Here is a 144179-nt window from a genome sequence, read left to right on the forward strand (position 1 = left end):
AATCAACAGACCTATTTGAGTCTCTCTGTGTGTGCGTTATGGTAGATACGGTTCCAACTCTTTACGGGAGCGTTTATTTCCATATTTTTTTTGCTTTCATTTTAATCTGACAAAAAGTGTGGGAGATAGAATCGTGTTCCAGCAAAAGTGTGTACGTAACACCCACACCCCCCACGCTTGCTACGCGCCTGTGAGTCACTCAACAATGTGTACGTTATAACACCCACACCCCCCACGCTTGCTACGCGCATATGTTTAAAGTTATGTTCAATCTAGACATGATATTTTACATAAAACTTAATCTGGAATAAAATGTTCTGTTAATTAATTGTATGAATTGAATGGTTACAGTTGGTTATTTAAACTGCAAAACAATATGTCCGTCAAATTCATGTTTTGTGATTGATAGTTCAGCTTAAAGCTAAGTAATTCATTTTAGTTTGGAGAAGAGCAAATTATATGTACAAGGATACAAGGATACAAGGAAGTTTATTGTCACATGCATATAGTTACTGGAAGTAAGAAATGCAGTGAAATTATGTCTGGTGTCAGCCTATTTGTGCAAAGTGGGGGGGGGGTTTAGTAGATTAAGTGGCAAGGGCTGCATAAGGTGGGGGAGGATTGGAATTGGGGGGTGGGGGCACCAACAAGGAGCACCCAAGAGCAACAGGGGTCTCCCCCACCTCCCTTACCAAGGAAGAAACCTTGGGCAGATCCACGGCTCAAGGGGCTAAACCAACTGCCAGGGGTCTTGGTGTGTGTGTTGGGGGGATGACAGGGGAGATGGGATAGTGTGCTGTGTATGTGGGGAGAGGGCAGTGTGCAATATGTGTGTTGGAGAAGCTTCCTCATGAGACAATGTGCTGTGTATTGGGGGGGGGGGGGGGGGGGGGCAGTGTGCTGTAAGTATGTTGGGGATGTGTGTTGGAGAAGCTTCCTGATGAAATAATGTGCTGTGTATGTAGGGGAGAGGGGGGGGCAGTGTACTGCAAGTATGGTGAAGGGACTTACTATTGCAAGCAGAGTACTGTATGTATGATGTATGTGAGTGATGAAGATGTGTGTGTGGGCGGGAGGGGAGTGTAGCAGTGACTGTGTGTGTGTGTGTGTGTGTGTGTGTGTGTGTGTGTGTGTGTTTTGACGTGTGATGAAATAAGAAAATAAATAAAAGGTCTGTAGCATAGGGTGAGGGATGTAAAAGTGCTAAAAGTCTTGTAGGTGTGTGTGTGGGGGGGGGGGTCATGAGTGCTGAGGAGTGAATAAGTGCAATGTCAGTATAGTGTGAGTTCAGAGTTGGGAAATGTTTGAGAGTGCCGAGGAGTGAATGTGTGCAAAGTCAGTATAGTGTGAGTTCAGAGTTCGGATGGCCTGGGGATAAAAACTTCTCCTGAGTCTCTCAGTTCTGGCTTTGTGACTACATAGGCGTCTTCTTGATTTCAGCAGTAGGAATAATCCATTGTTAGGATGAGAAGAGTCCTTCAGAATCTTTTGGGCTCTTAGGAGTACTCTTCTGGAATAGATATCTTGTAGAGCAGGGAGTTGAGTTCTTATAGTACGTTCAGCTGAGCGCACTACTCTCTGCAGAGTACTACAATCTCTAACTGTGGAGTTCCCATACCAGGTGATGATGCTACCAGTTAGAACACTCTCAACCGCTGAAGTGTAGAAGGCCTTCATGATGGATGTAGAAACTTTGAATTTCCTTAGCTGACGAAGGAAGTAGAGTCGTTGTCTGGACTTCTTCAGAACATATTGAGTGTTGAGGTCTTCAGTAATGTGGACACCAAGGTATTTAAAACTTGTGACTCTCTCTACAGGTTGCCCGCTGATCATTAGTGGGGTGTAACTGTAGTTCTGCTGCTGCCTTCTGTAATCCACTACCATTTCCTTGGTTTTATTGATATTCAGTGTCAAGCTGTTAGATTGGCACCACTGTGCCACCTCATCAACCTGATCCAAGTAGAGCTGTTCATTGTTGTTACTAATCAGGCCCAAGATCATTGTGTCATCTGCAAACTTGATGATGGAGGTATGACTACTGTTGGCTTTGCAGTCATGTGTGTAGATGTTGTACAGCAGTGGACTCAAAACACAGCCTTGGGGAGCACCAGTGCTGATGGTTAATGAGTCAGATGTCAGACCCCCCACTCTAACCACTTGTGAACGGTTGGTGAGGAAGTCAAATATCCAGTGACACAGGGTGGTGTTCAGTCCTAAGGCCTTCATCTTTGTGACCAAGGTGAGAGGTACTATCGTGTTGAATGCTGAACTAAAGTCAATGAACAGCATCCTCACATAATTCCCATTCCCCTCCTCCAGGTGAGTTAAGGTGGTGTGCATGAGGTTTGAGATGGCATCCTCTGTAGACCTGTTGGCTCTGTAAGCAAATTGGAGGGGGTCGAAGGAGGCAGGGAGGGATGAGCAGATAATGTTTTTCACAAGCTTCTCAAAACACTTCATCACTGTAGACGTCAGGGCTACTGGGCGGTAGTCATTCAGACATGATGGACTTTTGTTTTCCGGTACTGGAACAATAACAGACTGCTTGAGGCAAGTAGGAACTGTCTCTTGAGCCAATGATGTGTTAAAGATATAAGTGAACACAGGAGCTAATGTAATATTAACTGTTAAACATATAATTAAATATATATTATATATTATTAAATAAGTGACAATTTCTTGAAAATAAAACTTTCCCCATGGTTATTTAGTTCTGGAAAACTGTGTCCATCAAACTCATATTTTGGGCTTGTTGATTATAGTATCAAATCAAATATAAAATAGACAAATGCCAATTTATTGGAAAAAAAAATACTTTAAGTGCCTCTAGTCGCATTCAGCCTTTAAACATTATTTCCATTGCAGAGATGTTTTGAATCAATCTGTCAGCATTTAGTCGCATGAGTCATAAATCAATTGGCTTTGATTTGCATCTGTTGATTCAGGTCAATGCAAATTGAATTTTGCCATTCCATAATAATCGACACACATGATACCTCTTGGAAGATTGAGAACTAGACAGGACATATAGTGGCCTTACAAATAGCCTTCTCTTCCCCTTCTCCGTTCATGATCAAAATTCTTCAATCTTGAATGGGCACAGGAGATTGTTACTGCAAAGATGCAGCCTTTACCTTGGCACAGTGAGCCGCGACTCTCACTGCCTCTCTTCACATCTCTTCAAAATCAATTTTCCATCTGTGAAATCAATCCCCCCCTCCCCTCACCTCATCCCCATCCTTTTCAACCCAGCGAAGGCAACTCCACATACATCTTCATGCTGGGAATAATTCCTGGCCAGACGCGGGGAAGAAAATGGCCGAGGCACCTCCATTGAAGGGGGATAAAAGAATCATGAAAGGCTTCCTCACGCACTGCAGCCCTCACGAGTGCTCATTATGAATCCATTTTCATTTTGTTTGTGACAAAGTACAGACCTAAATAACATTCTTATGAAAGAGAAATCTTTCTCTGTTCTACAACACCTCCCCCAAATAAATAAATAAATAAATAAATAAAATGTTCTTGGCTGAGCTGCTGGAGAATGTGCAGAGTTTTATGAAAACACATGTGTGCCGCACGCACTCCCGACAGTCTCCCTTAGTCGACTTCAATAACTGCAAACACTAGGCTCACGCATATCTCTGGCTGTAAGGGGATGGCTAGGAATTGTGTGTGTGTGTGTGTGTGTGTGTGTCCTAGGCCATCCCCCTTGCAGCCAGAGATATGCGTGAGCGTGCGTACACACACACACACAACCAGACACTCAAACAATCACACACACTCAATTCACAGCAAAGGTTTAGGACTAGTAAGGCAGCAAGAAAAGATTGAAGCAAGATCAATTGATGGAAAGAATCCACAGGCGTTGAGTGAAACATGTGTTGAGCTGCGATATTAAGGTGAGAGAAAAAAAAACACTTGGCATGACTGCATGAAAAGATTTCACCCTAAGATGACAGAGGTCCACAAGTAAGAAAAAGCAGAGAGAAGACCTTATTAACTTTCTCCTCCTTTTTCTCTCTCTTCATTAGCCTATATATCTAGGAATCCCCCAGGTGGTTCCTGAAAAACCTCTTTGCCAGCGATCTGCCATTCTTTTTTCTTTTCTTTCTTTTTTTCTTGCATGAGTGATTGCTGATAGTGATTGCTGATAGGCTTTAATGTCCAAATGAATAATTAGACATTCTGGCCTCTGTACTTCCTCTGCCCCTGCTATGATACTCATTTCAATATGCACAATGCACTGCAGTAATCACTTTCTGGGCCGCCTCATTATGTTTGACGTACTGTAAGATCTGACATATTTGCCTTCCTTTAAGTTCTCTTTGTGACTGATGATGGGGAAAGGCTGAAGAATAACACATTTGCCTTCTAAATGCATTAGTGAGCACTTTCCACATAACGGATGCCAACGGATGGATAATTCATCAGAATGAATTGGTACACTGTAAAAGAGGTAGTGCTTTGGCATCACATTGGTGCCAAAAATCAGAGCATGGCATACAAATATTTTGTAAAACTTTACTTGACCCCTTCTGGGTGTTAATCGAAGCTAACTACCTATGACAAGTTGCACTGCAAGTTAGCCCTGAAGTGGCAAAAATCAAAGTTCGCCATCTTAACGTACCGAAGATCAGAACACAGTCGATGGCAGATGGCAAAAGTGTATAGGGCAAATAGCCCCAACCCCCCCCCCCCCCCCCCCCCCCCCCCCGCAATTATTCAAAATCCCCCATGTTAATTTCCCATAGGAAAAATTGCAAGATACCAGATTTCCTTATATGGGCAAAGATGGCAGCTTTTTTGTAGGTGAACTTCAGAGATCTATTCCACTAGGATTTATGTTGATCAATCACACAGCCCTCAGTATAAAAATTCATACTGCAGTCCTTTATGACACTGAACGAATCATACTTCATCATACGAAATCATACTTGGTGGTGGGACAATTCTTCATAAAGACACAGATACTGTAAGCTACCTAACATGTCAGCTGCAGCAGTAGCAGGTGAACAGTGTGTGGAGAGGGGACGGGGCCAAATAGATTCCAGTTCCCAAAATGAGGAAGGTTCCGTTTAAGACCTTTTAAGGCAATGAGGGGATTTTTTCATTAAAAAAAACTTGGGTGTATTAAACTGGAGTTCATCTTTAATGACTCAAGAAAGGAAAGTCAAAAAGGTTTAAAGAGAAATAATGTTGTTAATAAAGCAGCAGTGTCTTCTCAGGAGCAAAACAGACCACTGAGGCCCCTGCTCTCCCACTCGGTCGTAAGCGAGGTTTAAAAGGTGAGCACACAAACAAAAAGTCTCTCCAAATGTGCAAATTAATTAGAATATGCCAGGAGCAGACTTCCTGTTCCCTGTGCTTCTTGTTTACACACCAATACATATTCTTCTGAATAGCAATTTGTCTTTTTCTGTCTCTCAGCCAAAACACTTCATAAGTCTATGGCATGTTTTTTTAAAAAACTTAGAAGAATTCAGACCAGATTCTTCTTTTTTTTGTGGAGTCCTAAATTGTACAAGGAGCCAACTAAAATGATTCAGTTAACAGACATATGTTCATCAAATGAATAATGGATGTTCATTAATAATGGTGTTTCATCCGGTGAATATCAGGCATTGAAGAGCTTGTCGGTACAATTGAATGGTGCTGTGTTGAAGGCACTTTTTCTTATTTCTCTTCAATCAAATTTCTCTTCCTTCACCCAGAAATAACCGAAGTTAATAAAAAAAATCAGTCGCACTTGGGTTTCTTCATTTTTCATTTTCTTCTCACTCATGTACTATGGGAAAAATATAAACAGTGACCATTTTATCAATATCTGAATGTTTGTGGATGAATAATCTGTTACACTACCTATGCAGAATTGTGGTATATATTTTGGGCAGTTTCTGAATTTCTACCCTCATCTACTTAATGGTTCAGGCAGGATATTAAGTTTGGCAGACCGGTATAATGTCTCTACTCTCTAGCCTCACAAAGCAACAAACTGTGTTCTGATGGACTGATTACTTCGAGATTAACAATATATAAATATGTATGTACATTTCATCATTCACCTGCTCATCAGACACTCAGTGTTGGGAATCCAAAGCCTGGCAACAAGCTCACGGCAAGTCTCCATGAGTTTCCCAGACCCAAATCCCTGATCTACATGTGCTTGGATGATCAGCCCACACATTTGGATTAGTTCTTGAGCCAGAGGGGGTTGGTCAGTTGGTCAGTCTCATAGTGATTTTTGGCAAGGTACTGTATACCACCCTAGAGTTACAAAATGAGTCCAAATGGGATAAGGACATAAATTAACAAGGCTTGTTCTTATTCTTTACAGGCTCTGCTATCCCCAAAGGCTTTCCAGTGCCGAGTCTCCCTCCATTATCGCCATTGGCTAGTGTGTCTGTGTTTTATAGCTACAGTAACCAACAGGTGCCAAGGAAGCATCTGTATGAGCTGTGCTGCCTAACTGAGTGCAAGTCACAGGCAACATATCGTAACAACGGGTTAGTTTGCTATTCTTATTCTGTTAACCTTTACAGTGACACCTTCTGTATAATGATGAGTCTTTCTGTGTAGCTAGCTAGCTGTATATATGTATATAAGTATATATACTCTTTTGATCCCATGAGGGGAAATTTGGTCTCTGCATGTATCCCAATCTGTGAATTAGTGAACCATACACAGGACACAGTGTACACACAGTGAGGTGAAGCACTAATCCTGGTGCAGTGAGCTGCCTGCAACAACAGCGGCGCTCGGGGGAGCAGTGAGGGGTTAGGTGCCTTGCTCAAGGGCACTTCAGCCGTGCCTACTGGTCGGAGGTTCGAACCAGCAACCCCTCCGGCTACAGGTCCGAAGTGCTAACCAGTAGGCCACGGCTGCCCCCCTAATTGTATCATTGTAGCTATCCAATTCAAGTTACCACTTTATAATAAGGTTAATTATAAAATCGATTAAGAAACCATGTTCATCCCTAAAGGAGCCTTTCAAACAACAAACATTAAACATCTGATTCATTACTGTTTAGTTGCGACTTGGATCTGATTAAGTGTTGGCATGTGAGATGTGTATGTGTGTGTATGTGTCATGTGCGATTTTCAGGGCACACACACACAATTCCTAGCCATCCCCTTGCAGCCAGAGATATGGCCACAGGTTAGCCTAGTGTTTGCAGTTATTCAAGTCAACTGAGGATTGCCCCCCCACCTCCCGACACATCAACACGGTCTCCTGTGGAGCGCACCCACTGAGAAGCCTGCAGAAGGGGCAAATGAGCGCAATAGTCTGGCCTTCTACGTGCTGCTCTATGGGACCTCCTGCAGGGCTTTCAATAGATAAGACAGACAAGACCCGTATGCCTCCAGGCCTGCCCAACCGCCCAAAGGGTTTTGCACGAAGTTGTGGAAACAGTTATTGAAAAGACTCCTAGAAATTGTATACATATTTTTCTCATTATGTTTATGATCATGTCTTACATTCCTATATTTCTCCCCATTTTGTGCTGGCCATGAAAGTAAAAGTGAACATTGAATGGTAAAAAAAATGCAGTACTTAATCTTCCGCTTGACCATGCCCAGTTGACATGCTGGGAAACCCTGTAGCTCTGAAGCAGGAGCTCTACAGGAGACTATAATGTAAGTTGATGGCTCAGTTCATGAGCCCATTTCACAGTTTTCAAACTAAAACTTCAGTCTGTCCAGTGTATGTTTCTAGGTAACCATTGTCTTCACCTGATCATTTCGATGGCCTTTGTGTCCTCTCTCCATATCAATGACGTCTTCTGACTGAGACCTACATTTCCTTCAATTATGTTTGTTTCAGTTTTCTGTTTTTTTTTTTTTAATTGAGAGTGATACCCATGAAATATTAGCCTACATGATTTATTCAACATTAGTACCTTATAAACTTCACTATTACCTCCAGACATCAACAAGGGCAAAATAAATTGTAAATATTGACTGCATACCGTATCATGTAATACTTAAGTATTCACTTATTAGATATTTGCGTGGGTAGCGTGTTGAAATAAACACAAAGACATCAATGATAACTCGGGGAGCTTGTAAAACAAAACAGCAGAGACTGTAATAAGCACGTTCCATAGTAACAAATGACTGATACTCTGCAGTCCCTTCTGAGTTGTGCTCAAGCCCATTCACTGTGTGTCCATACTCATAGCAGCGAAAAGAACAGAGACAACCTCTATGATGGATACAGTCTGTTTCTAGACACTTTCACGCTCTGTTTCATGATGCCAAAGGCGCTGGGAGCCATCAGAGAAGTTCCCGGAAACCCAGGCACCCATGGCCTGGGCTCTCAGTGCTAATAAGCTGAGGGACAGTAATGACCACACTAATGGGCCCCGCGGACCAATCGCCAGGCACCAAAAAACAACCTCTGACAGGCTCACTGGGGGAAGGATCCTTTTCTGCCGTAATGAGTTACTAAGAGACATCTGGTGGTTTCAGATGTGCATCAGTGCTTTGAGGGAAGTTAAGGATGTGTTTTAAGAGAGAGAGAAAGAGTGTAAAGAGGAGGTTTGAGTGAAGTTAAGGATGTTTTTTTAACAGGAGTGTCTAAAGACAAGTTGTTTGATCTTAAAATTAGTTACCAAGCAGATCTTCAGATTTCCAGGCCTGCAAGAATTTGTCTGAAGACACTCTGATGACATGACATAATACACATACTGTTTGGAAGTAAACACAAGAGGGCAGCGTTGAGCTAAATGAGTGTTTAATATTCAAACACGGGCTTTTTTGCCCTACACAAATCCTCACACAAATGATGAATGCATATAACCTCAAGGTCACATTCTGATGTATATTTTCCACAGCCGTTTTATCATTGCAGTCAAGCAACACATGTCTATCCTATGACCAGCAAGAGAGAGCAACTGAACTTGAGTAGGCTACAGCAAATGTGTTGTAGTGTAACATATAGAAGTGTATGTGGCTCATGAGGTGATGGGCGCACATGTTTTTCTATTTGTTCAAAACAATCCCGGAGGCTTATCTATACAATGCCTTGGTGGTCTTTCTTTTGGAACTAAATGAGACATAGAAAAATGTGGCTGTTAATTGACTTCCTAGGTTCCGCACCGCCTGCATTACCATGACAACCAGAAGGCATTTTTTTTCTCCTTTTCTCATTTTTTTCTCTCTCAATAGCAGTCAAGGCAGTCAGTGGGCATTAACACACAGAACACAAAAAACTCAGACCTTTCTCAAAACCGGTGACAATTACTGACCTCAAAATTGGGTTCAGCATTCAACCACACAGAAGCGTATTGCCTATAAATACTCAAAGCTGAAAGGGGGGATGGGAAGCACAGTTAGGCTAAGTAAGTTATAGCACTGTTGGGGGGGGGGGGGGGGGGGGTTGGGTGTTTTGCTCACACCTTACAGAAGTTTTTTTTTTCAAATTAAAAAAAATATCAATGGGAACACAAACTGCAAATGCAGTTACTGCTGTAACGCTAGGGAAGCGAGTGCGTTTTGGCCGCTGGTCGAGGAGCTCACCCCGAGACCAGCAGATGACATGATCTATCTAGCTATCTATCTACCTGTCTATATATCTAGGTATCTATATCTATTTATCTATAATCTGCGCTATCTACTGCTGAACACTTAGTCAGGGGGAAAACTTGCAAAAACTAGTTGAACTCCTTAAAAAAAATAGTATTTAGGGTTTTTGCATTTTTGGCATCCTTGGGGCATGTAGTCAACATTTCTTGATGATAACATCAAATTTAGGCGGTGGCAAATTTTTTATTGGCATATTTCCAAAATGGGGTGGATAGTTCATTTATGAGGTAACTGAAAAGGTCAGAGGTTAGGTTCATATTTTAATTGTCAGGGTGATGGTCAATTTGGGCCCAAAATCCAATAAAAAGCCATTATAGTAGAGGTCCTGGGTAAGATTTGTATGCACTTCATTTAGCGGAGAATATCTCAACTGTTATAGACTAATATGACCCCACTGAACAACATGGGATGTGTGCCAAAATCTCTACTCAACTCTATCTTACCACTCCCTCTCCCTCTGACCCCCCACCACGCTCCCTCACTGACTCTCCTAAAATTATGGATGCAAAACAATTTTCTCAAGCTCAACACATACAAAACCGAAATTCTGCTGATTGGCCCTAAAAGCATCCTCACCAAATCTCCCCATCTCACTCTCAACATTGATGGCTCATCTGTCCACTCCACCCCTGTTGTTAAAAACCTTGGCATTCAGCTTGACTCCACCCTTAGCTTTGATCCTCATATCAAATCACTCACTAAGATTGCTTTTTTTCACCTCCGTAACATTGCACGCCTCCGACCCTTCCTCTCTGCTAGTGATGCACAGACTTTGGTTCACTCTTTCATTATGTCCCGTTTAGATTACTGCAACTCACTTTTCCTTGGTCTCCCCACTAAAACCCTTCAAAGACTACAATATATTCAAAACTCTGCAGCTAGGCTCCTCACCCATACCAGACGATCAGCACACATCACCCCCATTCTCCATCAACTCCATTGGCTACCAGTTCCGTCCCGGATCAAATACAAAGTACTACTACTCACCTTCAAAGCCCTCCACAACCTTGCTCCCCCCTACATCTGCGACTTCCTGACCCCTTACACTCCTTCCCGCTCACTCAGATCCTCTGACCAAAACCTCTTGGCTATCCCCCGCTCCAGACTCTCCACCCTGGGTGGCAGGTCCTTCAGTGCCTTGGCCCCCAAACTCTGGAACTCCCTTCCCCAACCCCTTCGTGCCTGTCCTTCTCTTCCTTTCTTCAAAGCACATCTCAAGACCTTTCTGTTTAATGATCACTTCTCCTCCACACCCAACACATAGTTCTTACAGATAACTTGTCTTTGTTGTATTGTTTTGTTTGTTTGTTATTGTATTTCCCTGCCTTTGTCTCTGTTGTATTGTTTGTTTGTTTGTTATTGTGTTTCCCTGCCTTCCTACTATGTAAAGCGACCTTGGGTTTGAGAAAGGCGCTATATAAAATAAACTTATTATTATTATTATTATTATTATTATTATTATTACCGGGACGAAAATTGACTTTTTCCCCCTTTATAGATATCCCCATACATTTCTTTTAATCTTCACATTAAGAGAAATACTTTATGTGGTGATCACAATGTTCACATCTGAGGTGATCACAATGTTCACAGTGACCATAATTATAAGGTCTTAGAAGAGTGTAAGCATTCTGATTTGAAATAAAGAAAATGGCTAAAAAGCTAGTGACATACATTAATTGCCAGTTATTTATTAACCTAAACTTTAAAAGCTTACATTTCCTACCTGTTCTAAATATTGCTGTCATCACGCCAGCACCTCCAACTTTTTTTTCTCCAACAAAAGTTTACTTGGCAGCCATAGTGACCTAAGGTCATAGCAGAGCACATGGCTGTAAAGCAAGATGACTTGTGAGATCAAGAAAAGTAAGGAATTCTACTCTTTATTCTTTGTGTTGGCATGTGTCTTCTTATGTACCATTATCATGAGTTGTAGTTTTGTGTATTTACATAATTATAATGAATTTGTATCAGTTTTATATTTAAGTTGGTGTGTGTTGTATCTAGCTAGCTAGCTGCTAGTGTTTTTGTTTTGTTTTTTTGCAAAATGGGGTCATCACCAGATTGTCTCAGACAAGTTGATGAAGTTACAATGTCTTCATGTCATGAAGTTATTCCTCACAAAGAACAGATAAGTTGGTACATACCAATTACTCATATTTGAAACCTTATTTTACAAAATTCCAAAAGATCTGGAGAAAGTGAGAGAACAACTTGGGGCAAACGTGACCTACTGGTTAGCGCTTCAGACTTGTAACTGGAGGGTTGCCGGTTCGAACCCCGTCAACCTATGGCGCAGTTGAAGTGCCCTTGAGCAAGGCACCTAACCCCTCACTGCTCCCCGAGCGCCGCTGTTGTTGCAGGCAGCTCACTGCGCCGGGATTAGTGTGTGCTTCACCTCACTGTGTGTTCACTGTGTGCTGAGTGTGTTTTACTAATTCACGGATTGGGATAAATGCAGAGACCAAATTTCCCTCACGGAATCAAAATAGTATATTTACTTACTTACTTACTTACTTACTAACAACTTATGGATCTACATCACTGACACTGTCACCAGGTGACACAGATGTCTTTGTGTGCCTATTATACCACATAACAATTGTTCTGGCTCATCCGCAACTCATGGGTTGAAAAGATCAATATTACCACTTCATGATATCTGCATAGCGCTGGGAGACGAGCTCACACAGTGTCTCCCAGCACTACATGTGCTGACTGGGTGCGATACAACCAGCAAAATATCAACCAAATTTGCAGCTCTGAACACTGTCCACAAACCAGACAACTCTTTTTTGGTTCTCAATGTCAATTGTCCACAGCTAACAGAGTGCAACACAAATGGCAGAAACATTCTTGGTCAAATGTCTCAAACCATCAACGGATATGGAGACATTTGACGACCTGCGCATTGCTGCGTTCGATAGTAATGCCCTTAAGATGGACTTTGAGAGGGCCGCCTGCACCTCAACTAATGCAAGAAAACATATACAAAGAGCCAATTCAACAGAAGCTTTGGGTCCAAACACCATTTACAGACACCACCTTGATCTTAAATGCAGATGCTTATGGTTTTGTAGAGAAAGGGGAGTTTATTAGTCCCTGAGATTGTAATCTCAAAACCTGAAGGTTTACCAGATCCCTGCTTGTGTGGCAAGTGTGCACACAAGAATGGGTGTCCCTGTCGGGTAGCTGGTATCCGTTGTTGCAAGTACTGCAAATGCAAGGGAGGCTATAGTTGTAAAAATCACTGAATGAGGTCATCACCATCCCCATACCTAGACTCTGTTGTGAAAGTTTTACCTTGCAACACAGGGAATAAACCTGTTGTTTTGTATTTTTCACTTTAACGTTCCAATGATAATAGCAAGGTTGGATATAAACTTAGTTTTTGCCCCCAGGCAACATTGTACCATTGCGGAATGAAAATCAATATTTTACAGATATGAAGTTATAATAATACAAATTATCATAGGAAATCATCAAAATCACTGTTATGTACCAGTTAAAAACTCCATAAATCTCCCCAAACATTCTCCGGTACAGTATACACACACACACAACCACACACACATATCCATGAGTTTGCACACTTACACCCATGCATACTCATGTATGCGTACTGATGCACACTCATGCAAGTTACCTGCACCTGACTTTCTGAAAGTTTAGTAAGCAATTTGTCTCAAAAGAGAAACACAGGGGGTAGGCCTATAGCAAATAGAGGGATCAGTCAGGCCTCAAACTTGGGGCTACAGGGTACAGGGTAGCAAGTCTGCAGCTTCACCGCAACATCAAAAAGCCATGGATGTTGGTATGATAGTCAGGGCACATACTCAACTATAGTGATGGCATTCTATAAAACTTCATGAAGCACACTCACACACTTCACATATACAGGTGCTTCCCTACTTAGAATATTTGGTATGGCCATATGCAAGTCCGTTATGGTTCAATGTTGCCTCAGGGCAACATGCGTTTTTTTGTCATTTCCTATGACACCTACATTGATATGTTATGAAAAGTTGTTGATAATACACCGGTAAATTAATATATAATTGAATATTCCATAGAAAATGCTTGGGGTCATTTTTCACCCCACGTATGGAAAGTGTGGTACTGATACAAAAAATGCAATTACTTACAAATATACCAATTAGATACAAATCCAAATGGCCTCATGTCAAAGACAACCTATTTGAGGAATATATGGAAGATTAAACGATAACAATTTAAACTGACCAAGATATTGCAAAAAAAACAACCGCTGGGATCATTTTTGACCCCACTTATGCGTCCCTTGTTTGTATACAATTAATTTTCCATTCAATACAGCACAAAACACAATTAAAAATATCAAACCAGAATTAAAGCTGCACTTTACCGACATTGAGGAGTAAAAACATCACACTCCGCATGACATCTCAACATCTTATCTGAAACCAATATCTGCTACCAGACAAAAGAAGACATATCCCTGACTAACTTGCTTCAGAAGACAGCTGGACGAAAGTCCCGACCAAAGAATCACTTGTAAGCTAACCTACAATAACAATGTCTACAACAAACAACATTTCATACAGAAAAGCTGAAAAACGAGACCATGAGTTTGATAAAAAAAAACGTTTTACCTTTATTGAGGCAATGGGACAGGCCTATGTACTGTATGTACAGATCCATGTTGCCTGTCTAAAAAAGTGTATTACTGTCACAGGTGCTACTAGTGAAGGGAATCGTGTAATTTTAGGAACGGTTCATATAGATTTTTGCAACTGGTGATTTTTTACTTGCTAGGACCCCATTGAATACAAAACAACCAATTTTGTTTCCCATTTTTTTCTTCATTTCCAGTGCCAAAAGATGGCGGACAATATGCAGAAAAATAATATAAAGGCTTAAAGTGGTCAACTTTTTGATAAATATACCCTAATAAGGTACACAAGTGAGATACAGACTATTTTCAAAATATGTATTGCATCATTTGCCAAGAAATTTGGAGAAAAAAATGGAAAAAAAGAAAAAAAATCTTGTTTCATTATTAAAGAGTTCAACAAAGCATTGTCATTGTCACTCAAGTATTTATCCTCACTGTCACTGTCTTTTTAATATTGGTGCACATCTCCTCAGAGCCTTCACACCTGCAAAGTTGTGTGAATGGTAAGTTGTTACTCTTGCAAGAACACCTCTCTACTGCATCACAAGCTCCACAACAGCCTCTGGTGCTGGTGGAAGTTTTGACAGAACAGGAGCCCATTACCCATCAATAATTTGCCTCCATCCCAGTGATAGTGAGTCAAGAATCTTTTAAGTTGAGATTTAGTCCTCAGTCATCTAAAATAAAATGGTAATTATCTAACATATGGTAATTTATCGGATTTTTACTCAAAATGACCTTGCCGCTGACCTTGAGAATGTAACTCTGACCTTGAAATGACCTTTATTTGACCTCTGACCTTTTCAGTTACCTCATAAATGAACTAACTACCCCAGAAAATCTATAGTTTGATATCAAAACCATCAAAATTGATCTATTAGACCCTGAAATATGATTTTTTGGGTTTTCAGCATCTCCAGCGGTGGCCATTTTGGAAATATGCCAATAAAAAATTTGTCACCGCCTAAATTTGATGTTATCATCAAGAAATGTTGACTACATGCCCTAAGGATGCCAAAAATGCAAAAACCTCAAATACTATTTTTTTAAGGGGTTCAACTATTTCCTCCTGACTATTCAATTCAATTCAATTCAAGAATGCTTTATTGGCATGACAAGCTCACTTATATTGCCAAAGCAGTTATACAATAAATCTTAACACATACATGTCAGTAGATTTTCATAAGAATAAAATAAATAGGTAAAAGTAAAATAAAATGCAGTGTATAATGCAGTGTGTGTGTGTGTGTGTGTGTGTGTGTCTGTGCGTGTGTTTATTTGTCGATATAGGTCACTCATTGTCCCTCAGATTGTGGCATGTTGATACATACTGGGCAGCAAGATATGCTTTATCTCCTTCTCCTAATAGCATCTTTGATTTTGATATGTCATTAAGTTCATTAAAATTAGGAATTTCTGAGTTAAATTTGTTGAAGAAAAGGTTTCTTGTTTGATCGAAGGATGTACATTGTAGGAGGAAGTGCATCTCTGTCTCGACCTCACCTGTCATGCAGTAACCACATATTCTGTGTTCTTTTGGTTGCCATGATTTTCTGAGTCTTCCTTTTTTCGATTTCCAATTTGTGGTCACTTAGCCTGTACTTGGTAAGGGTCAGTCTCTGTTTTCTATCTCTGACAGTATTAAGATATTCTGCTAATTTATATTCTCGGTTTAGGGCCAGATAGCATTGTAATCTACTTTGATTTTTAGTTTCTTCTTTCCAATATTCCAAATAGGATTCTTTACATTGTTTCATAATTTGGTTTACTCTGATTGTTTTTTGGAAAACAGTGTTGTTGTGAGACTGATCAGAGTGGGTGTGTGGCAAGGCAGTTAGTCTCTGCAACAACTGATGTAGGGGACTTTTTTCTGGGTTCAGCTCTTGGGCTTGGAGGGCTTTAGAATGAAGGGTGTCTTGTGGGCTGGATTTAAGGTAATTTAGAAAATTGAGTGCTCTTTTGTTGATGTTAATGATTAGTGGGTATCTACCTAATTCTGCTCTACATGCATTTGTTGGTGTTTTTCTCTGTACTTGTAGAATGTATCTGCAGAACTCAGCATGTAGAGATTCTATTGTGTGTTTGTTCCAGTGAGTATAGCTATGATGACTGAGTGGACCCCATACTTCACTACCATACAGCGCAATGGGCTGGATGACACTATCAAATATTTTAAGCCAGATTTTAATTGGAATTTGGAGATTATAAAATTTTCTTTTAATTGCATTTAGGGCTCTTCGAGCTTTTTCCTTTAGTGCATTCACTGCCATGTTAAAACTCCCTGATGCTGTCATTGTTATACCTAGGTAGGTATAGCTCATGGTGTGGGGGATGATAGAATTGTTTATTTTAAATTGGTGTTTGTTTTCTTGGCATTTGGGGCGTTTTTGGAAAATCATTACATTTGTTTTGTCTAGGTTTATCTCTAGGGCCCAGGTCTTACAGTACTTTTCTACTATGTCTAACTGTAGTTGTAGACCTTTTTCAGTAGCAGACAGTAGAACCAAGTCATCAGGAAAAAATAGAGACTTCACCTCTCTATCTAGGAGGGAGAGGCCAGGACCGGGACATTGCTCTAACTGGATAGCAAGTTTGTTTATATATATATATATTAAATAACGTCGGACTTAAATTACAGCCCTGACGGACACCTCTCCCTTGGGTGAAGTATTGGGTTATTTTTTTTTTTTTTCAATTTTAACAGCACATCTGTTATTTAAATACATGGATTTAATTAGGTCATACACTTTACCCCATATCCCACAATTTAGTAGTCTAAAATAGAGCCCTTTGTGCCAAATAGAATCAAACGCTTTTTTAAAATCAATGAAACAAGCAAATATCTTGCCATTTTTTGTTTGGTGAACATGTTTATTAATTAAGGTGTGGAGCGTATAAACATGATCAGTGGTACGGTGTTTTGGAAGGAAGCCAATTTGATTTTTGACTAACTCCCTTACTTGTCTCTCTGTACTCCTCTCTCGTTACTCTCAAGGGTCTCAAGGTGGGCTTTGGTCTGTAGCCTCCCCAAGGTGACGTAATGCAATGCATTGTGGGGGAAAGGAGAATCACTTCAAACCGCTGTGAAATAGTACCTGCTTTTTCGTATTATATTCTGTTTTGTGATACCCAACAACATCAAATACAATGGATAACAGTTTAAATGTTTATTACCAACAAGCAAATTGTGCAAATTCGTTGGAAAATAAACCCTGCAACACGGCCTTTAAGTTACACCGTGAAGATAAATGTTTAAATCAGTGTAAGTAAAGATAACTAATATGTCCAGTTATTCACACCATATGTCCTACGGTATACGCTATCTGCCAATTAATAGCATAGTGCAATTACACGGCAAAGTACACAGACATTCTGGCACTTGGAAATATATATATTTTTGTGATATCTGCTGCCTGCAGAATTGCTTGAAGTATTCACTGAAACAGTGAATAACAAAGGTTAAGTGACAGCTAAATTGCATCTCAAGTAAATGGGTTGGTTTGTGTTTGTGTGCATGGAGCTGTGCAATGAACTGTCTTTATTGAAGCATGCTAAGTATTTATTCCATGCAGCAACCCCCTTCCACACACACATGCCCTTGCGTGCGCACTCACGCACACACACACACACACACACACACAACATACCCCCAAGCAAATGCTGAACTGAGGGAATAAGCATTTTTCATCCTGAGCCTCTTTCCTTGATGTTTTGAGGTGTTGCTTTGCACAGATGTACAAACGTTAAGCTGAGTCTGCGCTTTCCTGAGCAAGCTAGTACGTGGTTCCTGAAACCAACAGTGCAGTGAGTGTAGGACTATTGGTTGAGAATTAGCACGAACTCACCCTCCTACATTTTTTGGATCGCATAGATTGCTGTATTAGATTAAAGTTCATTTCACATTGGTGGATGAAATGAATAAGACAGGTACAAAGTAATTAACACATGCCAGAAGCTTATCTAAAGCGTATAGCTGTCTCAGGTGCTGAAATCACACTCCGCCACAGAGGATGTCAAATATTTCAGCAGATGGACTCTAAAGTAGTGGGGAAAAACAGCTAATCTTTCCTTCTATCAAACTTTCCTTTCAAATATACCAATAGGCTACACTAATCAAAAAGTATTACTCCTCGTGGCCTATGTTTCTTGCAAAAGCGAAGTGTTTCAAAAGCCCAAACTGTCCTTGAGGGAGTATAAGTGGCACCTCCTTCCTCGGTTTTGTTTTCTGAGAGCGAGTCTAAAAAAAGTTTCTATTCCGGTCACGACCGTCGCCAACGCGTGTGCGCCTGTTGAAGGTGTGTTTTCCCCCTGGTGCTGAGTAGCCTATACTCTCCAACTAACGAGCTATCGAACTTCACCTCAACTTCTTTCATCCTCTTGTTCTTGTTGGGCTGTTGACGGACTTTTTGAAGGCAAATGCTGATGATAAAACGTGACAGGTGAGGTCCTAACTGCATTTTGAGTATTAGAAGAGTCACATGGCTTCTTTAAACAATGTTTTCACTGATGTCAAGACAGCTGCATCCTCCCGAGATAACATTGCTCAGTTTTTCATGCTAGAGTGTTTTTAGGTTTTATTTAGATTTGTTGCCAAGGTGCCACTGACTTCTTAACAGCCCAAGCGACAAACTAAGAATGCAAATATCCTAGCCTACAGCACCAATATAGGAGTGCAAACATAGAGCGCCTGTATTAGCTGGTGCTATTGCCTATTTGCTTGTTATTGCATTCTTTTAATGTCGAGTTAGGCATTTTAGCCTAGTCTTGCACACACAAGGCATAACAGAAAGTTGCAGTTGCAGCATGTGAAGTAAAGCATGTGTGAATTTGAGTCTGTCAGTCACTTATGAATTGCAACCCTTTTGGAATTGTTGCCAATCAAAGGGCCTAGGACTTGAGGGGATCTTTGCAACCCGTGGTAAAGCTTTGAAACAAGCCATATCAATTAATTTGAAGTCAATCCAAAATCAGAACATCACAGTGCATTTTGGCATGCATGCACATTGCCTATCTGAAAATGGAACTTTTGAGGTTTGTTAAAAACCGCAGTTTGTGCTGACAAAATGGGCACATTTTACACGCCTCCCCTCAACACAACACAACACATTTATATAGCGCTTTTATCGACACTCAAAGCGCTTCACAGGGAAGGGGGGGACCTCACTAACCACCACCAATGTGTAGCACCCACTCTCAAGCGCGGGTCGGCCGCTGGCCATCGTTTGTCCGCTAGAGCCTGTCCATTGAGCTCTCCGCAGCTTTGTACAGAGAAATAGGTCGAGCCGCTTTCATTGTGACCCATCTTGACTGGGAACGGATAATTGGGAAATCCACGGATAGTCCAACACCCTGCTGTGATATTAGAGCTAGCGCTGAACTCTTGCGTTAACAACAGGAACCTGTTACTGTCACAACCGCCTCCTGTATGGTCCCCCCCTCCCTCTCTCTCTCATTCTTATTCACTCCATGGCACACATAGAAGTACTCCTTCGAAATCCAAAGACTAGGCATACAAAGACCTAAAAACGGGCATAGAAGCACACAGATACAGACATGTGGAAACACACCATACAGAGAGAACTCTCTCTGCCTGTCACACACACACACACACACACACACACACACACACAAACTGCCTGGCTTGATCACCAATTGTGACAAAAGTGTCATTTTTGATGAACGACAGCTGGGCTCTAGTAACTCAAAAAGTGCTTTGTCCGTAAACGGTGCTCCTCTGTGAGACTCATTAGGTGGGGATTTCTGAATGAATGATTAACTAACACGACTGAGATTAATGATGGGCTCTCTTTATGCTTTGTGATGTGTAATGAAATTGACCTTCTGTGTTCAGCTCACAGCCTTTCTGCAGCACAGCCCGTCATGCGTTCAAAATATCCCACATTCAGAATAACAGCACAGAGTGACCAGCGAAACCAATGGACCCTTGGCAAAGGTGTGTTCCAGTCTCGGATCATCAGTGTAGCATTACAGAATCCCAAATCTCAAAGCTCCATTGAACATAGCCACATAACCTCTGCAATCCAATTTCTTTTCCAGAAGATGTGGCCATGTAGACCTAAAATAACCCTCACCCCCTTTTCCATCTTCCAGGATTTAGGGGTTGTTAGCTTTTGGGTTTGGATTATGGGGGCCTGTTTCAGGGATAAAAGCCTGTGTGAATCCCTGCTCGGGGTGGATAGGCGAGGGGGCATCTGACAAAGTCAGTTAGCTAGGATGCCCCCCCCCCCCCCTTTGTGTGTTTAGTAAACACTGGGGGAAAGCACAATGGCTTATGAGCGAGGGCGTCCTATTTAGTGCGGCGAGCCAGTATTGTTTCGGGGTTCGGGGCAGAAGCAGAGAAAGCCCTCTGTGGTCTGGAGTTGCCCCAGATGTAGTCTCTTTTTCTCAGGGACAGAGATCCTCTGACATGACCCCTGCTCACACTGCAGTTTGTTGGGACACACATATGTGTGCTGTGCGCGAGCGCACACACACGCACACGCACGCACACACACAGACACACACACACACACACACAAACACACATGCACACAGAAGCTCAACTAGCTGGTATGAAGAATATATTTACACCATTACCTGCATACATATGTAAACAGAAAAGAGGCAGCAAGGCTGTTGATTTTATTTATTTGTTTATCTGGATCTCTTTGTAAGGCATGCATGCGAAGCAGACATTTGTGTGGCTCATTTAGGTGTTTTTCCTCTTCTAGACTTTAATGCATAATAATGTGTTGAGACGATGGCATTTCACATCATACAGTTTAGTGTATCTAATTTGTAATAGTATGACAACAGCAGCGGTGTTAACAGAGAGGTGTGTTAACAGTTGGAGGCTAAGGACTGCACTTTCTCAGATGACTGAAAGATTTACATTTGTTGCTTTGCAAATGTCACAGAAATGCTGTGCAATACCATGGAACACTTCAACCATGTCTGATAGCAAATATAAAAGGCCACCCATGTCTGTGTTTATGCAGGAAGAAACTCCATTCACTCCAGAGAGAGAAAGACTTGGGTTTTTACAGCCTGAATGGTTTGTAATGTTGTACACCATGCAAAGTCCTTTATAGCCAAGTCGAGATTAGGCTTTGTACTGTATAGTTTGTTGAGGTTATGGTATGCAGGGAGCAGATAACATGGGTGTGCTTCATGTCCGCTTGAGTGAACTCCAATACATCCGCCACGATTTATCATCTTTTTAGCAGTCACTCGGAAACGGCCAGCAATTCATATTTAAAGTGATAGGAAAGAAAGCGCTCCTTTTCAGCTGCTTCCCCTGTTTTCACATGCTCGGCTGTTTGGTGTAGGCCCTTTACTGTGGCCTTGACAGGTCCCTGCTGTGAGCTGTACATTCAGATTGTGGTGTCCTCCCAGACTGAGGAATGGAGAGGAGAGGAGAGGATAGGAGAGGAGAGGAGAGGAGGAGAGAGATGTGGAGAGAAGAGGAGTGGAGAGGAGAGGAGAGGAGAGGAGGAGAGAGATGTGGAGAGAAGAGGAGTGGAGAGGAGAGGAGAGGAGGAGAGAGATGTGGAGAGGAGAGGAAGACAGATGAATGGAGGAGAAAAGAGAGAAGAGGAGAGGAAATTAGAGGAGAGGAGACACACATAGAAGATTCCTGCTGCATGGATGGCTTCCATCACGTTAATTAGCTTAGACGTGAAGCAGGGTGGCTGCAAACACTGTGTCAACTTTAAAAACATATCTGTTTGTAACCTTTTTTGTGAAGGCGGGTGTTTGTGAAGTGTTAATGCCAGTGTTAATGTAAGCCTACTGTAGAGGCGAAAAATATTCCCTGACAGAAGCCATGACAGTAATCCCCTTTGTGTTGAAGAAGCACATGCTGCACATTATGTGTTGAATGTAAATGTTTTGGGTATAGTAGTCTGTGTGGGATCTTTCTCTGTCATAGTTTTGCGCTTCGATGTGGAGTTGAGGAATGTGACTGGAATCTCCAGCGCCTGTCTTTTGTGGGTCTGGCTCATCACGCGTCCTTTTTTGGTTTTGGCCCCCCTGCGATCCGGTTGCCCTGGTTTCCTGTCCGTGGCCCCGCAACCCTGTCACCTGAAAGGGAGACGGGGGGAAAGGAGAGCCAGTCCGTCCTGCTGGCCGTCCTGCTGGCCGTGTCTAATGTAATTACCGCCGTCCTCCCGAGTCTCGCACGTCTCCTCAGATCAGAGCAAGAGAAAGAGAAAGTAATATTCACCTCTCTCTCTCTCTCTGTCTTTCTCTCTCTCACTCTGCTCTGCCCAGCAGCCTCCTGGGGCAGAGGAGCGAAAGGATCCGGGAATGGGGGTACCCACCCATCTCCTATCCACACACACACACACACACTATGCACATACACATGCCCACACATGCCCACACACTCACACGGAAGCACATACAAAACACACACACACACACACACACACACACACACACACACACACACTTGCACAAGTTCTTGCACCTCCGTTTGGTGGGCGCTTTGACAAGCTCTTCCTCATTCATAGGAACAATGGTGGGCATTGGGAGCTATGCGCACTGACATGGATTTCTGGCATTTTGAGAGCTCTCTACTCTATTCAGAGGGGGCTCCCGCTGGTGAACACTGGACTCTCTGTTCCCTCAGCGTGCGGATGGTCCTTCATATCAAACCTGTATTACAAGGGATGCTCAAAAACTGCTCCCCGCTGACAATATTTCCCAGACTCTCAAACATGCTGTAAACACGCTTTTTCCTATACAGTCCCCTGCTGCTGCTGTCTCCTGGTTGGAATAGTTTTGTGTGTGTGTGTGTGTGTGTGTGTCTGTGCGAGAGTGTGCTTGCGTGTGAATGTGTTTGCCTGAATGTTCATCCCTGCCTGTCTGTGTGCATGTGTGCGTGCATATGTGTGTGTGTGTGTGTGTGGATGGGTGTGTCTGTGTGTGTGTGAATGAGTCTGTCTATATGCATGTTCTCAGACTTCTGGTCTCAAATGCTCTTTGTGTGCATCTCAGACATGTGTGTGTGTGTGTGTGTGTGTGTGTGTGTGTGTGGGTGTGTGTGTGTGTGTGTGTGTGTGTGTGTGTGTGTACAGTCACTACGGTCTACTGAGAGGGAGAAGGTTGTAGTAATTTCAGATTGTCACGCGGCTGTTGCAGTGAAAGGATGCTGTGCTGTGGCACAAACACGCACACACACATACACACACACACACACACACACTGTTTGTTTCACGCTCAGGTTTATGGGAAAAGCAGCATGAGCACAAGTCTCCTGCCCGGGCGACCGGCCACCTAGAGAGCAACTGGGTCCCTGGCGGACTGGTCTCGGATCAGCTGGAAAGCTTCTGTTTGCAATCTTCAGTATGTAAACACTGCCCAAACAGCTGCATTACCCTCTCGGGATGCCAGTAAGAAGCCCTGTTTGGACACAGATGGATACATTAATCTGCTCATAGTGAGACTATTACCAAATATATAAAAATATGTTGGCAAATAACAGTATTTGCCGAATACTGTGGCTTAATTTGTGGTTGTCTACTATGTAAGTCTATTGAACACATATGTCTGGTGCTTTTGATATAGGCAAGTTGTCAGTAAAGGTTAACTGTCAACTGCCAACTGTTAATGAAGATGGACCTGAACCAGACCTCGGCCCAAACCCCAAATCCCAGCCTAGTAATCCTCGTTGTGGGTCAACAAATAGCTTGTTTGTGATGGCCTGTCAAGATAACATAGGAGCAGACATCTCCATTGCTTGTCTGGGACAGCCTATACAGGTTATGGGTGCACCCAGAACAAAGCAGTACATTGAGACAGCTTTTGGAATGCACACTGATAATTATGAATTATGTATTATAAAGTATGATTCCCGAGACACTGAAAGACCGGGCTGCACGAAACTTGGTGGGCAAGTTTTGATCGGTCACCCCCCTGAGGCACATAAACACAAACACACACACCATTACCCCCCCCACACACGCACACCCCCCCCCCCCCCCCCCCCCCCCACACACACACACTCACAAACGAACACACAGGCACATAAACACACGCACACACACACACACACACCATTAGCCCCCCCCCCCCCCCCAACACACACACACACACACACACTCACAAGCAAACACACACACACACACACACACACACACACACACACACACACACACAGAAGCACACATATACACAGAAGCAAACACACACAGGCACACACTCAAGAATTGTATTTATACTCATGCCAGTCCGTTAGTGTTCATTGTGTATGCACTGCATTTTTCTTCCTTACTGTGTTAGAAAAATACCTGGAAATTGGCTCATTTGCAGCCACAGGGAATGTTTAACAGAGGTTGCACTCCACTAACATGTTGGATTACTATTTGCATAGCTCCTGTAGGTGCTTCCAGATTAAACCTTGACAGACATCTGCATTTCACTGCATTTTTGAATATTCAAACAATATTTAATTGGTTGTAGGCAATTACTACACTGTAAGTATGCAGGGTGATTTTAAAAGTAGTTGAAACACCATAAACCCTGGCAACAGTACATGTGGAGTTGTCAAAGACTTGTCTTTTGTATGAGGCATAGCTGTTGCAGTATCAGAAGGTGTAACACCTTACAATATATAGCCTATATATACACACAATTTGCCCCCTTCCAGATTTCTTCTATTTTTGCATATTTGTCACACTTAAATGTTTCAGTTCATCTAGCTGATTTGAATATAAGACAAAGACAACGCGAGTAAACACAAAATGTAGCTTTGCAATGATAATTTAATTTATTGAAGGTAAAGAGTTATATTTAAAACCCATATCACCCATGTGAAAAGTAATTGCCCACCTAAACCTAATAACAGGTTGAGCCACCCTTGGCGGGAACAACAGCAATCAAACCTTTTAAATGAGTCTTTTACATCACTGCAGAGGAATTTTGGATTTTGGCTCTTGCAGAATTGTTTTAAGGGTGGTGGAAGGTTTCCGAGCCTGTTTAAGGTAATGCCACCACAGCATCTCAATTAGATTGAAGTCAGGACTTTGACTAGGTTACTCCATAGTCTTAATTTTGTTGCCCAGGTCCTGAAGCAGTAAAACAGCCCCAGACCGTCACACCACCGTGGTTAACTGTTGGTATGATGCTCTTATTGTGGAATGCAGTGATACCAGATGTAATGACACACGTCTTCTAAAAAGTTCCACTTTTTGACTCATCAGTCCACAGAAAATTACCCGAAAAGACTTGGTTTTCACCTAGCAACTCTTCTGTGGATGCCATTTTGGCCCAGTATCTCTCTTATTGTGGAATCATGAACACTGACCTTATTGAGCTTATTGATTGATTCAAGTGAGGCCTGCAGTTCTTAGATGTTAGTCTGGGTTCTTTTGTGACCTCCTGGATGAGTCGTCGTTGCAGTCTTGGAGGAATTTTGGTAGACTGGCCACTCCTGGGAAGCTTCATGACCGTTTCAAGTTTTATCCATTTGTAGATAATGGCTCTCATCATGGTTCGCTGGAGTCCCAGAGCCTTAAATGGCTTTGTAACCCTTTCCAGACTGATATATGTCAATGACTTTGTTTGTCATCTGTTCTTGAATTTCTTTAGATCAAAGCATCATGTGCTGCTATTTGAGACCTTTTAGCCAACTTCACATCGCCAGACAGGTTCTATTTAAATAATGTTTAGATTCAACTGCAGTGAGGCTGCAGTAATCACGCCTGTGTGTATTTAGTGAAGTTGAATCTTATTATCAATCCAATTCCGTTAGTTGGTTAATTTAGTAACGAAGGGGGCAATTACTTTTTCACATACGGCTTCAAGAAATGAAATCATTATCATCATTTAAAAACTGCATTTCGCGATTACTCTGGTTATCTTTGTCTAATATTAAAATGAGTTTGATTATCAGAAACATTTTACTGTGAAGGGGAGCAGCGGTGGCCTACTGGTTAGCGCTTCGGACTTGTAACTGGAGGGTTGCCAGTTCGAACCCCGACCAGTAGGCACGGCTGAAGTGCCCTTGAGCAAGGCACCTAACCCCTCACTGCTCCCTGAGCGCCGCTGTTAGTGCAGGCAATTCACTGCCCCGGGATTAGTGTGTGCTTCACCTCACTGTGTGCTGAGTGTATTTCACTAATTCACGGATTGGGATAAATGCAGAGACCAAATTTCCCTCACGGGATCAAAAGAGTATATGAAGAGTTCAGATGCAAAACCCTCTAAATCCGTCTGACCACTTTTCTTTTAAATGAGCATTTAAATTCAGGCTCCTATAGGTTTTTGCCTATAAATCGATATTTCAGACCAGGAAGTGAGTGGTATTTAGTGGGTTTAGAAGTTAAATTATTTGATTAGCGTATACTATGTGAGGAGAGCATCCCCTCACCATCTTTATCTCATTTTTGACATAGGTGGCATTTAGAGGCTTTTGGATCTGAACCCTTCATATATACTTATACTTTTTCACAGCACTGTGTATATGTTGTTGCTGTTGCTTGATTGTTTTAACAAAAATAGTAGCAGAGTAGTCAACCTCAAGTCAGCTTTGAAAGAAGAGAGGCTCAGCAACCAGAGTCCAGAAGTTAAGTTCACGCGTATCAATTGGGTCGATGGAGGGCTGGTGTTCTGGTGCACTTTAGGAAAGAGCTGAGTGAGAGCGAGACGAGTCCATAATGAATCTCCGGAGCCAGGCCGGACATGGCTGGACTCCAGAATCAGCTCCGACACACTGTGGGAGGCCCCTCTCAGCCCTGGTGGTGGCGGCTGAGGGCTGAGAGGTGAGGGTTTCACAGTGGGTGGCGTGGGGAGGTTAGGGGTGTGGAGTGGAGAGTGTGTTGTGGAGAACCTGGAGTCGGCCAAGGGAAGTGGGCTGAGCTGATGAGGACTTGGTGGGAGGTGAGAGATGGTAGTTTGGAGTGGAATAGAGAACTGTAGGGAAGGGAGAGGATGAGGGCTGTCATAACTGAGAGAGAGAGAGGGAGAGAGAGAGAGAGGACTCAACTGGAGAGAAAGAGAGAGAAGGAGAGATGGTAGTGGAGTGGAATGGGGAACTGTAGGGAAGGGAGAGGATGAGTGTTTTTTTAAGAGAGAGAGAGAGAGAGAGAGAGAGAGAGAGAGAGAGAGAGGAAGACTTCACCACAGTGTCTACAGAGGCTCAGGCTCTCAATACAGATCCAGATTTCTCTCTGGAGTCAAATGAGGTGTCATCAGAGCTGGAGGACTGGGAGAGGGTCATTTCAGTTAGAGTGGGGAAGAGGGAAAGAGGGTGATGGAGAGAGAGAGAAAGAGAGAGAGGGAGAGAGAGTGGGGAGTCTCTGATGTTTCTGTTAAGTGTGTGTGGACTTTAGATGGTAAGAGGATTGGAGACAAAGCCACAGCTATGGATTTGGAGGAAGGAGCAACTTTCCCTTGCAAACGTGACTGGAAAAGTAGTGGGATGCTAAGATAAACAGTTCATTTCCTATCACAGACTGTTGACTTGACTGCAGTTCAGTTATTCCAAATTAAAGCAAGCAGAAATGACACATGCAGCTAAGAAAGCCTAACTGATAAGCTTTCTAAATAGAGCTACATCAACTCATGAACATTTCCCATGTGTCTGCCTTACAAATATCAATGTGATCTTTTTGCATATATATATATTTAAATACTGTATGTGTGATGTAGTATTTATATTATTTAGAAATATTGTAATGTATATCACAAGCAGAAGGGGCATATTCTTGTGTTCCAGTCAAAATCGGTTTGTAACTAAGTGTGTTAGTCGCCGGAATTCTCACCCCAGTAAGGGAACTGTAATGTATGTTTGTTTATGTGCTTGTGTGTGTGTGAGTGTGTGTTTGTGTGTACATGTATGCGTGTCCCCAACAAGATGGGGTGTGTTGGAGTAGGTATTTTAATGAGTAACATGCCGTCACCCTTTAATTTGCATCCGGTTGGCACAGACAGGCTCATTTTGTGTGTGTGTGTGTGTGTGTGTGTGTGTGTGTGTGTGTGTGTGTGTGTGTGTGTGTGTGTGTGTGTGTGTGTGTGTGTGTGTGTGTGTGTGAGCAACACTAGATGGGGTATGTTGGAGTGGGTATTTTCACGGCTGGTGTGCCACCCTTTAATTGGCATTCAGTTGGCACAGACGTGCTCGTGTGTGCATCCTGTTTACCAGTGTGATGGCCCAAATTGCTCCCATGTCTCCCCCTCTGGCTTCTTCAATGTGTCTGAGGCACTGGAGGACTTTCCCAGCTGTGGTGCCTTTTTACAAGAGACCCATAGCATGGTGTGGTCACCATGACCATTTAGCTGTGCGTGTATGGGACAGTAGCCGGAGGCTTTTTCCCAACACACAGTACTGTATGTGTGTGTGTGTGTGTGTGTGTGTGTGTGTGTGTGTGTGTGTGTGTGTGTGTGTGTGTGTATGCATTCAGTCTCTAGAAGCAGTCTTTACTGTCTGACTCTGTTTCCGCCATAGTCAGTTTGTTCTTTGGGGCATTGTGTCCCTCTCTCTGTGTCTGACCTGATATGTCCATCACTTCTTCAGTACTACTGCTTTCCTTTAAAAAAAACATGCATTTTATTTGGAAGGAATTTGATTCATATGCAAATGCCTCCCTCCTATTCAGAGAGTCTCTATCCTTCACGTTTTCTCTCAAGACTGTGAAGGATTTAAACCCCACCCTACCACCCCCACCCCCGCCATACACACATGCACACACACACACACACACACACACACACTGCAGTAAGCCCCTACCCTCAGGCTTAGACTGGACTGTAGTTTTCCATCAATCTCCACTGAAGCTTTAAGCCGTTGGAAATCAAACTCAATGCAATTCCTTTCCATTGACTCCATTATTTAGTTGAAAGCTGTGATGGGTGCAATTACTGTTAAGTTGCAAGCAGATGAAATGACCGAGTAGTCTCCAGTGGCCAATTAGAAAGGGAAAACCCTGGAGTGTGATGGTGTATGGATACACACACCCATACACAGTAAGTATTGACTGGCTGCTTCAGTTTTAGGCCATATTGTCTCTGTGTAATGCCTTATCTGGTATCTCTACACATACATGTATTAATGACATAATATGTCTGCTCTTTTCCGTTTTGGACTGACTAAACCGTATGACAGCACAATGTTAGTGGAAATCAGTGACTGGCCATTATAACTGAAGATTTCCCTTACAAATATTTCAGGTTTCTGGTGAACAGTTGCAGCAAATTTGCGGTAAGGTCATATTTTCACATGCAAGTTAGGTTTCTGCCAAACAATTGTGGTTAGCTTTTGGACATGTTGCAGCAATGTCATATGCAAATTAGGTTTGTCACCAGAAGTTCACTGGAAGTTTGCCATTATTGGCAAATCTGCCGCATTTCATTTTTATAAGAGTTCCCATGTCAAAACATCGGAACCATAGATAAGCGTTCTTAACTATTGAGCTCATCTGTGCAGTCCAAAGTATTCACCCCTATACTGACATGCCCTAACAGGAGTGTTAAAATTATGGTTGTGCAACATCTTGCGGCTGCCACAGTCCTGTCTTTTGGGAATTAGTTGAGGATACAATTCTCCTGATTGTTTGACAGCCATCCCATAGTTTCTGAAACCGCTTTGATCAGCTTGTCATCCCAAGATCTGAAAATGAAGGGTGTGTGTGTGTGTGTGTGTGTGTATAAGGACAAAAACATTTTGTTTGCACACTTGTCACTCTTTTTCAAACAAACACACAACACTTACAGATGTTAACATGTCAATTATATATTTCTCTATGTCTATCCTTGTTTATTATTTATGTATTTAACTACTTAGTTGTCTATTTATCTTGGATATATTTATTTAGGGAGTTAGGTAGTTACTTCCAGCTAGTTCCAAAATCTTACTCTCCACAGACAATCTTAACTTGTTATTCAAAATGTCTTTATTTGTTTATTTAACTGTTGGATTACTCAACATTAATGTTTTTATGTCTTTGTATGTGAGTGGAGCTGAATTACTGTAAATGACATCAACATTTTTCCTGGTATCAGGGCGTGTTGCCACCACCCTGTGATAGTGCCATAGGCAGTGATGTTGCAAGCCTTTAATGGGACCCAAGAGACAGTGGAGGGTGGGTGCCAGTCGGATGCCTGTGTGTGACAGTTTTACGAGAGCGTGCTAAATATATGTGCATGTAATTGGTGTCATGTCTGACATCATATCATAAAGCTTTTGATATTGTAATAGGTTGAAGATCACAGTCACGGCAAAAGTAAAAAAAAAATCATACAAAATGTTTTATTTGTGTGTGTGTGTGTGTGTCCTATCCTCCTCGATCTCCAACCCAACCTGTAGTGCCCCCTAAAGCAGGCGTCTAATAGAGCCCCCTCAGCGAGGCGCGACGGCTAGAACAAACAGACTCATTCACCCCCTTCCAAAATGCTAATGCCACCAGACCCTAACCACTCTTTCAAGGGGTTCCCATGTCACGACACCGTGTAACGTGATGCAGAGGCGGCCAGTCGTTTGGTGGCCACACACACGTCTAGCAGGGCCACAGAATGCAGACGAGGGCTTTGACCTCCGCGCCTCTTGTGAGGATGTGCTTAAGCCGTGTTGGCACAGAGGGACACGCTCACAGAAAGGAGGGCAAAATGGCTCCTTGGCAAGGCTCCAGGGAAAAGGTTTGCTTAGAACCATGGAAGGTTTAAATTAAAGAATAAAAGGTGATAACTGCTGTACGGCTGACAGCCTTAAAGGCTCTATAAAGAATCAGCAAGGAGAAGGTTCTAAACTCGTAAGTGCTCTTCTATATATTGGTATACAGTTTTTACAGCTGTAGAATACCTGAGCCTTACTGCAAAAGTTCCACCACCAATGTCATTGTACAGTTGTCCTTGACATATTGTGCATTATGACAAATAAATGTGAACTGTATGGAGCAAAATCAGACATGTTCCTACATGGAACTTTCTGAAACTTGTCATTGGAAGCTGCCATTGAGATCTGATCCTGACAATCCAATCTTCACTTGTGTGTTCTAGAATGGGAAGTTACATTTCCTAACAGATAAACATTTTTTCTTATTTTTTCTTTTTCCCCACTTTCTTTCTGAGATGGGACCAGAGAGGTATGTTTATATTGAGACAAGAAATTGAAAGCGAGCAGTCTGCCACCAGCCATCATGCATTATCTGTCAGTACTGTTTTATGTTCTGTGTACAGACGGCTGTTTGTGCCGTGGTCTGTAAAGATCTGAGATTGAGCGGGAGGGAATTGCTCTCGAGTATTTCTGACAGCCCTAACATGCCTGTTTACCTTCTCAGTCCCCCGCACAGTTTGTGTTGTGGCACGCTACTGGAGTGTGTGGGTATTTAAAGAATGTCTAGAGGAGAACGTTTTGTACTGGATGTTGTTCAGTACTGTTCAATACTCTAGGCTGTGTCCCACCCACCCATAATCACCGCTAGCACAACAGGTTCCAGCATGCATGTACACGTTTAATGCTTTTCACCCTGTCTGTTATGAATTTGCTGGTGGAGTATGGAAATGGAGTCCAACAGTAACTCTTTTGAAAGGTTCAGTTTTCAAAAGAGTGACTGTAGCTGTGACTAGAAAGGACTCCAGGTGCAATGGTTCTATACTCTCCAGCCATAGCCTTTATACCTGCGCACAAAAGATTTATTTTTTCTCCCCTCTCCCCTGGCTGGCGCACACAAAGGTAAATTTAGACCATTATAGTGTGTGTGCACTTCAGGACTGTATTCAGAACTGTGCACAGGCCATTGTACCCGGGCACCCCACAGCTGTCTCTCCAGCACCCACTCCATTCCTCCACGTCCTCTCTCACTCTTTGGAAAACATAGAACACCATTAATCATGAAACCTGGGTTTGCCTTCCCCTCATTCATACAGTAGTTTCTTTAGTAGTTACTGTCCCTACACCTATTGGAATCTCTGTGTGTGTGTGTGTGTGTGTGTGTGTGTGTGTGTGTGTGTGTGTGTGTGTGTGTGTGTGTGTTGTGAGGGAAAAATGAAAGAGGGACCTTAACCTTTTTGATTTGATACTTGTGTTTCTGTACACTTTTGAATGGACTGTGTTTTGCCTAGCTCATAATGCTCCTTATAATTGATACTTCTAATGCAGTGTGAATTCATTCTTTCTGTTTGACACTAATCTAGTTCTTAGTTCTTATTATTTGATACGTCTGTTTCAATAACTAATGTTCCGATGGCAAATCATGTGTTGTATGACATTAGAAATGTTCTTAATGTCCTTGATTCTTAAATAACCCATTGTATTGACCAAGTCATGTGTATGTGCAGAGAGGGTGTAATGGTACAAGGATGCAATGGGATTATGATACTGTGCGAGGTATAAATGTGTGTGTGAGAAACAACTGATAGTCTCTTGGGTGCACAGACTTTGTCTCGGTATCCTGATTGCCTAATGCATTAATAAACTACTAATGAGAAAGACAAACCTTATTTCAGACTTTTTACAGACATTTAAGCTAAAAATTCTTCCACTGTGTGTGTGTGTGTGTGTGTGTGTGTGTGTGTGTGTGTGTGTGTGTGTGTGGGCACTGGCAGGAGGAAAAAAATAAATGAACAAATAGATAAATAAATAAATAAATTAAAATGAATAAATAAGTGAAATGGGAACGCGGGTGCCAGTCAGCTACTAAAAGCTGGTGAAAGAAAGGAGAAGAGAGAGAAAGGAGAAGAGAAAGAAAGGAGGAGAGGAGAAGAGGAGGAGAGGAGGAGAGGGATGTGTACGGTGTGTGGGTGAAAAGCGCTGATTTCCTTATCCGCACCACCGGCCGGCGGCCGCGATTAGCCAAGTGGCTCTCTCTCTCTGCCGCGTGTCCTTCTGCCGCTGCCAGCCTGCGCTCGGGGGCCAGTAGTGGGCCGTGTCGCACGTGCGCTCACAGGGAAGGAGGAGGAAGCGGGATGGCACTGGTCGCGCCTGCATCCTAGATTCCACCGCTACGGCAGCAGGTGCTGGGCACTGATTAAACAGCCTCCAGCCAGTGCCTACACGGGGCACACCTTGAGCTGAGCTGCCAGCGCCGTGATTGGCACCTTCAACAGCAAGACCTCTGGAAATGGGATGGAGGGCTTTAGGGTTTCTTTATCTGAGGGGGTGAGAGCGGACCCAAGTTTAGAATTGTGTGTATTTATTTATTTACTTATTTATTCAAGTGTATTTATTTATCTACTTGCTTACTTTCTTATGTAGGAAAGATGTCATCTTTAAACACATAAATGCAAAAAATACACACGTGTGTACACACACACACACATACTGTTCACACACACAACCAAATCACATACAAACGCCTCATCAACCAGCCATGTTCACTTATGTTGCAACTGAAAACCTGTTGTATGGGTTAACAGATGTGACCTACAGGAGTGTTACATTTGAATCTACACCGGTAGTGTGACGGTGTGTGTTCGTGGCGTTGGACAAATTAAGCAGCTCTACTTACCACTTAACATAGCTTTCACACACACACACACAGACACACTCACACGCACACAGAGACACTACCCCCTCCCCTCCCAGCCTCTCTGTCCAGGAATGTGTCTACAATGCATGCCACCACCCTCTTGTCACCAAACTTTGAGGATCCCAGTAATGACAGAGCAGCCTCCTCATGCGTGCTATTGGGCTTTCTGCTGTGGGCTGCTTGGCATCTCAAAAGAGTTGTAAGTCGCTTTGGTTAAAAGCACATAGTCTATGTGTCTTTTACAGGGTAATCACAGGGTAATCAGATCACACCTTGTTATCACACACATACAGTATCTAATATGACATCTAAAATGGTTCTAGAGTGCACAGTGTTTGATGCCATGGAGGGAAGGGTGAGGTAAATCAAGGATGAAATTCTTACTGTAAATCTTGCGTAATCTGAGAGTGAAGTAATGTTGGTTCTTACAGTTTGTGATATCGTATAACAGATTATTTCACAGCACAGTATTTCATCCTGTCCCGTTACTTTTCACTCTATCTTATCTCTGTCTGGGCGGGCACATTTATAAGTATTTAAGTATAAATGGACGTCATTTTTCACATAACCGAGCTGTCCATTCATTGTAAGCGGAGAAGCACTATGGCCTAATAAATAGCTAAGATATGGACCACAGGAATGGCTATGATGCAATCAGCACTCATGCACATTTTGAAATGACACTGTACGTGCGGGCTGACATTTTGATGTGTGAAATGGGCAGGTGTGTGATATCTGAGAAACATACACACACACACACACACTTTCTCCACGTTCTGTTGGCTTGTATTTAGCCCAAGGATGATCTGCGCTCAATACTGGTATTACAGGTTTTTTTCTCTAAAGACAGCTGTAGTGTTATAGTGTGTGTGTGTGTGTGTGTGTGTGTGTGTGTGTGTGTGTGTGTGTGTGTGTGAGTGTGTGTGTGTGTGTGAAAGAGAGAGAGAGAGAGAGAGAGAGAAAGAGAGAAAGAGCTATATGCAGGTAGAGAGGTTTGAGAGGGTGTTTTCATGCGTGTTGTAAACAGAGTTCAAAAATACAGTATTTTATTGCAAGCAACACGCACATGAGCAACACACACATGAGCATGGTGCGCTCAGGTGTGGAGGGAAATACAAGCCTACCTCTGAAGCCAAACTCATGGCCTTTTTATCCACATCCACTCAGGTGTGGACAATTAGGCTGATTCTGCCCCTGCATCACCCAAAGGCTGTTGCACTGTCACTGCAGGGCCAGTGGAGGTGCAAAGGGGCTTAACAGTGTGGGAGGGTGTGAGGGATATAGGAGTGGGCATGTGTGTGTGTGTGTGTGTGTGCATGCATGCGTGCGTGTGTGTGTGTGTATGTGCACGGGCAGGAAAGTGCATATCCGTTGGCATTTTTGGTGTGTTTGGTCAGGTTATGGGCCTGTGCATGTCCTATTTTTCTCGCCAAGAAAGTAGTTCAAAACAGGATGAGTGCAATCTTTATCTTATAACTCAGTTCCTAGAAGAGATCAGCAGTGGTATCTCAGGTTCTGCAATTAAACATCAAAATTCACCTCTCTTCAGATTAACACACACACACACACACACTCACACACACACTCACACAGGACATGAAGAGAGGGGGTTACAGGCTAAGAAGTTGATTTATTTTGTTAAATGGCCTGAGGGAAAGAGGGCTTCTCACTTTTGCCAATTGTGTGTGTGTGTGACTGTGCATGTTTGTGTGTGTGTGCGTGTGTGTGTTTGTATGTGCGTGTGTGTGTCTGTGTTTGTGCATGTCTGCATATGCATACGCATACGCTCTATGCAAATTACACAGAGGTACTTTTAAAAAAAGGTTCAGATTGGAAGAGAGTTGTGAAGAGTTGAAGTAAATAACATTATATGTACAGGCATGTACAGTATGGATCTTTAGACTCCTTAACTAGATTTGCAGGTTGCAGCTACTGTTCCATTTGTCTTTTGGAAGGTGCATTTGTCACACGAGTTGGCACACTGTGTTTTACAAACAGGCTGAACATGTTTGTTGAGTTAGTGTTGCATTCGTGTGATTTCCCATTTGTTTTGGCAGTGAAGAATAGTGAAGAAAGACTTTTGGCTTCTTATTGATGCCCTCACACGCACATAGTAGGCTGCACTCTTCTAGATGGACAGGTTGTAACCACGCAAACACACACATCAAAGGTACACAGTTGTAAAAATGCACACACATAAAAAAAGATAGCTATGATTTTCGTGTTTGTGTGTGTGTGTGTGTGTGTGTGTTCGTGCACGCACACATGTGAGAGAGAGAGAGATTCCACATGAAATTCCAATGAACTGATAAATTGTATTCATGCACATGAGTGATGTAGGGTTAACAAGACAATTATCTGCAGAGACAGGATCTTGTTTCGCGAGTCATGTGTGCACATATGTTTATAGCTAAGTATGAGAGATATAAATACAGCTTCAATCGTGCTGGTCATTAAAGTGCTACAGGTGCCACAAGGATTGATGGTGTGAATGGATACATAATAATTTACAGTCTATGAACAACAGGTGTAGGCTGACATCCAACAGGATCATAAAGAACAGTATGTCTATTTGGTGAAGGCATACAGACCTCCACGTTCTGCTTTACATTCCCAGTTCCAAGTGATGTGGAATTGTGGTTCTGCTTGTAAATGTTTTTTCTTGTTTGTCGTCTTTTAAGATTTCCAGCTTGTTTTCGTTTTCCCTTTTTTGTGTGTTTCTCCCCCACGCTCAATTTTACTGCGTTGTGATCAAAGCCGCCCGTCTGACACAAGATGCTCAGCAAGAACCACAGAGAATATAAGGGGGATTAGGCGAGGAGCAGTGGGAACATGCCGCCGTGGACGAATTGCCAGGAGAGGCTATCTATCTGTCATCTGGCTGGGGAGATATTTGTTTGCCGATTTACAAGCTCAGACGAGAGCACCTGAACTGCTGAACTAGTTGTATGTATCTTGTTACTTTTTTTCCTCTGAATCCAGCAGGCGTCTGATGCAGGGGTGAGTCCGACCTCTAAATGAAATACTTCCCTGACCTCCAGCATGTTGAGGTTGAGCTGGGGTTTTTTTTTTTATGGGTGAGGTTTATCAGCATGTGGAAAGCGTCAGCTGTATATTTTCTGTTCAGAGTGCAGGACAATTATTCATGTGCTCCAGGCTGCATTATTCTGTTGCTTTTATTGGCAAGGCCCAACACCATGAGATCAAGGCTGTTAGAGGCAGCGGTCTAAGGTCACCTACACCTACACTCATTCTGTGTTAGTATACAAATCTCTCTCTTTACTGCTGGATAACTGTGAATAACTGATGGTTTGGTATGTGTGTTATCAAATTTGTGGTTTCATTTGTGGATTTGTGTGTGTTTGTGTGTGTGTGTGTGTGTGTGTGTGTGTGTTAGTGTGTGCGTGTGTCAGTGTGCTTTTCTTTTGCTTGTGTGTGTGTGTGTGTGTGTGTGTTTACTTTCATGTCTGTGGTTATGTTTTTAATGAGTGTGTGTGTGTGTGTGTGTGTGTGTGTCTGTGGGTTTTTTTTTGTGTTTGTGTGTGTGTGTGTGTGTGTGTGTGTGTGTGTGTGTGTGTGTGTGTGTCTTTGTGATGAACCTCTGATCCTCCCAGGTGAGCACATTTGTGGCCTCTCACAAAGGTTCTCATTCAGTGAAAGCTCTTGGATCATATGAGGACGTCTGTGTCCCGATGGTTTCTTGAGCTGTTGAGTTGCCCAGCCCTAGGCTGTCCATATGGCATTGTTTGCGCAGTAGTGAGTTGATGCCTGGCAGGTGGGCTTTGTACAGTGTGTGTGTGTGTGTGTGTGTGTGCGTGTGCATTGGCATCCCGTGTGTGTACACCACCAATGTCACTAATGTATCTATGTTGATCTTGACATGCTCATGCTTGGCATGTTTCAGAACCTCCTCTTAGCAACTCCGAGGATTTGAATGCCACCCAGCTGACGGGAGAGACAGAAAAAAACAAAACATTGAAGAGGAGGACAGAAAGCAAACAATACTATGTACACACAAACTGTTTAAAGCTTTGACATGACAAGCTTATTACTGTGTGCATGCATGCATATGGAGAAACCCTAGTTTCAGCCTCGTGTGTGCATCTGTGAGGACTAAAAGGGCTTTGGGAATTAAGATGATAGTCTTTTTCCTCTCTAAGAGGATTTAGTCAGCTGCTGCAATGCACTGGGCTGTCAGTAATCAAAGCAGTACAAATGCTGTGCCAAGATGCTAAGAATGGCAACCACCTGCACTCGTGTTAGTGTTTTTTAATCACAGCAAACACCTAGGAGTCACATTTAAGTGCTGGGTTGCAGTCTGTGTTTTGTAGTGGAGCCGTAAAGGACAAACAGGTCGCCAGGCGGAGGAGTTATGCTAACTACAGGTCTGGAGTGAGGGTGTCATGGCAGACTTAAGCAGGGCAAGCATTCCTGCTCTTCCTCATCCCTTCATTAATGGACTGTGAATAGCCCCCGATCTGGCTTTATCAGGCTCATTCTCGAAGGCTTACCGAGCCTCTTCTCAGGGAGAGAGGCTTTGCGGACATATGTCTCTGCTCTGGAGTGCTTCAAACTCTTTCTCTCTCTCTCTCTCTCTCTCTCTCTCTCTCTCTCTATCTCTCTCTCTCTCTCTATTCTCTCTCTCTTTTCCTTTCTCTCTTTGCAGGCTAGGCAGAGTGACGGGGTGTGTGAGAGGTGTTCCTGAAACACACACACACACACACACACACACGCACACACACTCACACAAACGCTTTGCCCGGAGGGGTGTGAGAGGGAGGTGGAGGGAGGGGAACACTTTTAGTTCCATGTGCGTGTGTGAGACTAGTGTGGAGTGAGTTTGTCTCTCCTGCTGAGGACCACATTTTTAATTGAACCATGGATATTTCTCTTGTCATGACACTGAAAATTACACAACAGTAAGTACACATTTACATGCATTTTGGCTATGCCTTTTTTAATGATTATGCGTTCAGCAGTGTGTAACAAAGTTAGCTAGCAGAGTAGCATTCTGTGACAGTAGTTTTTGAAGTAAGTTGTGGCCAGCTTGTGGTCTCTAACAGCGGGCTCTGAGAAGACAATCCCTTGGATTTACACACTAAACAACAGGCCATGTGGTCAGCTAGGAGTACCCTGTCTCAGATTAGAAAAGAAGAATCCCCTCTTATGCTTATGTGTAGTTGTTTTTTTAATGCTTTTGTCTGATCCTTCTGCATTCGATGTTTGTGAAGGTACTGTGATTTCTTTAATTAAGACATCAGATTTTTGGCTTGTATTTACTAGTAAGAATCTTCTTTGACAGAGAGAAAAGGTCTGTTGAAGTAGTGTCCTTGAAAACTGATGTGCAAACGTGTCTGTTTGAGAAGTAAACTCAACATCACATGGTGCTCTTGTCTGCTGTATACAATGCTAAGTCCCTTTCATCTGTCACCTAAGTCAAGCATGGCCCCGTAAAAGTGATTTGCTAACAATCACTCCCTCTTTTGCATGCTTCTCTGACTTTCTCTATTTCTCTGACTTCCTCTCTCTTTCTCTCCCTCTGTTTTTATTTATTTTTGTCTGCCCCACTTCATTATTATTAAAGTAAAGATACAGATTAATGATACTTATTGCACTATTGGATAACCAACTTTATCCCCTCAGTTTTTCTCTAGTCTACCCTGTACCATGTGAACCCCACTGGATTCTATCCTATTCTATTCCATTCTATTTTTTCCACCATTCTATTGTATTCTACTGTTCTACCATCTATTCTGCTGAGGATTCTGGAATCTCTACTTTGTTACTAATTGATTGGAATGATTACTATTTTGATGAATTGTTGTGTTGTTCATTTGGTATATGAGGGTTGTCATCCAACTATAAAACCATACACTTGATTTGCTACCTTTAAAGTTTTGCTGCTACTTCCTTGAACAGGATATGAAATGTGCTACCTTTGAAGTTGACATTGTTTTGTTTATATATTATTATAATTTTACTACTTTCATTACATATGTTTACAATACTTAGATTTGTCTGTAGACAACCTCACCACACTACCACAGAAGTGTCATTCTATTTTGAACATTGTCAGTGGTGTAAAATAGTTTGTTTTTGACGTGAGCGTATGCCCGGTTCGCCTTCACTGTAAGACAATGGTGTTAGTGCAAACAACGTTCTTGCTCAAAACTCCACCAATTAATGTAATTATGCTCTCAAACTACATTTTGAACCTGTTAGCTTCTGAAATAGACCTTAGGTTGTTTTTGCTCCGGAACATTCCTTTAATGATGAGCCTCTGTGTTTATTGGACTTCCTATAACAAAATTCACTTTGTGGATATTACCCTACACATGTAACCCATTTCAGCTTTTCCCTTGTGCCTTGTGCCAGTATCTGGCCTTCTCTGAGAAAAGGCTGCTTTCCATTTGCAAAATGTCATGAGTCCTGTGTGGCCTTTCACTTTGACTGGAAACATCTACTGGTTTTAGAGACCTTTCAAAAAATCCTCCCCAGCCCTGTTTTTAAGGAGCAGCTAATGGCTGAGGGGACGGACAGGCCTTTTAAGTGTAACCTCTGGCTACTGCTGTCTGGGCCGTAGGAAGCGCTTTGTAGTAGGGAGATGCAGGCAGGTGCGGCCCTTTGTTGCTGCATGTCGTGTGACTGAGCGATTAAGTGTGGTATGAGCCTTTGGCATGCTGGCACTGGGCAAGCATTTAGTCACTCAACCACAGACAATACCTGTTAATCCGGCATTATCTGCCAAATAATCCTAATGCACAGGATAGATATTGTTTTAAAAACAGTTTCCCTTGTCTGCCGGTTGTTGTTGTTTGTTGAAAATGATATGAGTTCTAGTTTTTTTGTTTGGCATTTATGTGAAAAACTCGATAACACTTTACTTGACTATATCGATATAAGAGTGACATAACACTGTCATGAACACATGACACTGTCATGACACATGAACCCTAACCCTAAACCTAACCCTAACCCTAACCCTAACTCTAATCCTAACCCTAACTTGTTATGACAAAAACCGAATGACACTTGATGACAGAAGCGTTTTGTCATAAACTTTATGCCATTGTTGATGACATGTTCATGACAGTGTCATGTCACTCTTATGTCGATACTGTCAAGTAAAGTGTAACCAAAAAACTCTGATCTAAAGATCTAATAGTACTGAACAGTTTAAAGAAAGGCCAGAGGACTAAAAGGAACATTGTATTCTGTGTATACTCTAAGTACTCTTTTGATCTTGTGAGGGAAATTTGGTCTCTGCATTTATCCCAATCCGTGAATTAGTGAAACACACTCAGCACGCAGTGGATACACAGTGAGGTGAAGCACACACTAATCCCGGCGCAGTGAGCTGCCTGCATCAACAGCGGCGCTCGGGGAGCAGTGAGGGGTTAGGTGCACTCCTCAAGGGCGCTTCAGCCGTGCCTACTGGTCGGGGTTCGAACCGGCAACCCTTCGGTTACAAGACCGAAGCAATAACCAGTAGCCACGGCTGCCACTTTCTGTGTATTGACAAAGCACTCATTGATGTGTTAGAAACTTAAAGGAAAACTCTACCTAAGAACAACCTGCAGTCTATTATTGGATGATAATGAGTGTATATTTTGTTGGAGACCAAAACAACATTGCAGTTTTGAGTAAGACTGGAATATCAATTTACAACGAAATGGTAGCATAGCCTTTGGTGACAGCTTTGCTTTGCTGATTTACTGCTAAGTCACCCTTTTAAGCCATTAACTAGGCTGCATAGGGTCTCTGCAGACAAATTGAAGTATTTTTACCTGTATGAAAGGGTATAAAAAAGACTGTATCAGTCATTGCATTGCCTTGATGTTATTGGAGTTGCTGTCTCTTGTGAGAAGAGAGTGCATATAAGCCAAACTCTCCTCCTTTTGTTTCCATTGGCAGTAGCTTGTGCTGTATTCGGTAATCAACTTGTATGGACTTTTCTCAGCCAGATGGCAACAACCAGAAGAATTTTAGTACTGCACAATACCCTTTCTGTACTCTTACAAATGATTGTTTAGAGTATGGACCCTCTCCACAGTACCACAGATGATATGTTTTTAGAGAGTATGGACCCTCTCCACAGTATCACAGATTGATATTTTGAGCCTTGTCAGTGCCTTTAAAGCTGCAGTTAGCAAGATTTTTTTGATCATATTTATCCAAAAAAAGCCCCAGGTTGTTCTTAGACCATAGTTGTCTTATAATTCAGTTTCAAGCTTTTTCCAGCAATCATGAATCACACCTGGCAAAGGAACTACATCATAAAGTACAACAAAATTCTGCTCCATATTATTGCAATCATCATCAGTCTTCTTAATTGAGAATTGTTTTGGACCCTAGAGGTGCAACCAGTGGTTGAAATAAACATTATATTAAACGTTTCAAAAGTGCTGTAAACACATGTTTCTTGTCAACAAAGGTTTTAAATGTTGTTGTTTACCAGTATTCTTAAAGAGAGTGTTGTGATCAGCACAGCCATTGATTGTCTACAAAATTGTTTTAGCAGCGCTCCTCAGTCTGTCATCACATAAAGCCCTCCCCATATTTCAGACACATTTCAACCCGTTTCAATGGGAGAGTGAGCAGATGGATCTGTCAGAGCAAATGCAAAGAGCTCTCAGACTCATCTTGCTGCCGGTTTATGATTACATGGTAAAAACGGCAAAACTGTTTAAAGCTGCTTCTGAAAAGAAAACCCACTCAACACCAGCTGCATGACCAAATAGCTGTAATATTACAGGGAGGCATTAAGAAGCAATAAGTAACATGTCATTCATTTCCCATTTCCTTGCAGCTCTGATGTTTGTTAACCTAAGCCATCATTGGAACAGTTAAGAGGCCACAGCATTGAAGCAAGATTTGTCCCTCCTGTCACGTCACCCTCATATCATCAGCTCCGTCACAGTGTGGGTGATGAGGCCGCTGTGGGGTCATTGCCTGGGCATCCTCCTGGCCTTGTCGTCCACCGTCTTTGGGCTCCACATCCCCCTAGAAGGTGAGTGTGTGTGTGTGTGTGTGTGTGTCTACACTCACATTTGTGAGACAGAGGGTGTCATTCTGTTGGAATGTGTTGTTTGTGTGTGTCTGTGTAAGTGTGTGTCTACTATGTCTCTGTGTGTGTGTGTGTGTGTGTGTGTGTCTGCACTCACATTCTCCATGAATCTTCACTCTGGCATGTCCTCTTGGTAGATGCTCAGTAGCTCAGTAGCACAAGCAGTCCCCTGGCAGACCCCATGCAATTCAGTGTGCTGTAGTGGACTGCTGTCATTCCCAACATCTCCCAATTCCTCCAAATGCTGGATTTATCTGTATCTAATGTCTCTCCTCCAGGGCTCTAGTCCTTCCTGCATCCACTGTATCCATCTCTGCCACTCTGTAACAATTATTCTCCAACCAGACCAACCAACCAGCATTCCATCCGCTCTTTGACTGTTCTCATTTCTCTTTTTTTTTTTTTTCCAGTGGAACAGCTGCCAACCATCACGGCAAAGGCGCCCAGCTTCTTGATTGCCTTCCCGTTTGATGAGAGTTTCACTCTGAAGTGCGAAGCCAAAGGCAACCCGCAGCCAGCGTGAGTGCAACACTGCATACTACACAAGTGCTACCGTCACTGTATAAGATTTACACTCACTCGGTTAACACATACCACTGGGAGAATGAACTGTCCTGGACAGGGGCATATACAGTATATATGACATACAGTATTTGCCATATACTACAGTACTAAGACATATCCATATTTGTTTTGTTTTACTACATCAATGAGAAACCAGTCAGATTAAGTGATTGTAGAGTTTGTATATGCTATATGGCATATTACTATTTCTGTTGTGTCTCCAAGTCAGTGAGAAAAAAATCTATTTTTTTAACCCGTGGCAGATACCGATGGACAAGAGACGGGCAGCACTTTGACCCACGGCGCGATCCTCGGCTTCAGACGCACCCGAACTCCGGGACCTTTGTGATCCCCAACAATAAACACACCTCTGAATACCGTGGGAAGTACCGATGCTACGCGTCCAACGAACTAGGAACTGCCATAACAGAGGAGACCCAGTTTATTGTACCCAGTAAGTGGAGCAGCATTGCTACAGCTGAAGCATGCAGGTTATTTATTTCAAGGTTATAGTATGAAAAAATGACTCTAGAAGTGCCATAGCAAAGATGGCATAACAAATACTTCTCAATTGTCAAGTACATCCTTAGCATTTTTATTATAAGTTATAGAAGATTTCTTTGGCTTGTAGTCACGCAACAAAGGGCTCAAAACAGACAGACAGGACCGTGATAAAGCACACACTATGCCCCCATAAGTGCTTGGAAGCACTCATAATAAGATGCAAGTGAACCACTTTACCATTGAGCTATTGATGCACTTTGAGCACTTGAAGATAGTTTCCTTGACTTTGTTTTGCCCATGTGAAGATGTCCCGAAGTTCCCCAAAGAGAAGCTGCCGGCGGTGGTGGTTGAAGAGGGCAAGTCCATTGTTCTGGAGTGCAACCCCCCCGAAGGTATCCCCCCACGCCATATCTACTGGATGACTAACGGTGAGGGCCTGCTACAGTACACACGATGCAATCATTACAACTGTTTTATTCAGTGGATGGTTCACAGATGCAGTATGACTTGAAAAAGATAGCATGTCCAATAAAAAGCTGGTGTTCAGAAGAAAGACCAGAAGAACAGAAAAAAATGCTAAACTGGTGCACTGCTCTTTCCTAAGAAAACTCTATTAGTTGTGACACCAAAAGGGTGATGTTTTGAGTCAAAGTGCATTTGGTACGAGTAACACATTTTTCTAAGGGAAGAGCAAAATGCCAGTTTTTGAGTTTTTCTAATAAAACCACTTTCCTGTCACTCAAACGAAACTAGACTATACACGACTGTTATCTTTCATGTTGTCCCTGGATGACCACTGGTGAGCAGCACCCACATCAGTCTAACCACAACAACATGGAAAAGGGTTTTTCAGTGGATACTATGCAAGAATCAGACAATTTCAATATCATTCTCCAGCATAAGCTCATATTATCTGGGTTGGATGTTTTATCTGGTTTCTCAATGCTTAGTGTAACAAAATCAGGAAGACTATGCAGATTTGATCTAATGTGACTTGAGTTACAGGTAAGGTTGGTATAATGGTATAATGTTATAATGTAAGGTATAATGTTGTCTGTTTGTGTGCTCTGTGGGAATTACTCTATGATCTTAGTGTTGATTCTGCCTTGCTCAACCTGTTCAGGTAAATGTTCGACAGCGGATTTACAAGGATCAACATATTCTCCTAACAGACACACTACTCTACAACGTGAACTAGCCTGAGTGTAGCAATGCAATAATAATCATGAGTAGCAGTGTTATTCCTGTTAACACAATATGCTAAAACAAATTAATATAATCTAATGCATATTTGCTGCCCCAGTTTGAATGCTGAAAAGCACAGACTCATCTCTGGACAAAGCTCTCAGAGCTTAGAAGTATTTGGGTCAGCTGTGTGTGCTAGACACTGTTCCCCCTGTTGCTGTCCTCTTTGGCAGTGCTGCAATCAGAGAATGCCCAGACCTTGGCCCTCTTTCAGCTGGCCAACAAGTGATAAGGTGTCGTCCGTCGTCGCTGGTCAGGCCTGCTCGCTCCCGGCCTGAAATGTTCTCGCTCATTAAGACCTGAGTCATGGTCAGGATACAAATACAATACAGACTGTGACACACACTGTGGAGAAATAAATGGGGATGTGAAATGGTTTACTTGTTGAGAAGTATTTGTCTCTGTGTGTGGGGTGGGGGTGGGCACCCATGCTAAAGTTGGCACCCATGCTAAAGTTGACTGAAAAGAGGAATATAAAATCATCTTTTGGAAATTGATCTTAATGCCTTAAGTGAAAAATGAGGAAATATCTAACCTTTAAGGACACCAATTTTCTTAGTGAATGAATAATGTATCATAAATAAATAAATGTTCTTCCTTAAAATACAGGGGTCATAAGTATTCCCACCCCTATGTTAAATTCCCATAGAGACAGGCAGATTTTTATTTTTAAAGGCCAGTTATTTCATGGATCCAGAATACTGTGCATCCTGATAAAGTTACCTTGGCCTTTGGAATTAAAATAGCACCACATCATCACATACCCTTCACCATACCTAGAGATTGGCATGGGTGTTATTTCAGTTAGCCTATTAGCTGGTTTGATGCTCATTGAGCTCAATGCAAATCGGTGTCCTTAAAGGTTAGATATTTCCTCATTTTTCACTTAAGGCATTAAGATCAATTTCCAAAAGATGATTTTATATTCCTCTTTTCAGTCAATTTTAGCATGGGTGCCAATACTTTTGGCCATCACTGTATATATTCATATCAAATAATTGAAAGTTTATCAAGAGCTTCTTCAACAGCTTCTGCAGATGAGGCCTAATGGAACTCTTTTTGAAAGTTATGTTCCGTGAATAATTGCCATGGCAACCAGAGTTGACCATGAAAACCGACTACTAGGAGGCAGAGGCATTGTCATGAGTGAATGGGCTAGTTTGCGTCTCAGACGGGAGTTTTGGTGAGAGGGAGCAATCCAGGGCAGTCTGAGCCTTTTGGTCCACAGGAAAAATAGGCATAAAAGCCTCATCCTCACAGGCAGTAGTGCCCTTTCTCTGTACAGAAGGGCCTCTTGTGACCCCTGTTTAAAGACAGACTGTGGAAATAAATTCCCTCTTTTTGATGTATTTTTAAGAGCAATTCTTGTTATAGTCTCAAATTCATATGGTGATGTGAAAGACGAATCAACACACCTGTGGTTCCCACAAGCCAGGCAATGCATTAGTGTGTTGGAGGGGGACGAAACACCCAGCACCACATTGCCAACAATATCTTTGAAAGATGCCAGTTGGCATGCTGGCAAGACTTAATCTGGGTGCCAGCTGGGACTTTGTAAGGTTTTTGCATTCTGTTAAGGTAGTTAGCTCAGTAGTTCTAGATCAAAACTCCTCCTAATGATGATTTAAAATGGAGGGGGAGGGGCATGGCATTCTGGATGGCCACAACAGCTCAACAGCTCTCTCTCTCTCTCTCTCTCTCTCTCTCTCTCTCTCTCTCTATATATATATATATATATATATATTTATATATATATATATATATATATATATATATATAAAGATATTTAACATTTTTCTCTTTCTCACTCTCTCTCCTCAGGGCTGCATCATATTGACCAGGATGAGAGGGTGTCCATGGGTCTGAACGGGAACCTCTACTTCTCCAATGCCGTAGTGAAGGACAGTCGCCGTGACTACTGCTGCTTTGCCGCCTTCACCACGATACGCACCATCGTGCAGAAGACAGCCATGTCTCTAGTGGTCAAGCCCGGTAAGTAGGCTCATGACAGGCCCAGGGGGGATCAGAGGGTTAGCTTCAGTTAGTTAGCATCCCAGTTGGTCACTACCCTCGTTAAAAATGGTCTCTGACGTGCTCACTTCCAGCCACATTTTCACAAACAAACCAATGTGGTACATTACAGGTGGACACAAAGGTATATTTTCTGTGTGTATTGGTTGATGAACTAGTCATTTCATGCTAGAAGGATCAGCCAATCCACATGGACAACATAACTTATGACCATCTGTAATGTGGCACCTAATTGGCTTGTTTGTGAAAATGTGGTTAGAAGTGAGTAAATCTTGGATGCCATTTTAAAAGACTTGGCTGAAATAGCTAGCATGGGCCATTGAAGTTAATGGGGGCAGTACTTCCTCGCCTTCTCCAGTTCTATATAATAGGCCTACCTCCATGGTCAGGCCATGTACCCCTCAACTACATATAGATAGATAGATAGATAGATACTTTATTGATCCCCAGGGGAAATTAAAGTGGCTGAGACTGTAGCGTTGCATTGCAGATATGCAATGGAAATGTTCACAACTCTCTCTCCCATGTTTCAGTAAAAGGTGATGCTGAGTTGGAGGAAGGCAAAAGCACAGGTAAGGATTGTTTAAGCTTAATGACCCAGAAATGCATAAAGTAGTTATTTCAAGCAAGAGTTTATTAACTTGCATGCCTATATACACATGCACACTCACACAGACACACACACACACACACACACAGACACACACACACACACACACAGACACACACACACACACACACACACACACACACACACACACACACACAGGCCACACATTGCACATACATAGTCTTTAACATTTGTGTGAATCCTTCCTAATGATTTGTGGTGAATGGGTTCCTTAGAACGCGAGCCCAGCCTACTGCTGCCCCCTAGTGACCAGTCAGTGGTGCACCTGGTGAAGGGAGATGAGTTGGAGCTCGAGTGCATTGCTGAGGGACTGTGAGTAGCCTGCCTGAAGTTTTTCTTTCTATTCTCAGTCACGGCGCCGCCACTGCTGCAGTTGACTCTAAGATATTACATTTACATGAACATACAGCATGTACAGACACTGATGAGTGGCTCCTTGTGTGTGTGTGTGTGTGTGTGTGTGTGTGTGTGTTTGTGTGTGTGTGTGTGTGTACTGTATGTGTGTAGTCTTGTGTGCACTTGTAAATGGCTTTATGTACTGTGCTGCAAAGGAATGTACAACTATTCCACAGTGCAAATGCAGTCTATTACCCATTTGAAACACAATAGTTGTTTATTTAAGCTAATAAGCCCTGAGAGGCCGTAGGTTACACTGATTTTAGAACAGCTAGAGGCGTTGTTAGGCACGACACGCTAGAGTTCTTCCGCCAAGAAATATATTTCCTCTACCTGAATGGTTGCCGAGCAACTTTGAGACGCAGCTACTTTAACTTTTGTATCAAGTTATGGTAGCACAGTAATATAGAATGAGATGCAGTCAAGGTGTATGTTTGTGCTGGATTTTACAACAGCATCGAACACGATTCAGCCAGTCATAATCAAGGACCGGAACTATCCATTTTAGAAAGTAATAGTAATAACAAACACTTTAGTTCAAGGAGCCAATCATCACCTGCCTTTCATTCACCATGAACAGACACAGCGAATGAATGATCTTTATATCGACTCTTATTTTATAAACATGCATGAGGTAATTTATTGTAGTAAATGTCATTCTATATTTGATTGGTGGGGTGTTTGTTGCCTATGCACACCAGACCCACTCCCTTGTATGAGTGGACCAAACTGCGTGAGAAACTACCTGAGAGGACCAACATAAAGAATTTTGGGAAGCTGCTGACCCTGGCTAAAGTGAAGGAAGAGGACGATGGAGTGTACAAGTGCACAGCAAAGAACAGTCTGGGAGAGAAGTCCCACTTATTCAGGGTGTCTGTTGAAGGTGAGAGGGTCAGACAAACTTCTATACGAGTCCTAATTGAAATGATAAGGATTGCTAAATTTAGATTGGATAGGATTGGATAGTCTTTAATATCCCCTATTGGCAATTTGGATTACAGCAAGTAGCCAGCACAAATACACTCAATTAACATAAAACACAAGATAATAAATAAGAACATAATACACATATTCAAATTTGTAGTATGATTCAGCAAGATTGTAATATGTTTCAGGATGTAAACCCAGAATGAATGTAAACAAACACTTAGCATACAGTCTCACAGAATTAATCTGAGCTATTGGCATGTTTTTTTTTTGCTGGGTATTGTGTGCTTATATCTATTTCTTAAGACTAAATAGTTGAACAGACAATGCTTCTTCTTTTAAGGAATTCTTTTGGAACAGGAAGCGTATTTGATTACTGATAATAAACTTGTGGTCTTATATATATATCCTCAGAGCCACCTCGCTGGGCCGAGGGGACTCCCCAGGATCAGCTGGTCACCATCGGGTCGGACGTGCAGATCAAGTGTGCCACCGCTGGCAGACCCAGGCCCACTGTCACCTGGAGGATCAATGGACAGCTCATTGGAGGTATGTGGCTGACTATAAACAGACAAACAGAGCCAGCGATGAGACAAAACACAGTTAGTTTTTGCTCCTCACCAGCACGGTCCAGTGCAGATAAACAGAGACCGAGGGCAGCGATGAGAGTCTGGAGGACTGTGAGAAAAGCCAACCTAGTCCAACTATGCCACCCTGGAGTTGTTGTAAACAACTGACCCAATGATCCTCATTTTATAATACCTGACGAAGATCTGTGAGAAGGAAACGTTGCTATGAATGAAAGTTTCTGGAAGCGTCTAATGTGCAGATCCTTCCTTTGATTTGAGTTTTGATCTAGCACCTGTTGAAGTTATTGGATGTGTGTTCCTTGTAGTCTGTTTTTTCTCAAACAATTTACCCCATCCTTATAACTGATGAGTAATTGAAACTAATAGTCCATCTATGTTTTAAGATCCCAAAGGTTATTGGCACAAATCTTAGAGTTGTACAACTACACAGAAAAAAGCCAGTCAAACCGTGTTATTGTTCTTTTGATTTTTTTTCATCACCACCACAGAAAAAAAGGGTACATGGCAAAAACATGTAATTGATCTTGCATTTCTGCTTATCACATCAGACAGAAAGAGATGTGAGAATAACAGATGATAAGTCTTTGATTTTGCTCATCAGGGGGCCACTACTGTGTCCAGCCTCTGACACTGATAGCCTTGGTCACCCCACAGCAAATTGGACTGATTCTCCATCTGTTTCAAGTCTCTCACCCGCCCTTCACTCTTCTGTGCTTTCTCCTCTGTCTTTTTGTGCTCAGATATGACCGTGCCTAACGGGCGAGTGTTTGATGACACTATTATGCTGCACCAGGTCCAGCGCAGCGACACTGCTGTCTACCAATGTCAGGCCTCCAACCGCCACGGCTCCATCATGGCCAACGTCAACCTCATGGTGCTCAGTAAGTGTCTGGTCAGAGGTGGCCGAGCAGGGGGGGGTGGACGGGAGAGATAGGGAGCCTTCAGTCGGCTCATTCAATGGCTTGCAATGTCGTGAAAGGTCCCAGAGTTTGGGTGATATATTACAGATAGCTGTGAAATTGTTCTGGAATGTGTGTATAGGGTGTTTGTCTCTGATGATTGTTTTGGGTAACACTTTACTTGGCTAGTCCGCCCACAGAGTCTTCAACAGATCATCTGATCAATGTAGCTGTGAAGCACACACTTATCCCGGCGCAGTGAGGTGCTCGGGGAGCAGTGAGGGGTTCGGTGCCTTGCTCAAGGGCACTTCAGTCATGCCTACTGGTCGGGGTTCGAACCGGCAACCCTCCGGTTACAAGTCTGAAGCGCTAACCAGTAGGCCATGGCTGCCTGAACATCACCAATCCAGCCAAATCCATGCCCTAACCTAAACCTTAACCATAAATTGTAATTAACAGAGAGTCAACAGATACTTTAACCTAAACCTTAACCATAAATTGTAATTAACAGAGAGTCAACAAATACTTTGTTCATAATCTGAGCATCTGTAGATAGTCTGAAGGCGGATTCTCCAAGTAAAATGTTGCTACATGTAGATGCCAAAAAACGTTAAAGATTTAAGGTTACACTCATTGAACCAGTTGTTATACATCTGTCATGCTAGATGCCGGACACTGTAAGTCTTCCACAATGAAACATTTCCTGTTGTATGACATTGTCATGTCAACACTGAAGTTAATTATCATGAAATCTCTGGATATTTGCACATAGCAGTACAAACATAGCAGTACAATAACAGTGCATATTAATAGTCACTAATGTTAACTAATAAGAGGAAATGGCATTGGCCCTGGTGTGTTTATGCCATGAGAAACGAATGTGTCAGACTGTCGGCTTCTATCTCCGCTATGCTCACCTGCGAGCCTGATCATTGATTATGTGCCTGCAGACATCCGTCCTTTGATCCTGACGAAAGACTACCTGGAGTACTCAGCAGTGCAGGGCAAACACGTGGTCTTGTACTGCAAGGTCTTCAGCTCGCCACCAGCTCATATTATCTGGTGAGTTCATAGACGAGATCATTTGCTCAGTGAAAATGGCACAACCGTCTATAGAAATGTTCAAATTGGTTTTGAGGGCCTCCATTTTTATCACAAAAAGGAAGAAGAAGGTCTGCACATTGTACGGCTCCAGAAAGAAGAATTTTACTCTTATTTTCTCTTTTCCATTTTATCATTGTATATGTTTTCACCATTTCATAAAACATGCAATGTTATCTGATCACTGTTACCAATGTTCAGACACACATGTGGTTGAAGGAGGGATCAGGCAGATGATAATGACATATTGAGGACTTCTTTGTTGATACCTAAGCTGTGTCCTAGAGCGAAGGACAAAAAGAGAGATAGAGTAGGAGAGAGATAGAAAGAGAAAGAGAGAGAGAGAGACATATAATAGGTGTTAAAAACAGCCTGAAAATAGCATAATAATGCACCATGGTGAAAGATTTAACACAATTTAACATTTATGACCACACTGTAGGTGTACTAAAAGAAAAAAAAAATATTTAGCATCCTTATTTACTCCTCAAGCCACCATCTAACCTGTTTTAAATCAAGTCGGTTTATTTACACATAAAGCACAATTAAAGCAATAGTGTTAACAAGTTAAACAGGTGATTAGTCCATATAATACAATACAAAAGGAATAACCCTTCCTGTGTTGGGGATGTTGTCTGGCAGGACCTCAGGTGAGACCGGAGCTATTGTGGAAGGCGGACGATTCTCTGTGCTTGCGGACGACGGCTCTCTGTTGATCAAGAGCGTGGAGGGAGGCGACTCGGGACAGTACACCTGCCAGGCCTCCAACTCAGAGGGAGTGACAGACATCACGGCCAAGCTGGAGATAAAAGGTATCGGCCTCCGGAGAGAACGAACACTGCTTGTTACCCCGCTAACATATTCACAGAGCTGTCAGGTGTGGTGTTCTTATAGCAATGTTTTTACATGTGAGGCTTTTCAGATTACTTGGTTGTGGAGTTGATGCGTTTGAGACCTTAGAACAATCAGTGGCTATCCTCTCTTTCCTCTCTTCTCCTTTCCTCTCCTCTCCTCTCCTTTCTTCTCCTCTCCTCTCCTCTCCTCTCCTCTCCTCTCCTCTCCTCTCCTTTCCTCTCTTCTCCTCTCCTCTCCTTTCCTCTCCTCTCCTCTTGTCTCCTCCAGATCCGACTCGGATTGTTGAGCCCCCACAGGACTTGAAGATTCTGCGTGGCACGATGGCCCAATTTATTTGCCAAGCGGACTATGACAGGAGCCTCCGGAGGGAGCTTGAGATCCTTTGGGCGCGAGATGGCGAGGAGACATACCTCAATTCCACAGAAGACGTGCGGTAAGAGTGCCACCCAGACTGGCGACCCGCTACAAGTTGGCACAGTGTTATTGAACAGTGATGATGAATGGTTCTGCCACCCGTGCGGGTCCGTTTTGTGTTGTGATTGCCAGTTCTTTATATACACTAGGGCTTCATGTTGTGTGGCTGTGATTCCATTCAGCAGTGGAATTGTAACTTTTTTGTCTGAATCCTTTATGCAATTGAAATATGATCTAATAACTCCTTTCCTCATTGTAAGGAGGTTAATGGATTGATTGATTGATTGATTGATTGATTGATTGATTGATTGATTGGTTGATTGATTCACAGTTATGATAGAATGTGTCAGCCTGTGAGTCGAGTGTGAAGATAGTGTTGGTTTTATAGGTTTTCTGTAGACGACGGGATTCTGCAGATCTCCAACGTGAGTCACAGTGATGAGGGCTTGTACTTATGCATCGCCAGGACGACCTTGGACCAGGACAGAGCCACTGCATATCTCACAGTACTGGGTAGGTCAACCTCCAGCTCTCCCTCCAGCTCCACTCCTCACTGACTAAACACCTACAGTACAGTGTGCTATCCGTGACCTAGAAAAGATCCCCAGTCAGTGGAATATTCTGTGTGTTTCTTAATCACTATTGCAGCTATTTGAACTCAAAACAAAGGTCAGACGCCCTGTGTATTTCATATTCTCTCTGAACGCAATCCTGCTGTCTCATTAGCGATCAGCGTTTTGCTTACCCATCTCGGTGATATTTCTCGCTGCAGTAATTGCGCTCATCATTTTTAACTCAACGCAACTCTAATGATCCCTCCGTCTCTCTCCTCCTTCTCCTCTCCTCTCCTCACCTCTTCTCACCTCTCCTCTCCTCACTCCTCCTCTTCTCCTCTCCTCTCCTCTCCTCTCTTCCCCTCTCCTCTCCTTGCTTCTCCTCTCCTCCTCTCCTCACTTCTCCTCTCCTCTCCTCTCTTCTCCCATCCTCTCCTCACCTCTCCTCTTCTCACCTCACCTCTCCTATCCTCACCTCTCCTCTCCTCGCTCCTCCTCTCCTTTCCTCTGTATGTCCCATTGCAGATGTCCCTGAGGCGCCCAAGAACCTGGTGCTTGCAGAGAAAAGAGGGCGCAGTGTCAGGCTAAAATGGACACCTGGCAAAGAACACAACAGTCCCATCACTGGTAATCACCCAGCCCCTCTCAGCAAATAGTTTAAAGCAGCACAAATTAATTTGTTGAGAGAAAGCCAAACAGCTCAGTTTCAAACCATGTAATTCATCCGTATTGTTACTGATGGATATCATAACTTAGAGTGCAATTCACAATTTAAAGGGATTGTGTTATGCTCGATTGCATAAGAATTTGCCATGCTACTCTTAATGCATTACTGTACATATTTTTTCCTATTACATGTGATTGATGTGTCATTTTTAAGACTAGATGAGTTCATGCATGCACAATGCACATCTAACAGAAAATATTTATACGGGGCAAAATTAGCATTTTGCAGTGGAACTGGGCTTCCAAGCAGAAGCCACAAAGTCATGGAGTGAATTCCCAGTTGTGCTCCTGAGAAAGGCGCTTAACCATGAGTTGCCCCAGGAAAAGTGTCCCTGTAATTGGTCTCTGTGAGTTGCTCTTAATAAGAGCATCATCTACATGGCTGTAAATCAGAGAATCAGAATCCTACCTACTTTGTCTGGACTGATGGTAGTTTTGGGGTTTGTGCTGTCCAGAATTCGTCATCGAGTACGAGGAGAACCAGTGGGACCCCGGGAGGTGGCGTGAGCTGGAGAGAGTACCGGGCAACCACGTGTCTGCAATGCTGATGCTGCAGGGCCACATCAACTACCAGTTCCGCGTCTCTGCCATCAACGACCTGGGCCAAGGGTCGGCCAGCAGACCCACGGAGAGATACAAAACCCAGGCCACAGGTCAGTCTGACCACATGTCCACTAACACTTATTTCGCTCCTGGCCGTGTCTCCGTAATGGTGTTCACAGTGATCACACCATTTCTCTCTTTGTCTGTCTTCCTCTCTCTCTCTCTCTTTCTCTCTGCAGCTCTTGCCCTTTCTAACCATCGTTCACTCTAGCACTACTCACCTTTTCTTTCCATCTCCCATTTTCTCATTTCTAACACTTATTTTTTCTTCACTCAACTTCCCCATAAAGGTGTCCTTTTCTATCTCCTCTCACGTTTTATTTCTCACTCTCTCCGCTGACACTCATTTCTGCTTCATAGTTGATTTCTCAGGTTCTTCATTCAACACCTTTCTTCCTTAAAAAACAATCCATGCATCTCTCCGTCTCTTCTTCTGTTTCACATCCCTCTCTCACTCTCTCTGTCCATCCATCTCTCTCTCTCTTTCTCTCTTAATCTCTCTGTCTGTCCATCCGTCTCTTCATCCATCTCACGTCGTCTGCGGACTTTCTCCCCCCAGGGCTCTCAGTTCTCCTTGAACTTTCACAAAGCTGCTTGCTCATGGACTTTTTAAGGTTTACACTCAGATTAGACCGCCTCAGTAAATCCTCATGCGCATTTTAATGCCCCAATAAATTGGGCAATACCTTTTACAGTGCAGTTTATTATCATTACTCGTGATTTACCGTGCTGCCACCGTAAATCCGTGCGGCGCTATTGATTTTGGCAAACGCGTCGCCAGGATCAGATTGAGCCGACAGTTTGTCTGGTGTGTGTCTCCTAACAGAGCCAGACAGGAATCCAGAAAACATCAAAATTGAGGGTCACCTGCCAAATCAGATGGACATCACTTGGGAGGTATGGCATCATATTATACCACCACCAACATCAGATGAAAAATGTTTGCCAGCTATGTTGTATGTCAGCGATGTACCCATCAGCTGTCAAGACAGACTGCGTTCCTAGGCTGCATATTACAGTCTGGGATCAGAGTAGTGGTAAAAGTAAATGATGGATTCATTTGTATCATAATGCTTGTTTGCACATTCATCACATTCATGTTCTCTAAGGGGAATGAAATGAAGACGGATTTGCAGTTAAGTGACAGAAATGCCCCTGGGTAGCTAAAATTGGCAGTGTAATAAACACTGATGTTCTTATTATTTTGATTTGATGATGATGTTAGTTGGTATTCAATGTTAGTTATGTCATAAATTGATTTTATTAACAGCCTCGATAACTTCATTCTTTACATCACTGCAGCACAGCAACTAATGTCTTCAGATGTTCAATTAAATTCTATCTTTATTGCCGGCTCAGAAGAGTGTCCATAGTCCATAAATAGCAATAGAAAAATAAAAGACAGAATATTAATATTGATACTACTTCTACTACTACTACTACTACAACTATTACTTCAGAGATAACTGCCCAAAGTGGATGTAAAAGTTCATTAGAGTTTGTGCGTGTGCCCCTGCTGTGTGTGTGTGTGTGTGTGTGTAGCCACTGCTGCCGGTGGAGCACAACGGCCCCGGGCTGGAGTACAAGGTGAGCTACCGGCGGTTGGGTGTGGACGACCACTGGACAGAGCAGATGGTCAAGAGGCACTTGTTTGTGGTGAAGAACACGCCCACGTTTGTGCCCTATGAGATCAAGATCCAAGCCCACAACCAGGAAGGTTGGGGGCCAGAGCCCAAGGTGGTGACTGGCTACTCGGGAGAGGACGGTGAGTGTTGTTGTGTTTCGCTATGGTAACGGACAAGCAGGGCTTAAAGTTCTCCAACACCCTCTCAGAACTCAGACGTCATCTGGGTTGCTTCAAATTTGAAAATAGATAGGTATATTTCATGGCTTCAAAAATGTCTGATGCCTTAAGGCACAGAACGTTCCCTTTGCTTTAAGCCCTGCACAAATGATAAAACTTGGATTGTACTCCGTTCCACCCAAACTGGCTCAGATCTAGCCTCGGTCTGGCCCTGATCCGTTCTGTAGTCGACTGTGATCTGTTGTGGTTATTGCCTGTACGCCACTGTGGACAAGCTTGACAGGAACTGCTGTTGTAATTTTGGTTGCCCATCCCCTCTGAACAAATGCTTTGATGCGCTGTAAAAGGTTGGCTTGTCAAATGACCAGTTCTTGTCTGCAGCTGTCTTTTGGCATTGTCTGCGGGAAAATGCATCAGGTTGGATTTCTTTTCTCTTTCTTCTGTTTTTTTTTCTCCTCTCCTTGTCAGAAAAAGCAAGAGCTGAATGGTAGTGTTAATTAGGCCCGTGTGACTGTACAGAGCTGACATTTCCCCCTACATGTAGTCTCCCCTGACAGTCATGAAGCTCTAGTATGTGCCAGTTATAGCCTTGCTGTAAACGTGAGATTTCTGTAGTCCTTTATATCCCTGTGCTCCTACACAAAAGAGACTGTGCATGTATGTAAGAAGGAGGAAGCAAGCCTTGCATTGTGCCTGAGACTCTCAAGTAAAATATGACAAGGGCTGGAGTTTTACGCATCAGGCGTGATCATTTTCCATGTTCAAGTTCATTGCATCAGCAAAGATTAAGGAGAGGGGAGGCAGACTGCAGAATGCAGGGATCCCCTCCCCTATATACATGGACAGTCCCAACTGATAGAACAGCTTAGATGAAGTATGGATATGTATCTATATGTGTATGTATCTATGCACCTTATCTTTGGCTGTGTGTGTGTGTGTGTGTGTGTGTGTGTGTGTCTGTAATCTGTCTGTAATCTTTGGTCACATATCTGTTAGTGTGATCTGTGTTGATCAGTGAGTGTGGCCTATGGTTACATTTCCGTGTGTGTGTGTTTGTGTGTGTGTGTGTACACATATCTGTGTGTAATCTGTTTGTGTGTTATCTCTGCTGTGCCCGCTGCAGTACCACTGGCGTCTCCTGAGGATGTGTCTGTAGAGATGGTGAATACCACTCTGCTGCGGGTCCGCTGGAGCCCAGTCCCTGCCAACATGCTGCGTGGGCACCTGGGGGGGTACAACGTGAGTCTCCCCCTCCCCCTCTCCCTGTCTACCCTCTCCGCTCCCGTGCCCTCGCCATCCCCTGTCTCTACCATCCTTTTCAGAGGACTTCCCTAGTCAGCCAATGCCCCTTTTCCTACCCTTCCTTCACTAAAGTATCTATCTATCTGTCTGTCTGTCCGTCTGTCTGTCTGTCTGTCGGTCGTTCATTTCTAATATACTATCTATCTCTCACCACTGGCACTCCACAACTTTAGCTAGCCCCTCTGAATGACCACCTTGAACCCACATGCCTACCCTCATCTTTCCTGTGTCCATGCTGCAATCTCTCAATCTCAGTCTAACTACACCCTTACCCCTCGCTGCTTAGCATTTGAAAAGCCAAGCCATCAACTAAACACGGTGGTCAGGCATGGTCCTGAAAAGCCCCTTCAAAAAGCTATACTCAGACATCTGCAGGTGTTCGCATGTCCACATAACAAAGTCCTGCATGCATCTGAATACCTCCACCACTCAGATGGCTGATGTTCACTTTGTCCAGATACAACCCTTTTCAAGAAGTAGTGCCCTTTTCTTTCTCCTCTCCACATTCCTGCTCTCAGAAAATACTATCTATAGCTAGCTGTAGGCCTACAGTACACCTCCTCTTCTATCCACGATGGTTCTTCCTGTGAAGATGTATCACACTGCTCCACTGCACGTCTTATTTGTTTCCGTCTCTGTGTGCCTGCCTGCATAACTGTGTATCACAGCTTTCTCCTGCTCCAGTCAGGCACCTTTGTCTGGTCTTTTCTCTGTGAAGTACAACGGCTCCTCTCACGCCCCCTCTCCCTCTCCCTCTCTCCACACGACTTCCCTAACCCTACACACCTCCTCACACAGATCACCTGCGCCTCGACAAGAGCTCTTCCTAACACTTTCCTCCTCCTCTTCTTCTTGCTCCTCTTCTTCCTCCTCCATCTCTTCTTCTTCCTCCTTCTCTTCCTTTTCTTCCTCCTCTTCTTCTTCCTCCTCCTCTTCTTCCTCCTCCTCTGCCTTGGCTCTCTACCTGGCCTGGGAGGTCAGCATGTAGTCCGTCCACTACACAGATAACCTACAACACTCTCTTTCCACACTTCCACACACACTACCACACTGACCCCTCCCCAGCATTCTCACACACATTCTCTCTCTCTCCGCATGACTACCTTTACCCTCTCCCTCACCCCTGCCTCGCCACACTGCCTGCCTCTACTGTATGGTTACTATGCAGCCCTGCCTGGTCCCTTTTGATGGCCCACACACAAACACACACACACACACACACAAACACACACACACACCACACACACACACACACAATGTTGGTTACCACACTGCTCTTCTCCGTCCACATGACTGGCCAGCCTTTCTCCCTGTCCTTCCCCCCCTTCTTTATATGCTTCCCTTTTCATCCTGTCTGCCCGCGAGGTGACCGGATTACACTGCCTCCATGTCTGTGTGTGCACCCCAGTTATAGACATGCATCTCTCCTTACCTGTCAGACCATATGCTGGCCTTACACACACACACACACACTCGCACACACACACACACACACACACACACACACACACACTTACACACACACACACACACACACGCACACACACACACACACTCTCACACACTCTCACACACACACACACGCACACACTGATACATGTTTTGGTCTTTCGCCTCTTCCAGGTGAACTGGTGGAGGATGCGGAGCCTGCTGGCCTCCTCTAAAGCTGCGGGGGAGAAACAGTCGATGCGTGTTTTTGGGAATCGCACACACACCCTGGTCCCCGGACTGAGGCCCTACTCAGAGTATCGTCTGAGTGTCAACGTGTTCAACAAGAAAGGCAATGGGCCGAGCAGCCTTCCAGTGACATTCACAACTCCACAAGAAGGTAAGCATTTATCTTGTGTATTACAGTAAATTAAGATACTGTGCCTGAATCATGTAAACCATGCTCACGCAGACGTATCATTTAACAGCAATGTAATTACTGTAAAAGTCACAGCAATATTTTTGGCTTCGAGAAAACAATAGTAACCATAGAAACCAATATTAATGGCATGGTGAATATTGCTGTAACCATGGGTACCACTGAGCACCAGGGTAAAACAAGAGTTGCCACTGTGATCAAGTCAGTTTTCATTAACATACATGCAAGTCAGAGCCTTCGGATCATAAGAATCAGAGATATGTTTGTATGTGTTTATTAGTTTGTTTTGTTTTGTTTGTTTGTTTCTTTCTTTGCTCACAGTCCCAGAGAAAATGTCACTCTTAAGAGCAACGAACCCCCAGAGAACCTCCATCACACTGGTGTGGGCCCCGCCTATGGAGACCAATGGCATCCTGACAGGCTACAGGTTGCAGTACCAGCAGAGTATGTTCACACACACACAGAGACACACACACAGACACACACACACACACACACACACACACAGACACACAGACACACACACACACACACACACACACACACACACACACACACACACACACACACACACACACAGTGTTTACTCTACACCATCAGCTTAGCCTGGTGAAGGCACACACAAACTAACCAGTCTGTCAATGTGAGGCTCTCACTGAAAATCTGACAGGTAATTGTTGTTGTTGTAATCAGACACGTGAGAATGACAGACTAATACCACAGAGGCTTTCAGTGCTGTTATCACATTGTCACTCTTACAGTAAAGGAATTTAGCAGATATTAACAAGGATATCTGATGCAGTTGTTATATTTGATACAAATTACACATAGCCTAATGCAATTTATAGATGAAGTAATGTCAGAATCATGCCACTGGGTGGCACTGTTTAATACATGATCTGTTGGATCAACCATTAAATTGTGAGGGCACAGAAGGCCATGTCATGTTGAATGTAAAGATACATTTGAAAAACTACCACATATGAGCTCGAGTTACAGTATTCATAGTGCTATATATTTAAATATATGGAGATAAGCACACCAGACCAGGGCTTCAGAAATTGATATGTCTGCATATGTAGAATTCTGATTTTACATATCAGTGCAACAATATGAGTATAAACAATGTGTGTGCTGTATCTTAAGGACAGTGTTTGAGGTGTGTAATACAGTCATCCATATACAAAACATTATATACATTATATATCTGAGATGATTCATGGGAAGAGCATCGCATTCACTTGTCATTCAGTTCTCATGATCATCTCTTGATAGTGACCATCAGCTGGGAGTGTTTTGTTACATTGACAAACGATGTTCAGAACATCATATACCACTTCAGGTCAGGCAAAGCCACTGCCCATTTCATCTGTCTGACGTGCTGGCTGGCTTATCTCTGTCTGTCCGTCCCATCGACTAGTGAACGACACACAGCACCTGGGCCCCCTGCACTCCATGAACATCAGCCAGCCCGACGTCACCCACTGGGTCCTTGATGGCCTGGACCGCTTCAGCGCTTACAAGTTCTACCTGAGCGCCTGCACACAGGTGGGCTGTGGCCCGGCCATCAGCGAGGAGAGCAGCACTGCCGCCGAAGCCCGTGAGTACCGCTAGCACCTGCGAGACAAGGACGCGTGGGGGTTGGGGTGTCATAACAAGCCGGTCCATAAACACACCTGAACCAGGAATGGGTGAGAATGTAATCAGAAGGCGGGCCATCACAGTACACAATAATGTATGACGACTGTGTTCAATGGGGGTGGAATGCCATATAGAATTACATGGATATGGTGCTATGTAGGATGGTCTGGTGAAATGCAATGAATTATAATGGAATGCAATGTTTTTTAACATAACCATGGAATGCAGCTATGGAAGGCATTTATTAAGAATGCAGTCTTTGAATCAATTTGAGTTCATCAGCCAATGAAATTCCATTCAGTGCTTCTGAGGCACCGTGTTGATTTGTTGGGATCGTTCATGGCTTGACCTCAACAAAGGTTATAGAGCCGAGTATAGCACTCGACAATCTTTGGTCTGAGTTGTTCTTCAGGACAAGACCAGCTCAAAAATTTAACAGATAGCCAGATGACCATTGAATGAATTTGCTGAATTTGTGAAAATAAAATTATAGAATTAGTAATACGAGTGACTGCACCTTCAATAGCATCACTTGGATGCAAAAGAGTTGAATTGCTGTCAGCAGTCATACCAAAGCACACAGCATTCCTGTGGAAACTGTTTGTAGTTACTCTTGGATGAAGATCACTGAAGCCAGAATATCATATCATGTGTAAATGTAGTTGTCATGCAGCTTATTTATTTTTCAAATCACTGTAGGCTACACAGAGATCTCCTGGCAGTAATCCATCCACATGTCAGATATAGTTTTCCTATTATAGTGGAAATTTTAACAGGATTTGGCATGTGATTCGTATTCATGCTTGCTTATCCAGCTGACTTGAACCCGACCGCTGAGGATTTCACACCAACGGCCTTTGTGACCCCCACAGAGATCAGTATGTATGCGTTTGTGTTAGCGTGTAGCTTCTTCCTGTCGTGAGGTAGTGTAGTAGACGTACTACATACTCCAGTTGTCTTCCCTCGTTATAGTTGCAGACTCTGCAGACAGAGAACATTAGTAAAGCTAACCTGCAATGAATTAGAGATAATAGTTATAATTAATATAGAGAACTAATATAGAATTTACTTGTCATGAATAATTGCTGTACACATTAAGAATGTATTTGTTCTATATTTATAAATCACTAAGACTGTATGTCCTACTAATGATATTGAAGAAAATCGAGTGATCTTTTATTAATAGTACAGAAAAGAAAAATCAAGCCCCATTCACCGACTGTTTGCATGAGTAGTGTTGAACAAAGAAGCCATGAGTGCTTTGTTCTCATCAAGTAGCTCCTTGGATATGAAATAGAAACAGATTCACCTCTGCTAGCGACATGAACTAAGGGCGTAATCGGAGATGTGCAAGCTCTTTTTTTCTCTGTTGTAGCTTCAGAAAGTCTGATAGTTGAGTAGTTGAGCTCAGTGACTGCATTTCACGGTGCACCTACACTTGCTAATTAGCACATTTAGATGCAATTTAGATGGCATTCTCTCAACTTCCTTTGATAATAATAAAGTGCAACATCATGGGTATACCTCTACAGCAAAATACTTTTTAAAATTCTGTATTGGATCTGTTGGATTGGATAACCGTGCTCAGATCTCAAAAGTTCTGAAAATGGAGCTTGCACATTTAGGTTGCTGGATCTGTCCTGCTGAAGATGACCACAACCCATCACTTTTGTGATTCTCCCAATAACTATGTCATGTAAATGTTCACAATGGGCGACCGTGTCCATCTTGTTCTCTCTTTCCCCATGAAGATGTCGCTTCAACTACCACCACAGACTCTACTGTGAAAAGTATGTATAAGAATACCCTAGCTTGTGTGTGTGTGTGTGTGTGTGTGTGTGTGTGTGTGTGTTTGTGTGTGTGTGTGTGTGTGGGTGTGTGAAAGAGAGCCAGAAAAAGAGACTGAGACAGAGAGAGAAAAATAGGAAGTGGAGATTGAGTGATATATTATTCTGACGTCAGTTGTGTCAATGCTGCTCCAATAACAGCCTTGCTAGATGTAGTTACTAGAGGGCACATCTGGAGACAAGTTGTTAAAAGTCAGTGGATACTGACAAAATGTGCCACTTAAAAAGCAAAACTAGAAGGCTCACAACTCAACAAGAGTGCCATTGCACTTCTTTGTTTGACTTATTGCCCCTACTTACATCATCATCATAACAGGCGCATTGGTCTACACATTTCAATTTGTCTTCATTAACCATGTTTGCCTTTCAGCCAAATTTTGACCCAGGTGTCAGCATCCCCTGAAATATTAACTTTTGTCAGTGAAGAATGTAAGCTCATATTGAACCAATTCTCTTTGCTTTGTATTTGGTGCTTTGAGATATTATAATTAATAGTAATAATAATTTAATGCTGTCAGATTAATTACTTTTCCATATTAGTTACAACACTAATGCATTTCCCACCTTGTGAAATCTGAAGCCTCAAGCACATTAAGCCTCTCAATGAGGTGTTCTCAGTCTTTGGGGAGATTTTGGTTGCTGTGCACCAGTAGCAGAAGTTAGAAATTGTGGCCACCCATGTGATTTGTTGGGCAGCCATGGCCTACAGGGTTAGGGAATCTGACCAAAGGATAGCCGATCCCTGACTGGTGGTAAAAATGTCGGCGGGGGTACTAGTTTGCCATTGCTCTCCCATGTGCACACCCACAGCGTGTGTTCACTGCTCACAATCTCCTCAGTGTGTGTGTGTGTGTGTGTGTTCTGCAGTGGTGTTGATAGCTGTTTTGTATCAGCAATACACAGGCTAATTTTAAACCAGGCCAGATGTTTTATTTTCTGCCTCCATCATGTGACATGTTGTTAATTGAGAAGAGAGATGAAAGATAAGCTCAAGGGTATATACATGAGCATAGACAAGCATCAAACTAGCATAAGCAGCAAACACCGAAAAGTAACCGAGATTAGATTAGAAGGAAATATGTTTTATGTCCATATTTAGGTTAACCAAACATTGTTTTAGTTGTGTTGTTCGTTGGGTCCACTCCACAGGCAGAGATGCACAGTTTGTTAGTTTGTTTGTATCTCTAAGGCTTTGCTGAAGTGAGCATAATAGACATTCACCTGCGGCCCCATTAATCTTAATCCTGCCCCTCGCCTTAGCAGGGAATCTTCAGATTGGGAGTCTATGTGGAATTGAACCGTGTTTTCAATAGCCTGTGTGCTCAGGTCCATGCCCACTCAGAGAAAGAGAAAGAAAAAAAGAAACTTTAAATCTACAGAGAGAGAGAGAGAACCTTGAGAAAGTTGTAAAGTGTGTCTTTTTGAATGGCATAATTGGAATCAGACTGACTTGGAATAACTCACTCAAGAATTCCATTCCATCTAAAGAATACTTTCTGTGGATAACTCAAGTCCTGTTTTTATTCAGAGGATCGGAGATCAGAAAGAGAACATTATGGCATGATCACTATAAGAGCACAGGAACAGTCTCTTAGTGCACCTGAAAGTGTAATGTTTAATCAGAGAGGGTGAAGCAGAGCAGTAATCAAGGATCTTTAGTTTACATGTAATCGTCTCTGCAATGTGACTCAAGTGACATTCAAGCACCATCAAACTTCTTGAAGGTTATTGTTTTTCCTCAACCGGGGTGTTTTTTTATCTAGCACTTTCTAAGAATGCTGGGTAAATCATAGACTGTACAGTCTATGGGGTAAATAGTCCATTTTGTGAAGTACTCTGGGTGTTGTAGAAGATATCTGAATCCATCAGGGGAATATGTTTTGGGGGTATGGAGTGGTGCCGTCCTATTTTAGAGCACATTCATATACAGCATGCACATACAGTATACTGTACACAGACATTCATATCTGGAATAGCATGAGATGTGGCAATGAGTTTTTTTTCTTCTGTTTGTGGTTGTTTTTGAGTCGAGTGAGTTCTGTCACCGTGCATGTGTTTGAAACTGCTGTACAGCGCAAGGCTTGTCTTCTGACTGTCTTTCCTCCCTCTCTCTGAAGGCATCACACCAGTAGCAGCTGGCATCCCCACAGGGATGAGTATGTATAGAACTATTTCTACTACTGCAGTACAGTAGGTGATAATAAAGCAACTGGCTTCCTTGAAGACGGTTCCTTAAGGAACTGTGTGATAGGAACAGTGCTAATTCTAGTAGAGCTAGTGCCATATGCAACAGTATGTATGTGTATGTCATTCTAGTGGTTTGAATGCCACTTGTGCTAACAGTAGACTAGTTGTTGTAGAACAGCACTGTAATGGTGGTAGTTGTAAAGTTTCAGTGGTTGAAATACCACTGCTTCTAACTGTAGTGGTAGTTGTTGTAGAGCTGTGCAAACAGTATCAAGTATTGGTTACAGTATGTGTAGTCAAATGGTTTTGCTTTTCTAGCACATGAACAACAAATCATAAGGTAAGTTGGATCATGCAAAACTAAATGTTTAGTCATTTGTTTAGGCATTGGAAGAATATTGAAGAAATGGAACTCTAGAAAACTGAGGGGCAGATATACTAACAAATTAGCACCTGTTTTAGGCGTTACAGTATGTCATAACTTTGTATATCCAGTACTCCGGGAGCACACAATGACATGAAAGTTGCACTTTCCTACAACTGAACCCATAGGAGGATCATGGGGAAGCTGAGAGTTTGGGGGGGAAACATGAGGGAGATGCACACTGAACAGCTGATTAGCTATTCCATTATTTATTTGAAAACTACAGAAGAATGTATGTTGTGCAGTGGAATTCTGCCTGTCTGCCAGGTGTAACCTATTTTTGTCTGTTCTGCAGAAAGACAATCTTTTTCCCTCCTTTCAGCTTTTCAGTGAAATTCAGGAAAAAGTCAGAGAATGTGACATTTGACTGAGAGTTAAAGGTCTAGTAATTTACAGTCAATTTTGTGTTTGATGTGTGCAAAGGTACATTATATCCAGAAGCGATAGAAAGAGTATGGACAGGAACAATTTTTGTTAATTTGTGCCAAGTTGTTAGTTCACCTTTTGAAGCCTTGCCATCTTTTGTTCACTCAGCCACTTCCCTTTGTGTAGCTGCAGCAGTACTTACGTTTTTTGTTATAGCCGCAGAGGACATTGAGTAGGTGTAGAGTCATTTAGTGGGTGTAGAATAAGGCCCCTTTAATATCACTGTTTGACGTCACCTCATCAGTTTGAATATATATCGTAACACCCCCAATTATTTTTGTTCGGAAATTCTAAAACAACGATGTTTTTTAACACTTCAAAATAACATTTGCTAAACAACACTGTTTACAGCTCTTCGAGTCACCGTAAAATGTCATTTTTGGTACATATTTTTTTATTTAGATACACCTATGGTGTGGGTGCTTGCGTTTCTTTAGGAATCCGCCGTCTGGAGCGCCGTTTGTATAGAAATGGATATTAAGTGACACATACACGCAAGACGGCGGAAATACGGGACCGACGGTAATAGGGGGAGTTCCGATACCCTGATTGCTTAAAATTTGTTTCCTTTTCTGTTGGTAGGCTGTTTCATGATTTCATTCAGTTCTGCTTCCACAGATGATTTTTTTTCCAGTTTCAAGTATTGCAAATTATGGTTAGAGTTATTGTGATACGGTGATATGCATTAATTATGTGAACAGTTGCTGGTTTAGTGCATTCAATGTAAAATGATGAGACACAGTGTGGGATGTCTGCGGACAAGCCAAACCACTTTTTGTGCTGCGCTCTTCAGCATACAGAACATGCATCTGCCTTTGATTGGTTTGGCCTCATACAAATGATTTCTCACTGATGTGGCCAGATAGTCTGTTCCCTGAGTTACCTTCTACTGTCTATGTACATGAAAGACTAGTCCCTGCTATCAACCTGTCAGACAATTTGCACATGGCCACCATCTGGAGCAGCTTAACTCTCCTTTCTCAGCCATGAAAAAAATATATCATTTGAGTAGGAGTCCAAGTGGCTCCTTTTCAAGGTTAGACATCAATAACATTTCAGGGCATGGTAATGTAGTGATTCTATTGCTAATATATTTGGATATGTAGGCCCAATCTTTACTAAACATGGTGCAAAATCACCACAACATTCTGTGGATGCACACCAAATTTAGTGAAATTCTGAGCTAATATCTCACATTTGCTACATTTGCAGAAGTGCCAATTGGCTTGCTCCTCAAAATTACCAAAAGATTTTAGCAGTAAATATCTTACAGTGTAAATGACCGATCCTCATGAAATTTCACAGGCTCATTAATAATGGCATATTGAACCTACTGTACTGTATGTACCAAATATGAAATAAATCGGCCTCAAGGGGCCACTGCTATAAGTACATTTGATGTATTAGCTCACAGCACACATGCCACTTGTAAATCCAACATTGATTGTGACTGCTACTGGCTGGTTGCGACTGCAACCATACTTTTTTGACCCTGTTAATTGCTGCTTGCTGCCATAATTTATTTATTTAGTTTGGTGCTTTCTGGCATTGACTCAACTCAACAAATGGGATGCAATGTGCAAAATTTCACAGACCACACAGACACGGCTGTCTACAGTCCTGTCATATTATTATCAGGAACTAGGCTGAGTGTTTTTTTCTTAAGTGCACACCAACCTCCTGTGCACCTCCCAACTGTCATGGTGGCACAAACTGTAAATTGTCAGTGGCAGTGTTTTTAGTAAGGTTTAACAGTTATAGTAAGTGTCAGTGTGCCTGAAATTGTCATTTTATAGCAGTTTCCTTTCCTCAAAATGTCTCTGTTAACGAGGAGAATGTGTAGGGGCATGCTTACGGCTTTACTAAGCCTACACGCTTGTGAGGAGACAGTTGGCATTAAAGGTTGTATCAGTGATTTCAGGCCCAAAAAAGGCCCAAACATAAATTATCACATTCATCTAATCTTTCCTAACGATCCACTAGCTGTCTGCCCCATAAGCAGGCCGTCAAAGAAACGCGTCTCTGTAGGCACCCTCCGAGATCTGTACACAAAAAACAACAAGGGTTGGCAACCCACTCAAAAGCAAAATAAAGTGTTTCAACCAATAACCGACATTCAACATTCAGTCACATTAATCATGTGATTATAAATGATGAACTAGAACAAACACCCTAGAAGTGCCTTACCTGTGACCTTGTGACCCATTTCAGATGAGGCGTCTGGACTAAATCTCCCTCTGCGTCACTCGTCCCAGGCTCCATCAGCATCCCTCTTCCTCCTGTATCACCTCCTAAGGGGGTCTTAAACCTCACACATCAACCACCGACTCAAAGTTCATGCTTTGGACAGCGGCAGCAAATAAAATATTGATTAAAAAATTGATTTATTGAGCCTTTAAGAGTGCAGGGTCGTCGTCCCCCCCCCCCTTCTGTTCTCTGCCTATATGGTGTTATGGTGTTGTTCACACCTGTGAATGATACACTAGATATGCAGCTGTTCTGCTTCAGGGCATTGTCCAGATGCTATGCCCTGTCTGGCTTCTTTGCTATAGCAAATTCAGAGCAGGTAGTTCGAGAGTTCACATTGGGCAAGGCATATACTAGAATGCTTAATTTGGTAGTCTATTTATTTATGTTGTGAAGAATCTTCAGTGGAGGAAAATGGATTTCAACCGACTTTTTGGGAGTGTTTCTAATTTTCTTTGGTGTCCCTTTGAAAACAAATACACTGTCAATTTTGCACTTCAGTTGAGTAAAATAAAATAAAAACAAGTAAAATGAAATTAGTAAGGTGAGCTTTCTAAAATACAATTGTGTATATTTCAAGAAATGAGAATGAAATGAAAATCTTCTAAAGACTAAAGTAAACACAAAGAGAGTGCCTCTAACAGGGTGTGTGTGTGTGTGTGTGTGTGTGTGTGTGTGTGTCTGTGTGTGTGTGTGTGTGCGCGTGTATATGTGTGTAGAGGAAAGATATTGAGGCAATCCTATTAGGAATCTTCCACCACCCGTATGCCCCAAAGATCCACCTGTATAAAAACTCCCAAAGACTCACTGTAGTCACAGAGATGCCATCCTTTTTTTCTTCTTCAAATGCAAATGGGCATACCAAAGGGCCCACGCAGCCATTCTTCCCCTGACCTTGCCTTTGTTGACGCGTGTCCTTGCATCCCTGACAACGTTCCTTTCTTCTACCTCTTGACAGCATGCATGATTAGGAATACATTTTCTCCTGTTTGTCGACATGGCTGTTGAGAGCTTGTGATCCACTCTAACGAGAATATGGGGTTTAGGTCTCTCTTCTTCCTCCTCTCTCTCTCTCTCTCTCTTCCTCCTTCAGTTCAAACATTCTTTTCCTCCTTTTCCAGCTCTGTAATTTTCTATGTTATAGTAATATACATCCCTACCTGCTTTAGGCATATATCCTCAATGACCTCTGGGTTTATGTGTTTGGCTCTTAAGATGTTTCTGCACTTTCCTCAACGCAGTCTCCCACTGAAATCAATACCTCGCCAATTTATTGAATGTGCAGTATGCTGTAACAGGATATTCAGTGTTTTAAAAGCGTGTTGTGATAAGATGAACTGAAGTAATATAGTTATGTATTTCCTACTCCTAAGGGGATGGGGGTTAGAGGATTTGTGCTGTCAGTCAGGCCATTATGATTGTCAGTATTGATCCTGTCCCATGATGAGTCTATGCTCTGCTGATGAGTCTTCCTCCTTAGAAAAAGTCTCCTCCTCCCCTGATGGGTAACGTGCTTGTTGTGCTTAATTCCATCACTGTCTTAACATAATTGCCTGCAATTGCCTCTACATTGCCCCCTTGTATTACAAACCAGTGTTCGAGGAAGTATCATTTCAGTCCTTATATTAGCTGTGTGGCAGATGTTAAAACTATAGTGAAGACAATATTGTTGTCTCCATAGCACAGTACATGCACGGATATTCTTTTCTTTGGGTTCTTGGGAAATTGGTTCTCTTGTGCCACAACTAAGCTATCCAATAGGGGTGGGCGATATGGACAAAAAATAATATCTCGATTATTTTTTGTGATTTTGACGATAACGTGATTTTGTGATTTTGATGTCACTCTATGACACATTTCCAATTTTGCCCCCACTTGTGTGTGTGGCAATGACATGGTCTAGCCAGCTACATTAGAGAAGATGAATAGGCCTAACAGTTTCCCAAGAGAAAGTCTGAAGCTGAAGTTCCTTTCAAAAACCTTTAGCCTACTTAGGATTCACTGTAAAACTAAGCAGACCAACAGAGTACATCTTTCCTTCGATGTTTTGTTTAAGAGAAATCATGTAGGCTTGCATTCCAAGTTACAGAATAGAAACTAATGCGTTAGCTTATGGCTAATGTATATGAGAAATCCCATAGAGGTGCTAACGGTTAGCATAATCGATACACGTAGATATTTAGAGCGAACTTTAGTCCATTTACAAAAGGGTTACATGAGAAGAGTTCTTTGTTTACAACTAACTACTAAAATACTCAAAGGCTAATGTTTTCTCTCCATATAATACCATGTAGGAAAAAATGTGACTGTCTCATCAATGCTACGTGAACAGAACAGAAGTAGCTGCACAAAATCCCAAGTAGGCCTACGTCTCGGTCGCTACACAAAATAAACATTAGGCCTGCGTGTGACAAGGTGGACCCACTAGCGATCATGTGACACTTGCTCTGCTGCAACAAGGGGCTTCTCTCGCATACACCTCCTGTATTTAGTGAATGTATGGGGTTTTAATGCGTGATTTCGAGTGTTTTTTTCCCCATAAGTAGGCCTAATTTAAATACTCTAATGTAAATTTGCACATCGTTAAAACAACAATCACGAAAATTATCGCAGACGATATATATCGCCCACCCCTACTATCCAACTAACCATTATCTTCCTCTTCTCTCTTGTGTTTTGTTTTCTACCATGTTCGACTTTCTCCATTTTCACGTCAGCGTTGTTGAATGTGAGCTACTTTGTAAGTGACACGTATGCAAAAATCAGCTGGACTGTGCCGGGAGAGCAGAAGGACTCCGAGCTTTATGTTGCGTATATGAATCACCGTAAGCCTTTCTGCCACTCTCAGTTCTCGCTTACAAATGCTGAACCCTATACTCCTCCTGCTGTTCTTTTTAATTCTCTTATTTCTGTTTTGCTATTCTTGGTGTGAGGGTTTTATCTGTCTTTTTTTCTGCTGAACTTTCCTCTGTTATCATACCTTCACCCACACACAAACCCCCCCCATCTTATCTCCATCCCCTCTGCTCCTGGCTACTCACACCCCCCCCCCAAAACCCCAACCCACCCACCTCACCTCACCCCACCGGTCCGCTCTCAGGTGAGGGCACCTGGAGGACCCCAGAGGCGGTGAGCGCGTCTAAGGCTTTCCACCTCATTGACGGCCTGGCTCCCGGGAGCGTGTACACGGTGCGCGTCCTGGCCAGCCGCCGCCTCGATAGCGCCGTAATTTTCGAGGACGTTATCCACACCAGCGAGAAAGGTGAGAGCGATTTCTCTCTCGTGGCATCGTCCTGGTGGGGCCCTTGGTTATTTCTAGTGTTGTTCTACAGCAAGTCAGTTGCTATTTAACCCTTTGTACGCTTAACACATTAAACAGTTATTCATGCTTTCGGTTGCCAAGCAGAATACCCTCTGTGCACAGCCACGGTGCCCTGCAATCAAAAGCAATTTTCTCCAAAGAGCCACAACGCCGCTAGCAAGTGCCTCTTGAACCAGCGTCTCTATGGTTCCAACAGCACACAAACGGTTCTCGTGCTGCTTAACAAAACAATGTCCAGTCAATAGATGCGTTGACTCATGTCCAACTCCACTTATGAATCAGGATGCCCACAATGAGATTATAGTCAGACGTTGGAAGGTCAAGTAGGGAAAAAAGCATTGAGTTGTTGTTTCATGTTTTCCTTATAATTTTTCTTCCTCTTCTGTTTCTTCATCTTCTTCTTCATCATCTTTATCATCATCTCCTCCTCGTCCTCCTCCGTCTCTGTCCCCAGATGCCGACCGGCAGGACGCGGGGGTCTCCTCCAGAGGCTGGTTTGTGGGCCTCATGTGTGTTCTGCCTTTGGCCACCCTGGCTGCACTGATTGGCTGCTTCGTGTCCAAGAACCGCGGAGGGAAGTATGCAGGTACGCTGCTGTGCTGTGCTGTGCTGTGCTGTGCTGTGCAGGTACGCTGTGCTGTCCTGTGCTGTGCCATTGCGCTGGTGATTGTAATCGTGAAGGTCACACTGATTGAAGAGAGCGTGTATGTGTGAGAGAGAAAGAGAAAGAGAGAGGGGAAGAGAGTGTGTATGTGTGAGAGAGAGAAAGAGAAAGAGAGGGGAAGAGAGTGTGTATCTGTGTGAGAGAGAAAGAGAAAGAGAGGGGAAGAGAGTGTGTATGTGTGTGAGAGAGAAAGAGAAAGAGAGGGGAAGAGAGTGTGTATGTGTGAGAGAGAGAGAGAGAGAAAGAGAGGGGAAGAGAGTGTGTATGTGTGAGAGAGAGAGAGAGAGAGAGAGAAAGAGAGGGGAAGAGAGTATGTATGTGTGAGAGAGAGAAAGAGAAAGAGAGGGGAAGAGAGTGTGTATGTATGAGAGAGAGAGAGAGAAAGAGAGGGGAAGAGAGTGTGTATGTATGAGAGAGAGAGAGAGAAAGAGAGGGGAAGAGAGTGTGTATGTATGAGAGAGAATTTGAATTTCAAAAACCCTTTATTACATTCTTGCCACAAAGTATTTACATGATCACTTTGTCACAATGTACAGTCACATTAAAGATAAAATAAATAAATAAATAAAATCAAGGAGCAAGTCAAGTTTTCTCCAAGAAATGGGCAAACTGCAATTCGCCATCAGCAACCATACACAACACACTATCATAACACCAAATTTCTTCAAAAATTTCAAGATTCATCATGGCTTTGTAGAAATGAAAATCAATTAACATGCGAGACCTCACAAGTATTGAGAAGACCATTACTAGGTCATCACTAGATGTTTGCTCAATTTTGTTTCTACGACTAACATAGATTGCCATTTTTGCTTGACCTAAGAGAAAGTTTATCAGCTGACATTTGAAACGATGTTTCCGCACATATTTAAAACCCAAAATAAAAGTCTCCATTGAAAATGTTTCATTAAAATGATTAAAGAGTGACTGTAGAACCATGAATAAAGGTGTTAGCCTTACACACTGCATGAAAGCATGAAACACAGTCTCTCTCACAAAACAAAATGGGCACTCTTGACCCACAACAGGATTCAACACTGAAACAAAGGCATTGACTGCAATTGCTCCATGCAGAATCCTCCATTGTAAATCTCCACATTTTTTGGCTAAGGGTGACTTGTATAGTGCTCTCCACTGGGGTCGGACATCATCCCCCATTTGTAAAACAGCACACCAAGGTGTTTCCACCCTCTTGTCCAAATACTTTTTGTTAAAAGACTTCACACACAGTTTATATAAACACTTGCCAGTAGCTGGCTTCTGACCCAAAAGAGACAATTGATCAAAATTCAAGTAAGAACCAGTACAACCTGTCAAATTTGGCGACAATGAAATATTGGGAAAAGGATCATTACAGTCTGAACTGCACAGCCCTCTGAAGTTGTCTGCCAACAACTGCAATTGTTCTCTTGTTAGGGAGGCCCGCCATTTCTCAAGTAGCTGAGCTACTATTCGAATAGATCTCATCCCCAGTTGACTGGCAACTTGTTCAGCGTTAACAAGATCTGGTCCTGCTAACTTAAGTAAACCCTCCATAGTAATGACTCCAGACCTAAGAAGGCTATGTGTGATTGTGGGAAGAGACTTTTCAAGAGACATATCTAAAACAGAACCATAGATTAGGGGCTCCTTTAAAAGCCAATACAAAGACTCTGTGCTTCCTGTGCGTTGCACTGTTAAAAGGGACCAAACTTTAAACAAATTACGATAAAACACAGGAAGTTTGTTGATATTCAATCTTTTTGGATCCATCCAAAACAAAGTTCTGTCCAGCCCCAGTCCATCAAAAGTCTGTAAAATGGCACACGCCACATATTTCCAGCTGGAATCCAGAGGCCCCATGAGAAGACGCTGGACGAACTGCAACCGAAAGGCAGCTGTCCTACTTTGTAGGTGCACAAGTCCATGTCCACCTTCCTCTTTAGGTAGGTATAAGATGCTCTGTGGAACCCAGTGAAGTTTATCCCAGAAGAAATCCACTAGGATTGACTGGATTCTTGACAGCAACTGTGCTGGAGGGTCCACACAAGATAACTGATGCCAAAGGGCGGATGCCACCAAATTATTGATAATAAGGACACGCCCCTTGTAGGATATCTTATTTAAAAGGAATTTCCATTTATCAAGGCGGCCCTTTACCTTTTCAACAGCCCCATCAAAGTTCTTTTGAATAAACATTTCATCCCCTAAAAAAACACCAAGATATTTAAAACCACTCCTGGCCCAATGTAAGCCAGCTGGAAGACTTGGCTCATTTAACCATGTCCCGACCAGCATAGCTAAACTTTTGGACCAGTTTACTCTTGCTGAGGAAACAACATTAAAATCATCAAAAATCTCTAACATAGTGTTTATGTCTCTTTGACCATTCACAAGTACTGCAACATCGTCTGCATAAGCTGACAGTTTAAAAACACTTTCACAGGCTGGAATTCTCACCCCCACCAGCTCTTTCCTCAACTTCATCAATAGGGGTTCAATTGCCAGGGTGTACAACATACCAGATAAGGCACAACCTTGTCTGACCCCCCTGTGGACTTTAAAAGGAGCACACAAGTCACCATTAACCTTTAAAATACTCTCAATGTCACAATACAGAACTCTAATCATATCAATAAACTCTGGGCAAAAACCAAAGGCTGCCAGAGCACTCCACAAATAATTGTGCTCTACACGATCAAAAGCTTTTTCTTGGTCAATGGATACTAAGCCGAATTTCAGGTTAAACAGCTTACCTACATCAAATATATCCCTGATCAATGAAATGTTATTTTGAATCAGCCTACCTGGCACACAGTAGGTCTGGTCAGGATGGACAACCTGCTCCACAACTTCACTCAATCTATTAGCCAACGCTTTAGAGAGCAATTTATATTCAGTACAGAGGATTGACACAGGTCTCCATGATCTTATGTCATTCAAATCCCCTTTTTTGGGGAGCAAAGTGAGTATTGCCCTCCGGCAGCTCAGTGGCAACCGCCTCCTGGCAAGACTGTCGCTGAGAACAGTCAGCACATCCTCACCCACTTCTGACCAAAAGGACTTATAAAAGTCCACCGGTAGACCATCCAACCCTGGTGCCTTTCCACACTCCATACTCTGGAGGGCTCTCTGCAGCTCCTCTAGGGTCAAAACCCTTCCAAGGACTGCATTCGCCTCTTCGGCCACCTGGGGTAGGTTCTCAAAGAAGGACTGGTCATCCACCTGAATATCCGAGCTCTCACTCTTATATAGGTCTTCGTAAAAACTGACTGCTCTCTGACGTATTTCAGCCAGATTGGACAACAGAACTCCATCCTCAGAAAGCAGTGAGTGAATGAACCTCCTCTGTCCATTCTTTTTTTCCAAATTAAAAAAGAATTTAGAAGGAGCGTCCATCAATTCCACACTCTGAAAGCGGGACCTGACCAGAGCTCCCTGTGCCTTTATGCCTAGCAGGTCAGCCAATGATTTCTGCTTCGCTTTAACGTTTGCTGTGTAAGTCTGGTTGCCAGTTTGTTCAGCTAAATGCTGGAGTTCAATTATTTCCTTTTCAAGTTTCATCATTGAACGAGTTATGTCCCTTGTGACACTGAAAGTATAATCCTGACACAGTTGTCTTATTTGTGATTTACCAAAGTCCCACCACTGTTGCAACGAGCTAAAAGATGGCTTTGTGTTCTTAAAATCCTGCCAAAACAGTCTAAATACCTCTCTAAAATGGCCATCCGATGACAAGTTATTATTAAAATGCCAATAAGCACTTTTAGACTTTACAGAACTCAAAGAAAGAGAACAAAAAACCAAACTGTGGTCTGAAAAACCAACTGGGATGATCACACATTTCCTAAACAAACTCAGCTGATGCTTAAAACCATAAAACCTGTCCAGTCTAGCCAATGACAAAAGGTTATTGTAGGAGTGAACCCATGTGTATTGCTTCTGAGTACTGTGAAAGTTCCTCCAGACATCAACAAGCTCATTTGCATTCATCAGTTCTATGAGTCTTCTGCGTGAGGGCATGTGTGGCTCTACATGATTCCTATCCATTGCATTTTCAGTACAATTAAAATCACCTCCCAGGAGTAAAAAATCCTCAGATTCACAATTGCGTAGAGCATCATTTAGCATATTCAAGAAAAGCATTCTATCAATTGGTGTAGTGGGTGCATAAACACACAAAAAAACAAAGAAATTGTTTTCAAATTGGGCTCTGACTTTTAGGAGTCTACCCTTGACTAATTCCTCAGTCTGGTAGGAAATGGGAGTAAAGGTCCGAGAAAACAGAATGGCAACCCCACCACTATTGGAAGTGTTGTGACTTAAAATAGACAGGCCATCAAACTCACTTGCCCAGTCAGCAGCAATTGAGGCGTCAGAATGAGTTTCTTGAGCAAGAAGCACATCAAATCTATTCTTCTTAATCGTTTCAAACAACAAGGCTCTCTTGATTCTTTCCCTGGCCCCATTTAAATTTAAAGAAGCAATTCTGATTTCACCCATGATAAAAAGAAAAAAATATAAGAGTTGTGTACACGCCATCATCATAATACATGTGAAAAATAGACTAACATCAGACATCGCTATTTAACAAAACGTTAATCTTGGTCATTATCTTTTTGAGACGGAAGCACTCTGGATTTGTAAAGCAGCCCTCACCCAAAAAAGATTTAGTTTTCGTGGTGAACTGCTCCACATCAGGGAAGTAGTCGTCAATCCGAACATTTCTCATATGTTTTGTTTTTGTCAAGAAGGATTTTATGTCTTCCACACTATAATCGCAACTAGCAAACCCACTATGACGTAAGCTACAGGTAACGCTACAGTCAGAGAAATCACTTTCGTATTCGTTATCTGTGCCGCTAAGATCTGTTAAATTATCGCTCTTTTTAGTCCTTTTAGATCTCTTTCTTTTGGGGGGCATTTTAAAAACATTTTCCTCCGTCTCAATGAGGGATTCATCTAGAGACGCAAGAACTTGGTCATAATTGACAGCAGAAGCACTGCTCTGCGAGTTCTGTGTGGACTGACTCTCAGATTCTGCGTTCACTGCGTCATCTGTGGGAGAACTTTGTTCTCGGCCTACTGGCTTATCAATCGGGGTTACCCCGTTAACCTCTTCCCGCAAAAGGGAAGCATGATCTGCCCCTACTGACTCGGCTGAGGCAGACGAAGGCCCACTGGAAACAGCGGGTGCTGCAACCGCAGCAGTAGACGCACCCATTTCGGTAGACTGCTCATCTACCACAATTTCATTAGGCATAGGCCTACTGGTGTTTTCGTGATTTATTTGCACATCACTCGAATTCCCCTTTGCCTTAGGACACGCACGAACAAGGTGCCCTGATTGCCCACAACCAAAGCACTTCATGACACTTGTTGAAGCATAGATAACATAACTGAAGTTATCCACCTTCACGTTTAGAGTTAGGTCCAAATCATCTTTGTTATCTTTTAAAATCATAAATACGGATCGCCTGAACGACACTACGTGTTTCAGAAGTGGGGATTTGCTTCCAATTGGAATCTTTTTAATTGCGGAAACCAATTTACCATACCGTGATAAAATTTCAGCCAAAACCTCATCTTTAATAAATGGGGGAACATTTGACAAAGTCACTTTCTTTGATGGAGTGGAGAGAGGAAGGACGACAGTAAAAATGCCGTCAACCACTAAACCCCTTTCAACCAGCTCATTAGCCAACTCAACCGTGCCCAAAAACAGCACAATCGCATTGTTCATGCGGGCCGCTGACAGAATATTGTCATGCCCTACAACTTCTCCTGCTGCTAAACTACAAACTTCTACACTGGCATTCGATGCTATTTTAACAGCATGACGCCGCGTAAGTTTTTCAAAACTCTCCATACCTGGGGCGGCTGCAACCAAACACTGGAAGCAGACGTCCAGGTAAAACAAGTAACAACAAAACCCCACGCCAGTGATACTTATACTAACCCAAACAGAACCAACCCTTAACACTATAAAGAAGAAAATAATAATAATAATAATAATAATAATAAGGAGATAGAAAAGATAGCAAAAAGATAGAAAAACGCTGTTCCTGGCACAGCGGCCAACAGTCACACTCACTCAAACGCTCGGCTCCGCCCACTCACTCCGACATGCGCACAAAGAGAGAGAGAGAGAGAGAGAGGGGAAGAGAGTGTGTATGTGTGTGAGAGAGAAAGAGAGGGGAAGAGAGTGTGTATGAGAGAGAGAGAGAGAGAGAAAGAGAGGGGAAGAGAGTGTGTGTGTATGTGTGAGAGAGAGAAAGAGAGGGGAAGAGAGTGTGTATGAGAGAGAGAAAGAGAGGGGAAGAGAGTGTGTGTGTATGAGAGAGAGCTGTACTTTCTGTCGCAGTTTTGCTCCTGTTCTCCTCACCCCTGGTCCCTGGTACTGATGTTTGCACCCGCAGTGCTTATTACCACACGTGTCAAACAGACAGGCTGAGATCAGTTGCCTTTGTTCTCCTGTCTTCACCTGCATGCCTGCCTGCAGCTTTTCCTGGGCCTTTTGTGTTTTCATCCTGGGCGCACATACTGTAGATGGGCCGGTCGCCTGCCATCTCTCTCTCTCTCTCTCTCTCTCTCTCTCTCTCTCTCTCTCTCTCTCTCTCTCTCTCTCTCTCTCTCTCTCTCCCATCCCTCCACCCCTCTTCCTTTCTCTCTCTCCCTACCCCCACTGTCTCCACCTCTCTCTCTATCCCTATCCCTCCCTCCCTCTCTCTCTCTCTCCCTCTATTTCCCTCTCTCTCTTCCTCTGCCTGCCTGCCGTTGATGTGAAATGCTGAATATTTCATCAGCTCTGCCTTTCGCTTGCAGCCGTCACTGGCTTTTCAACACTCTCCTCTTTTGTCTCATTTGAAACTCTTTACTTTTTAATCAGGTGCACTCCGAGGATGTTTGGCAAAACAAACACCGCACTATTCCAAATGTTTGAAGTGGAGTCAATTAATATGCAGTTGTGACAGAGTATTCTGCACTTTATGTGCTTGCTCAGGCAACAGTATTATTTTTTGGTGTATTTTGTGAATTTTCACTTAAGACCCTTGCAACTTAAAGTTGAGATTCCACAAATGATCACTAAATTGTTTGTAGAGTGTTATATGTTTCATGGTGGATGTTTGATACTTATTTAAAGCAGCAATTTTTGTTTACTCCCACGCTGAATGAGTTTGCTTTGAACCAGTGGCCTATAATACTATGAAAGTGAAGCTCGACATCTGGGCAAATTCCAATCTACTGCAGCTAATATGTATTGCCACCAGAACACTAGAACATGTGCTTTGAGTTGCACATGCCGTATCTGGATGTATTCTAAAGGATTACCATTGCCACCAGTTCATCATGTCTTTTGTGTTGCATATACAATGACGCACCACATTTCCCCTTTCTGTCTTGGCCTTGAGATGTCCCTTGACTGTCATGCTGTCCCCCTTTTTAGCATTTTCCTTAGCACCACGGCTAAGCGCAGAAATGCTGAGGCTATGGTGATGATGAACTCAATGGAGGGCCTGCTGTCACCTTCTAGCACGCAGCCAGCCCCACCGCTGCAGTGAGAAGCATGACCAGGCCGTGAACCTGTGAATTCTTAACTAAGTGCAGCAGCACGACTTTCACCCTCGCTGCCACCCTGAGCTGCTACAGCTGAGGTGCTTCTCCTCGGCCTCCTGTTTCATCATGCAGTGTGCATTTCTGGATTAAACATGAGGATATTCAGTTGTTTCATAATTCATAGCTATCTGAAACGAGGTCTGTTGGTTACTATTTAAGAAAAAAAAGGTTTGGGGTTTGCGTTTCTGAATCACAGTCGTGGCGTTGAGGATCAGGCACCTTCACAGTTCAAGTGTTTGAGCACCGGGCAGCTTATCTAATATCCAATCAATATCCTTGAAATCCGCCCACTAGACTAGGCCTCCCCCGGGACTGACCACTCCAAGCACCCGTTGGGGAGTGGAAGCACTTCTGTGAGGATAAACGTGAAATTGATTTGGACTGACGGACAGCTCTATGGGCTTACTGAGCAAGTGTATGTGTGTGTTTGTGTGTGTGTCTCTCTACTGTATGTGTGTGTGTGTGTGTGTGTGTGTGTGTGTGTGTGTGTGTGTGTGTGTGTGAATATCTGTGTGTGTGTATGTGTGTGTTTGTGTGTGTGTGTGTGTCTCTCTACTGTATGTGTGTGTGTGTGTGTGTGTGTGTGTGTGTGTGTGTGTGTGTGTGTGTGTGTGTGTGAATATCTGTGTGTGTGTGTGTGTGTGTGTGTGTGTGTGTGTGTGTGTGTGTGTGTGTGTGTGAATATCTGTCAGTGTGTGTGTGTGTGTGTGTGTGTGTGTGTGTGAGAATATCTGTCAGTGTGTGTGTGTGTGTGTGAGGTAGGGCTGGGCGATAAAACGATAGCGATATGTATCGCAATAGACATGTAATCGATATCAATAAAAAATACGTTCGATAGAACATTCGATAATTAAAAAGCAACACACACCTCCGGCCTTACGTTTTCCATAAATAATAGGCTAAATATATCTTGCATTGTAGCTATGTGCAACTCGACCAGAGTAGCCTAGGCGATAGAAGTAGGCCTACCTCAACACAATGAGTCCTTGCCCCTTGCCCCTCTCTCAATGAGTCCTTGCCCCTTGCGCACTCTCTCTCTCCCTCTCAACAGGCGCATCCCTCCTCAGCATGCACATGAAACATTCACAATCGTGCAAGACGACTGCTAAATTGCTATTAAATCTGGTTAGCATCATTAGTACGCTGCACAAATTTGTTCAAAACTGTTGTATTCAAATTGACTGCTAAGTTCTAATCATCTCAATGCCAATGCAAATGGAAAAGTATTTTCCAAGACTCAAACGGGCCTGTCCCAAGGAGAAAAAGTATTCATTTGAAATTTAAACACACGTGGGCAAACTGAACAGCACCAGTAGACGATGATAAACTAGCAAATTAAGCTACTTTGTTTACAATATTTCCAGGCTTCAACCAGTACTGCTTTTCATTTAGACGTATGTGCACATTTATTTATTTGAGTGTTTTTCATGATTGTGTTGCTATTTCTTTTCCCTGTTTGCTTTGATTGATAACTGAGGTGATTAGAATCAGAGGAATTGGTTAATTGTTTTTTCCCCCTTCTGGTCCTTATCTAAAATAGATTAAAAAAAATCAATAATTATCGATATCGACTGATATGAAATACTTATATCGTGATACAGTTTTCAGCCATATCGCCCAGCCCTAGTGTGAGGTGGTGTGGGCTCTGTGAATATTCAGGTACTAAATTATGTGTCTCAGTGTCTCAGCTCAGTGTTAGTGATAATTGCTGTTTAGTGAGAGAGACCGCCCCCACGTTCGTGAGGCTGCCAAGGGCAGGCTGTCTCACCAGAGGTCAACTCGGGGTCAACCAGCAGTTTAGCTGCGGTGCCATCCACACACGCAAATGCCCTCCCACTCACGCGAGTCGTTGTCAGTCCAACTCATGGAAAACGCCAGAGCTCCTCTCTTTCCCTCAGGCTTGCTTTGTGACTAGAACAGGACAGTGAATAGTAGTGTTGCTGTCATAGGTATGAGACCACAATGATTGGCCGAATGTAGATGCCCTCTCAGTTTACAGATGGGTCAAGTGTTGAGAACACTGTTGTTTCTCCTCTCCTCCTCTCTGTTATTCAGATAACTCTTTTCCTCCTCTATTCCCCTCCTCCCCTCCTCTCCTCTGCAGTATTGAGATGGCCTTGCTGATTGTACAAATAAAGGATAACCCTCTTTTTCACCGTTCTTCTCTCCCCAGTTAAGGAGAAAGAAGACCTTCCTGCAGATGAGGAGTCCAAGGGCCCAGACGAGGGGACCTTCTGTGAATACAGGTGCGCTGCTCCTCCGCCCGGGCACACACACACACAATCACACACACACACACACACTCACACACACACACACACACTCACACACACACACACTCACACACACACACGGCCCTGACACAATGCTGTGGCTCTCTGTCACTCTGTGCTCTTAATTCAACATGTGCATTTTCCATTTTCTCCCTCCAATCTCTCTCGCCCTTGAAAGCAAGCCGTACATGAATGTGTGTTATGGGGAACGTCACACACAGCAGAGCTCAGGAGAGCTAATGGACTAAGCCATTTCCCTGCAGTGTAGGTAGCAGGCATTGACTCTGCTCTGACCCCTACCGCTCTTGTAGTACCCCTCCCCCCCCCCCCCCCCACCCCCACTGTGTGTGTGTGTCGTGAGAGTATACCTTATGTCAGCATAAATGTGTTTGTGAGCTGTAGGCTTTGCAGTGAAATGTGACCACATGTTTGTGTGTGTGTGTGTGTGTGTGTGTGTGTGTGTGTGTGTGTGTGTGTATCTGTGTATGTGGTCATAGTAGCACCTTTTTTCTGGCTAGAACAACCAAAAGGGGCATAGTTTCAGAGCGTTTGCTTTGAATGTGAATTAAAGATGTGACAACTGCTCACTAGCAAGCAGTGCAGAAGGGGGGAGTGGTGCTTGGGGGTGTCAGAGACATTTGGTGCAGCAGCATCGTCGGGTGCACCCCAGGTCAGTAATATGTTTCCATCTCATTACTCCGAGAAGAGCCGATCACTCCCTCATGAGCTGGGAAATCACTGCAGCGGCGGCAGTAGCAGCGGCAGCTCAGAGACTGCTGTTCTGTTGCGCTATTTCACTCGTTCGCTCGCTCGCACGCCCACCCGCCCGCTTATGGGAGCCCTCGTCTGCAGACGGGCTTAAACATCTGTTTGGACACGAGATGAGATAAGGGAACTCGGGCACCAGATGTGGTTTATATCAGCGGGTCCCTGAGGCTTTGAGAATTGCCCTGCTCCTGCATATGAAGACTTAATGATTCCTGCTACATGGGGGAGATTAGGAAACAAACCCCCTCATCACAGAGGCCCCCCCTCCCCTCAACCTCACACACACGCACACACACACACACACACACACACACACACACACATACACTCACTCGCTCGCTCGCTCACACATGCACACGCGCACACACGCACATGCACACTCATATACACATACACATACACACACACACACACACACACACACCTTCAGTTTGATCCTCAGCTGAAGAAGGCACTGGAGAAATGTGCTGTGCAGCTGAAACACACACACTGGTCTTGGCACTGGGAATGAACAGCGCTCCCAGCAGAACTCATTTCCCGTCTTTATATCACACACAAGCTCCACATAGGGCTGCATTAATTACGCTCACTTACACATCATCACATCATTGGATGTAAGGGTTTCAGGTAATAGAGCACTATCAAGTAAACGATAGCTTTTTTGTGAGCTACAGTATCATGATAATAAAGATGATAGGATAAAGAAGGTGATCTCACTGCACTGGAACTATTCAGGGTGCCTGCACAGTTCTGGGAAATCAGGAAAAGTATGGAGTTATGAATTAGGGCCTGTCCACACGGAGTCGCTTTTTAGGTTAAACGCAGAGGTTTTGCTTCGTCTTGGCCGAGCGTCCAAACGAATCCTGTAAACGCACTGCCCGAAACCGCACGTTTCTGAAACCTGGTCCCAGAGTGGAGAAATCTGAAACCGTACCCCGTTTGAATTCGTTTAGACAGCGAAACCGCACATCCTGCTTGCGTATCGATGATGTCATCGCCACACCTCAGCTGCCCTGGACTTGCACTTATAGTATTTCATACAGGATATTACCTACGATTACACTCCGTAAGATAAATATCACAACTGGTGCTGCGCAGCGCCGATAGCTTATGACTTGGTGGACTGAACACTGTTTTTTCCCGGTGTTTTTTAATGCATTCTAGCTACTGTCAGTGACGCGAGAGAACTTAAGTTATTAGGAAAGTGCGGTGTAAGTTTAGGCTACATTAATTTGTGCGTAGTGCCAGTGTCATTCATTTATTTTACATGTCTTACAACATATATACATGCATTCAGTCGAGTCAGATATAAGTCAATATCAGATATAAGCATACAAAGACGCTTAGAACTCACGTTAAGCCGATGGTAGCACACTGAATGCAAATGCGTGATTTGATGCAGGCAAACGTATTGACTGTTACTAACGAAGGTTTTATAGCAATATTATAAATGTGGCGACAGAATAGCCTAGAACTTGGGTAAGCCTTGCGTTTAGTAGCCTAATTGCAGTGATAGCCAAAACGAATGTGAATCACGGACTATCCTACAACCAAAGAAAGTAAAGGTGATTAGTAGGCCTACCTGCGTTAGCCAAATAAAGGACGGGACTGCACCCTTCACAAACCGTAACATAAAGTTTATTAGTTTTACAGTTGACTACAGTTGACCGTTCACCATCAGTCCACACAAACAATTCTGGTTTCCTTACCTTAGCCTATTCTGTCTGTTTGTAAAGCACAAACTTTGGTCAATTTCTGTAAAGAAACAGTGCCACCTATAGGCCTGGGGTATGAAGTAACGTGTTGAGTCGTGTTGAGATGGATCCGTTTGGACGCAAATATTCTTGATGCGGTTTCAGGGAAGACAGAGGAAAAAAAGATCGGTTTCGTATGTGTGGACTAGCCCTTATTGTTGTACACAAAGCAGTACCAGTTTGGTAAAAAGTGGATTTTGTACTTGGGAAAAGAGTCATCAGTCATCAGCAATATGTCATCAGTGCACGTGCCGACACCCAGTGCCTTGTGTGTGGGCTGGATTTGGAGCCATATGAATTCTCCGTTAGTGGTGACCTTCTGTTTTTGCTCCGACACCTGAGAGGTGTCAGCGCGGTCTGTTTGCAGCGCTCATCTAATTTCCGCTTGCTGCCCGTGCAGTTCCCCGAGGAACCCGCGAGACTGACAGGCTGGTTTGTCAGAAGGCTATAATTCCCGGATTCTCATTGGCCGGGCGCAAAACAACGGCGGCTCGCAATTTCCTGCCGGCCTCTGGGGAACTTTAAAATTGCTCTCCGCTTTCTAGTCTTTTAGCAATTAGCAATTAGTGGAGTGCCCTATACGTGTGTGTGTGTGTGTGTGTGTGTGTGTGTGTGTGTGTGTGTGTGTGTGTGTGTGTGTGTGTGTGTGTGTGTGTGTGTGTGTGTGTGTGTTGGTTTTCCTTCTCCTTGCGTGTGTGTTTGTGCTGGTGTGCTGTGTCCACCCTCGCATGTCTGTACTGAAGTCATCTCCCCTCCCTGTGTCTTGGCCAATCGTGCTGCTGCGCTGCAAGTGCTCTCCCTGCGCATACACTGGTGTCACTCAGTAAGCCCATAGGCCCTGCATGTAGTCATAGACCCATGGAGACACTATCCCTCTTAGAAAGTTTCTTAAATAGTTTAGTTGTATTCCCCCCACAGAAACAAAAGTGTGTTAAAGAGGATATAAGCACTGCTTTCATTCCAAGCATATAGGGCCCTTTTTTATTTTTTGGATGCTTTACCTCTGAGGTTTTGACTAGTTTGTCTTGACCGAACTTGCTGCCGTTAGCCTGAAGCCCTCTCCCTGCTCTATGGATGTGTCTCCGACAGTGACAACGAGGAGAAGCCCTTGAAGGGAAGCCTGCATTCGATAGACGGGGGCATCGAGGTGGCGACGGGGGAAGACGACAGCGATGAGAGCGTAGAATACGATGACGAGGAGGACCAGTTCAACGAGGACGGCTCGTTTATCGGGGAGTACTCAGGACGCAGGCGCAGGGGCTCCGCGGAGGCGAACGGACCCTCTTCCTCCGTTGCGTGAGCCCCCGCTGGAGCGGCCCTGCTTTCTTATGCAGACTCTGACAGAAATCTTTTTTTTTTTTTGAGTGTGTGTTGTCATTTTGGTTTGGAACTCCTTCAAAAGATAAAGTCTTCCAACAACCTTGAAGCTGGTGAATGGGTTCAGCATATTTGTGGAATTCCTGTGTGTGTATGACAGGCTGTCATCCTGTTTTTTGTCGTTAATCACATGATGTCATTACACATATTTAGTTTTTATTTATTTCTAATTGTTATTGTCATAGGAATTATATGAACAAAATGTTTGTTAACAGCCTGATTTGTAAACATAGGAGAACTGCAGGAGGACAACAATACAAATCGGAGTTCCCACACAGATGAAGTCCTCTGATGAAATAAGGCCATTTGGTTATCCAGGCTATAGAACAAGAAGAACTTGAAGAACTCAATAAAATTATTACGCTGGGTTAAACTTTAAAATGTCTTTTCAGTGGAAGTAATATTTCAGTAAAATGCCTACATATCTCGGTCTATTTTTGGCCTAACCACCCGATTTCAACTGTGCGTGTTGTTTCTGTTACCCATCATATATATTTGATTGTTAGTTGGTCTCTGTTGTGGATCATAAGGCCAGTTTGTTTTGACACCTGAACGAGCTTCCTCAGTAGCACTTGTTTGTACATACTGTATATAAGAAAAGTTTTATGCATTTTTATTATTGGACGTTTATGCTCCTTTGAAATGTTTTCAGATCTTTTTGTAATAAGGACTCAGGATAATTTTGCAGTTAGAATGTTACACAGAGTATTTCCTAGTATGCCATGAAAAATGCAATGTTTGTGTGCAACATTATAAGACAATTGGTTAAAAATGTTTGGCAATGGCAGAAAAGAGCTTTTTGCTGATGTTTATAGTGTATGAAAATTTGCTAAATGGAAGCTGGAATGGAATTATTGTTATGTTGCAGGATCAACATGGTATATGACAGAATAGTGGTTATCTGATTTGTTTTGAGGACATTAATCTAATATACATGAGTGGGGCACCGTGCACCCATGTCTCTCTCTTTTTTTTTTGGGGGGGGGGGGGGTTACAGTGTCACATATGATTTTATATCACCACATAGGCCTACATTATATTTCATCTCAAGTTTGTGATTCAAATGTTAAATGTATTGTTCAATAAAGCTGTAATAAATTGTTATTCTGCACCATTTATATTGCGTTTATATTCTGGATAGGCTTAACGATAAAGATAGAAAGACTGGAGGAAGCTGTGAGGTATCAGCGCAGATAGATTATACTGTATGTTGAGGGTTACATTACAATGTTGTATGTGAAGTGAATGTTATTAAACTTGAGGCACAAGACATGACAAAACTGACTCTTGCAGTTTCAAATTACATAGCTTTTCTGGTTAGAATATTTTTCAAGCAGTTCATCTCTTCCATTTTCATAATGTATCTGGAACATTCTGGTGTTCCCTGGGGGGACTTGAGGGTGAGAGAAATCAGTGTGCCTGAGTGTCATGGCGTCTCTAAAGCTTTTGATCCGAAGTGTTAACTGCCCCCACATTCCCTGCTGTCTTGTGAGAGAATTCTTGGGATTTTCAGCAGAAGAGAGAAAAAAAAACACACAGTCTTATAGGGCAAAGTTAGATGGTATGTTAATTCTGCACTGCAGTGCGGATGTGTGGATATGTTACAAAAAAATGGCATAGTTTCAGTCAGTAAGATGTTGCCCATGTGTTAAGAGGTTGGTTAGGTCAGTATCATAACATAACAAAACAACTGTATAAACAGCAATATGTTACACACTTTTAGTATGATTGAACTAAACTTATTTGTATGAGCAGGAATTTCTGAGAAAAAGATGAAGTGATATAAAATTGATATAAAATTGTTTTTACACACCTGAAAATGATTACAGCTTTGTTTCTGAGTGCACTCACGGCTTGTGGCCTCTACATGATTGTCTTTGAGCCTGACATTCTAAAGCGTGAACTCTGTCTGGCAAAATAAAGGTGTCTTTTTCATTAAAAATAATTCACATTTGGATTTCACAATTTATGCTCTGGGTATTATCCATGGACAATGTGGACCTCAGGGTTCGTGATGTTCTCATACATATATTGAGAACCAATGAGCCAAATGCGCTCTAGCCTGGCTCTAACCCTCTTTTACTTCAGCCCGGGGTTCAGAAACTGAATATTCTCCCTCATTGTATTGTGTTCTTTCATATCTAGTGCATTCCTCTGCATATTGACAAGGCTCAGACGAGTGCTAGGACACACACACACACACACACACACACACACACAAAGGCTGCTCACCTCTCCTCTGTGTCAGAGGTTGTCATGGTAACCACTGCCTAAAACAGGGGCATGGCGAGGGGACTGTGGCATGGATGTCACCATGACTGCTGATGTTGCTATTGACAACCAAAACTAACAAATCCCCACACTCTACCAACCAGATCTAACTCAGCACTCCATCTGCGTTCCAAATCATTAAATGGAGAGTTCTTTACAGTAAGAACAACTACATCCATGCATGTGTACATCTGTATACTCATGAATAAAAACAAAAGAACAAAATGTGTGTGTTGCCTGAATAGACTTGAAAGCACAAGCTCAAAATGGCAAAGGGGCATCATGTGTACCAAAAAGAAACAGTGGGGGGGATAAGTCATCACACTCAGTGTACAGTATGTGCCTGGTGTGGTGTGTCTGTTATCTCTGTCCTCTGGGTATTCTCAATCTGATATGGCTCCTTCAGCCTTGATATTTCACACACATAAACTTTCTTTCTCTCTCTCTCTCTCTCTCTCTCTCTCTCTCTCTCTCTCTCTTTCACATACACACACACATGCATCCGTCCGTCCACCCCTAAAGCTCTTCAAGATTAAATAGGCATCCAGCAGTAATGAGACAATACTTGGGGCAGTGTACTTGAAAACCACCCAATGGCTTCTGCTGAGATAAAGGTCACTCAGAGAGATAATCCTGGCATTGTGCTGGATTATGCCTTTATCCATTTTAAAATTGCTTTCACTGCAGAGCAGTAAAACCACTAAACAACAACAAAAGATAATTCTTCCTAAAGCCTTGGGACATCAAACCGTGGCCTCAACAACTGCCGGGAGTTTTCTCATAAACTGTTTGACTCTTTGCTCACAGGCTCATCTTCAGGTCCAAAAAGTTTTTTATTTATTTATTTGTTTTTTAAGTTGTCAGACTCTGCGTGTAATGAGAGATACATGGATAGATAGAGATACAATAGATAGAGATGCAATTAAATCCTTGCAATACCCTTCAATTCATGTCTGAACCATCTTCTGATCTGCTGTGTGTTTTTGTCTGTTTTGAGTTATTTTTTGGGTGGGGTGGGGGTCTGCATTTTTCTCCTCTCACGCTCTCCTGTGGTGATACTGCACCTCCAGAGGGGTTCCTCATTGAACGGAGGCGTTTGGAGCGCACTCAGAAGTTTCCGCGAGCACGCACTGTTTCACCGCACCGCTCCGCTGTGAGTAATAAATCAACAGACTGGCTCCGTCTGAGTCGCAGACTGCCCATGGCAGCTCCTCCATCACAGTCGGCCCGATGCCCAACCCCCACCTCAAACCCACCCTCGGCCTGGCCCAGCCCGTCTGAATCTGTCTGGACGCGAGGACCCTGCTGGCGTATCCAAACGTCCTGTGCAAATGGCCTAAACATGAGATATGCATAGACTGGCCCAGGCAAGATGTCTGATGATTTCGCCTCAGACCCCTACTGGGCTGTGTGATTGTTCTTTTGGTGGCGTACAGAGTGGGGCAAAGAGACTGGTGCTGAGATTGAGTTATTTTAGTGTGTGTCTGTGTGTGTTTTGGGGGGAGGGGTCTGATTACTCCAACCAGGGTGAGGTCCATCAGAGTCTGTGTTTGTGCGGATCCCTGGCACGCGCTTAATGCATCGTTTTCATTCCTCACTCCATCCATAAAAATGTATGGTACATATTTCCACCACTTTCACAAAATGTTACTGGTGGGGGTGCAAACCATTCATTCCACACTGTGGTGTAGACAAATATACACTGATTAAGTTTATTTTCATTTCAGACAAAATATTCCTGAGTTGTTAAAATATACAGTATAATTGCACTTTGGAACTATAAAAACAAGAATATAATAATGATAATAATAATAATAATAATAATAATGATAATAATAATAATAATAATAAAAGCTGCACTGAAATGAAATCAGACATCAGATGTTGTTTGTGGACCGAAGTGACAAATTGGCTTGCGCAAGATTTGTTGTCCAAATGCAATTTGAACCTATGCCACAGGACTCTACCAGACAGCATCTCCTGGGCCAAATGTGTCTCCTGTGAGAGCTCTGAGTTTGTTTTTTTATTGCTCTGGAGGGAGAGGTAGCGGAGGTGGGAGGCCGTGCTAGCCAAGCTAACGGTGCGTATATGCCCTCTGTCTGGCTCCTATTTCCCCCTTTCCACCTGCCATAACCAGATGGGTCCAGGTGAAAGTGCCAGCTGCAGTCCCTTTATCTCTGCCTCTGGCCCTGGATGATATTTTTGCTTTCACGAGAAACTCCATTACGGCACTAGCGGGAGTATCTGAGGAATCGGCCGGTAAGTGACCCACGGCTACAGTCCTGTGACCCATACTTAGGTTAGCACAAACATATTTCTCTCATACCAACAGTGCACTGAAGAAAACAAAACAAGAAAAAAAAAAATCCCTTTCTCAGTCTTTTGGGGAGGCTGTTTCATACCAAAAAAAGGAAGAAAAATTGTGACACATCTACCTCTTCGTTTATAATAGAGTAGAGCTATTATTGAATAACCTTGGCCTAAAGGACTACGATTTTGGAGAAGATAAGGCTTTTAAAGAAAAGATTGTTTGTTGTACCTGTGAAAAAAACAGAGCTCATATGGAGAGTGGGCAGACATATGCAGCAAGGGCCTATAAATAATAAAGGCAGAAAAGGGTCCACGGCGAGGAGAAGCGTGACAGGTGTTCCTGCCCAAGCACTTAAAGAATTTATAGACTGGTTCATTAGGCAAGGCTGCAGCCAGGGCAGAGGATGTGGCACCCTCATCAAGAACTCAGGTCCTGCTGGCCGGAGAGGCCACCGCTCTCGAGGAAACCAGTGCACACACACAAACACATATAAACACACAACAACTGCACACACATATGTACACATACACTCATACAAACAAGCACACTCACGCTCACAACCACAAACACATATACACACACGCACAGCCATACTGTGCATACATACACACACATGCACATGTAAGGATCCTAATTCCCAGGCTGATGATAATCCTTTCAATCATATGTAATTGACACAATGTTTTAGGAGCCATTCTGCAGTCAGAACTCCCACACCCCAGGTGTGTAGCCATCATCCTCTGAGCTGGGTATGAGTGAAACAATGAACAATGAGTGAAACAATAAAACAACAATAACATATAGTCCAAAGCAGTTCTTTATTTTATTCTACAGCAATGTCTAACAAGGGATATTATGGTAAGAAATAGAAATAAAAAATGCCCTTGTCTACTTAGGTTTCATTTGGTCAGTCAGGTCACAACAAATAAACATTAGGATGGCCTAATGTGCCTTAACCCATACAAGGGTTTTGTTAATGTTCACCCACCCACTTTTGTTATGGAAAATGCAGAGGTGGAAAGTAACGAAATACATTTACTCACGTTACTGTATTGAGTAGTTTTTCTGTGTATTTTGTATTTTTTAAGTAGTTTATAAAATCGGTATTTTAAATTTTACTTGATTACATTTTGAGTGAAGTATTGTACTTCGCTACATCAAAAATCCCATCCGTTACTTGAGTAAAAAAAAAAAAAGGGAGAAAGGGAGAGAAAAAAAATCGTGCCCTAAACCACTAGCCTAGTGATAATGATCAGCATGTAGGCTAGCCTACAACAGGACATGAATCAAGCTAGCGCCATGCAGTCTTTCTGAAAGTGATGGAGATGGAGCTGGATCACGAGATGCATCAGATTACATGTCTAGGCTATGTATTTTCCACTATTTCAATGGGTTGTCTCAGTTCGTTTTAGCACTAATGATTGCGGAGATATTCAAGCAAACACCATGGGATTTCGTGTTTTGGCGTTTGTGCTCACCTTTCTTTGGAAAGAAGTTCATTAGCAGTTGTTTCCCCTCATTTTAATGTCTCTCTTTTTCCTGTTTTGGACTTTTTTTTTGGTAACCTGACTTGGCTTTCTTGGAGAAAGACATTGCACCAGCAGCACAACAATTAGCGGTCCACTAGGCCTACTAGCGATGCTCAGCTAACCCTTTCGTGCCCGTGCCAAACATTCCATTTTTGGTGCTGGATGACCTCCTTACACAAAAAACCTTATTTCTTGAGTATAATACATACCATCAATGGGATATACATACCATTGTAATCAGAAGGGTCAGTTCTATCAAATGATGTAAAATACATATGGTAATGTTGATATAGTAATGAACAGTCTTTGAAAATCCTCTCCAAATGTATACCGAAATTTGTTAAAATTGAATTTCATTCGCATAAAAATGAATTTTCATCATATTTCTATACGAGATAGAGAAAAATATAGAGTGTATGACATGTTCAGCAAGTTGTGGGCTATTTAACAAAAAAGACTGAATTGGAATACCATTAACCTTTCAAAAGTTATGATAAATTAAGTGATAAGTGTATAAAAATGCAGGAAACGGGATTTAGAATGTTGACAGAATTCGCATTCTCTTTCTCACCAAAAACATAAAAGTATGCATAAAAACTAATAATGAAGTCAGACACAATGGTTTAGATGTATTTGGTCCATAAGAATAAACCATTTATTTGTATATAAGCAAATGCTACAGTCAACAATAATGATATATAAAAGAAAAACATGTACCTTACCAGTAATACAGGAAGTAAGTATACTGTATATTTATTGAAGATCAATTCTGAAGAGACATAGAATACATTTGATTCAACAGATACAACTTCTTTATATAAATTAGTGTAATATGAAAATGATATACATCTATAAAATGTATTATTTATGAAAAGCTAGGAATACAATCAACTTCAACATCACTCAAAAATCAATGTGTCTAAACATTTGAAAGTGGATTACATAGAACAATCCTGTTGAGAATAAACACATACACACATATAAACACAAACTCATACACACACACACACACACACACACAGAGGAGGATAGGGAAAGGTGGGGTGGGGAACCTGAAGGTTAAACACAGAGGACCTATGACTCATAACGAAACGCATCCCCTTCTGTAGAATGCCAAATCTGACAGCAATTTTGTTTACCAAAAAAGCAGTCACCTACCGCTAAACTCCAGGCCATACAAGCTACTTTAGTGTTATTATGTATTGTTTTTATAACAAAGCCAACAATTTTTCTTTGGCTCCTGCTGTACAGGAATATGTACTTGATGAAAAGATGACAGAGTAGTAGTTGGAGCAGCTGAAGGCGAGGCTGAAATTTTGACAGAAATGCCTGCCAGCTGTTGTGATAGATTTTCGCCAAAATCTTTCTGGCTGTAGCTACCAAACCTAGGTTCAACACCAGATTCTGCATTGCCAAACTTGAAATAATAAGAAACTACTGAAACAGCAATGTCAATGGAGAAAAAGTGTACACAATATGTATTTCTCATTTGGTCAACGCTCCCTGATCCCTTCAGAGACTTGGTTCCCCAGTAGCAATGGATATTAGGGAGGGAAGTGAAGTCCCATGTCAATGATCAATCCCAGAAAACTGTGAAACTCTTCTGGGGTCTCTTCGTCCCATGCCCCTGCACTGTGTGTTTGCATACAACGGCCTACTAAGCACAACCTCTCACCCGTTCCGGTTGGTAAAACCACATATGCCTGGGACAACAACATAAAAATCAACATAACAAGTCTATTTCACAGTGTTTTAGTGGCAGTCTACACCACCCTACGCACGCCACCTAAATCTATACCTTCTTCCTCCATCCTCACATGGTCTTCAACATTGTGAGCGCAAGCTCATCAGCAGTCAGCCACCTCTTCAGGCCTGCAAGGAGGTCTGTGTAGGTCTTGTCATCCTCCATCTGAAACAACAGTAAAATCATACAAATGTAATACATTTATTAATTAAAAAAATAAAATCACAAAACTACAGATGTGTGCATGTGTGCACATACATACACAAGAAGAGGTAGCCTAAACTATTGAAGCATTTTGAGTAACTCAAAAATATTTAGAAGTATGAAAAGTCATTTTATTACACATGGGTTTAGCTACCCTAAATCTGATTGCCTGGCTGGCATTAAGATAAAGACAGATTACATTTCACCTAGTAACTAACTGCTTAAATGCAATAATGACATTTCTGACATAATATGTGATTTCACATCATGTTTTCTATAAAACTACATATTGAGAAGAGTAGAATATCAAGTCATGCCATCTTAGAAAATGTTGAGACAAGCACGTCTGATGTTTGACATTTAGAAGCAAGGTAAAACAGTTCACTACAAACTGCCTAGCGAGGTAACAACCCGATGAGAGGCAATACGTTAATTAGCACTACATTTCTGACAGAATCCGTGATTTCACATCTTGTTTTCTACAACTACATATTGAGAGGAGTAAAAATATCGCTCAACTTATTTCATGTAAGAGAACGCAACTTAGAAACGCGGCGCCCATTGATTTATTCAGCTTTGGTATGCTATACTGACTTGCCAATATAATGCTTACCTAACAAGCAAATTGGTACTAGAAAACAAACTTACTTACAGGTTATATACTAACAGGTTTTTAAATGAAATTGTCAAATGAAAATAACTGATATAAAAAGCAAACGAGAATACTGCAAGCAGTTCAGAGTAATGCAGCTAGCTAAAGTTACATGACGATGCACTTAGCCCCCGCTATGCCATAATGTTGACGCTGATGAGAAAGCATATTACTATCAAATAACATGATTTTATGACTACAAATTAAGATTAACCATAACTAGAAACGATGTAAAATATATATTACCTCAGTTTATCCAGCTGTGTGGTTTCCAGTCGAGGTAAACTCCAACGAAGTGCAGGTGGCATCTAGCGGTCCATGTTAAAATGTACGACTGAAGTGAAAAGTTTTTTTCACGACTCATCTTCAAGTATCCAAAACATTTCGCGCCATAAACCCCTTAACCAATCATATCAAATTGAAGCTTATGTTGTCAGCATTACGGGGAAGATTTCAGAAATAAAATCAGTCATTGGACAGCTGAGATATTAGATGATTGGTCATCGTTAAAATTTTAACGAAATTAGAATGGTCGGGCTTGTAAGGGCTAAATAAACAAAAGATACTGTAGACTACATAGACATAATATACATAGACGCCGCATCGACCGCTGCTCCCTACTAGCGCTGACGAGATTTGGAGCCGCCATCTTGGACCGGTCATCCACTCCACTCAGTGTAATCTGTTTGGCCGGTGCAATGAGCTGTCAGCACACTTAATTAATCATATCTCACTGAATACCGAACAGATTTTCACGCGGTTTTTTTTGCTGCAAAGGTCATACATGTAGCTATGATACAGGCCACATTGTTCGAAAATACAAAATACAACCAATAGTATGGTAATGTTAAATCTTACTTGTGAAAAGTAAATCCCCCGAGTATGGTCCGCCGATTTGAGCAGGAACATGCTGCACAGTGCTGTCATCTTGTGTTTTCTGCTGCAACGCAATGAGGAGTATGACCGGTCCAAGATGGCGGCCGCATTTCTTGTTTCCAGCAGCCAATGCGGCGTCTATGTATATTATGTCTATGGTAGACTACCTAATGAATCGTGCAGGCGGACTAAACCATTTAGCTCTTTAGCAAGGGAGAGTGAGAGTGACCTTAGACAGTTTTCACTATGTTGTATACAAAATCACAGTCGGTCAAACTTTAAATTTCGTCTGACATTCATTTTGACATTTAAAGTAGGAAGTTAAAGGAAGGAAGTTAAAATATTCAGGTAAAATAAATATATGGTGGAAATAAGTATTGAACACTTAAATGTTTTTTCAGTAGCCTAATTAGCCTAAACTTCCAGTGAGTCTATTCGAAATTTTCACCACACATTATATTAACACACATATAAAAAATCCAAACATAAGAGTTATGTGTAATTAAGTGGAATGACACAGGAAAAAAAGTATTGAACGTTCCTACTGAAATTTCTTCAATACTTTGTGGAAAGCCTTTGTTTGTAATGACAGCTTCAAGACATTTCCTGTATGAGAAAACGTATTAGTCGCAGTATCAGGTGTGATTTTGGCCCATTTTGGCCCAGGGGTCCCTCTTGTGAATCCTGATCTTTAGTTACTTCCAGAACTGTTTAATTGAATTTAATTGAATTGGCTGCCTTCAAGTCTTTTTGGAGCTTTCTCCAAGTGGTCCTTGGCTCTTGGAATTGACTATCCTTCTGACTCCCTGGTCAGAAATATTGTGAGGAGATCATGTGCATGGCTGGTTGATGATGCAGTGATGTTCCTTCCACTTGCAGATAATGGCATCTTTTGAAATGCATCTGTAACCAGTTTCATTGATGTTTGCAACAATAAGGTTGCAAAGGTCTTGGGAGAGCTTTTTGCTTTTATCCATCATGAAATGTTTCCTGTGTGACAGGAACAGATAGAAAGGATAACTACTCTCTAACTACTTACAGATTCCAGCTCGTTCCTTCCCTTTCCTTGCCTTAGTGCTTTTTCTTAGCGTGTTCAATACTTTTCCCCTGTGTTATTCCACTTCATTACACATGACTCTACTTATGGAGTTGTTTGGATTTTTTATGTGTGGATTACCTGAGTTATTACTAATGCCTGGTGAAAATGTTGTGCCCCCCGTAATCCACCTTTCAAGGGCCCTCTCCTCCATTGGGGTCCTAGTACTTCCCACTTTTCCCCCCAGTTCAACACCCTTTAATCTGCTGAACCTTCTGCTCGTTTCCAAATATAAAAAAAACTCTGCCACTCAACATTGGCCTGCCTGTCTCAGCTGCCTGTGAGGGGCTTTTCAGTTGTGCTGGATTACTGTTCACTGCAAAGTGACCAAGGATGAGTGCAACTAACTTTTAAAATCAACTACTGCTCAAACTTAAAGGAGAACTCCGGTGATTTTTCACATTTTTGACATTTCTCAACGTCACCGAGTACTGTCGGTATGAACAAAACTGAAACAATCGGTTTTACCTAGCTCGAGTTGAGTTGAGCTCGAGCGCTACACACTGGGAGCATGAACATGGCTGCCTTAGCTGCTGGCTGCAGCAACTCAAGCTAGGACCAAAGTCCTTTTAGGCCAGTATTTCCACTCTGCGGCCATATTGCAACGCTTTTGGGGCACTTATCGGGCATCTATTTCTGCAGAAATGCGTGTGCGTAAGGTTTCACGACACCAATCTTGCTCCAGCGACGAGATCACAACAGATGATTGGCAAGATGTCTTCACAGCACACCACATGATTGGCTCAATGTATTCACAACACACCACATGATTGGCTCAATGTATTCACATGTCTACGTTTTGCCACGTTTTACAACAGTTGAGTGCTGTATCTCCTCATTAGAAAGTCTCTGGTAAAACTGGTTGTTCTGGTACCCCCCCCCCCACCCACCCACCCAAAAAAAAAAAAAAAAGTAACTAAGTAAGTTTTACTTAAAGTACATTTTAAATGAACTACTTTTTACTTTTACTTGAGTACATTTTCAGATCGGTATTTTAACTTGTACTTGAGTAATATTTCATCAAAGTATTGGTACTTTTACTTGAGTACAATATTTTCGTACTTTTTCCACCTCTGGGAAAATGTCAATATAGCACGTGAAAAATAAAATAAAGAACTGCTTTGGACTATTATTGCTGTTTTATTGTTTCATAATTAATGATGAATATGAGTGTGTTAATTTAAAGTGTTCCCAATAATTGTTATGCTTTGCTCTCAGTTTTTTTAGATATCCTTTAGGTAACGGTGTGCCACAATGAACGGCTAGGATTAGTTATCGGCGCTGTAGAAGTTAATGAACTGAAGTGGCACGCTAAAGAAGAACTGACTATTGTGTTGTATTGTGGTGGACCGCTGATTTTAATAGTAGTCTGACTTAGACAGCTAAAACCTTAGCACATCCTGAACCCTCTGTAGCTTTGATAAGTTGTTTAATTTTCATGTGACGATAGCAGTCCGGGTGAGCACTGTAGCCTCCGACCAACTTTCAGACTTTATCATTAGTTGTTTTTTAGGTACCGCCTGAATGAACCGGCAAAGGAGGGCCTGCATACACTGTCCCTAGAGATAACAGGTCTAATTACTCTGGTGATGGGAGGCATTCTCATAAATTGTATTGTGGGTAGTCTTATATCAGCCTACTATGGATAGTAATATTACATTGAAGTGAAACTTTTCCATATTAAGCAGAGTTAGATTTATTAGGTTTATAGGGGTTCTGTAATCCATTGTTATATTTTCCACTGTGCGAGAGCTTCACAATTTCCTTCGACCACTTCCAGTTCCCTCATTGGTTCTGAAAAGTGGTTCTTACACACACACACACACACACACACACACACACACACACACACACACACACACTTTCACACACAACCTACACACACAAACAACTATACACCAACATAAAAAAGAGAAAAACGGAATGTGCACAAACTTAGTCTTAAAGTGAGCTAGGTTAAAGGGGGAACTGCTGAAATTTAGGCTCCTGCATATTTCATTGGTCGCTGGCTCAGCACCTTCGCCCGCCCCAATAAACCCCCTCCTGGAGTAATGACCATGTCGCGCGGCTACTCCACGCATGGCGAAGGGGGCCGCAGTCCTGGTGCCGTTTCCCCTATTTTCCTAACCCTGCAATCCATCATGACAGCATGGCCTTTCGACTGGGAGAGAACCACTCCATAATGTACAGTAGACCTTCTCATTATGTAGGTAAAAAGACCTACACTGGAAATTGATCATTACTTTAGGATAATGTGGTGTGGTGCAGCATGTTATGGCAGCCATTGGATAAAAACTAAGGAGAAGAAGAGGGAAAGAGGCAATTTGTAGATAGATATATTCAAACATAATTACAGTACCCTCCAGAATTATTGGTACCTCTGCTAAAGCTGACTAAAAAGAGGAATATAAAATCATCTTTTGGAAATTGATCTTAATGCCTTAAGTAAAAGAATTAAGAAATATCCAACCTTTAAGGACGCCAATTTTCTTTGTGAATGAATAATGTATCGTAAACAAATAAATGTTCTTCCTTAAAATACAGGGGTCATAAGTATTGGCACCCCTATGTTAAATTTCCATAGAGGCAGGCAGATTTATATTTTTAAAGGCCAGTTATTTCATGGATCCAGGATACTATGCATCCTGATAAGGTTCCCTTGACATTTGGAATTAAAATAGCCCCACATCATCCCATACCCTTTACCATACCTAGAGATTGGCATGGTTTTATTTTTATGTTCATTTAGCTCAATGCAAATCAAACCAGCTAATAGGCCAACTGAAATAAAACCATATCAATCTCTAGGTATGGTGAAGGGTATGTGATGTTGTGGGGCTATATAAGAGATATAACTGGACACTGACATTTAATTTCTTAATAATATCACACTTGGTAGCTCAACCCTTTGCAATTTAATAACTGCTAGCACACTAACTGGTCATGTAATCGTTATTAGCTTGTTTAGCCTACACGTTCACTCTACAATGGTTTTAAAGACATTCAAGAGGCAAATAATCCTTTTTGGGGTCAAGTGTAATGTCAGACATCTGATAGATTATGTCAAAATGAAAAAAATGTAGCATACCTGATCTAACACTGCACACTGAAAATGGGCAATTTTGTATCCTTTATCTCCAGTGAGCTATTTGTCACATAAAATGTTTACATTACAAATACAACCCATGCCCCCCGCCCCCTGAAATTGTACTCAGAACTCTTGGAAGTAGGCTAAATCTTACCTGTTAAGCAGAGATACTGTATTGAAGTATCCAGGTACATTTCAATATGTGCATCTGTAGACGGGATCTGTCTGAAGTGATGGCAATGGAGCTCTGAAATGGGCAGGCTTTTTGAATTTTGTGCATGGTTGCCTTCGCACCACACTGTTAATGACATCACATTCAAATAGTGCCACTGGTTGGTCAGTTGAAATGTTAATCCAGGGCAACAGAGCACAAAGTTAGTCTTAAAGTGAACTAGGTTAAAGGGGGAAATGCTAATCCAACTTTGTCATTGATCCTGGCCTGTTAATTACTTGGTGATATCAGATCGTGTCACTCACACGTCACGCATGCATGCACACATGCACACACGTCACACGCACACACTCACACAGGCACGCACGCACTCACACACAAATAAACACACACGCAGGCACACACATGCATACAAACACACATAAACACACACACCCCATTAGCCCCATACACACACTCACAAGCGAACACACAGAGAAGCACACATATACACAAAAGCAAACACACACATGCACACACTCATTTACATACACAAAAGTTGCAAGAGTAGGGGATGGAGTAGGAGATGAAGACAATTTGACAAGAATTATTTATTTTTGCGGAGAGAATGTGCAGGACTGAGCGGTGGTCATATTTTGTACCACTATGCGGTACACCTAGTTTCAGTCCGTTTCACCTGACTCTGCATGCACACTCCCTGTAAAAACTTGACACAGGTCATTTCACATCATGCTGGATTTTAATTTGCCTCCCCAGAATGCAAATTACTTTGATTATTTTCAGTTCAAAGGCTCCTTTCTGAGGGCCATTATTTCCATGTAAACTAGGCTCCATTAGATGCTGGGAGACCAGTTACAAAATGTCATCAAGTAATTGAAAGTGAGGGCCGTGCCCAGCTGTGAGCGTGCACAGTGAAACCAAAGAAAAGACCATGGAGGCATGGAAGCTATAATAGGATTACAAGCCAAAGACATTTTCACACTCTGCACATGGCCAAAACAAGTGAAAGATGCATGTGTGCAGGGCGGAGTGGGGCACTAAAATCCACTGGGAAAATTCTGACGGCACCGGCCTTTTATTATTTTTTATTATTATTTACTCCCCATTTGGGTACACTATCAGACTTTTTTCACAAATCTGTAATATTAAAGAGTGAGTGATAATATAAGAATTACATTAGTACTCTTTGTTGTTTTGTGTGTTAATGATTAAGTTCTAATCAAGTGAGGTTGGCAAAAAAAAACAGTTGAGTGGTGTTATTCAACTGTTGAGTGGTGCAGAAAGAAACAGAAAGTCAGAAAGATTCATATTTTACTTTAATACAGAATATTACTGCACTTACTCAAGTCCATTTGGGATGGACTTTGGGAAATATTCAGAGAAATATTAAGAGCAAACCTTGACACCGATAATGATGAACTTGCTACTGATGGAATAAAGAGTGTTATACACGCCAGCGGAGGATACCGGCCGGTCATATCTTTCTGTCACAGGAAACAGAGTGCAAGAGACATTCACCTGCGATAATTAAATGCGGACCGTTCTCCTCAAACCCCCAGTGAAGCTAATGATACGAGAACGCCTGTGCGCTTCTTCACAAGGATGGGAACTCCGCTGCATTTCAGCAGGCTCCCCTCAGTTATGTTTTTTTGTGCTGTGCTTATGCCAAGCTCTTGTAGTAAAATATGCATGAGGGAATCATTAAATGCCGTAAATTTGCATGTGATGTAGGATGCTGGCCAGGCACATCATAGCATTTGATCATAATAAAGTTGATCTGAAGCTACAGTATTCGACACAGCAATGGCACTGTAGGTATTTTTAATTGCGGAGTCGTGAGTTGAGGGGAGGGGAGTGCATGTCAGGAAAATAAAGTTTGGGGTAAACGCAAAAAGCACCACACACAGGCAAGATGAAAGGCTCTCCATTAATTTTGCGAAAGGGGTAAATCGATGACTTCTGAACAGTGTGTGGAATAAAAAAGTTCCTGTTGTTTTTATTTATTTATTTGTCTGAATGAAAACCATGTTGTCTTTGATGGATTTGCTTGATAGTTATTGACGTGTTAAAAAAGGTTGTGTGTAATGCTACCTGTCTACAGTACGTGTGTGTGTTTGTGTGTGTGTGTGTTTGTGTGAGTGTGAGAGGGAGAAAGAGAGAGAGTGTGTGTATGTTTCTGTGAGTATGTGTGTCTGTGTACCAGTGCATGTGTGTATTATGTGTGTCAGTAAGTGTGTGTGTGTGTGCACGTGCATTCTGAGAGACAAGACCATACTTGACTACGTTTACACAAAATAAAACTAACTAACATCTTCTCCACTGCATTTAAAGCCTCTGCTAAGGCAACACGCCAGGAGTTCAGACAGGGTAAAAGCTATCATGAGCATTCAGTTGAATAATTGCCCTTGATTAACTCAAACTCAAACAGCCAATAAAGTAAAAGTCAACAAAGTGCTTGTCGCTGCATCCTTATAAGATCATTTTAATTGAGACGCCAACCGCAGAGATGTCACTGATAAGCGGTAATGGCAGTTTCCCGCTCCTCTGGATGCTCTCTGTGGAGTCACACTCGGGGGCTTGTGCCGACCTGCAGAATGAAGGTCACTTCAATAAAAAATGTTCTGGAGTCAATGGGGTTGTAGCCCAAGGAACAGAGACTGTTAGATCTTGAGCTTAAGAACACTGATCTTGATACAAGACTCAGTGTCTGCTCTCAAAGCTGTCCTTTCTCTTAATCGCCTCTCTAACACCCTCAGATCTGCTCTGACAACCCACAGAGTTTGAATAAAGGGCTATACGCAGCAGTGGCAATGTATTGGCTGTGCCCTTCCACCTGGTGAATTCAGAAAATAGTTGATCTATACCAGGCTGAAGAGATACACTACCAGGCGGAAGAGATACACTACCAGGCGGAAGAGATACACTTTTCCACCTCTGTATCAATGGTTTCACCAAAATGAAAGGTGTAGTCATCGCTGTGCTTATTGTGTTGAAAGCCTTAGGACAACATGTGGATGTTCAGTCTGGATGCACTATACTTTTTTAGAGCAACAAAGTTGTTGTTATGGCTCTTATATATCTACAGAATTGGTTTCCCACACAACATTCATTCTTAGAGACTTTCCGTCTGTTCCATGTTGTCTGGATTGCCTTTCCAAATACTTGATAGTGCATTGAGGGTATACTATGCATCTGAGTGCCACCACGTGCTGGAACGTCAAGCAAATACAATTCAGGGGAAGCTTTTTTCGCCTTCCAAAAGGACTGTAAATTTCATAGCAACGGTGGCAAGCGCCTGATAATGGACTGTGGGCCTGGAACTAAGGGTTGTCACTAGAAAGCTCTTTTCTCTTCACAGCAGACTTCGCCTCTGCGACATTAAAGCACAGGCTTAATATAGTGTAACAATATAGCTCATAAATGTTTCATGGGCCTATATCTGTCCCAGTGCCAGCGCTTGCTAGCCAGCTGAAGTGCCCAGATTGTTATCTGAAATACTCAGAGTATCTCGGGCAGACAGGAGGACCTTTTAGGAACACTCAGGGTTTTTTTTCTTTCGTTTTTTTTTTCTGGGGGGGGGGGGCTTGATGTGCAGATCAGCCACATTTTAGAATCCCTGTTCAAATGTATCTTTTTGACATGATTCCCTTCTTAAACGCTGTAGCTGCGACAGCATAAGAGGATTGGAACGTTCCAGTGATGAAGTACTGTGATCTACTTGAGGCCGCAGCCTGGTGGTTGATTGTAAAATTACGCCAGTGGAACAGTGGATTTGTCCCTGGCGTATTATTCCACATCTGCATCTGCCTATTTGTCTGCTGGATCTCTGAGTGGTGCAGTGTTCAGCAAGAAGCTGCAGATGTAAGGGGTTTAAAGATGTGATGTAAAGGATTTCCCCTTGTGGACGTGTATTCAAAACTGTGGCGTATGTAAGACATGATTGAAGAATGGAGAAATGCTTAGGTTGCCAGTCACATGCGTTTCTTGGTATTTTATGCCCCCAATGTTGTCTTCAAGGCAGAGCTGACTGGAAGGCACTAGGCATGGGTTAAGGTTAGGGTTGGGGGTTAGGTTTAGGATTAGGTGCCTTTAAGTCAGCGGTGGCAGCGCCGCCTGGAAGATGACGTTGGGGGCATAAAACACCATCGAGCGTCACATGCTGTCACAGTCCTGCGACGCTGCCCACCGAGCTAGGCCCGTGCAGTTTTCCTGAAATTCCCCTGCTGTTTTTCGCACCCTGACAAATGACTTCTGACAAGCATGATTATTTTAACACCACCAACTGCTGTGAATCAGATTGGTTCACCCAAAGGAGTTTGACCACTCTGTCCTTACCCTGTTACCGCATGTGTGTGGTGGGGGGTGTGGTGGGGGGAGGTCTGCACAGGAGCATCGGCTGTCGCTTGTGGCACAGTCGGCGTGTGTGCATCGATCGTCTCGGGCCTCTCGCAGGAGGACAGTGAACTGACCAAATTCAGTTGCCTTACATGTGCCGGCTCAAATCACCATCAAGAGACGAGCAGTGAGGTGTGGGTCAGCCATGTTCTTGCCAGACGAACTTCCCATTAATCTATTTTGCATGACTAAATGTCCCCCTCCTCAGTCTCTCTCTCTCTCTCTCTCATGCTCTCTAATGGCCACTTCCGTTCCAGGCCTAAAAATAGCATCAATCAGCTGTCTGAATCTAAATCTGCTTGTTGAAATATTGAACTTGAAATAAACTTCCTTTTACTTACATACTGGCCTCCTTCAGGTAACTTCTGTTAGTAGCTTTACCTGTGATCTCGATGCCGTCTTGAAACAATTCACGACGTAGGTGGTCAATGGTAAAAGGCTTCTTCTCATATTCTCGTTTCATCAGAAGTCATGAATATATCATGATTCCTAGATGGAGAATGTGTGTAGGAAAACTCACTTCAGTCCCCGATGACGTGAATGTGGGGCAAAACGTGTCCGTCACTAAAGCACATGTTTGCCCCTGACTGCATGTCTTAAGCAGGGGTTGAGTGCTGGAATAACAACAAGACTGAAGGTGTTGCTGTTTTTTTTGGAACAAGCTGATAATATAAACCATAAATGTCTTATTTTTATGTGTGAACATTTCTAATGTGTGTGTATAATAATTGTGGATGGTATACCAAAATATACATATATTTTCAATGACAGAAACAGAATCGGCACCAATAAATGTACAATGTAGGAATTTAGTCTTATCTCTGAAAGTGATCAATTAAGTGGTTGAGTTGAAATATGTGGAGGGAAGGCAGCGCAATTTCAACCTTTCATTCTTTTACAGTAGCTCATTATTTTACAGTATCTACACACAATAACCCATCTGCTATAGCTTTATCAGCTTACTCTCATTAGGCCCCATCAGATGAACAGCTTTTTATACCTTTATGGTTTTACAGCCATGACTAAACTGTGTCTCTTGCTGTTGCACACATTTAGAAAGTGTTAAATTTAACCACATTCATGAAATATTCAACACAGCAGAATCTAAACTGGAAAAAAACAAAGTCCTTAGTAGGGCGAGAATAATCATTTCCAATTCAGGAAAACGGCAATTCTTAGTCTGATTCCTATCAAGGGAAAATGAAAATAAGCAAAGGATCCTGTAGTTTATTCTGCTATGCTGTTATATAGCTCCATTCTTTCGCATTGAAATAAAGAGAGAGCAAGAGAAAGAAAGAGAGGGAGAGAGAGAGAGGGACAGAACGGTATAGAAAGAGAAATACCAGATGGAGAACTCTGAGAGGCTTTTGGACTTTCTCTTTCCTGTGAATGCGTCTCAATGCAAGTCTTCCCCGGAAAGCTGTCAGTGACAATGACTCTGTGTCTGTGTCATTTTTACTCAGGGCACCAGTTACTGTGAGATGGATGACAGTGCATTCATCCTGAGCGTTCCTCCGTATGGAGATGAAGGGTGAGTGAGCAAAGACGAGAGGGGAACTAGAAGAGTGTGTGTGTGTGTGTGTTGGGGGGGGGGGGGGGGAGGTGTTCAAGATGTGTCTGTTAACTGAACCACTTACTGTACTAAATCTGCAGCTTCTGTGTGTGTGAATGTGTGTGTGTGTGTGGGTGAGAGAGAGTTTGTGTAGAGTCATGCTCAATGCCTGGGTCTTATAGCTTATGTCAAAGCTTTGAAAAGTTAACAAGTTAGTAAGTTATTCAAAGAATGGGACATGCCACACCGGCATCTCAAACCACATTTAGTAGTTCATTTTTAAAAACTAGTTATATTCTGCTTTATTCTTTTATTACCAAATCTGATCAGCTATGACTCTGAATGCAATTAATGATGTTTTTACTGCAGGCTATAAAGGTGTTACTTTTTAATCATGAACGCAAAACACCTAACCCGCAGCAAAGTGTAATTAATCAATTTTCTCTAAAAATGTCCAAAAGAAGGTAGTGCAGTATTTATGTCTCTGGCTCTCTTAGGTGTCATGATGCTTGTTCTATGTAATTGGATGTAGGGGAAAGTGGTGAGGCCAAGCTATTGCACTGCAACATCCTATCATATTGTAATTTCCATTAACTCTTGGTGACAGTTGCTGTTTCTGTAGTTTCTGTGTGGTGGGCAGATTTTGGACAACTTCCAAAGCGCTGAAGAGATTGCAATCACAGGAGCCCAATGTGCCCAAGTGAGCCATAGAACCAGCTAATAATCAAGTACACATTCCCACCAAATCATCGTCTGAATTGTGCAATTGCTATTGCACTTACCCAATAACGCTTTCCCTGCATACAGTCAACTACATCTATTATTTGGACGGTTGGTGCTTAACACTGCATTTCTGTGTACAGCGGCTTGCCTGTATAACCCACCGTTCAGATAAATATCTTGCCCTCTGTCTCCACTTCAGGTGCATTTCCTGCACTGAAGAGATACGGCTGCTGAGGAATCACGTTTATGTTCTCTGCCCCCGTGAGCTTGTAGCTCAGATTGAAGATTGCCATTTGAAACAGCCTATCAAGCCATCCGGGGCCCGGCCGGTTATCTGCTGGGGAGAAACACGGCAGCAGTGGAGGAGGTGGAGGAGGAGGCGGGGGAGGATGAGAGAGGAGGAGGTGGGGTGGATGAGAAGGGGGTTGGGGGTATCTGCAAAGTGTGCCGGCGGAGAAGCCGGGAGTGTAAATGAGGGGGCCTCAGCCAGCTGACTACAGCAGAAGTGAGGCCTCTGTGCCACCAAGATAGAGCTGGAGGAATTAAAAAGAGTCCCCGTCAGACGCCCAGAGGGAAGGGTTGGAGGGGGAGAGGGGCTTTTTGAAGAGGATTTGTGTCAGATCAGGGCCATATCTGGGCCGGCTCTGTGCCAGGCAGCTGGTAGTGGGGTAAAATGGTGCAGGAAGCCCTGAGGAAAATCTTTAAAGCAGAGGCAAAACCCGATGGGATTCTCCTCCGCGATCCTCCACAGCACCCCTCACCCCACCCACTGCTCACAGCTCCGCTCTCTGTCTCTCTGACGGTCTCTCGCAAGAGTGAACTTTATCTCCCAGCTCTGGAGATCAAGTGTCATGCTGAAGAGATAAGCAGGGTATACTGTATAGAGGGAGGTCATAAGAGGTGCTAATGTTTATATGAAGGATTCAATTCATTTTTATTTGTCACAGAGATGCAATGTAAAACATGAAATTATATAGTTGTTCCCCTATTTCTGTGCAAGGGTTTCTTCAGGGATCAAAAGTTAATACGGTCAACATAAAAGTCAAATATGAAAGAATAAACATACCAAAGTAGAATCAATTGTTGGGAAATGTTAATGCAAGATTAGCTGAGCACATTTGTAGATCATTCTTGCTTTACTCACGCACTGCTGTGCCTGATTTGAAGTCTGTTCAGCAGCGTTTCCTGAGGAACTACACCAAGTGATGCAACTTTCCTTTCCTTGTTAGAACTTTTTAATGAGTGAGTGAGTGAGTGAGTGACTGTGAGTGACTGACACTAGATTCAATTTGTGAAACATTTTCAGGCATTCCTTTTTTTAAATTAGATCAAGTCAAGTCAAGTCAAGTTTATTTATATAGCACATTTCATACACAGAGGTCATTCAATGTGCTTTACATAAACCAAACCAAACAATAATAACAAATAAAAGCATAGAAGGGCAATATAGTCAAAGAATAGTTAAAAGGTAAAGATCATAATGAAAAGAAAACATAAAACACAAGGTAAAATCATTTAAAAATAAAGAATAATTAGTAAGCAAAAACAAAGGCAAAAGTAGTAAAAAAAGTAATAACAGACAAAGTAGAATAATTATCATGGCAGATTCAGAATTTGTAACTCGGCACAGTTAGCAGAAAGCATCTGAGAACAGTTTGGTCTTGGTCAGTTTAAGTCTAGATTTAAAACTGGCTACAGTTGGGGCCTTTTTAATGTCATCCGAAAGTTGGTTCCACAGCTGAGCCGCATAGCAGCTAAAAGCTGCTTCACCATGTTTAGTTCTAACTGTAGGTTTTACTAGCAGGTTTTTCACCTGGGACCTGAGAGGACGAGAAGGTGTGTCCTGCTCCATTTACTGATTTATAAACAAGCAATAGTGCTTTAAAGTCAATTCTGTGACTTACTGGAAGCCAGTGCAAGGACTTAAGAATTGGAGTAATGTGGTCAGTTCTTTTAGTTTTTGTTAGAGTCCTAGCTGCTGCATTTTGTATCACCTGAAGCTGTTTAATAGTATTTTTAGGAAGGCCTGTGAACAGTCCATTGCAGTAATCAACCCTGCTGGACATAAATGCATGAATGAGTTTTTCTAAGTCATGTTTTGACATCAGCCCTCTGAGTTTGGCAATATTTTTGAGGTGGTAAAAAGCTGATTTAGTTATCGCTTTCATGTGGCTGTTGAAATTTAGATCACTGTCAATTAATACACCAAGATTTTTAACAGTATCCTTTGCCTTCAACCATTTTGTGTCAAGGAGAGTGGCAACCCTAAGTCTTTCCTCATTTTTACCAAATATAATTACTTCAGTTTTTTCTTTGTCCAGCTGAAGAAAATTTTGAGACATCCAGGTGTTGATTTGTTCTATACACTGACACATAGATTCAAGAGGACCATAGTCATTTGGTGATAGAGCTAAGTAAATTTGTGTGTCATCTGCATAGCTATGATATGAAATCAAATTATTTTGAATGATTTGTCCAAGTGGGAGCATATAGAGGTTAAATAATAGTGGCCCCAAGATCGACCCCTGGGGAACACCACAGGTCAAGGACGTTGGTGTTGAGGTACAGTTTCCGATGGCAACAAAGAAGCTCCTTTCTTGTAGATATGATTTTAGCCAGCTGATAACTATGCCTGTAAATCCAACCCAGTGTTCTAGTCTGTGTAGTAAAATATTGTGATCAACAGTGTCAAATGCTGCACTAAGGTCCAGGACTGATGTTTTACCTGAATCTGTGTTGAGGCGTATGTCATTGGAAACTTTAATGAGAGCTGTTTCAGTGCTGTGATTTGCCCAAAAACCAGACTGAAAGTAATCAAAATACCCATTTGATATATTTAGATTTCTGGGCTATAGATCTGTTTATAGAATCTACTTTTCCTATGATGTTTTAACGCCATAGAAGTGCCTTCCAGGGTCCTGTCAAGGATTCTACTGATAGATAGATAGATAGATAGATAGATAGATAGATAGATACTTTATTGATCCTCAAGGGAAAATTCAAGGGTCTCAGTAGCATACAGACATAACACACAACATGCACTTACAACTAACTAAACTAACAAAACTAAATACTAAATACACTATATAAGTTAAATTAAGAAAGTCCAATGTGCTTGAGGGTGATCAAGCATAAGACGATTGTAGTAACAGGGCCAGGACTGGTGAGGTGCTAAAGGGAGTGAGTGTCATGGTGAAGGTGCAAACAGTAGTCCAACCATAGTCCTTAGTTGTGTGTGCCTGGCAAGATGCTCAAGAGAGTGGGTGTCATGGTGAAGGTGCAAAAAGTAGTCCAACATTAGTCCAACAGTGCAACAGTAAGGTCTAGAGACCAGCATAAATAATATAGACAAATAGGGGAGTAAAGTGTAATGTAGACAAGGTAAAATAAAAAAATATTTCAGTGCAAGAACAGGTTGAGGTAACAGTGTAGCAGTAAAACAGTAGTGTGTCCTGTGTAGAAGATAAGTGATGGCATCGTCCACGCCCACTTTCTCCTGGTATGCAAACTGTAAAGGGTCTAGTGCATGGCGTACCTGGAGTCTGAGCATACCTAAGACCAGCCGCTCCATTGTTTTCATCACATGTGATGTTAGAGAGACAGGCCTGAAGTCATTAAGCTCGCTGGGGTGTGGTTTCTTGGGAACGGGGGTGAGACATGATGTCTTCCACAGTATTGGAACTTGTCAGAGACGTAGACTCTAGTTGAAGATGTGCTTCAGTGGCTCCCCCAGTTCAGCAGCACAGGCCTTGAGCAGCCTTGGACACAGTCTGTCAGGCCCGGCTGCCTTACGAGGATGGAGTTTCCTTAAGAGATAACTTACTTGGTCCGCTGAAATGATGGGGGGGATGAGGGGAGTGGAGGGTGAGGAGGAGGAGGGGTGCTTCTGTGAGGATTGTCGTGTGGCTAGAGACTGATGGCCATTGGCTGAAGCCATTGTTCTCGCACTGCTCGTGGTCACCATGTGGGGGAGAGGTGTGATAGCCTGATCAGCAGTGATGATGGAGGGGGGAAGGGAGGGGAGGGGGACAGCATCTGAGGTCTGTGTGTCTGATGGCTGATGACTGAGGTCGTTGTCACCTCTTTGTTCGTGGTAGCCATGTGGGGGAGGGGTGCAATATCTAGTGATGGTGGGGGTGAGTGTTGCACTGGTAATGAGGTGGGGGCTGGTGGGTGGGCAATCGAACCTGTTGTAAAAGTGGTTCAGCTGGTTCGCCCTGACCAGGTCTCCCTCCACAGAGCTGCTGCTCTTCTTAAGGCCAGTGATGGATTTCATACAGTCCCACACCTCCTTCATGTTGTTATCTTGCAGCTTCTGTTCCATCTTCCTTCTGTAGTCCTCCTTTGCCTCTTTCAGCTTAATCTTGAGTTCCCCTGTACTCGCCTCAGCTCTGCCATATCCCCCTCCTTAAACGCCATCTTTTTCCTATTGAGAAGGGTCTTGACATTGCTGGTTATCCAAGGCTTGTTATTTGGATAGCAGTGTACAGTCCTTGTGGGAACAACAATGTCCATACAGAAGTTCAGATAGTCAGTAGTGCAATGTGTGACCTCCCATTGTGAAGTCCTCTCCATTCAGTAGCACACTCCAGTCAGTGGACTCAAAGCAGTCTCTCAAAGCCTCATCCGCTTCCGGTGTCCACTTCCTGAAGGTGCGCGTGGTAACTCTTAGCCTCTGAACTTTTGGCTTGTACATTGGCTGCAAATGAATGAGGTTATGGTCTGACTTCCCCAGTGGGGGAAGGGGGGTGGCACTGTAAGCATCCCTCACGTTTGCATACATGAGATCTATTGTCCTGTTTTTCCTAGTTGGGCAGTCAACAAACTGGTAAAAGTTTGTGAGGGTGGAATCCAGTGTAATGTGGTTGAAGTCACCAGAGATCGCAAAGAAGGCATCACTGTGCTGAGTTTGGAGCCTAGCGACTGTAGAGTGAATGACGTCACACGCTGCGTCCGGGAGGGCTTGAGGCGGCACGTAGACACAAACAACAATGGCGTGCGAGAACTCCCTCGGCATGTAGTATGGTCGTAGACTGACCGCTAGTAACTCCACATCCTTACAGCATACAGTCTCCTTCACTGTAACATATCCGGGATTGCACCATCTATTGTTTATGTATAGCACTAGTCCACCTCCCTTCTTTTTGCCAGAAAGTTTACTGTCTCTGTCCAAACGAGCTACACTGAAGCCGGGCAGTTCAACATTAGCTGGGGGGATATGGCTTGTTAGCCACGTCTCCGTAAAGCATAGCAAACTACAATCCCTGTACAGTTTCTGATTTCTTACCAGGGCAGCCAGTTCGTCAGTCTTGTTGGCCAGTGAGTTCACGTTTCCCATGACCATGGAAGGAACTGAGGGCTTGTGTTTCCACTAGTGATGGGGACGAGACCGCCTATGCCGAGTCCGAATCAAGACCGAGTCTTTGAAGGGTCGAGACCGAGTCGAGACCGAGTCCGTTGGTTTTCAAATACAGTCGAGTCCGAGTCAAGACCGAGTCTTTGAGGAAGCAAGTCCGAGTCGAGACCGAGTCCTTTAGGAGTCGAGACCGAGTCGAGACCAAGACCATAAAAACATGTCAGTTTTCATATGATTTAATATCATCCCAATTAATAATCAACAGTTAGGCCCAGGCTTGGAATTTCACCATTTTAGGGGCAAGGCCACTTGGCCTTCAGTTGGGCATATTTGGTGGGGGGCACAAAGGCCACATGTCAGGGCACCAAGGCCAAAGTTAACTATACAGTAGTAGGCTATAAAAATAATCAAAGTTGTATTTAGCCTATTCACAGCAGTAGACCTGAATCACTGTATGAAACATTACAAAAACATGAAACATGACATATTACATAGAAAATCATCTGATCATCTAATATTTAGATGTCTAGGCTATATTTAATATTTATATTTATTTTATATTTGGCCTGTTATGGAATCATGTATTGAACAATTTAAGCACAGCTCAGCTTTAAGAAACTGATGCAACCTTGATGCATGCTTAGCATTTGTTGATCATTAAGACTCCTTTCACAAACTCTTACTCAGCTGTATATCCTCTGATTTTAATATTTACCTATATCTAGGCAATATTTGTAACATTTATTTTGTATTTGGCCTGTTATGAAATCATGAAGAACAATTTAAACACATTTTGAAACCTAAAGACCAAAGTTGGAGACATGAATGTAGACCTTGCTGCAGATTACATTTTTAATTTAACCGGAATACTCTGGAACGGCTTACTGTACAGGGGACTGCTTTACACCTTTGTGTTCGGTAAGGTCTGCTGTTTATTCTGATATATGGTTTGTCGCGAACCGTTCACCACAGCAATTAGCGGCTAACATTGTTTAAAAGCTGAGAAAAAGTTCTTTCATGTGATGTGATACATGTGCCTGTGTGATGAGTAGGCTTAGCGATTGCGAGTATTTCAACTGAGAAGAATGGGTGAATTTGGACGCACTTTCTGTCTTGCCATGCGCTGTCATTTTCTCCACTGTGTAAAACTGAATTAGTTTGCGCTGTGATGCTAAGATTATTTTGACAGGCTATAGGCTAAATAAAAATCGCTATTAAACGGACGCAAAGCAGAATATTGAAAGAAGGGGGCACCAAGGCCAACAAGGGGCAAAGACGGCCGCCGTGAAATTTCATTTTGATTTTTTGATATGAACATAAACATTTTTTTGATATGAACATAAAAAATGCGTTGGTCTCGAGGACTCGGTCTGAAATTACGAGTCCTTCTCCTCCCACTGTGGTCCGAGACCGAGTCAAGACCGAGTCTTTGAAGGAACAAGTCCGAGTCGAGTCCGAGAAAGCAGAAATCGGTCTCGAGACCGGACTCGAGTCCGAGACCGGACTCGAGTACTACATCACTGGTTTCCACTTCTTCTCCCGACGCCTCGTCCTCACTTTGACTCCCGCTCTGCACCCCGCTCTGCACCACAGCTCCTCCGGGATGTTTACGTGAACCCTACCAGCATTCCGTCGTATTGCAAGCAGCTGATTCCTTGTGTACACAAGTTTGTTGCCGCTGGAGCATTGTAATAGATCCATATCCATAGGATAGTATGAAGACACTCCTCAAAGTGCGTAATCCAAAAAAGTTGTGAAGTAAAAAAGTAAAAAGTAAACAAAAGACGTTAAGAAAAAACACGAAGACACGGAGCTACCTCGACAGGCTGCCTCTCTCGACGGCACCGGAACCGGAACTGTACTGAGGCTTTTAGCTTTATTGGGTAACACTTTACTTGAGGGTATCTCCATAGAGTGACATGACACTGTCATAACTATGACATGCTTTGGACAAGGGCGTCTGCCAAATCCATAACCATAACCATAACCATGATACTGTCATGAATGTGTCATAAACGTTATAAACACGTCATAAATGTTTATGACTTCTGTCATTAAGTGTCATTCTGTTTTTGTCATGACAAGTTGACATTGTTTGGGTTGTCTTGATTATGACAATTTGACATTAATCAAAGTGAATTTACCGGAAGTTGTCTTGGTCATGGGAAGTTGACATTACTTTACATTATTTGTTTGGGATGTCTTTGTAATGACAACTTGACATTAACCAGGATGACTTTACCAGAGGATGTCTTTGTCATGGCAACTTGACATAAACAGAAAATGCACCTCTTTTTGTATTCCTGACATGTTGACATAATGATTATTATATTTAGATGTGCAAGGTTACAGGCCATATATGTGACGGTTAGTACATTTCTCAAACCAATTAGTGCAAACTGCACCGCATAGTGAATTACCTGCAAAAGCGTGTATCTTGATCAAAATGCCTTGTTTATGCCTCAAAAGCAAATGTTCATACCAATGAAACTGTCAGTGCAATCAAAATGACAAGTCCTTACGCCATTGTTTATGTAAGAAAACAAAGGCTTTTACAGCATTGTGTAAATGAAAAATGACCAACATACCATAAAACACCCTTTGGTCAGAGCTGTACACCACTGTACCACTTTCTATATATCCTGAAGTTCCTATCTGTCAGTTCACATATATATGCTAGACAGACTATATATGACCACTAGTTATGACACCTAGTTCAACACATTTGCAAGTAATGACTCAAGCGATGAAATAAGGTAAATTTGTTATAATGGGGTAGGACTATGCAGCATGGAACTAGTAGTGCATTTTGACCAACATGACATTAGCAATTGGAAATGTAAAAAGCAGCAGACATTAGCACAAAATCAGTTGCATGGACGTACTAAAGCATTGCTGTTTAAGATGAGGAGAAACTGCTTAAATTATGTGGACAAGTGATAAGATTAGTGCTGTCAAACGATTAAAAATTTTAATCACGATTAATCGCTGAATTCCTATAGTTAATCACGATTAATCGCATGATTAAAATTCTATTATTTTGCATTTCTGAACTTTCAAGGAGTCCATGTTAACAATATAAAGCAATTATTGTATCTTGATTAGGATTCAAATGAAAGCAAAGCAAGTTACTTCATTAACTTAACTTTAAGACGTAGGTCTATTTGATTATTTCAAATCAAATTTCAAAAGATGTGCAGCAGACCTGAGACAACACAATATATTCTTCAGAAATATAGCTAATAAAGGGCATAACAAACATAAAATACTATATTCATTATCTTTGAGTTCAGTTGAAAATAAGGAACTTATCGACATGAGTGCACTGCCATTTTATAGGCCTACAGTCTATGATGCACTGTCATTTGCCACACACATCAGCGCCGCACACATCAAGTTTTTAACATGCAAACACTGAATGAACAATGGATTTTATGGAGTGGCGTCGACCAAATATAACTGAATCGTGATTTACACAGCGGCAAAGGGCGATGCTGGTGTGCAGAGTTGTATTGAAAAGAATGGAATCTAATGTACAGTAAATGAATGTCGAAAGCAGAGTGCATTGCACTCATGTCGGCATCGGTGTCCACAGCAATTTAAAACACCATTCAGCTGACCGGGAGTTCAGAACTGCGTTGGTGTTTATTGTACGAATCTACTCTTTGGCCGGCTCGTAAGCCCAAACAAGTGTGTGCAGCATGCCTTTACGTAGCCTACTAAAGGCGCATCATCAGATAGGCTACATTTAATCTGCATCACGCCCCAATGATTCTAATGGGAAAGACAGATAGCCTAATCACACCTTGACGTTACATCTAGTTATTAATTTACAGGCCATTCAATAATTTTACTAACACGGCAGTTATAAAGAATTATGTGTATGTAACTTACTCATGTCGAAACGATGTAGGCTACATTACAACCTATTCAGCACGAACCACACTTACCATATCCCATGTAAAACGGTTAGCTTGCTAGCTAGCTAACTGTGGAACTTAAGTAGCTATAACAGGCATAGCCAATTATCTCACCTAGTTGTAGGAAAAAGGCTACGTTCATATTACAACTGATAGAATGAATGTGTGCCTTATGTTTAGTTGATGTTATGACATGTAAAGTTAAGCTTGCCGAACTTAGTTAAAGTCAGCCACGGACAGTTTGACTGTGCCTAGCCTACATTCGTGACACTCCTGTTAGTAGGCTAAACTGGAAAGAGCAAAAAATAGGACAACATAATGGTCACATTAATCCCATAAACACACAGATAACTCTTAAACCAACCTTATTTTGTGCCTTTTATTCACATTTGTTTCAAGATTTAGTAAGTATAACCCCTTTTCGCTCCCCACTTCTATGCAGCATAGGTTTCCATTATCCAAACAGCTCCCTTTCCCCTAAAAGGGGGCGTGTAGGCTACATGTAGCACGGTCTAGCTAGATCCAGTATGGTGTTGTAGTTGTTCTAACGTTACTAGTTGTTGCAACAGCTTGTGGAAAAAACTACAAAGTTTGTTACACCAAAAAGAACGTTAATCTCGCGATAAAAAAATTGATGCCATTAAAATAGGTTTACGTTAACGCCGTTAATAACGCGTTCTTGTTGTGTCTTGTGCTCTGTGCCCATCCCCTTATATGGTCTACACTTCCTGTCTTGTTAGTTTCCCCAGAGACTTTCTAATGAGGAGACACAGCACTTAAAAAATCCTCCATAGAAATGCACGGGGTTAGTTTGTAATGCCAATATGGCAGTTGTCTACACATATCCCACCCCTTCCGCGTCAAAACGTCGACATGTAAATATATTGAGCCAATCATGTGTTGTGTTGTGAATACATTGAGCCAATCATGTGGTGTGTTGTGAAGACATCAAGCCAATCATGTGTTGTGATCTCGCAGCTGGAGCAAGATTGGTGTCGTGAAGCCTTGCGCACGCACATTTCTGCCAAAATATATGCCCGATAAGTACCCAAAAAGCGTTGCAATATGGCCGCGGAGTGGAGGGACTTGCCTAAAAGGACTTTGGTATTCCTCCATTTCTGCTCTCACCTGTTCCCTGTTATTGTCTTGTTGGTCTCATCCAGTCCTCTGTCTTTCTGTTAATTAGTCTGTGTATTTCTACCTCCCCATGTTCCTTTGTCCTTTGTCAGTTTGTCTCTCTGATTGTCCAGTCTGAGTCCTGTTTGTCTGTAAGTTTGTATAGTATAGTCATGTTAAACCGTGTTTGTCTGAACATCTGCCTGGAAGAGTCTTGTGCTTTGGTCCTCCTGCCATCCCTGACACAAACAATTTTCAGAATTTTAATTCTGATCTGAGAATTGCCCCAAAGCGACAAAAACTGTAACTTAAATACAAGAATAGAGCGGTGGACTGTATCAAAAGGTTTTTGCAGGTCTGGCAGAACAATTTGAACACTATCAGAGTGCATGTTGTATGCATTGTGGGAACTGTCAGAGTGCATATTGTGTATATGTTTCTTATAGTTCAAAAAATGTCATTATACTTTTATTTTCATTCTTGCTTTATCTATCTTGGATTATTTCAGTGTGTATGTAGTTAAAAGAAAAAAGTGTGATGATTCTTTTCTCTCTGTGGAGTAACCACTCTGTCCTCAGTACAATGAAAATCCACGGATTTAGATTGCCTTTCTGCCAACATTGGCTGGGCCATTTTCTGCATAGAAGGGAAAACATTATCACACCTACTTAGTTGTGAAGTGTTAAGAGAAGTGAGGGCTGCGAGAGGCTTTGTTCAAACATTTAAATATTTCATTAAATAAGGCTGAGCAGAGCACTTATTATTAGCCAAAGAATGTCATTAATTCACACTATCTCAATTTATTTCAAGTTATAATTATCTGCAAGTTATGAATTGCATAGACCCTAAAACCAATTTATTTCTAAAACGTGAGGAAATCTAGGTGTTATGACCAGTGGGCAGTTTATCATTAATTAATTATCTATTGCATACAGATTAATTCAAAGATGTTCACATTTTCTTTAGAAACGCTTGTAATTTCAGTGGTCTTTTCTTCAGACAAATAATATTCCACTTTGCACTGATACACTGTAAAAAAGGAGAAGTCAGGGCTGTCCGATTTATCAGCCTATTTTACATTACAATTGCATAAAACAGTCTAGTTTTAAACTAAACACAACCTTATTGTGTACACATGTTCATTCCAATTGAGTAATTCATTTTTCTGATTGAATCACGTAAGGTAAGTGTATGAGGAAAAAGGAAAAGAGGGTTTACTAAACCACAAAACATGAAATTAAACAAACTCATGTCAACACAATGTTATTATATTGAACTGATATATTTTGCCACAGCAATGAATTTATCCAACAGAATCATGTAAGATCAATGTGAAGCGCTTACTGTAAGTACTGAACCACTAAGGCAAATTACTGTAATGCTTTGGATGCCTTGGTGTCACCATTTCATTGTGTTCCCATTAGTCTTTGCATGAACACTGAGACAATTGCACAGCTAACAGTGTTGCCAAAAGTTTTAACATGAGTTTTCTTAAAGAGGGTCATGCTTAGAGACCAGTAGAATTTGGAGCCGGGTGGTATCTTGTTATGCTTTGAGATGAACTATACTTTGTTCCCAACATGAGTGTGTCAGTGGTTTTATGTCGTACTGTATGTTTTCAACCTCAATAAATGCTTTTGAAATACTGTGGCACAACATATTCATGTTTCATTCTAAGACTTCATCCTGAAGTCTTAAATATCAAAGGTATCTTCCTTTATTGATGTTGCAATACTAAGTACATCTGAATGCCTACTCTCAGCACATGCCACCTGTACAACACAATCAAGTTGAAATTCAATGAATATTTCATGTAGGCCTAAGCCTAATCAATTTCATTGGAATTACTTGATCATATTTGGTTATCACAGCATGGCTCAATTTTGTAAACCGAGAGAGAAACGCTGGACTAATTCTAGATATTTCATTCATGTTCATCTGATGTACACAATAAAATCAAATAAATCCAGCGATTTATTTTTCAGTGTAATTGTCTAATCAATATTTTCCTGTAGACATCTCCTTTGTAAGCCACACAAAATTTCCCAGTCGTTATGGTATTCAAAGAAATTAGGATCATTTTATATACTATAATAGGAATATCTAACAGTTTTTTCTCCATTGGTTTGGCTCATTTCTTGAAATAACACGGACAAACCTCCAAACGACTTGGCAATTGTTCACAACAGAATTGAATTTCTCATTCATTTCATCAAATTGCAAATGTCTTAGTACATGTCTCAAAGTCTCAGTATATCTTTGCAAATGATTACATGTAAGTACAGGAAGCCTCAATTCCAAGTGAATAGACCTTGTTGGTCTAAACTGATTGTTGATTCTCAGTCTAATGATTGTTCTCTCCAAAACATGTCAGCATCATTTCATTGTATTGTTACGAAAATACATAAGCTACACCCAGGTACACACTGATACTGATTGTTTTGTTTATTTTTAATGGCACCTGCTACACAACAACTACGTGTGGCTGACGGTCCCTCAGGGGGTGGGGCTACACCCTTAATTGACTGCGACGAGGGCACCTGTGCTGGTTGGGGTTTGGGAACATGGCGTTTCGCAATGGAGAGTTGTGTTGACTCTGAAGACGGCGGTGGATGTTCTTTCGTATTTTTGGCCTGGTGTGATCAGCCGGAGGCCTACCAAGTTTCTCCAGGATTGGAGAGTGTCCCTTTGAATGAGCGACGGGTTTTGCGTTGTTTTTGGCTAGCCATATAGTTTTTTTTCAGTACGTCGCCGAGTTGCCTAGTATCCACGCCGGGTTACGCCAACGCCAGCACACACTTGTACACGGGAAATACCTGGGAATACACCAAAGTTTTTAAACAAACTAAAACTGCACATCCTCAGAAGGAGGACAAAGAGCCGTGCGGGCTCTTCCGCGAGAAGGCAGCGGCCCTGAGAACAGTCCCCGTGAGACGAGGTAAGCTCCATCTACCTGGGGAATCTGTCTGGTGCCGTTTCTTTTGGTTTTGGTTTGTTTACATACACTCAAGCACACAACACACACACACAAACACTTAGTGTTGCTCCCGTTTCCCTCCACACACATGTTTAGGGGGGATTGATGAGCCGGGAGGGTTAACTGGGACATAACAAATGGGGGCTCGTCCGGGATAGAAACTGTGGGTTAGCTGATTAGTTTGGATAGCTCGTTAGCAATCATTGAAGTTAGCTATTAGCATTGGCTGGACATAGACGGGCGATCAGTTGTAGCTAATAGTTTTCAGTATTTTATTGGTTTCTTTTGTTCGTTTTGTAAATATTATTTGTTTAGCGTGTGTTTGCTCACTGTGTGTTTGGACGTTTCAGCTCTGTGCTGCATTTGCAGAGCTATTGCCACGCCCTCTTCTCCTTTGACACTCATTTCCCCATTCAGTCCACTGCAGCTCCAACCAATTAGCCCAATCAGCCGCAGACTTTATTAGGCAACACCTGTACCCACAGCCCTTCCTTTGTTCAAGCCACATGGAGGAATCCTTGTTTGTTGCTGCTGCGAATGTCGTGTCCTGCCTTGTGTGTGTTTTTTGAACTATGTAAGTCATGTTTTTCTTCAATGAATGTTGTTAATTTAATTAATTTGATTGTTTATATGCATTATTAGTTTATTAATTATGGGGCAAAGGAAATTATGTATTTACTTTGGACTATTTAGCCTATTTCCTGCATGCTATGTTCTTGTGTAAATGTTTGTTGTTTAATTGAATTGTGGCCTTGTATTGTGGCATTATGGAGCTAATTGTATCCCATATCCCTTTCCCTCTTCGAGACCACACACACACATACCTACTCCTATCCAGACAGTCATACACACACAACCATAACCACACTGGATGTAGCATCAATAAAAAAGGATTGTGGAATTACAAGTGACTGGACTAAACTGTTCTCACCGACACCTCCACTGGTATCAAGCCAGCCACCTACACCTCCCTCTCCAACCTCCTTTTCAAAGTCAAAGTCAAAGTCAGCTTTATTGTCAATTTCTTCACATGTTCCAGACATACAAAGAGATCGAAATTACGTTTCTCACTATCCCACGGTGAAGACAAGACCTATTTTTCCAATTTAAGTCCACAGACAAACATAACATTCAAGTAAACAAAAAAATAAGTAAATAAGAGGGCACATATAATAATGAAAAAATAAGAGCAGCAAAATTTGGTTGAAATTGTGCATAGACAGTCAATAAAATACTAGTGCAAAGTCAGGCCAATAAAAAGGCTTGGGTAGTTCTGTTTGACCTAAGTAATAAAGAAGTGGCATAGTGGTGCAAGTTATGTAAGAGCAGCAGAAGTGTTGTGTTTTCAGGACAACAACACCAAGTTGTAAAGTGTACAAGTGTGCAAGTAGAGTAGTGCAGGCGGCCATTGTGGGTCCAATGTCCAATGTCCAGGATGTTATGTAGCTGAGGGTGGAGGGGGGAGAGGAGGGAGAGAGTTCAGCATCCTTACAGCTTGGTGTATGAAGCTGTTGGTGAGTCTGGTAGTGCGGGAGCGCAGGCTTCTGTACCTCTTCCCAGAGGGCAGTAGATCAAACAGATTGTGAGCGGGGTGACTTGCATCACTCACAATTTTGGTCGCCTTGCGGGTGAGGTGGGTGGTGTAAATGTCCTTCAGGGAGGGGAGTGAAGCACCAATGATCCTTCCAGCTGTGTTCACTATGCGCTGCAGGGCTTTCCTGTTGTATTCAGTGCAGCTTCCGCCCCACACAGCGATACAGCTGGAGAGGATGCTCTCAATGGTGCCTCGGTAGAATGTGGTCATGATGGCTGGTGGAGCACTGTGTATTGGCAATTTTAATTCATTAACGTCAGTAAAGCGAAGCCATAGTTGGACACTTGTTTACGCGTCGACATTGAAAATGAGTGAAGCATTTGACGTACAAACTTTTCTAGGCGAAGGCCGAATTCTTCGTATGAGAGACTGGTATCAACTGAAAAAAGATGAACTGCGAAAAGTCGCGGAACACTTACAAATTGAATGTGCAGCTGATATTAGGAAAGTTGATTTAATTGAGAAGCTGGCAGCAAAGGTCTCTCCTGAGTTATCTCCGCCAGATAAAGAGATGATGAGTGTTGAGTTGCAGCTTGCAAAATTAGAAGTAGAAAGGGAACGTATCAAGCAGCGGGCAGCTCAAGAGGCTGCAATGCTGGAGCTCGATAAAGAGCATATGAGACGCGAGTTTGAATGTTGCCAAAAAGAACTTGAACAAGAAAAAGCAAAGCTCAAATTAGAAGAACAAAAAGTTGCCAACATGGAAGCAGAAAGAGCTTTTGATTTGAGTAGAAGCATTTGTTTGGTCCCTCACTTTAGTGAAAAAGAGGTTGACGTTTTCTTTTTGTCTTTTGAAAAATTGGCAAATAGTTTGAAGTGGCCGAGAGACAAATGGCCTCTCCTTGTTCAAGGTGTGTTTACAGGGAGGGCTCTGGAGGTTTATGCTGCGCTGGATGCCTCACAGTCAGCGTCCTATGATTCTGTTAAGGCTGCTGTTCTATCGGCATAGGTTTACAGGCAACGTTTTCGTAACCTCAATAAGAAATCTGACCAGACGCATATAGAATATGCTAGAGAAAAGGAGATGGCATTTGATAAGTGGGTTCGTTCTAAGAACATTGGACAGGATTATGAGCGCCTAAAACAGCTCATTCTCCTAGAGGATTTCAAAAACAGTGTGTCCTTTGAAGTGAAAAATTATCTTGAAGATCAAAAGGCTGATGATATTAAGAAAGCAGCGGTTTTGGCAGATGACTTCGAACTTACCCATCAGCACACTTCAAGGGGTACATATAGGCCCAATGTTTTCAAGTCCCTGTTGGGTAGGGGGCCAGATAATGGCTCCCAGAAGCCCTCATGCGTGGCTAAAGTATCTAGGATTGATTCACATCAAGTGGCTGTGCGTATAGATGACCTTGTTTGTTTTTATTGTGGCAAAAAGGAAGAATGTAAAGTCTTTCTGAACAAGCGCATGGGAAAAGTAAATACTGGTAAGAAAAATCTACTTGTGTCAGGAAGGTGTAATGAGAGTTCTTTGGGTGAGAAGGACCCCAGAGACTGAAGCATTACAGGAAGAGTTTCCTGCAGTTTTCCCCACTGGGGTAGTAACTCGCTTGCAATCTCGTGGCACCCATGGTGTGTCTAATGAGGTAGAGGAAGAAACATCTGCGTTAGGGGTAATACTTGCGGAGACTTTCTTTGCAGAGAACTCCCAGTGTGACCAGAAGTTTAGTCGTGGTGATCTGATAAGAGAACAGAGAGGTGATCCTGTCATTAGTGACATTTTGAGCCAGGCAGGGACTCTTGAGGACCTGTCGGGTGAAGCAGTGGGTTTTTATATACTGCATGATGTCCTAATGAGGAAATGGAGGGATCCTGGGTGTTCTGCTGCAGAGGAGTGGAGAGTTTACCATCAGATTGTTCTTCCTCCCTGTTATAGAGAAGAGATTGTGAGATTAGCCCATGAAATTCCAACTTCAGGGCACCTAGGTATAAATAAGACCAAAGCAAGAGTAATGAGACATTTTTATTGGCCAAATCTACGTAAAGATGTGGTGGAATTTTGTAAGAACTGCCATGAATGTCAGGTGGGAGGAAAGCCCAATCAAACTATTCCTCCAGCCCCGCTAGTTCCAATTCCAGCTTTTGGAGAGCCATTCAGTCGTGTTTTGACAGACTGTGTTGGCCCGTTACCAAAAACAAAGTGTGGGTATCAGTATTTGCTGACCGTGATGGATGTTTCCACACGCTTTCTTGAGGCTTTTCCCCTCCGTAATATCAGTGCCAAGTCAGTCTTAGATTGTCTTTTGAAGTTCTTTACACAGATTGGACTACCTAGAGAGATACAGTCAGATCAGGGCTCAAATTTTATGTCTGGCGTTTTTCAGGCTGTGATGCGATCACCCGCAGTCACAGGGAGCCTTGGAAAGGCACCACCAGACTCTAAAGACCATGATTAGAGCCTACTGTATTGGTCAAGCAGGGGAGTGGGATAAGAGTATTCCTTTTCTGTTGTTTGCCAGGGATTCAGTGTGTGAGTCGACAGGATTCAGTCCGTTTGAATTAGTGTATGGTCATGAGGTGCGAGGTCCATTGAAGCTCGTTAAAGAGAAGTTTTTAGCTGAACTTTCTGATGGAAATGTGCTTGACTATGTGTCTGAGTTTAAGGAGCGTCTTAGATCGGTGTGCACCGTAGCCAAGAGTCACCTGCAGTCCTCTCAGAGGAAAATGAAGGATCGCTTTGATCGTAAGGCTGTTGCTAGGAGGTTTGAGGTTGGCGATAAGGTGTTGCTCCTTTTGCCTGTGAGGGGTGACCCCCTCCAAGCTCACTTCCGCGGGCCTTATACTATCAAAGAAAAGTTGAGTGATGTTAATTATGTTGTGCATACTCCAGACAGGAGAAAGTCTACCCATTTGTGCCATGTTAACATGCTGAAGAGATACTATGAACGTGGGTCAGTTCCAGTCGCTGTCCAGTGTGTGTTGTTCATGTGGATGAGCCTGAGGAAGCTGATCCGTGTGAGATGGCTCCCCTGGAAGCCAGGCTGTCCAATGGTGTTGTGTTGTCTGACTTAAAAGGGTTTTTGGGTCACTTAACGAAACAACAAGTTGGTGACATTGTGAAGCTTTTTGAGAAGTTTCCCCAACTGTTCTTCTCTATACTGATCATAATCCGCTCACCTTTCTGGAGAGATTTAAAAGCAAGAACCAGAGAATTTTTCGTTGGGGTCTAGTTCTACAACCTTATAACCTGGTGATAGTGCATGTCGCAGGAAAGGATAATGTGATCGCTGACGCTCTTTCTAGGGTGGGAGTGGGTTGAAAGAGGCCATGTTTATCTTTTTGGGGTTTTCGTATAATTAGCCTGAGTACTGGCTTGTAGACAGTGAGCAAATAAATAATAAATGATTAGTGAGTTATAGTAATTGTGTAAATAGATACTTAAAAATGTAAAATGTAAAAGAAAGGAGAAAAAGGGATTGATGTAAAAAGGAAAAAAAAATATATACATATTTTTTTTTTGTTTGGGTGGGGAGGTGTTACGAAAATACATAAGCTACACCCAGGTACACACTGATACTGATTGTTTTGTTTATTTTTAATGGCACCTGCTACACAACTACGTGTGGCTGATGGTCCCTCAGGGGGTGGGGCTACACCCTTAATTGACTGCGACGAGGGCACCTGTGCTGGTTGGGGTTTGGGACCATGGCGTTTCGCAATGGAGAGTTGTGTTGACTCTGAAGACGGCGGTGGATGTTCTTTCGTATTTTTGGCCTGGTGTGATCAGCCGGAGGCCTCCCAAGTTTCTCCAGGATTGGAGAGTGTCCCTTTGAATGAGCGACGGGTTTTGTTGTTTTTGGCTAGCCATATAGTTTTTTTTCAGTACGTCGCCGAGTTGCCTAGTATCCACGCCGGGTTACGCCAACGCCAGCACACACTTGTACACGGGAAATACCTGGGAATACACCAAAGTTTTTAAACAAACTAAAACTGCACATCCTCGGAAGGAGGACAAAGAGCCGTGCGGGCTCTGAGTCCTGAGAACAGTCCCCGTGAGACGAGGTAAGCTCCATCTACCTGGGGAATCTGTCTGGTGCCGTTTCTTTTGGTTTTGGTTTGTTTACATACACTCACGCACACAACACACACGCACAAACACTTAGTGTTGCTCCCGTTTCCCTCCACACACATGTTTATGGGGGTTTGACGAGCCGGGAGGGTTAACTGGGACGTAACAGTATACAGTAAGTCATCACATGCATACTCTGTTCAATTGTCAAAATTAGTTTACTAGCACTGTAGGCTACAAATAAGTTTCCTTGTTTATGTGTTTATATTGCATTATATTGCACTACATTTTCTTTTCAGTTTTTTTTTTTCGCTTGGTCGCTTTGGTACATTTCTCAGATCAGAATTGAAATTCTCAAAACTACCTTTTCAATCTCCACAAGCTGTTTCTAATTTCTCTACTCTTATGGTAAACTCTAATCTATTAGCTAGACAAAAACGAGTACAGTAACCATTGTCAATGAAGGACTGGGCTAAGACCTAAGAGGTGGACATGAGGGATATTTCAATGGTCCTCTGCCATTGTGACAAAACATCTAAACATTTCGACTTGCAGTGCTTACACAATGCCAAAGGGACGATGCATTTTGGGGCCACTGGCTATTTATATGATAAATAAATTTAGTTTTGAAGCATGAGTGGAAGGTTTTGGGAGAGATATGAGGTTTTGCAAGTGAGCTATAATGTTGTGCTGAACTGTAAGACTGTTTTGCCAAACAGTGTTGGGAGGGTTACTTTCAAAACATATTCCGTTACAGAATACATGCCCAAAAATGTAATTTGTAACGTATTCCGTTACGTTACTCAATCTGAGTAACGTATTCTGAATACTTCCGCATTGAATTGCATTTTATAAGTGTAGGAATGCAGCCATCAAATCCTGCTTAGGCCTACTAAACAGTAGCCTGACAAGCCAGACCCACGTTAAAATGTAGGGTCTGGGCACTTACCGTTGGCAGTGTTCAGTCCGAGGGGTGGGATAATCGGTTGTCTTTCAAATTCCCTCTGCACGCAAAAGGACAGCGCTATCCCATGCGTTTTCCCACCAGCTGAGCTAGTTGGCTAGTTCAAACTTTTGCCAACTTAAAAAAAGCTTAACTCGTGTCAGGCTGTTCGCCAACAGCAACATCCATTTTCTTTGTTTTCAAGTAGCAAGGAATTCAAGCCAAACCGTTGCAACTCTGCCATCAATCATTATGTTTAGCCCGCCTAACGTCTCTATACACGATTTGATTGGCCTGATAGAAGTTCAAAGTCAAAGTCAAAGTCAAAGTCAGCTTTATTGTCAATTTCTTCACATGTTCCAGACATACAAAGAGATCGAAATTACGTTTCTCACTATCCCACGGTGAAGACAAGACATATTTTACCAATTTAGGTCCACAGACAAACATAACATTCAAGTAAACAAAAAAGTAAGTAAATAAGTAAATAAAAAAGTAAGTAAATAAGTAAATAAGAGGGCACATATGATAATGAAAAAATAAGAGCAGCAAAATGTGGTTGAAATTGTGCATAGACAGTCAATAAAAATACTAGTGCAAATTCAGGCCAATAAAAGGCTTGGGTAGTTCTGTTTGACCTAAGTAAGAAGAAAGTGGCATAGTGGTGCAAGTTATGTAAGAGCAGCAGAAGTGTTGTGTTTTCAGGACAACAACACCAGTTGTAAAGTGTACAAGTGTGCAAGTGGAGTAGTGCAGGCGGCCATTTTGGGTCCAATGTCCAGGATGTTATGTAGCTGAGGGTGGAGGGGGGAGAGGAGGGAGAGAGTTCAGCATCCTTACAGCTTGGTGTATGAAGCTGTTGGTGAGTCTGGTAGTGCAGGAGCGCAGGCTTCTGTACCTCTTCCCAGAGGGCAGTAGATCAAACAGATTGTGAGCGGGGTGACTTGCATCACTCACAATTTTGGTCACAAAGTTCACAAAGCTCACAAAGTTTAATTTTTCCAGCTCACAAGCCAACGGAGAGTTGCTAGGCAGATGGGAGTTTTGCTTACTGAAAGATGTTCTGAGGGCAGAAACTAATGGGATTGGTTTAATCAGGCAACCAATCAAAACAGAGGAGAGGCGGGCCTAACTAATTTGAAGTTTAGCGGGAGAAGCAAGCAGTTGCTAAATTCACAGTGAAATTGATAGTAAGTTGTTTTCGTGTGTGCATCTGTGCACCGTCATTCAAACCTAACAGGCTGCGGACTCATTGGGAAGGTAAGTTAATTTTCTTGTGAAATAAAAGTGTGAAATACAAGTGCTAAATTCACAGTAAAATTGATAGTAAGTTGTTTTCGTGTGTGCAACTGTGCACCTTCATTCAAACCTAGCAGGCTGCGGACTGACTGAGCGGGCTGAGCTAGCCTTAATGTTATTTCAAGAAGCTGTAGCAGCTAACGTTAGGCTAAGTTTGGCCATTTTAACGTTAGAGAATTATAGATCTAAAATGAAAATGGCTATGTGGTGTCTGTTAACACGGGGCAACGTGTTTTGGACATGCTAAAATGATTTATGACACAATGTAGGCTTAGCAGCTATACATTTTCACCGGAAGTAAGCTCGCAGCAGAGTAACCTAAATCATAATTTGTCCGAGGGCAGTTCAGTCTTTCTGCTGGTCCCAGGGCTGAAGTAATATGCTCCTGCTCTCAGGGCAGAGTAACCTAAATCATAATTTCTATAAGGACAGTTCAGTTTCATGCTTACTCTGTGGGCCTCTAAAATCTGCATGCCCCTGTTGACGTTCTCTTCTTATTTTAGATAATGGAGAAATACTGGCTGAAGGGTGTTTCCAAAAGGCTGAAGAAGATACATGATGCCTGGGTTGAGCAAGAGGTCGTCATTGTCCAAGGAGAGGAAAAGGACTTCATGAACAGTTACATAAAGGAGGTGCAGGAAAAGCAGAATATGTATTTCAAAGCTCCAGTCTCCACCCATAAGGACTATCATTACTATGCCTGTGAAAGAGCCAGCAAAGCCAGTGGACAAAGTAAAGGAGAGTCCCAAAAGACCAGGGCAAATTCTTGTGAGATACATTTCTTTTAAATTCATCACTGATTCCGGATTCAGAGGTGTTGTGATCCATAAAATGCTGCAACACACTGGACATGATGTGCCTAATGAAGAGGATGGGATGAAAAATCGTATACACCCAGAACTGCTTGGATTTGTAGAGATGTGGCTTACACAGGGTTGCTCAACATCAGTGACCCTCCTGAAGAGCTGTGATTGGGCACACAGAAATGGCCATGTTGATAAGCAAAATCGAAGGTTCTATCTAACCCCTGAAGATATACGCCTCATCAAAAAGAATCTCCATGGTGTCTCCTTTCCGCATCGTAATGATTCTGTTAGTGTTGACTATTTGGTCAACACTGAGCTTCAACAAATTTGTTTTTATCAGCCACTCATCCACCAGCAACCCCTTATCATAGTTACTAAAAAAAACTACTGGAAGAGAACCCCCATCCCATGGTTTTCATGGACGCCTCCTATAAAGGCATTACAGCCTATGGCTATGCCTTTTACGCACTGCTGTTGATCAATAAAACTGGAAGAGGTGTACCATTTGCATATTTTATCATGAGCAAGGAATCAAGTGAAACACTAAGCCTTTGCATACAGGAGCTTCAGCGAAGCAATCCTAGCTTTTATCCAAGGTCAGCCTGTTAGTGAATATGTGTATGTTGTAATCAGTTCTTTATTAAAAGTAAACCACTGTATTGGAAACATTCAATATTTTATTTTAAGAAACTGCTTGCACAAAGAAGCCTGTTACCGTCTATTCGGAATCCCTATTATTCAGAATTTGTAATGGTAGTGTACTTTAGTAGCTAAAGTAAGCCTTTTAGGCAAAATATTGTACCTTTGGAAAAGTATGACTTGAGGGCCTGTTTGTACTCTTTCCTAGCAGGGAGTGGTACAACTCACTTTTTTTTCTTTTGTCTTTTTTTTTTTCAAATGCTATAGGTCCGTAATGATTTTTCCAGATGCAAAGGTTCTCCTTTGTTGGTTCCATGTGCTTCAGGTAAAGTGAATGATTACACTGTATTACTTTTTGACAGGGACATTTAGAATATTGTGCAGTTAAAATTCAAATAGACAAACAGAAAAAGTGAAGCTGGTAGGTATTTTCTGAAGAAATAGTGTTAATTATGTTAAAGGTACAGTCAGGGATTTCACAAGAAGCCACATTTGTTTGTGTATGTTTAAATTTAATTTTATTAGCAGACGGTTTTGTGCCAAAAACATACATGATATTTTAGCCAAAGACCAAAGGAAACACGCCAGAGAGGTAGCTCATCTAAAACCATTTTTGTATGCTGCTATAGGCTGTTAATAGATGGCTTGTGAAGACTGATGGAGGGCACTTGACAGCTGACCAGAGAAATGTGGTCATACATGCCATAGTGTCCATGAAAGCATGCCTAAGGGTAATATTCTTCTTTTTTAATATTCATGAGCCCAGTACCAATTAAGTGGTCAACAAAAGCAAAATTATATATTTTGTATTCCGTATACTGTATGGAACAATTGATAGTGATATTGATGATATAGGATCTGAGACAAAAATCTGTTTTTTTTTTTAGGAAGAAGAATTTCTGAGTGTGTCTGCTAAAAAGTGCAGCAAGATTGACACCTATTTTGGTAGTACACATGTGACAACCTACCTAAAGACCCATTGGTTCCCTTATGCTGAGCTGTGGGTTAATTTTGGCAGAACATTCTTTCACTGTAGCAGTGAGACCAACAACAAGGCAGAGAGGTATTATACTAACCATTTGTCATTCATATTTTAAAAAACAGTACTGTATACATTTGTGTATTGTTTTGTTCATATGAATATGGTGACAATTACCTTACATACAGTACTCATATTTCCTTTAAAGTATAGCTGACATGGTGGATGTTTTGCTGTCAAATCTGAAAATACCTTGCTCATCACATGTGAATTACATACTGCCTTTTTTATTTTTAAGATTCTTCCTTACACTGAAGTTTCTACGGGGCCAGGCCAACAAGAGAGTTGACCAACTTCTACATTTGCTGTGTGGAGATATGCAGAAGTATTACAGGTTAGTTATTTTACTTTAGTGTCATGGTTCTGTTGTCCTAGTCTTTCATACCCTCTTGTATCTTTGAAAATAATATATTTTCCCCTATACTGCAGTTACATGGATGACCTCACAGAAGCTGGAAGGCTGAAAGTGGACACTTCCGCTGCTGCTAAGGAAGCTGCAGTCATGTTTGAAAAGGGTCTTGGCTCAAACTTAAATATCCTCCAACCTCAAGAGCTACCCACACACTCAGAAAACACAGTACAGCCACAAAAGCCTGAAGCTGAACAGAAACCGTCTATACATGCCATGTTGACAGACCTACTAGAGTGGTGCAATTCAGATAGTTTCAAGCCAAGCCATGACCTGTATAAGACTGTACAAAGAGCACACAAGCTGGCTTTCAGCAACTTCACCAGTGTGTCCAAAAAAAAGAAAATTGTGGCTTTACATGCATATAGACAACAAATGAAAAGAACAAAGCATGAGAACTTCCAACTAAAAAAAAGAACAAGGATACACAACAGACTCCACTCAAAGGACTGATTTTATTGAACATGTCCAGCGATGAGCGGATCTCGTCTCCTGCCGATGGATGAAGGCAGGGGCGGGGAGCCTACCCCCCACGACGAGTGGTGGCGGTGGCTGAAGGAAGATGGTGTGGAAGGCAGACCATGCCCGATTGACGTGGACTGCTGGCAGAGGTGGCTGGAGGGGAGGCGTCGGATGACCACCTTCCTAGCGTTTTGATGGATGACGTGGACAGCCCTTTTGGGCGGCAGTCGTGGCTGCGCCAATGCGGAATGAGTGTGAAGTGAACCTCTTTGGAGAGAGGTTACATTTGAGCAGCACGTTAGCTAGATGGCTGCTGAACCAGCGACGTGTCATGGCGTGACCGTCTGGTGTGATAAATAGGGGGAAAACTGGTGAAGTATGAGGCCGTAATTTAAGGTAATGAACCATGGAAGCGAACGGGCATAATGCATTGTTTATTTTTACAATTGAAATAGTAGTACCACAACCAGAAGTATCGGTTTTAGAATATTTCAGACAAATGGTGAAATAAGTGGGGAAAAAGGAAAGATCAGAGAGAGAGAGATTACGCGTGGGGTCGTACAGAGAATTTGTAGTGAATTCTCCGCACCGCATGAAGCCATAGAAAGCCGAGAGGAAGACGGCCTCCAGCAGGCTATCAACGTACTCTGAGTGGTAGCCGCGTTTAAGCACCGCCACCATGATGTTTAGAATATCCGCCGTAATGGGGAGGCGAGTGTCAATGGAGCGCGGGGAAGAATTTTGGATGCCTTTGAGGAGGAGGCGTATTTGTGGGTTGGAGAACAGACTAGGGAAACCGGGGTCGTGAAGCCTGGCGTGGAATTGTAAACCGGCGACTGTTTTGCGAATTGACGCAAGTTTGAGGCCGCGGTGATCAAAGCAGTAGACCAGGAAAGCGCAGACGGTAGAAATGAGAACTGGGAGGATGGGTGTGTGATGGTGCTGACAAAAAATGGAGAACCAGGACCAGGCTGAATTATAGGCTTTGATTGTGGACTTAGCAACGCCTTTTAACATATACGTTTTGGCTTTCTCTAATAGTGAACTGAGGCAAAGAGGATTTAATCCAGGATCAGCTCGGCGAAACGAGGGCACGGTGTGGACACTTTGTTGGCTGAAGGGCAGAGCCGGTGGAATTCCTGCAAACGGAGACTTGAACGTTAAAATATCCGGGGACATGAATGGCATTTGCGATGAAATTGTGTATAACAGAGTGCCAGGTGAGCCTCCTTAAAAGGGACATTATTTTAGGGCAGCGAGAGCGACCTTTGTTTACGATGGCCACTACTGCCTCGTTGTCACAGAAGAAAGTGATGCGCTTTCTTGACCAGTGGGTACCCCAGAGTACGCAGGCTACCACGATGGGATACAGCTCGAAGAGGGCGGACGAGGCAGCATCGGAGGCGAATGCCATAAATTCGTCCGACCATCTTTCTGCGAACCACGCGTCTTTATACAACCCCCCAAAACCGAGAGACGGAGCGGCATCCGTGAACAGCTCGAGAGAGACAGACGAATCAGAGTGATCATTATAGAAAAATGAGATGCCGTTCCATTCAGTAAGCAATTTAGACCAGAAACCAAGATCCGACTGACAACCCAGGTCGAGCACGACGGGGTCGGATAAATTGACAACGGAGTGGGCCAGAATTAACAGGCGAGAAATAAAGGAGCGACCCTGCGGAATGATGACCCAAGAGAGAGAGAAGGTCTCGCTTGGTCACCGTGCCCACGGAGAGAAATGAGGCATAACCTTGAACGCGTCTGTGATGTCGGCCTTAGCCAGGAGAGCGCCCCTGCCGGCGATTTTAATAAGGCAAATGGCATTGTCGACGGAAGCGTAGTGGAGTGAAAACGGTTCGAGGGGAATCATTTCATTAACGCTGGACCAGATGTCGGAGTGAGGCGAGGACATGTCAAAAATCAGCCTTTTCTTACCGGAGTACTTCCAAGTGGCCACGCCGAGGGAATTAACGCGGAAGGGGCAGAAAGGAGGGACAGAGAAAGGGCCGAGAACATAGCCTTTATTAAGTTCCTTGGACAGGAGTTCAGACACGACAGAAGGTTCGGCCAGGGCAGACTGCAGGTTCCTAGCCACGTACGAGTCAGAGAGGGGGGACAGGACACCAACCCTAAACCCCTGAGAGAGACCAGTGAGCAAAAAATCAACAAACACAGAGTCAGGATGGGCAGAGAGATACATTTATGACAAAACGGATACATTAATAGGCGTGGACGGGTGAGACGCTAGAATTTCTTTGCAGAAACCACCTTTCCTCCCCGCGGCGGCCTTACGCGACGGGGGCAGACGGACTTTGGATGAGGGTCCTTGCACTGGCTACAGACATGGGAGAAAAGACAGTTAGTATGGGAGCAGACGCCCTCGTTAAAATTGTTGCAGATAGCGAGCCCGTTAAAGTAGGAAACGGGCCGCCCCTGCCTATCGAGAGGAGCCCTTACGCCGTCACCCCGGGCAGTGGCCGGAACGGAAGGTGCGCTGAAGACTGTCTGAGGACACAGACTGGCCGAGTGGCCGTGGGAGCTACAAATATTGCAGCTGAGCGATCGCTGACCGCTGAAGTGCCTGACCAGCAGCTCCGTGTCGACGACGGACCAGTCTAAACGGGAATTGTAGAGGGAAATGTAGGAAGCAGACTTTGTGGAGAACGAGTTGTGATATTGATAGAACAGGGCACCCCCATAACGCTGATTAAAATCGGCCATCATGGCGAGATACGTGTCCAGTTCCAGTCGGCGATCAGGGAAGGCACTGCAGAGGACATCGCGGTACATGCCGAAGGCAATCACAAAGTCACAGAACGACAGGCTCTTTGAAAGCCTCGGGTCGGAATTTTTGAGGATGACTGAGACGTCACCGCAATCGACGAGCTGACGGTCGACAGCGGGAGATGGCAATAACAAGGAAGCGAGATTAACGTCTTTACCTTGAATGATGTTCTGCCGGAGTTGCGGAGAGATGGAGACCGCAGAGGGAGCAACGAAGCAGGAGCGGGACCCGACGGACCAGCCGCAACGGGGACAGCGGGACTGCCGATGGCATTGTGTGCGAGAAGCACGAGGTCACCCTTCCGCAGGCCGGCGTCGAAGGGAATCCCCGCCTCCGTCAACGCCGCCGCGATATCGACAGCGGAGAAACGGGCCCAGTCGGACTTGGCCTGGATCGACCTGACGCTCCTCCTGGGCTGGGTTGGAGGAACGACGTCCTCGTCCGAGTCAGACGACTCGATTTGGAGCAGAGGAGAACCGACAGACATGGTCCGTGAGTTCGGCCCCTAGATTGGCAAGGTAAGGTTGAAACTTCGTGATTCGTTCAGAGCAACAAAGACGACTGCAATAGGACGTCAAGGTCAGCGTACTGAGAAGTAGAAGCAGTGTTAGGTGGTACATATTTAAAGAGCCCGCTGAATTCCTATAGGCTAGCGCTGATTAAATGAGTGAATGATCAGATTGCGGGGCTTTCCCGAAAGTAGGCAGTTAAGATTGGCTCCGTGTAAGCATGGGAGGAGTAAGGCTACACTACGAGTCTTCCTAGTAGAACATTCGCTGAAGCTATCATTTCTGGGTCTCCAACATTTCAATTCTTTTTGCCAGACAGGTGTCAATTAGGGCAAAGGTGCCCTTCAACATTTGGGGACCAAGGCCATGAGTGGCCAGGCCATAATTTTCCCAATTGGCCTCCATGGTGGTCAGGAGGTGTCCCAGCGTCTTCCTGCAAATGTATAGTAAATGTTATAGTTTGGTGAGGCATTGATTTTCATGACAACAATGAGAAATAATGCAATTATTCAAATGATGTCAAATGATAATGCAATAAGTCAAATGATGACTGTACACAAGTACCTGCAGTTTTCAGTTTTCGCTATGGCCTCATGTAAGCCATCACCCTCCTCCAGACAGGACTGGCTGATTGTGGTGATGGGCAGGAACTTTGCTGCCAGGAAGTTCAGATCCTCTGAAAGGGTCACACATTCCTCTACAAAAATACAATTGCATATTTACATTTAGAGAAATGGAAAGAGGAACTTTAATGACAAATATGTCTCGATACACAATCTGATCTTTTATCTGCTCTTTGCTGCTGGTATTAATCTGCTGGTTACAACGAAAACTACTTTTAGTTTTGATTTGCAGCCTGCACACATTTGTACTCCTACAACTGGTTTAATACAACTAAGGGAAGGGTTCCCTCAAAGCCAAAGGCAAGTCTATCAAGAGTTCAGCAACAGTTTGAATCTATGTGCACCTGAATAATATATTTTAGCATTAAAGCAACACCAAAGACTTTTTTGTACCTTAAAATAATGTTTCCAAAATTGTTTCAGTAATTCATCAACTTGTAAAAGGGTGAACGGCACTTCTGAATTCGCTTTGCGGCCCTCTATCGGCTATAACCGCACTATGTAAGTTTGCCAGATCGGGTAGCGAATCTGTAGCCTAGAAATCTAGACGCACCCTAGCGGCAGCAAATTACATTTGCTTCCAGGGCTAGCGGATCTGTAGTTCGATGGAATGAGACATAAGAAACTACAAATTTGCCTTGCATCTGATGATACATCGTACTTACATCGTACTTTCATAAATCGTGCAACATATTCTACCTCGTCTGTGGACATCGTTATTTGCAAAGCCGGTGCTGGGTAAACAAATAGCGTGCGTGCGACAGAGGGAAAGTTCTTTGATGTTGCTTTAATTACAGTGTAGTAGACTACAGTAAATCAGTAAATAGAATTACCCTTACTTTCTCTCATCTTCTTAACCTCTAAACCTCACAGTTACCTTCACACAACTTGCTGACACTTGTTGACAGCTTGATTCGTGGTCCTGGCTTGACCTCTGACTTGTGCAACTTGGCCATGAGCACCTCTTTTTGGCTCTTGCCTTTCCTTAAGTAGGCCACCAGAGCATTGGATGAATAGCACTCTGGTGACCCACACCTTCTAAACAGTTCCTCCCTAGTCACTGTATATCTGCAATATCTCTGTATTCCCAGCTTTGGCCCAGTATATCTAGGTGGAAGCTCATATTCGAGGTGGCATTAACAAATGGCGATCAAATGACTGTATGTTACTGGACAAATGTATAGTCAATCAGCTTAAGGCTACCCACACCCTTTTCTGTGATTGGACCTATCTGAGGCAAAGATTTGAACTTCCATTCCATCCCTGCTTGCAGATCAAAATCAAATACCATGCTTGGGGGGAGAGAGGCGCAATGTGTAGACCTGTGTAGACAGTTATTGTTTGGAACTATTTATTCATTAGAAATAATTATGTAAATGTATGAAATATTGACATACAAAATTACCTTTTGGCCTTGGTCCCATCAGATATTCGGAGAACACTCTCCACTTCGAATAATACTATAGAAGTGAAAAAATATTGTTGTTAATTTAATGTGACCTCATTTCATGCCCAAAACTATGCTGACCATAATACAGTATCTTCCTACCTTGTTCCCCCTCTGTGGCCGCTGATTCTAGGCCACCATCTAATGTATTTAAGACAAATCAGAGAACAGCATTCAGGGAACAGTTTCAAAGATCTCTGTATGTGTGTGTGTGCATTTGTAGATTGTGTGTGTGTGTGTGTGCTTGTGTGTGCTTGCGTGTGTTTGTGTGCATGTGTGCGCATTTGTGTGCGTGCATGTGTTCACATGTGTTGCGTATGTGCGTGTCTGTTCTCTGTATATTTTTTACCTGCACACGCGTGTTCTCCAACAGGTTGATCTGTCAAGACATAAATGAAACAAATGCATACTGGAAAGATCTTCGGGTGGGCTGTGTGTTTGTACAGTTTTTACCTAAAAGACAGTGTTTACTGATCCCTGTACTGTATGTGTGTTGTGAATGAGTGAGTTGTGAGTGAATGACTCGAATGTTGACCATAAATACAGTATCTTCCTACCTTGTTCCCCCTCTGCGGCCGCTGATTCTTGTGCCAGGCCACCATCTAATGTATTTAAGACAAAGCAGAGAACAGCATTAAGGGAACAAACCGTTTCAAAGATCTCTGTATGTGTGTGTGGGTGCATTTGTAGATAGGTGTGTGTGTGTGTGTGTACCTAGGCTAATCAAGACCAGAATAAGTGTAAGCTAATTAAGTGTCATTTGGAACATAAACGTAATGTTGTATTTATTGGTGAAATTGTTATTCTGGTATAGTTACTCATGAACAGGGATGATCTTGTAACTTACAAAATAAATCTCAGAACTAAAAAGTTTTACCTGCAACTTCTTCCTCTGTGGTGTCTGCTTCTGTTGATACATAAATAGAAACAATTATATTGTGTGTATGTCACTTAATATTAATTTCTGTACAAACCAAGACGACGGATTCCTAAAGAAATGCAAGCACCCACACCGGTGTATCTAAATTATCTATGTACCAAAAATGACAGTTTACCGTGACTCGAAGAGCTGTAAATGGTGTTGTAAGGCTGCGTGTACAAATCTGCTTGGAGCTCCAGTGGAATTTTGAATTGCGACGAGAATCTCGGGCTAACCATTCATGTGCCGTGTGAAAGGGTGGAAGTAAAGCAGACAAGCACCTACCCATCTGAGTGTTGGTGCCCTTTTCCACGACAACAACCTCATCCGCGTTGTCCACCTGGACAACGTCACAGTCATCTAGCAGCAAAAAGGAGAATAGGCACATACTGTATATCTGGTAAAGGCCATGGGATGATTATTATCTAGCCAGTAGCCATGGATGAGACAGATATAGTACAGCCAGTAAGCCCTGAACTCAGATCATGGATTGAAAATGGGTTGAGAGGTTTAACTGATAACTTACAAGCACAAAGAAAACACAGGCCCTTCTTTTGCAGGCACATAGTGTGGAAATGCCCACTACAGGTACCACCACATTTGACCTTAAAACACAATTATGTCAGAATCAAGTTTAGACGATAACAATAAGAGTTACAATTTATCTGAAAATTGCTTATCCAAAGCAAACTAAAATGATTGCATTTACAAGGGGCGTTTGGTATCATCAGGTCCATATCTCTGTTGTCATTATAAAAATTCCTCTCAAACATAGTCTGAACTACTTTCAAGCACTCATTAAATGCATTTCCTTTCTGCACTGATTTCTAAAAGCATAATCTAGCCAAAGCCAAAGTAAGCACAGTATGTTATCAAACATTGTATACCCCTTTGCCATGCAGCAGCTTAACACAAGAACCACATCGCTTGGTGTGATCTGTGGGATACAAGTACTTGAATGAATCTTTGATATGCCTCATTGAGCAAACTGTGACTGTAAATTGACATGAAAAGGAGAATCTTTGCAAAAGTACCCAACAAGACATTAATACTTACCTAGTGCTGCCAAAAGCTCTTGTGTCAATTGCTGTCTTTTTGTGAAAAGACAGCAGTCCCTGAAGGGGGAGACACAAAGGTGGCATTCTGCAAACTGTTAATGTGAAGTGAAGCATCATGATTTGATAATTCACATACTTAAATACATTTAAATGACATGGAAAAATTATTCTATATCTGAAATGTTACCATGATGGTGAAAACACCACAGGACACGCTGTCCATTTGCTTTGCATGTTTAAAGGACTTAATAGTCCAAGGTCCAGTTGTCTGCCTAGCCTCTGCAAATAGGCAGAGGAAAAGCTCAGGTTAACAACAATGTAAAAAAAATATTTGGAAGCATTGCAAAGCATTGCATTCTCTCTACACCAGAGATGACCAAGAAACAATATGTGGCATAAGTTACCCTAGTTGTTCTTAGACATGAAGGCCAATTGGGCCGGTGCTTATGTCCGGTTTCCATGGTGCTAAGCGGACAAGAGCCGTACACTCCCCCAGCGTAGGTAACTCCCAGCAGAAGGTGGTACCCATGTTACAGCTGGGTGGACTGAGTCTTGGCACGACGTGCAACATCAAGTCAACATCTGGGACTCAAACCAGCAATCCTATGATTCCTTGCCTCTCCCCTTAGACCACTGAGCTACCCGCTCAGCATAAGTTTCCCTAACTTACCCCCAATTGTCTTTGATTGCGGACATCTTATCCGTAGACTCACCCAAGGAATCGGCATATGTAATGACCTTGGAGGTTAGGTCACAATGCTACAAAAGGGAAACAGTAACTGTAGTGATTTGAAGCACAAAAACCAGGACAGAGACAGAGCATTGGTAAAGTTTGTAAACAGGGACAGAGACTGGAACTATGTTTGGAACCTGGAGTGGTGGAACAGGTTTGAGAGAAATTACATGTAATGACTCTCCTTGACCACTGGAGGAGAAGACGATCATAACTTGATTATCCCAATGCAGAATTATCAGAGAACTTAACAAACAATAAAACATTACTTACATTGTAAGCACTATGTGTGCATGTTTACTTACAACAAAGGTCCAGTGGTTACCATTCTCCAAATAGGGCCCCATGATATCCCTACTGCTGTGCAGAATGTTATTCTGGGGAGATGGGGTAATAGAAAAATATACAGTAGGTCTTGTCTTGTCAAGATTATGATTGTTAGAGTTCCAAGTCTTGGTTAAAGAGGCTTATTATCAGAGCACAACTGTCCACATAAGTAGAGGGCTTCCCAGTATTCTTAGGTAACATATACAGGCTACCAGCATGAAGCAGGCTTGAGTGAGGTTGTGTATAAATTGCATCCAGTCTAGTGTGTTGGTCAATAAATTAATCATACCTTCACAAAGTAGGTGCTCCTGGCCCTTTTTGTGCCGTCCAATATATTAGTCATTACATGTGATGTCAGGACACATTTTTGATCATGCTTAAATAAAAGACAACATTTGTGAATAAAGCAGGTGTGGATTTACAATGCTAGACACAGTACGTTTTGGTTAAGTCCAAGATTTGATCTCAACATGACGTGGTAAAAAGTATGCATATCACATTACCTTCCCTTTCAGATAAAAAATGGCATCCATGATCTACAGACAAGAAATGTTGATATTAGAAAAAAGAAATTGACAACTAAAAGATGAGTTTTGGTTCCTTACTTGGAGAGGATGCACTCCTACAGTGGGCACTGGGACATCATAACTTGCAGTAGGCTAACATTGTATGTATGTATGCAAGTGTGTATGCATAATGTGCATGCATGTATGTATATATATGCAGGCATCAGACATTCCTTTGATATAACATTCAAACCTCATCAGAGATGCAGTGTTGATTATAAATGGACCGGAAACTTGCAAGGCTCAAGGGAAATTGCCCCACATCCCCTAGGTAGAAGTTTCCTGGAAGGGCCTCATTTTTTACCCATTTCTCAATTTCTGTAGGAGGGAAAGGCAGCATTATCTGTCTGTCACACATTAACTTTTAACATTAACTTTTTTTTTTTTACAAAATCAACAAACCAACAATAATAATAATAAAAAAACTCACCACTCATCATTCCAACAAAATTGGAGATACTATGAGAAGAAATAAAGGTTAAACAAACACCCTAGGTTAAATATATAAGGACTGTCAATCTATGCAAATATCCCATTATCTGTCAGAAGAGCTAAAATCCTCACAGAAATTACAAGTAGGTTACTCTGCCCTAAGACAAGGATTAATATTACTTCAGCCCTGGGACCAGCAGAAAGACTGAACTGCCCTCGGACAAATTATGAATTAGGTTACTCTGCCCTGAGAGCAGGAGAATATTACTTCAGCCCTGGGACCAGGAGAGAGCGTGAACTGCCCTCAGACAAATTATGATTTAGGTTACTCTGCTGCGAGCTTACTTCAGGCTAGTCCGGTGAACATGTATAAGCCTACATTGTGTCATAAATCATTTTAGCATGTCCAAAACACGTTGCCCCGTGTTAACAGACACCACATAGCCATTTTCATTTTAGATCTATAATTCTCTAACTTTAAAATGGCCAAGCTTAGCCTAACGTTAGCTGCTACAGCTTCTTGAAATAACATTAAGGCTAGCTCAGCCCGCAGCCTGCTAGGTTTGAATGAAGGTGCACAGTTGCACACACGAAAACAACTTACTATCAATTTTACTGTGAATTTAGCACTTGTATTTCACACTTTTATTTCACAAGAAAATTAACTTACCTTCCCAATGATTCGTATAGCTAAGCGAGAATTGCGACTATGAAAATAAACAGCAACAACCGCTTGATTCTTTCGCTAAACCTCAAATTAGTTAGGCCCGCCTCTCCTCTGTTTTGATTGGTTGCCTGATTAAACCAATCCCATTAGTTTCTGCCCTCAGAACATCTTTCAGTAAGCAAAACTCCCATCTGCAGTTGGGCAGACTAGCCCTGGCAGCAAATGTAATAGGGTGCGTCTAGATTTCTAGGCTAACTAAAAAGGCCTATTCTGGTGTGTTCTTCTGTTCCAAATGGCTGAAGTGTTAGGCCCACATAGGAAAATGTAAAGTCAACTAAGCTACCTGATACACCTTTAAAATAGCAAGGTGACCACTAAAACTAATTAAAACAAACAAAATAAATAGGCTACTTTAAGGGCGTAGCCAGAAATTAAAAAGGTGTGCCTGTGAGATCTTTCGGTGGCATCAACCCAGTACAAGTGAGGGGCGCATATGACAGGTGGAACGCAAATGAACTGTAAATGTAAACACTATGGGCTACTGTATATCAGTGCTCTCAAAATGAACGTGATCGCGTAATAACAATCAAAAACCGCACGTTAAAATATGCTACTCGCAAGAATAATTCTTCAGAGGCTGCACCATATAATTCATTTTAAAACGTAAATGTAGATCAAATTAGAAAAAAATAATAATCCATGAAGCTATTTTAAGTTAGAATAAAAAAATTAGAATCCAGTGCCTATTTTAGAGATTGGTTTTATTGTAGGTCTAAATCAACACGTGAACTAGGCTTTGTTTATTGCTTAGCAAACTGTGTAACCGATTGGCGAAGTAGCCTGAGCTATTAATACTTGGGAAAATATCCTTTGAACAGACATCAGGAACCACGATCAGTGAGGAACAGGAGTTACATCCACTTACTTTACTCCTAATTTGCTGTGCAAACAGTCATTTCAGGGTCTCCGATGACGCGTCCATAATGCGCGCTGGCTGCGTTTTGAGGCTAGTGCAAGGCGGGGCTTGGATTTAAACATGTAAACAATTTCATCATAGATTGCTTTCAGCAGCTTCTGGGAAATGGAGTTGCCTTAATTTATTTAGAGAGTGAATAAACTTATGAAACAGAGAAGTATCGTCATGTAATCCATTGATTTCAACAATGTAACTGTATTCTAAATAGGCCTACCTAAAACTATTTAACTTGTAACTGTATCGGAATACAGTTACTCATAATTTGTATTCTGAATACGTAACGCCGGTACATGTATTCCGTTACTCCCCAACACTGTTGCCAAATGATCTTAGTGTTTTAAAAATGTAATTTCTGTTTCAAGAAATGAGCCAAACCAATCACCTTCTTTGGATTCAGTTAAGTTTTGGACGTGTAAACGTGTTTCTGTGGACTTATGAACTTTGTTGGACACTGCCCTCTATCTTCAGTTGCTTTAGTCTGATCTCCTGTGTGTTTGCCTTGTTTTGAATTTTGGACCTGCAAGAACTTTTCTGTTTACCTTTCAATAAATCCCCATCACCGTGAACTGAATCTCCTAGTCCTCCTTCTGTGTACCGTGACACATCAAAACACTGTCAGTGGGTGAATAAAACTACTTTCTTCCAAGAATCAGAGAGGACTGCCCACAAAAAGCATATTGAACAAACATTTTTTATATTCTGTCACATCACCTTTAGATCATAGATCAGTCTGCATGTCACTAGATAAACACAGTGCCTGTAAAAAATATTTACCCCCCCCCCCCCTTGGATATTTCCACTTTTACTACTTTTCTAAATGGAATCTTGATCAAATTAATTTGGCCTTTTTTGCAATTATTTACAAAAATCCCCTCTTTAATGTCAATGTGAAAGCAGATTTCTACAAAGTAGTGTTTGTTCATTAAAAATATATAATGCAAAATAAGCGATTGCATAAATATTCACTCCCTTCAAGTCAGCATTTAATAAATGCACATTTGGTCGCAATTAAAGCATGGAGTCTGCGTTGATAGGTCTCATAGGCTTGCACATCTTGATACTTCAATTTTACTCCATTTTTCTTGCAAAACTGCTCAACTCTGTCAGGTTGGAAGGGGATTGGGTGTGAACAGCCCTTTTCAAGTCCAGCTACGGATTTTCTGTAGGATTGAGGTCTGGGCTTTGACTAGGCCTCTCTAGAACATTCACCTTTAAACTCATTGTCTTGCTGGAAAGTAAATCTTCTCCCAAGTCATAGTTCTCTTACAGACTGAATGAGATTGTCCTCCAGGATTTCCATATCGCTTGCTGTCGAGAAGTATCCCCACAGCATGATGCTACCACCACCATGCTTCAAATTAGGGATGGTGTGTTTTTGGTGATGTGCAGTGTTTTGTGTCCGCCAAAAATAGCATCTAGTCTGATGGCCAAAAAACTCAATTTTGGTTTCATCAGACCAATGAACCTTCTTCCATTTGACCTTGGAGTCCCCCACATGTCTTGAACTTTAGTCGAGATAAACCACTCGAGAGCTTTGCCACTCACCCATAGAGCTTTGACTGGTAAAGAACTCGGGCAAAAGTTGTTGTTTCTCCCATCTCAGCTGCTGAAGCTTTTAGCTTCTTCAGAGTGGTCA

At 42.5% G+C, this 144179-nt stretch overlaps 3 protein-coding genes and 1 long non-coding RNA gene across 16 annotated transcripts in view; 3 read left to right on the top strand and 1 right to left on the bottom strand.

Moving 5' to 3' along the window:
* The first annotated feature begins 18487 nt into the window (after nucleotides 1–18487).
* chl1a (cell adhesion molecule L1-like a) lies at nucleotides 18488–87429 on the top strand. Of its 6 annotated transcripts, none has more exons than XM_042097588.1 (31): nucleotides 18488–18680; nucleotides 42517–42717; nucleotides 43185–43293; nucleotides 43602–43792; nucleotides 44148–44270; nucleotides 46909–47079; nucleotides 47652–47690; nucleotides 47965–48061; nucleotides 48847–49028; nucleotides 49487–49621; nucleotides 50403–50543; nucleotides 51512–51623; nucleotides 52305–52474; nucleotides 52785–52950; nucleotides 53320–53444; nucleotides 54011–54112; nucleotides 54667–54864; nucleotides 55641–55711; nucleotides 56357–56579; nucleotides 57742–57857; nucleotides 59544–59748; nucleotides 60109–60231; nucleotides 61208–61387; nucleotides 62244–62306; nucleotides 63180–63218; nucleotides 65393–65431; nucleotides 71277–71384; nucleotides 71660–71821; nucleotides 72336–72467; nucleotides 82315–82387; nucleotides 86026–87429. In XM_042097588.1, the coding sequence occupies exons 2-31, from the start codon at nucleotides 42636–42638 to the stop codon at nucleotides 86234–86236; spliced, it is 3888 nt and encodes a 1295-aa protein (XP_041953522.1). In that variant the 5' UTR covers nucleotides 18488–18680; nucleotides 42517–42635; the 3' UTR covers nucleotides 86237–87429. The 6 variants fall into 6 exon arrangements, with proteins under 6 accessions (XP_041953522.1, XP_041953524.1, XP_041953525.1 ...); XM_042097589.1 differs by lacking the exon at nucleotides 18488–18680 and adding an exon at nucleotides 38508–38626; XM_042097590.1 differs by lacking the exons at nucleotides 63180–63218; nucleotides 65393–65431.
* Nucleotides 87430–119714: 32285 nt separating this feature from the next.
* LOC121714057 lies at nucleotides 119715–121199 on the top strand. Its single transcript, XR_006033015.1, has 2 exons — nucleotides 119715–120256; nucleotides 120646–121199. It is a non-coding gene; the product is annotated as an uncharacterized LOC121714057 (long non-coding RNA).
* Nucleotides 121200–129350: 8151 nt separating this feature from the next.
* LOC121714054 lies at nucleotides 129351–131621 on the top strand. The gene is made up of 6 exons (XM_042099201.1): nucleotides 129351–129545; nucleotides 129856–129913; nucleotides 130218–130319; nucleotides 130476–130651; nucleotides 130866–130961; nucleotides 131057–131621. Exons 1-6 carry the CDS (start codon nucleotides 129358–129360, stop codon nucleotides 131487–131489), a joined length of 1053 nt encoding a protein of 350 aa, XP_041955135.1. The 5' UTR covers nucleotides 129351–129357; the 3' UTR covers nucleotides 131490–131621.
* A 3234-nt stretch (nucleotides 131622–134855) lies between these two features.
* The window catches only part of LOC121714056, a 13648-nt gene continuing 4324 nt past the window's right edge, over nucleotides 134856–144179 (bottom strand). The window contains exons 1-19 of one of the 8 annotated variants that reach the window (XM_042099208.1): nucleotides 141571–141677; nucleotides 140899–140927; nucleotides 140662–140786; nucleotides 140406–140438; nucleotides 140192–140278; nucleotides 139881–139952; nucleotides 139513–139601; nucleotides 139030–139121; nucleotides 138841–138899; nucleotides 138672–138721; nucleotides 138311–138389; nucleotides 138070–138144; nucleotides 137743–137772; nucleotides 137423–137467; nucleotides 137215–137244; nucleotides 136968–137006; nucleotides 136824–136878; nucleotides 135360–135492; nucleotides 134856–135228 (exon numbers count right to left, since the gene is read on the bottom strand). In XM_042099208.1, coding sequence (XP_041955142.1) covers nucleotides 135399–135492; nucleotides 136824–136878; nucleotides 136968–137006; nucleotides 137215–137244; nucleotides 137423–137467; nucleotides 137743–137772; nucleotides 138070–138144; nucleotides 138311–138389; nucleotides 138672–138721; nucleotides 138841–138899; nucleotides 139030–139076 — 603 coding nt within the window. In that variant the 5' untranslated portion in view covers nucleotides 139077–139121; nucleotides 139513–139601; nucleotides 139881–139952; ... (3 more) ...; nucleotides 140899–140927; nucleotides 141571–141677 and the 3' untranslated portion in view covers nucleotides 134856–135228; nucleotides 135360–135398. Of the gene's footprint in view, nucleotides 135229–135359; nucleotides 135493–136823; nucleotides 136879–136967; nucleotides 137007–137214; nucleotides 137245–137422; nucleotides 137468–137742; nucleotides 137773–138069; nucleotides 138145–138310; nucleotides 138390–138671; nucleotides 138722–138840; nucleotides 138959–139029; nucleotides 140279–140405; nucleotides 140439–140661; nucleotides 140787–140898; nucleotides 140928–141570; nucleotides 141678–144179 lie in introns of those variants that run through there. The other 7 variants (XM_042099202.1, XM_042099205.1, XM_042099204.1 and 4 more) reach the window with 7 other exon arrangements.

Source organism: Alosa sapidissima, chromosome 7 (assembly GCF_018492685.1).
Source record: "Alosa sapidissima isolate fAloSap1 chromosome 7, fAloSap1.pri, whole genome shotgun sequence".
Lineage (NCBI taxonomy): Eukaryota > Metazoa > Chordata > Actinopteri > Clupeiformes > Clupeidae > Alosa > Alosa sapidissima.

Bases quoted from the DNA above. Each gene is read 5' to 3' on its own strand.
- chl1a (XM_042097588.1), top strand. From the start codon at position 42,636: ATGAGGCCGCTGTGGGGTCATTGCCTGGGCATCCTCCTGGCCTTGTCG. The intron at 52,951-53,319 runs GTAAGAGTGCCA...TTGGTTTTATAG, and splicing joins AATTCCACAGAAGACGTGCG to GTTTTCTGTAGACGACGGGA. The intron at 62,307-63,179 runs GTATGTATGCGT...TTCCCCATGAAG, and splicing joins TGTGACCCCCACAGAGATCA to ATGTCGCTTCAACTACCACC.
- LOC121714054 (XM_042099201.1), top strand. From the start codon at position 129,358: ATGGTTTTCATGGACGCCTCCTATAAAGGCATTACAGCCTATGGCTAT. The intron at 130,320-130,475 runs GTAATATTCTTC...TTTTTTTTTTAG, and splicing joins CCATGAAAGCATGCCTAAGG to GAAGAAGAATTTCTGAGTGT. The intron at 130,652-130,865 runs GTATTATACTAA...TTTATTTTTAAG, and splicing joins ACCAACAACAAGGCAGAGAG to ATTCTTCCTTACACTGAAGT.